The sequence below is a fragment of the Tyto alba genome, unplaced genomic scaffold, assembly GCF_018691265.1.
Source record: "Tyto alba isolate M040663 unplaced genomic scaffold, T.alba_DEE_v4.0 Super-Scaffold_44, whole genome shotgun sequence".
Lineage (NCBI taxonomy): Eukaryota > Metazoa > Chordata > Aves > Strigiformes > Tytonidae > Tyto > Tyto alba.
This window is the reverse complement of record NW_024881320.1, coordinates 10198794-10342972: the sequence shown is the minus strand read 5'-3', so window position 1 is coordinate 10342972 and position 144179 is coordinate 10198794. Positions and strand designations below refer to the sequence as shown.

General features: G+C 39.7%; 3 protein-coding genes and 1 long non-coding RNA gene across 7 annotated transcripts; 3 read left to right on the top strand and 1 right to left on the bottom strand.

Annotated features, from left to right (window-relative positions):
* The first annotated feature begins 39969 nt into the window (after window positions 1-39969).
* Window positions 39970-54771, top strand: TOP3B (DNA topoisomerase III beta). Of its 4 annotated transcripts, XM_042805093.1 has the most exons (18): window positions 39970-39999; window positions 40310-40479; window positions 41249-41380; window positions 42390-42496; window positions 43917-43991; window positions 44929-45125; window positions 45582-45738; window positions 46811-46924; window positions 47854-47944; window positions 48260-48414; window positions 48650-48755; window positions 50058-50204; window positions 50922-51095; window positions 51889-52017; window positions 52274-52423; window positions 52871-52971; window positions 53208-53409; window positions 54254-54771. In XM_042805093.1, the coding sequence occupies exons 2-18, from the start codon at window positions 40410-40412 to the stop codon at window positions 54733-54735; spliced, it is 2589 nt and encodes an 862-aa protein (XP_042661027.1). In that variant the 5' UTR covers window positions 39970-39999; window positions 40310-40409; the 3' UTR covers window positions 54736-54771. The 4 variants fall into 4 exon arrangements, with proteins under 4 accessions (XP_042661027.1, XP_009971210.2, XP_032863965.1 ...); XM_009972908.3 differs by lacking the exon at window positions 39970-39999 and having other exon boundaries at window positions 40250-40479; XM_033008074.1 differs by lacking the exons at window positions 39970-39999; window positions 40310-40479; window positions 41249-41380 and adding an exon at window positions 42614-43148 and having other exon boundaries at window positions 42425-42496.
* Window positions 54772-59588: 4817 nt separating this feature from the next.
* Window positions 59589-85953, top strand: PPM1F (protein phosphatase, Mg2+/Mn2+ dependent 1F). The gene is made up of 7 exons (XM_042805094.1): window positions 59589-59865; window positions 70291-70421; window positions 72942-73141; window positions 73757-73945; window positions 75088-75231; window positions 76049-76142; window positions 77257-85953. The coding sequence occupies exons 1-7, from the start codon at window positions 59690-59692 to the stop codon at window positions 77628-77630; spliced, it is 1308 nt and encodes a 435-aa protein (XP_042661028.1). The 5' UTR covers window positions 59589-59689; the 3' UTR covers window positions 77631-85953.
* A 15863-nt stretch (window positions 85954-101816) lies between these two features.
* Window positions 101817-105611, bottom strand: LOC116965370. Its single transcript, XR_004409317.2, has 2 exons — window positions 104839-105611; window positions 101817-101923 (listed from the first exon to the last, which is right to left on the bottom strand). It is a non-coding gene; the product is annotated as an uncharacterized LOC116965370 (long non-coding RNA).
* A 328-nt stretch (window positions 105612-105939) lies between these two features.
* On the top strand, window positions 105940-142232 carry MAPK1 (mitogen-activated protein kinase 1). Its single transcript, XM_033008037.2, has 9 exons — window positions 105940-106304; window positions 123469-123651; window positions 125406-125595; window positions 131398-131514; window positions 133342-133456; window positions 134011-134142; window positions 136244-136353; window positions 137075-137202; window positions 139604-142232. The coding sequence occupies exons 1-8, from the start codon at window positions 106162-106164 to the stop codon at window positions 137189-137191; spliced, it is 1107 nt and encodes a 368-aa protein (XP_032863928.2). The 5' UTR covers window positions 105940-106161; the 3' UTR covers window positions 137192-137202; window positions 139604-142232.
* The last annotated feature ends 1947 nt before the right edge of the window (window positions 142233-144179 follow it).

Below are 144179 nucleotides of genomic sequence, written 5' to 3'. Positions count from 1 at the left end.
AGGCAGGGAGAGGAGCGAATTGTGCTGTTAGATTTGAAGCATTTTTTTTTTAGTTTTTTGGGGAGTGCACTACAGCGACAAAACCTACACTTGAAAGTATTTCAGGATCTCACCCTTTATTTTAGTGTCAAGAAGAACATTCAGTTTGTTTGTTTTGTTTTTGGTTTTTTTTTTTTTTTTTTTTAATAAAGACAGTCCACAAAACTTAATCACAATCAAAAGCTGGGATTTAGTTCTTTCATTCTTTCCAAATTTGTTTCTTAGTTTTTTCCCAAATAGTTAAAAACCCCAGACCAACCTAAAACAAAATAAAGTGCACGACCTGAAGTTTAGACAGCATGAAAAAAGGATAGTTATTTCCTTCATTCACTGAATTCACCTTAACAAACAATTTTGGAATTTCATTTGTTTGAAATCTGCAGCATATTTATCTCCCTGATGTTTTAGTGCACTAATCTGTTTGACATTCAGGAAAGGTAACTGAAGAAAAAATCCACTTCTTTACCCCCCCAGCAGAGTTGCCAATTAATATGATTCTGTTAGCCCTGACCAAACAGGAGGAATCAGCAGGGTATTATGGGAGATTTTTCTAGGAGTCACATCTCACTTTTGAGTTAAGAATTTAATATGAAAATAAATCATTATAAAGGTTTTCTCTTTCTTATGGTATCTAAAATATGTGCTAAACTTGAAGATAGTTGTGTGTTTGTTGAGGTGTGAGCTCAGTCTCCGGGCAGCGGTAACAGAGCTATTTGTTTCTTTGCTAAATGTTGAAAACAGCCTTTCCTTTTTTAACTCTAAAATCCCACCAGTAAACAGTTGTGCAGATGCAGTAGGTATATTTAAAAGGAGCTGATCTATATAAATGGAAATATGAAATTATGGTTTGATAATTAAGCAAACAGTTTAGTTCTAAAGGCTTGCAAAGCTTCAGCTTAAATTTGGGGGTTTTAGAGAGGTGAACATGTGGCTGTGCTCTTAGTTTGAGTATCTCATAAACTGTCTTTTTAAAATGAAATAGAAAACTGCAGAAATAAGTGTTCACAGTTTTGCTTGGCATGGCTACTGAATCACATACTAGAAATGAATTGAAAACTCATTTCCATTGCTTTTAGTTGTTAACCAATATAACTTTGTTTTAAGCTTGCAGCCTTAGTGAATGCTTCCAAAGTTAAATTTAATCTTTGTATTGCTCACTAGCACCAGTGAGGCTTAATTTTAAACAACATTTATTAAAAACTTTGTTTCAAGATTAATTTCCCGTTACCTTAAAACTTGAGTGGTTTGTTCTTCTCACAAATCCAAAACAATTAATATTGGCATTTTGTTAAATTATTTTTTCTCAAGCTATATGTCAAATATTCAAGCCCATCAAGGATTAGTGGTTCAATTATATTTAAAATATTAATTCTTAGTTCACACCCAGTTTCCGGGCACCTCTAGCTAACTGAGCAGAGCATCTACCTTTAATTATAATCTAACATTCCTCATCACTTATAATGAAAGATGCTGAAGTAGTTAATCAAGACTTTGTTGGCATGAGAGGAAAATGAAAATAAATGAATTAACAAGCCCTGAAAAATAATCTTTTAAATTACAGAATTTCTTTGGTTAATATCTCACACACATTGTGCATTTAACCACAGCAAAGTGGCGGGTGCTTAAGGTGTAAAAGACCCTTTAGAAATATTTCAGTCAACACTGCTAGCTCTTGAGCATGTTTATGTATGCCTTTCATGTCAATGGGGAAAAAATAGCAATGAAATTTTGGTGTTTATACACCTAGAAGCTGGGAAGTCCTGGTTAAATATACCAATCTGTAGCTGGGAACATTTATGTGAGAATGAGAGCTTCTTCACACTAATTGAAATCTGTACCTGGAAAATAACAACCCACAAGAAGAACTAATTTTTCAATGAGAGCTCAAACCTGTTAGGAGCCTGTGACCAAACGCAGGACAAATTCAGATACTGTTCACTGTAAACACTCTCTTACAGAGTAGGAGCTTTTTCTATCAGTGAAGATGGAATTTAGGTTGTAGAAGTCATCTGTAAAGATCAAACAGATAAGAGTGACTTTTCAAAACATTTAAAAATATTCCTTATCCACAATGTTATCTTTGTGACTAAATGATTTTAGTAAATGCTGCAGGGAATATGGCATTAGCTAACAGAGTGCAAAGGGTCCCTGTTTGTCTCAATCCTCTAAGTATTCCTCGTAGTGGACTGAGTCCACATTTAAAACATTCAAATGCGTTTCCTCAAATGACATCAAAGACTGTTTAAATCAATATTTGGATGATCAGGGAGCAAATGTTTGAATTTGGAAAGGAAGGGACAAATGTAGCCTGTGCATGGTTGCTGTAGCACATCACACACATTTTGAGGTGGGCAAATGTTGTCACATGGCAAAGCTGTTGTAGGAAGGCAAGAAAAGGACCACTATTCAAATGGTCAGAGGATGTTTGAAGGATTTCATGACTGGGAAATTCCACTGGGCAGAGAAAAATTGGGAGGAATTAACAGTGCCATCAAGGAAGGGTTAGGTTTTGTGTGGACAATATTAACAGGGAAACGTGCTTGAGACTGCAGGGCAGAATCAGTTCAACAGTTCTTCCAAAAACTTGATTAATATTACCAATGAAGGAGAAGACTTGCACTTTGTGGCAGAAGAGATAGCATATTTTTTTGACCACATTTTTGTGAGCACCACCAAAATCCTTCAAAAATTAAAGAATTTAAGAGAAGAGCTCTGTTAAGACCTTGCAATGGAAACTTCAGGCATCATTCAGCTCAGACAGTTTTTCTCATTCCCATGAAAAAATTTAACAGAAGAAAGGTGTAGATCAACTATGATTTAAAAAAACCACAACCCACACAGTAAGAACACCTTGAAAATATTTAAAACAAGCTATTAAGGTTTCTTCCAAGTACGCATGTAAGCTTTGTCTAACAGGGATAGAGTCAAATACAGTATAAAGTTTGTCTACTGCTCTTACCTGGCTCTTGGCAGACCTATCTTGGTTTCAGTACAACTTTCAGAGGTCATTGGCATCCTAAAATTGCTATTTGTTAACCTGCAGGAAAAAAGTAACCAGCTTTTCTCTGCTGCTCATATAAGGGATGTGCACTTCCCACTTCACTATCTTTCATTTGAATTAAACATTTCATTAAAAGATATCATCAAAACAAATCCCTAAAAACTTTAGGCTCATTATGTGACAGGGTGTTTGTTTTTATTAAGGGCATGTTAAACTGTCCTGATCCAAATAACAATCAAGATAGCATCTCTTTAAGCTACATTAATTCAGAGTCTTAAAAGCCAACATGCATATGCCAAAGTGTGCAAAATAATATGCTAAAGGTTGTTGCGCACTTAAACCACACTTTGAAACAACAGACCATTTCAAAGAGTTTGGATGCTCTCATCTCATTTAACTGAAATTAATCAGAATTAAACAAATTCTCAAAATGTCAAAAGTGATTGTAAAAAAACAATGTGCATTGCAAACCCCACCACCTAAACAGCCATTATGTTTAAAGGAAATCTGTGATCTGCAACCAATTAGGAGCAAAATGGTTGTAAAATATTTAATTTGTGAGTAGCATTTTAAATTCAGTAACAGCTATAACAAAATGGGTAAGTAAATGACATTAATCACTCCTGATACTAAATTATCCCTATTTTGCTTCTAAGACAGGAATCAGACTGGGTGATGTTTTCTATTAGTTAAATACACCCATAACCCAATGAAAGCCTAGGAGGCCATTTAACTAATGGGGATTCCAACATCCTTGTTGTTCCTTTATTTTGTGTACATTTTAAAGGTCATATAACTGTTTTAAAGAGTCACCCCTTGATTTTTCAGCAGAGGTAGTGAGCATTATTTTCCTGATAAGAGCTATTTCAGACAGGTAGAGCAATGTTTCCTGCAGTGAAGACTAAACACCAAGCTCATTTGAAATGATTTTAACAACTTCATGGCCTAAAGGAAAATACTGCTCTTCAGCCTACAAGACCAGTTGTTTTGGTTTTTTTGTTTTTTTTTTTTTTTTTTTCTTTTGGTTTTGTTTCAAAGAAGAAGAATTTTTGGAAGGGTTATACTAAATAAAGCAATAAAATGCAAGTGGTTATTTTCCACAGTTGAGCTATTGTTTCATTCATCATCTTGTTTGTTTTTAATAAATTCATGGCAAGTGCAACAAGTGGGTGCAAGTGCTCAACTTGTCCATTCCAAAATGCTCCTGCGTGGTCTAACAGCCAGAGACATACGGTCTCACTCTCACCTGTTTTCTATTTTTTTACACCCTCTGACTGTGCATTTCCATTTTTTTCATTTCATGAAAAGTAAAATTGTATTTTGATTTTTATTTTTTAAAAGAAAATAGACCCATTTTAAAAGCCCATCTTAATTCACGAACATCTCAGATTAGATTCGGCTTCCCAAGATGAATTATTTCCTGCTTTTCCTTCTTGTAAATATCTTCCACCACCAACTACCTTCTGCAGATAAAACTTTACCAATTAGTCATTTACAGACATAAACTCACAAGGCAAAAAACAGCCTTTGCAGCTCTAGGCCTCTTTGATGATGATGATGTTTACAAATGCTTTCACTGCTGGGCTAGTAATGTGCACTTTGCCATTAGCTCTCTGAAACTGTTCGACACACAAAACGCGCCTTTCAGTAAGGCAGATGGTAAGAAAGATTGTTCCTTTCATTATATGCAGGACACTTACTAAATAAATGGTGGCTGGGGTGAACGTACTGATTTCTTCAGACTGAAAAAAGCTGTCTTGTTGTTCAAAATGATTTCAACGACTGAACAGGTCACTCGCATAAATATCTGTGCTGGTGAGATTTCCACTATTCCTGCATTGCCACCATGCCTCTCAGGAGTGGATGAGGCAAGGGCTCCTGGTGCCAGGTGCTTTTCATGCTCATTGTAAGGCAACCTTTGTATATGAGATGTGACTGAAATCCTTCCTTTCTCTACTGTGGTTTCTCCAGTGTCTATGAAAATTTGTGGTTCCATGCTTCTTCAGATGTCAAGTGCATCAGGACCCATTGGTTCCTGACAGCACTGTTGTATACAGCAGAACAAAAGTTTCACATTTGATGGGTATATAGGAGCTAAAAAGGGTTAAGTCAGGCAACAGAGACATGAATAATCTGTGCTGTCTGAACAGAAGCAGAAGTGGGTTTCTGAACCATGTGGTTTGCAGGAAGAGTAAGTGAGAGAAATGTCAGAGCCCAAATAGCTCTCACCGATTCAGGAGAAGAAAAGCTGTTTCAATAAAGGAGAGAGTGGGCAAAGTTTATACTGTACAAGTATAACCACAGGCATTAGATCCCTTTTGTTGTTGCAAGCAGCCTTGGCTAAACAGCCAAGTGTCCATTTGGAATCAGACAGAAGAGAACATGAGGTATATCAGCTCTGCTCCTCTGTGCCAGGGTGCATGCTCTGCACTCTGTTTTTCCTTTGATTATTGACTGGGACCAACCATTCCCATTCCTGGGACTGCTTTAAAGCTCAGGCAAGGAGTTTATTCCAACACAACCAGTTTTTACTTTACAGGCGATCAGGACAGCACATTAATAGCAGGCAGCGTGTTTTGTTTCTCATCTGAATACTAGACACTTAGAAAAATATGGAGGTTAGAAAGATGAATCAGCTACCCTCACCATTCACTTCTCCACAATGCTCTCCTGTGGTCCATGGGATTACCTAAGCACCAGCTGAGTTTTGGGTTTGCTCGAATATCTACCAAAATATTTTAATAGCTAACTTTGCTATTTCAAGAAAGAGAGTGTAGCTAGAATAAATTGGATTAAGTCTTTAAACTTGTGTGGCAAAAACCTCTCTATTAGACTTCTAATCACTAAATTAAAATGAAAGTTAGAGATATAGTAATCAATACCAAGAAAGAATCAAAACTAGGGTGGGTGAGGGAAGAAAATGAATGCTCAGGAAGGAGGAATGGAATAATTTCTTCCAGACCAGACTAAAAACTTTCCCACAATTACCTGGAGAATAAAGACTTCAGATGTCTCCACAGAAGGAAGGAGCAGGTTCTAAACCAGTTCTCCTAAGAAAGAGCAAGGGTTCTTAGATACTTGGGTATTGCTTGGAGAGAAGCTTGGTTTGTCCTTTTCTGTGCTGGACAGCTATCATTGGCACCTTGGACCTCGCTCAGCTGGGTAGAGAGGTTCTGCAGGGGAATGTTTCCCCATCTCTCCCCCTGGCCCTCCATCCATCTCCCCTTGGCAGAACATCATTCTTGCAAGATGACTACAACTTCATTGTGCATGATAATCCATGTTTGGATGCAAGAAGTTAATATGTTCTGAGTAATCCTGGATTCCTGTGAGTTTGTCATTAGGATGTTTGCTTGCTTCTCAGAGGATAAAATCACAGACAAGTCTTACCCTGATCCATCCTGTACTTATGGATTGCTGGGAAAAGCAAACATCTTGATCTCTGCTTGTCATATCCATGGCACATGGTTAGGTGTGTGGGGGGGCATACAGGTCTCCACTATGGAGAGAAGATGGGAGAGGGAGCTGAAGTTTTGAGCATGAATCTTATAAACTGACTCTTGGTCAGGAGGAAAATAAATGAGAGGATCCACAGAACATGGATCTGCTTAAATATATATTCTTAGCACATGGCACTGAGATTGCTAATGATCACAGTGCCTTGATGCTTTCCTAATCTGGCGTGTCCTTAGTCCAGGCGTCTTGGGTTTCAGTTATATCCTTTTGTCTCATGTTTGCAGCTAATGCAGGACAGGAGTCCCCTGGCTGAATTCCTAGAGAAACTTGTTTCTAGAATTTGACTGAGATGCTGGCTCCTCTGGGGAAAGTAACTGAGGGATTCTAGGTTCAGCTGAGGGCTGAACAAAAATGCAGTCCATCCTATTTAATGACAGGTTTCACTTGCCTTCACTTGCTTTACATTGTTTCCTAAAACCTTGTAGAAGTTAAACAATAAAAGGTTTCATTGTGATGTAGAGTCTGACACTGTCTCCACTGATGTACGTCTGTGCAGCAGGACTCTGGATCAGCACTGCTGCCGAGTCTCTGAGTGCTGATAGGAATGACAGATATTTGCTACTCCTTGGGAGGATCCATGGAAACTCCTACATGATTTTTGTGATATTCTGTCATCAGAACAACGTAGGCTTGGCCACAGTACATCAAAAGAGTAATCTACCTAGGTTTGTCCTGAAACAAGATACTGAAGATCTGAAATCTGACCAGATTTAGCAGTAACATCAATGTAAAGGAGTTTCTGTTTTACTGTCTGTGTACCAGGTCAATGCTTTTCTGTACAGTCTTGTTTTATACACTGTATTTACAAATGGTTCATTTGTAATGTTTTAGGAAGACATAGAATATCACAGTTTTCAACTCTTTGAACATGGAAGGCTGATTAATTTCTAATTTGGAAACTTAATTAAGAGCTTGGAATGGTTTCCATCTGAAAGCAGTGGGACTTTTGCTGCTGACTTTGAATGCAGGTAGAACTACACTATCAGGCTGTGTTGGTGCAGTAAAACAAGTGCACTGGAGTAGTAAAGAAATAGACTTTCCACTAAAGCCCAGAACTGAGGTCTGGAGAGCTTCCAGTTCCTATCCAGCCAACAGCATCCTCTGTTGAAATCATTGATGTGAATCAGTGTGAGGATTGAAACTCTGCTTCTGGACACAAGCATACAGCTTTCATTGGCTCAGCTGGAGGCTGCGTGTATGTCTCAAGGGAGAGTATCTGTTCAAAGACACAGGACACTGTCCTCAGTGCTTGCTACAAGAGTATTCTTTTTTTGTGCCAAGACAGAGACCAAGATACTAGCACTCTATTCCATCTGGCCGGGGAGGGGTTCCCCTGGAAGGAAAAAAAGAAAGGATAAAGAGGTTTAGATCGTGCCCTGCCAACAGGAAGATGGCACTCGCCAACTGCAGACTCCTGCCACATTTCAGGGCAGTGTCTTGCTGTTCCCTGTGCTCTCAAGCAGAGAAGAAACAGCTTCCTCCCATCCTCCTGCAGAGGAAGAGGTGCACTCTTATTCCCTGCCACTGTTACCCCTTCAGACCAGAACAGGATTATCTCAGTTGAGGACAGTGGGACAGCTGCCTGTGCATCCATCAAATGCATAACTCACAGAATTAATGGCAGGATGGGGTCAGCAGTGGGGTAGATGGAGCTACATTGCTGCCCCAAATAAGGCTGTGCTCTGGGAAGGGAGGAACTGAAGTTGCCCCTTGGCTCTGCCTATGCAGAGAGCTTCATTGACAGGCAGGCAGGAGCTTCCTGGGACAGACACCATCCACATAAGCCAGCCCAGGAGCAAGTGTATAAAGATCAAACAAATTGATTGGTCAGTGATTCCTTGTATTCCCTTTTCTCTTTCCAGTAAACAGTGTTGTGCTTTATCTTGCCTATGCTTTAGTATCAGCTGGTGTTAGTGAGCTATTCATTACAACAGGCAAACCCCCTTAGCACTTCTTCAGCTGCACTGAGCCTCCTCTTCTAGGAGTTCCCTCTCCAGAAAGCCCTGCTGTACTGGGGGTTAGGTTTTAAGTTTGGTAGGTCTAGGGCACTTCACTATTATTCTGAGTGTTCCTTGATGCAGGTTCCTCTCTTTTTCCTGGTAAGTACCTTTAGTCTGTGTTATTTCTGTGTATTTCCTTTTTTTTTTTTTTTCTTTTTTGAAGGCAATATTTATCTCTTCGTAAGCTGTTGTTATCCAAGGCTCTCAAAATGCGTGGCACTCTGTAATAATACCTAACACAGACATGATATTGCTAAGAGTAGCAGCTTGCAATTGTAAATCTCAAGGCATTTTATGAAGGTGGTTGTTGTATCTGCTTTGCAAGTGTCATTGCTAACGCAGAGAGAAGTTAAGTTGCCTGCCCTAGGACACACATCTCGTCTGTGACAGAACAAAGATTAGAGTGCACTGATCTCAATTGCACTTGCTCTGTTTGCTCCCTTGCCCTTATTGTGTTGTGCTTGTGCTATGTAGCGCACAAACAGGGTCCTTGAAGTGAGGTAAGATGGCAAAACCCCTGACACCTACAGATGGGAGCTCTAGTTCATTCTTACTCAGAGTGGTGATGGGCACAAAGTTCAGGTATCCTTGCGAGGAAAGCCCTGTGCTTTAGTCCTGAGCATTCATGTTTCATGCCAAGTAGCTTTGTTGTTTTCTCTGCTTTCCTCAAGTGTTCATTCCCTCAACTTTTAACATCACCCTAGACTTTACTGATGTAAATGCTCTGCTTCTTCCATGTGTTGATCCAAATTCAGCTTTCAGATGAGAAATGGTTGTCCATGTGCAGGGTCTTGTTTTAAAATATCAGATGGAGTAATGGTACCCAGCTGAAAGCTAACAGGACTTTATTGTGATTATTTGAGTGTTTTCCTTTGAATGAAAGATTTTTCCAAGACCATCAGCACTCGTGAGTGGCAAGAGAAAATGATCAAATGACAATGTATGCTCAGTAAAACAGCTGCTCTTTCTATAGCCATGAGTCAAAGTCTGGTTAACTGCAAAACTTCATTGGAGTCAACTGGAATTTTGCCTGAGTAAGGTGCTCGAGATTTTACTTTGAGTAACTTCACAGTTACTCAACATGGAGAAGTGGGAATCACGTGACATTCCTAACACAATATTATGTTTCCATTCTTACCGCATGAACATACTTATCTGAAGATTAAGTAGAACTTGCACTTAGAAAAGTGCATGCTCATGCTGAAGGCAGACAAAGACCTTGGAGCAGTTGTGTTATTGGAACTCCAGTTATTTATTCAACTGTCCACTATGGCAGGAGTTTTTCTGTTAAATATATAATTCCCCACTTTTTTTCTTAAACAAGAGAACTAGAGGGTGAAAGGGTTGAAGATTAAAATGTAAACAGCAAAATTTATTATAATTACAAGAGTGTTTCAAATTATTTCCTTAAACTGCAACATAATTTACCTCTAGTCAAGGTCTCTATTGGTGGTGAAAGAGGAAACTGCTTGACCTTGGGGTGACCTCTGGCCCCCGGGGGTCAGCGCCCGAGGAATGCGCAGATGTCACGGTTCATAAGCAAGGACAGAAACTCTCAGGTTTCCCAGGCAGAGAGGCGCCAGTTCGGGGATGGGGCCAACATGTGCACCTCCCTTTGAACCAGCCACTCATACCTGAAATCACATTGAAAGCAAGCCTGCACTGGGCTGGAGACAGGAAAAGTCCAGAGCAGCCCAGGATGGAGGCTTGTTCCAGGAATAAGCAGAAGCAGCACAATATAATGGAGTGGAATGTAAAATTTCACTAAAGAGGGTCAGTATCTGCGCTACCTTGCTGGTCGTGCTCAAGGAATGCTGTGAACAAATGTGATCTGAACTACAGATCCACGTACAGTGTTTGGCAAGAAGCATTTAGAAGAGCTTTGGCAGCAACCAACTGATGCAGCTTGTCACTGTTGCAAATGTCCTGTACTCTTAACAATGCAATGAAAGGAGAGAGAAATGGAAGTATTTATTGCCCATACTATATTAACAAAAACTGCATGGGCTGAAATAATGCAGTGCAAATTGCTGCTAGGACTTTCGTAATACCAGCCAGAGATCCTTACAGTAACCCAGGTCTAGAGTCAGTCGGGCTGCTGCTTGGATGCCTTTTCTCTGCCCTGCAAGAAAGCAATTTCATTGCCAATCCATGTTCTTTGAACAAAAAACCAAGCCAAACCAAAAAAACCCCAACAAACTTTCATGACTGAAACCAAAATAAAAACAATACTTTAGAAAATTCTTCTTAACAAAAGCAAATGAATAAAGAAAGTTAGGTTTAAGCTAAAACAAATTATGTGGTAAATATTAATCTTCGGGAGATAAAATTATACCAGCAATAATTTTCAAAGAAGAAATGGGATGAGAGGGAAAACAAACAGAAGGTTAATTTTAATATTAAAATCATACCTTTATGTATCAAAATAAAATTTATATACAAGGAAATTGTGAACCCAAGGGTTCCTTTCAACTATTTGCAGCCTACAAACCACAAGTTGCGCTAAGCATGATCAAAGTACTTCACAATTAGTTTGGTTTTAAATCACTATAATTGTCAGCCTAGGTTGTAATCAGAGAAACATTGTTTTGAAGCAGCAGCAAACTTGCCCTAGTTGTAATCTGGGGAAAATTCGAGAAAAACACTGGGGTCTGGTCAGTTAATGTCAGCACAGTGGTTGGGGACAGGGTTGTGTTAAACATGTTAAACATCAGAGAGGCTGTCCTGGGTTCATGAGACAGCCAGCCTGCCCTTGTCCGCTGGTGCAAAGATCTCTCTGACTGCTGCGCCTCTGGTCAGCTCCCAGCCTCAGTTTCTCCCTTGGGAAAAGTGGGCATGACACTGGACAGGTTTTACTAAGTGCAATTCATGAAGGGCTATAAAATACATGTGCTTCAGGTGATCCTGGAAGGTGCTTGCAGACATTATTTGTGGAGATGGTAGGAAGAGGCAGCTAGTAGAATGAGCGGCGCAAAATACTTGGATGGAGGAGACTGCAGTAGTGCCAAGAATGACTGCAATGCGAGTATGAGCCTGCTCGAGCATTGCTCTTTTAATAAAGCTGGCAGAGTGTTATCTGGAAGCTGTGATGGGTTTCCTAATAGATTCCTTGGAAGTCTCAGGTTGGAGAGCTCTTCCAGGGGCTTTGCCAACAGCACAACAGAATAGAGGATGAGCTCAAATGCTTTTGTAATTAGGAACAGAGGATTTCTTGCAATTAAAAAAGATCTTCCAGGAATACAGGAAATAAAGTCAGTCTTTGAAGGAATCGTGCTTTCTAGACATTAAAAGGGTAAAGGTAGCTTTAATCTGGACTCTGCTATGGAGAAACTGAAGGAAATTTCCCTACTGGAAGCCTTGGAAAGAGAGTTTGGTCAGCAGTACAAATGAATAAAACAACAAGGCTTTGTGCTTAAGGATCTCAAAGCGTTTTCTGCTCTGCACCAGGAAATGTAATACCTCCTGGGAGCTGTGCTAAATTGGAAACAGGGACCTTCTAACAGCTAGCTCAACTCTGCTCTGGCTGAGCACAGCCATGCTTCTACCAGCGTTGGTGGAAAAGACAAGTGATGTTTTGACAACTTGAGTCTTCAGTCGTGACTTGTCTACAGGGATGCAGGAGATTAGAAGGCAGCATAGATTTAGTGAAGAAGCAGCTAAGAGAAGAGAATTAAATTTGCCACCTTGCATCCAGCTGAGCCAGAGGCTTTCCTTGGCCTCAGAATGGCAGAAAAATCATCACTTCAGGTGTTTCTTAGCAGTGAATCTCCTTGCTTCCAAAGGAATGGGGGTAACACCATGGGGTGGTAGTAATGGAATGCACAGGTTGAGGAGGCTCTGCTTTGGAATAGCAGTTTCCCCAGCTCTATTTCAGAAGAAATGCAGAACTGAAGGAGGTTCAAACCCCATTTTAGTTTGTATGAATCATCTCCTCTGCTTCTGTTTTCTACTAGTCACCAAGGAGGCATTAGGGAAGAGATGACTGAACAGTAGCAAAAAGCAGACAACGTGACTGTGAAAGTGGAGGGAAATAATTAGTGGAAGAGGTGGGTACTGTAAGGAGCAACTGCTATCTCAGCTTTTCATGTGGGGAAGGTAAACCATTTCCCAAGACCCATTCAAATTCAAGTGGCACTGAATGGAGAGAGCCCCAGAGGTGGTTGCCAGAAAGGAGGTGGCTGTAACAAAACACAGGGCCTCATGGAGGAAGGCGTACATATAATGTGTTCTCCTAGTTGAATGTAAACATATTGTAGTTGTCTTTTTGGTCTACTTTTACAAAATAACTTATTGTAACTATTTATTTAAAGAAATCCTAATTAGAGCAAGTAAAGGAAGGTAGCTCAGGTGGCACTATGCACTGCCAGACCTCCTGGCAGCCCAGGTTTTGTCCAAACCAAGGATGGCCATGTGGTGATGGTCCTGCCGGATTACCCAGAGCACCTGGCAGATTTTTTGCTGGTTTTACTGTGTGACACCTGGCACAGCACAAAGAAAATGGCACAGATAGGTGATACCTGATCTGCCCTATCAAACTGTTAAGAATTAAGAATGTGTGGATTGAGTTTATATCAGAGCAATGATCTTTATCTGGTTGTGGCTTTTCTGAACCAATGCTGAAAACCTCTGAACTAGTTTCCACTATATTACTGACTTATCTAATGCCTGAGTGAGAATTTTTGGCTCTGCTGTCGATTTATGCATTTGGAGGTACATCACATTGTCTCAGTTCTCTGTCACAGAGATGGTACAACGGTGTACCGGCCAAGGTGTGATACTGTGACTCATTACCATCATGGTTTTATTTGTTTATTTTAGTGTGCAGAAAAAGCCTGTTATGTTCTTGCACAATTTTGAGTATCCACACTAAACAATGTAATTGTGAACATGCTAGCAATGCATGTGTTTGTCTCCAGCCTCTGATCATACACTGTCTGTGACACACGCAGGCAAATACATCCCTGTAAATTTGTCCTCGCATGACTCAGCCTACACCAGTCAATAAAAGATAGTCCATAAATCTGATGAGTGGGAATAACAGAGTAATAAAGAAAGGGAGAAGAGGTGAACCAAGACTGATTCTGGGATTATTTTTTTTGTTGTTTCCATTTTTTATGAGTGGGTGAGCATCAGAGGGAAAGAGGTACAGTTTTTGGGACATGATGATGGAAAGATTCTCTCATTGACTGTCTTGACTCAACAAACAAAATTCTTCCCCACATGGAGCCACGGAAAGCAGAGGGCACAGAGGGAGAGCAGTGATAGTAAAGCTGCACCCAGTCCTCTAGCAACAGTGAAAGCCAGATATAGAAATTGTTCCATGAGCAGACAGGACTCAGAGTCATTTCTTTAGCTTTCCTTTGGCTCTTTTAAGTTTTTCTTGCTGTCAGGAAGAGCTAGGTGAAAAGAGTGGGGAGAGGGGGGGATTTGTGCAGTTCTTCTACTTGAGTGTAGAGAACAGAGAGCAGAAGGTGCTGTGAGAAGCCTTTTAAAGTGGTCGTAGATGTGTGAGGTCTGATTCTGTTTTCAAAAACGTATCTGTTAGATGTAAGTGCATGGGAGGTCATTAGGGCTCTGCTGCCTTTTGGGGGGTGAGGCAGGAGGGAGCTGGGCTGCAGAGCGGGCAGGCAGCAGCACCGCGCTGCCGGCAGCGAGAGCCACCGTGTGCTCAGCGGGCTCTGGCAACACGGACAAGAGGGGGGAGAGGCTGGTTTTTACTCTCCTCAGCTAATGTCCTTGCTAGTCACCACCAGACACTTATGTTTAAAACCACACCAGTTGTTTGTGATTACGCTAAGGGTTACTCTGGAGATGGGTACAGCTAGCTGGCAGGGGTTTAAACATTGCAGTCCCTGTCTTTGGTGATCACCTAATATCCTGTTATTTACTGGATCTAAAAATAAAGCATGTTTTCCCAGAGTAGAGAATCTAGTATGTATGAAAAGGCAGGTATTTCCATATTGCTTTCCTTGTGGTAGGTATCCTTGGTTCATCCAGAGACACTTGCTTGTTCCCCAGCTCTCGCCAAATCACACCTTACCTTGGGTGAATGGGGACCAGGGTTTTTTGTTCAATAGGAAAAAAAAAAAATAGTAGCTGTGTGTAGATTTATTTTTGAGGGAGAGACAGATGTAACAGCATATGTGATCATTTCCTGAGGTTATAGGAATAGAAATATTCTCAGACAAAGAGAAATGGTCTGATATTCACAATGTCTTGCCAATAATCACACTAATCACTAATATTAAGATTCTTGTTGCATCTGAACTAATCCATGATATGTCTGTGATGGGCCACAAGTAAAGACAAAAGGGACAGATATGAAAGGAGAGATGTGGTAGGGTCTCAATTTAAGGCTGGCCATGGACTGTATATGACATTCTTGTAAGTAAACTGACAGTGTCCAGGTTTATAATAGCTAAACTCCTCAGTTTCCTTTACATAAACATTTCACTTTAATGGAACATTATACCCAGAACTGTGCTTCAGCAGACATGCATGTATATGAACTGCATAAAGATAGACCAATAGATAAATAGATATCTGGATTTAATAAACACTCACATTCTAACACTAATAGGCTGGTGAAATCTTACAGAGAGGGAGAGAGAGACTGAAGGAAAATAAAAATACTGTCGAGAGTTTACAGACTGGCACAACTGGAAGCACTCAGCATCAAAAGAATGAGGGGAGGGAAAGGCCGAGATGGAACAGGCAAACTCTACATTAATAATGTTCTCCCATCTTGCATTGAGGGATGGTGAACAAGCCAGTGAGGTGGGTGCCTGCTATTTCTTCAGAGGTGAAATCATCATCATCCAGACCAGAGTTTCACTTATGAGCTATGGAAGTAGAAGGATTCAGATATGTTTTTTCCAAAGTCAGAGGATCTCTAGGAGTTTATTTTCCTTGAAAGTCAGGTAGGTGCTTTTGAAAATTTTATCTTTGACTTCTCTTGGAGACAAGAATGTTTCTCCAGTAGGGAGGGATTTTCTTCAGGTTAATCATTTTCTTGTATACACTTCTTGACATTTTTCCCACTATCATTCACACCCCCCCCCAAAAAAAAAAGGCGCCAAACAAAATCTTCCATTCCCTATTCTGTCCCAAACAAATATCTCTTCCAATTCTTGCTCTGGGAACCAAAATCCTATAACAATGGCAGCTCTCTACTGAACTTGTTGAAATTGTGCCACTTGACAGAATACGGTCCTGACAGCCAGCATGGAAAGAAGGAGAATTCTATATCTGAGAGCCTATGTGGGAGGGCTCAAATGATCCCATTCAGTTATTTCCCATGACTTCAGAATTCAAGGTAACTAGGTGAGAAGAAGGAAGAACTTCCTGACAGTAAATGGGTGATGAATCAAATAAAAAAATTTACTTAAACTGGGAAAATTACCTTCTGAGTTCCAGCTTGCCCACTCAGGTCTGTCTTTTAAACTAGCATTGTCTATTACCCAAGTAAGGTCAACGTAACTATTGCCTCAGCCCAGACACTTTTTCAGTCTGTTTTTACAGTGCCTGGGTTTATTTTTCTTCCCTTTATTTGGCTCCATGCCATTTCATTGGCTAACATTCACCTTGGCTGAATATACTGAAGATGGGATGTTCATTACTCCATCTCTGGTGTGCCCAGAGAATCCCACTCTTCACAAATGGCTCGTGCCATTGATTCTGTCTGCCACCATGTCAACCCACTGTGTTTTGGGGAGCCAATGACTCCAGGAGCAAGCCTTCTTTTTAGCTGTCTTTATCATTCTACAGTAGACTAAATAAGAGATTTCCCTCTTTTGCAAAGAAAAAGCAATAAAATAAAGGGGGATGCACAGTGCAAAGCAGCCAGAAGAGCATAAGTGGAACCCCCACACATGTGCGGGCACCGCGTACTCTCCCACCAGGGATCTGGCAATCTTGCATGCATGAATTGCCTTGCAACGGCCACTCGGCTGTCATTCTGTCAGGCCCATTTACAAATCACATAACAGGTTTAATTTTGAAATCTCTCTTTCCTCCCCCCCCCCTTTATTTTTGCTGAAATGGATTTACAATGAAAGTATTTGAAAAGGAATAATTATCTATATGAGCAACAGCAACACAATGCCTGCAGCATGGGGGTGGGGCGCAATGAGAAATGAGTCTTAGGTCTGAAATCTGCTTTTATACATGTCTACATATTTATAAAGCATTAGATATTTGTAAATACCTATAAAAGATCTAATGGATAAGTATATGATGTGATTTTAAATTGTGTGCGTATGTGTCAGACATGTGAAGCCTGATTTCAGCTTTTGTTTTCCTAGTGCTAAACTCCACATTTTAAAATAAGTCTCCAACCATATGATTGTGTGCATTTTATATCTGAAGTGATATTCACCAAGAATTTGGTTACCAAAACCTTAGAAACGCTTTCCAGAACATTTCAGTCCAATTTATATTTTAAAAAGGGTGACTAGCTCGCTATCTGAAAGTGCGGGAGAGCCCGTTTTATGCAGTAGTGGACATGAAGCTGAAGCTTTTTCTATAGTCTCTGTCCATTTCTCTCAGTGAATTGAATCCAGTCAAAGGTCAAACTGGCCAGAGGCACTTTTATTGTCATGGTAACCATGACTTAATCAAACAATCCTGAGATTCCAGGTTTGTGGGAACAGGCAAAGATCTGAAGAGACTGGAATTAATCAATCAAAGGGGGCAGGGAAGAAAATCCTAAGATATATGACTTATCCTTCCAAATCTATTACTCTGTCCTTAAATACACAAGAATTATGCCTTGGACAAAGCCTCTTTTCAGACCAAATACCTCTGATTTTTGTTTTCTTGTCCTTTGCATCAAATTTCCTAACATACCTCTGTCCTACAGCAATCAAACCTCAGCCCAGATTTAACCAACAAGAGAAAAAGAGGGGAAACAACAATTTAGTAAAGACGAAGATTATTTTGTAAAAAGCTACCTAAGGAAAACAAAAAAAGAGGAAAAGGAAAACCACAGAAAAATGCAATCAGCCACCTTTGATTTGAAATCCTATTTAATCCTATTTGTTGGTAGTGATCTAGTGCAGGTCTACAGGCAATAAATGCATTTTTAAGGTTGCTCTGCATCCTGGACAACTGTCGCATCTTCTTGGGATCCCAAGGCTGTGGGGCTTGCTCTTGTCTCAAGCACTGGAGTCATTCAGCAGTGCTGAGTTCATACAGCCTCAGCTCTTCTCTGAGAGCCTGGCTGCTTAAAGACTGCTTTGAGACATCTGGTGAATGCTGAGTGTTGGTTAACCTGGAACTCAGCTGGGGCCAAGGTTACTCTGTTATAAGGCTATTTTATGCATCTTTGTTTTCATTTCAGAAGCAATTTGCATATATGTCTTACCTCCTGTATTTTGCTTGTGAATCTAATGGCTGTATTTCTTGGTTGGAGGAAGAGGTAGACCTGTAGGCTCTGCTCCACCACCATACTAATGGGAGGGGGAAATGTCTCGTGTTTTTTGGGGATCTGACTGCAAGCTATGGCCATGTGCCATTAAACCTCCAAAATAATTCTTGCTTCAGCTTCTAGTAAAGTTAGTCTCTTGCTTTGGCTTCTTCTGCCCAGAGAAGCGGTAAATAACATAGTAAAACATTGGGGTATGACAGGAGTAGGAGGGCTTTGCTGAAGTGTTGGTGGCAGTGTGTTTGGCTTCTTATACCTGGTTAAGTAGAGGTATTGCATGTTGCTTTCCAATTTTAGAGAAGAATTAGCTAGAAGCCTGACATATATTTGCTCTTGGAGATTTTGCTGAAATCGGGTGTCTGACAGGTGGAATTGGTTGCATAATATGCATGCTCAGTTATACACTTTGTGATACACGATTATGGAAACATTGAAAAGCTGTTGGCTGCTATGCTATACTGGGAGCCTGGTTTTGTAATGGCATATAGAGATCTTCACCTTTCTGCCCTGCTCTCAAATGCAAGGAAGGCTGAGAAGCAGCCGCCTATTGTCCAGTGACTACTCTGTCCTAGGGAGATTGCTGCTGAAATTTTGCTATATTCATGTTATATAAGGAATTCAGGTAATTACTTGCAAACCCCAAACCTAACTATTTTAATGGCAATTAGAGCATGAAAAGAACTGATTGCTGCTTGTTCTTAATGTAGAGGTATCCTCTCAATGTTATTGTGGGTGGTCTTAGCAAACAGACTCTAACGGGTGAATTGTCCCAGGAAGCAAGCTCCTTTCTCACTGCCAGGTGAGTGGGGTGTGTGTGTGTGTGTGTGTCACCTGCAGAGAAATTTGTTGGTAATTAAAATATGCAGAAAAAGATTGTATAATAGAACACAGCAGACAGACAGAACTCCATGGAGTGCCAGGATACTGGCAGGACAAAAGAGAAATTACTGAAGTCTGAGCATCAGACAGGGAAAGGGGAAATCAGTAGTTGAGGAGGTCTGGAAAGAAAGAACACTGACGTGTGTCCAAGGAGGATGTGATCTTCAAGTGTAAGCAGAGAAAGTTCCCCTTTCGGCTTGGCTGTAAGGAGGTCACTGGTGCCTGGGAGAGTGCTTGTGGAAAGGATACATTTGAAACCACATGGGAGGAATGGAAAAGGGACTTAACATGGAAGAATAGCAAAGTTTAGAAAACAGCAGGACGGAGGTGGCAGAAGGCTGATCATGTCAAGAGAGAGCCTTTTCCAAGATCTGTACGTATAGGAGCAAACAAAGGAAACAAGATGACAGTAAAGGTGAAATGAGAGAAAAGGACAGGGAGATCAAAAATGGGAATTAGGGGATTGGATGAGCAACTACATGAGCAGAGAAAAAAAAGTTTAAGACAAAGAAGGGATGTACAGGTCCTCCTTTGAGGATGAACAAGAGTGGTAGTTAAGGATATTGGTATCAGCAAAATTAAGAGTTTTGATTTACTTTTTATAGGGAAAGGCCTTTCTTAATTTCTTATCCAGTGTCTCAAATAATCTTTAAAGACCAAGGCAAAGAGCAGCACTGATAGAGATTAATTGCCACCTCCCACAGAAGTGCTGAGCACCCTTTCTATCAAAACTACTAGAAGCAGCAGGCACTCAGCACTGCTGTGAAAGAAGCCTTAAATCCTCTTTGCTCCTAATCTGTTGCTCTCCTCAGGACAAGACTGAGGAGATTAGTGAGATGAGGGACCATGGGCAGGTTATATGCAGAGCCATCACTGCACATGACCTATGCTGAAATGAAATTCAAGTCTAGAAGGTAAAAGCCCCTGTAAAACTCCTTCCCCTTTGCAAAAATACACCCCAAGTTAGCTTTAACTCTTAAGTACCATGGTTCCTGAATGCTACCTTTAAAGGTTAAAGCATTTAAACTATAGGAATAGCCAGGGGCAAAAAGAGGCCCATTTCAATTTGATATGTTGAGGTCCTGCAAAAAGCCAGGCTGGGGGGTCTCTGAGCTCTTTGTGCTTTGCTTCCCTCCTGAACCTGAGATGGCTCTGAGGCCCAGGCTGGGCTATGTTTCACTATCCTCCTTTCTTTCTCTCCCTATGTTGTAGTAAATTAGCAATTTCCAAACGGTTCAGGCAGGGGGAAAATTTTCCATCCCAGACTTGCAAGATGCATAGGACTGTTTTGCATGAAGGAACTGAAAGTAGATCAGGAAAGACTGGTTCATGAAGAGGAGAGCTGCACTTATCCCAAGGGTTCAAAGCTTTGTGGAGAAAAGCAACATCTCTCCATCACCGTGATGTCTGCCAGGGACAGGTGGTACTGGCCCCAAGCAGCATCACTGTCTTCTCAGGGGGACCTCATTTGCCTTCCATGGTAGATCACAGGACACCTGCCTTCCCCAGAGGGATCAGGATCTGTCCCAGCACACTGGACAGCAGTTTTTTCCCATTTCCGAGCCTTTAAATTATCCCTGTTCTTTGAGGCAGGCATAGGCCTGACGCTTACTGTTTTACACAGCATCTAGCCCCAGTCTGTTAGGTGTTACTGCAATACAAATAGCAGGACTGTCCTGGTGTACAATGAATGTTTAGCTTGCAGAGATATCAGAACACCCCACAGACTTTACCCCACACTGTAATTGAAAGAGTACTCCTCAGTTTACTCTAGCTTAAGACTTTCTGCAAGCTGCTGCCTTTTACTGTATTATCTGGTATGATAGCAATGATATTAATAGCAAGAACCTTCCTTGCAAAGAAACAATTGCAGCTATAGCACGGCTCCCATTGCACTCCTTGACTTCGCTGATATCTCTCTGTACAAGAAAACACTTCCAGGTTTACTCTGGTGCTTACAATTAATGGAGATATCCATCCATTTATCCTACATCAGCACAAACAGTCCTATCTGTAGGTGGTGCCTGCTGTCAGCTCCCATCTTTTAAAAGGATGCTGGAGCTTCCTTGTACTAAGAGATGTGAGTGAAGGTCTCCAATACTTTCTAAGCAAGAGCAAGGCTGAAAGTGACTACTGGGGAACAGAAGTGTAAAATCTTTCTGGGACCCCCGCCACAGAGATGTCTCTTACCATTGTGCTTCCCTCTTCTAAAGAAATATTTTTTAAAACCTTTACAAATATATGGAGGGGAAAGCCCAACTACTTGATAAAGTTCTTTTACCTTTAGTAGAAGAATTTTAATACTGGGAAGCTGCCACGTGCTCTCACGAGGTTGTCCTTACAAATAGATGTCTTAGAATAGCTGCTTTTCAGGAATGAAGAATAGATGTGTCTGACCAGTGAAGCTTTCTGAGGGTCTCCTCCAAGGATTGTTTTTTTTCATGGGAGAAGATAAAGCTCTGAGAGCCGCTTCTCTGTTACCATGATAGCTCTCCTACTGTTACAGCTGTGCACATGGGCAGACTTCAGTACTTTATAGTGTAGATATCTCTGGTGGTGAGACGTATGAATAATGCTGACTATTGAATGTTTAATAACATATCTTCTGGAATAAGTTTTGGTTTTTTTTGGGGAAATGTTACCTGCACCAAGCAAAGCCTATAAACTGCATGTATACCTCAAGAAACTTATTGTCCAAGTACTTGGAAGAGAGCACTCAGAGTCCTACCAGATGGGTTTTTTCATGTTCTCTATGAGATATTCAGTATCTCCATTCTGCCTTCTGTACAGCCTGGGACTGTGGCTTTGCTGGGGAACTCTGAATTCCGCAAGTTTCTGCTTTCACATTATTAAGCTCCAATGTGACATTTCTCTATAGCATCATTAGGAACAAGATCACACTGAGATATATTAGTTTCTTTGTCAGTCTTCATCTGATTCATAAAATAGTTCTAAATCATCACAAATTCTGATATATAGCATTGAACTAAATCCTATGAATGTCTATTATAGACTTTTCATCAAACGTATTAAGGCATAGAAGCAAGTGTGAAGATGATTGGAAAACTTTGGCATGGAGGCATCTTATTCCAAATGATGGATGTATAGAATCTTTTGTTATGAATCTTGAACTCCCTGAGGAAGGACTAAGCAGATATGGCCAAGATGTCTTGCTAGCTGATGTAAGGAGAAAGCTCTAAAAGTTAGTTCCAAAAGTTTTGTGTGTGAAGGTTGGAGTGGAAAGCACCTGACTCAGTTCAATCACAGAATAAGGTCTGATGCCTAAATATAAATCAATTCCTCTTAATGGATGTTACTTTTTTAAAAAAATTTCTTTTAGAGAATAAAACCAGTTCTGCCTCCCTGCATTTTTATTAAAAACAAACAAACAAAAAACAAAACCAAACACAAACAAACAAAAAAAAACAGGGAAAAAAAAAAAACCAACCAAACCCCTTCCAAGCTCATGAAAAGAGAAGTATACTGCTAAACAAAACCTGGAGTCTTATTCTGATCTCACTTTGCAATAGCATGTGAATATGAAGTTCAGTAGAAGTTGATGAATTTACACCCCTTAGTGTCCGCTTGTAGAGTATGCAAGTATTGAATCAGAGCCCCAGCGGTGCCAGACATGCAGGCAGGAAGCTGCATCAAGCTGCTTTTGAGGAAATCACACTTTTCAGATAAATATCAGTCAGCTGCAAACATTTTTCTCTCCATGATGTGTGTGCTTTTCTAATGTTTAGAATAAAAATGTGGTGCTAGGAATTGGGAATATAGTTTTCACATATTTGATTACTTCAGCATTAAAGCAGCATGATAATATTAGTGGTAGCCTTTAACATGAACTTTGTTCTGTAACTTCCAGGCTTCAAAAACTAATGAGGAGTAAAATTGGGGGGGAAAAAAAATTATTCCGACAAGCCGGTCTTTGGCACCTTTTTAATGGATAACAGATTTGCCATCATCACGTATCACTTGGAATACATTATGACAAGACACACAGGCTAATACAACGCATTGTCTACAAAAAGCTACAATATATTAGTGAATTTCTCTTTAACTTGATAGAGTATGAATCAGTTCCAGTTACAGAAGCTTTTGAATGATTTTCTCTGAAGAACTTGAACTCAGAGTCTCCCAGTGCTGATACTCCGTGTAATCAGAAATCATCAGATGCTTTTGTTACAGAAGTTGCAAAATGGTCTCTGTGCTTATGTGAAATTTGGAAACCAAAGCATGAAAAGAGTTTCTTAACTTTCAGCATTTAAGTTCAGGAAAGCACAGGACCCAGGCAGGTAACAAGAAATGTCAGGCTTTCACTGTACTGAGTTCTATTCCCAGAGATACACTGAGCTTGATGCACCCCAAGTCTGGCTCATTTTCATTTTCAGTATTCAGATGTGAATCCTGGATGGGCGTTTCTCATATCTTTCAACTGACTGACTGTTGGATTCTTGCTGCTTTCATAGGTTTGGCTAGCAGGGGAGTGCTTTAGAGAGTGTAAAAGCATGAAATGTTCTTTCCCATACAGGGAAAACAGGGTGATGAAAGAGATGTAAAGCTAAAATTTAAACCCAAATACCTTGTGTTATTAATAGACCAGTACATGCAAAACATTTTTAATTAAAAAAAAAAAAAAAAAGAAAAAAAAGAAAACGTTTGAACAATAGAGCAGTATTAGCTGATGTGAATGCATGTTTCCCTGCAGCAGGCACAACTATTTTTCTAATCAGCTACTGTCAAGACACCCTCTTCTGCTCTGTTTCTTCCCTAGCTGCAAATGGTAGATCTAGAAATATATCCCACTTTCTTGTCCTGGTTTTGCCTTTTCATTTAAGAAAGCGTAGTGCACACTTAAAACATTTTTAAAAGTGCTCTTCAAACTTCTCCAGGCAGGTCGATAGATAGTTGAAACTGGAATGACCCAGGAGCACTGAGTCATCTGCTGACTTTTTTTCCCCCCTCTCTCCACTTCTACAAGCAATGATTTGTTTTCCTCCTTCTTGATTAGCTCTATAATACACTCAGATTGTAAAGTGAACTCAATTTTGTGTCTCTTATATTATCTGTAGTGTCTCATTAGCCTTGGTACCATTATAACCCCTCTCTGAATCATCATTCGTATAGGGATGTTTGACATACCAGCTGATTGTCTGTTTTTCCTTTCCCATCTCTTCTGAAAAGCAGTGAAGCTATTTCTGTTGATATTTATATATCACAATTTCTCTCACTATTACTAATAGCATAATGGCATTATGAAGAACCTTCCTGCAGTGCATTTTTGTATGATGTAATGCACACAATGTGGAACTCAATTAAAACGTCATTAAAAGTTACCCTCTTAAAATTCATCCAAATAAGAATGAGCAAGGAGTTTGGACCAAGCAAATGTTGCTTTTCAGGCACTAAGCACTGAACAAAATACTCCCAGAACAGCTTCAGTCAGAGCAGATTCGACATAAAAGAAGGTACCATAATGTTTATATGCATATGACTATAGAATAGCCTCTAGTGCACAAAAAAAATGGCTGTCTGTGCCACTGCAGGCCACTGTCATAAAACTAGTCCTGTTTTCACCATTCTCATAGGGTGTGGTGAGAATAATTGCCCTAGGTTTTATAAACATTTTTCCAGATATATGTTAAAGTGGGTTTCAGTGTCTTCTGCTTCTATAGATTGGACAGTCGAAGTAATGTTAAGATGCCTTGGGCTTTCTCTGCTTTGTGTGATGTAGCATGAGATTTTGGTGCGCATATGGCTTTATTTTTGTTTTCCTGACACCCATAATCGCAACCTGGTTTTCTTCTTCTTTTGGAGACCTTTGCACAGGGAGCTGCCACTTTTTAAAAATAAAATAATTAGAAACATTGTTACTTCTTTTTTTCTTTAACACAGGATAACAAATCCTGGCAGGTTTTAGTACGTGGTATCCCACAGGAACTAGCATTGCTTTGCAAACATCCTCAGATTTTCAAGATCTTGCTCCATCAAATATGACCTGCATTTTTCTAATATTTTTCTTTGCTCAGCTTCCCTGTTGTGTCATTCCATGTGGTCTCACTTGAGTTTTGCTTTAACTATGATAAGTTCTTTTGTTTTCCTATTCCTCTTATCTTCACAGCCACATTTATTTTTCCTATTTAAAGCCAGGCAAAAATTTCTTAGTGTTACAGTGCTGATGTAGTGGTACCCAGAAAGCCAGAAAATGCTTCTCAAGAAGCACGGTTTATATATACAAGTGAGGTTGCATGCACACACAACCTGCACTTTGTGGGGTTGGGGCTTTTCCTTGATGAAGTTTTGCAAGGTGTTTGTGCAATTATTTTGCTGCAGCAATGGGATGCTGAGCTGTCAGGCTTTCCTCATTCTGTGGTCTCCTGAAAAGGCATGATAAGGAGCTATCTTAGAAAACTACAGATCTTTGTTCTACGAGACTAGGAAACACTGAGTTCAATTGGTATCCTTGATGGATTTCTGTATTGCAGAATTTGCTGCTAAAAAAATTGATTCCTAATATTTAGGGCTCAGTTAGGGTCTTACTTGAGAGAACTAGTGCTTGGTGATGTCAGGCTGCCTGGGGGTATTGCTGAAAGACCTGACTCTGCTGCAAAGGCACTTTGGTGGCCCTTGACTAGGCTGTGCCCAGTACTGGTTGGCAGTGCCAGGGCAGGAGAGTGGTGGCTGATGTCTTGATGCTCAAAGAGGCAATGGGCACTTCTGCAGAAAAATTTAGTGTCCAGCATGTGCCAGACTTCATTTTCTTCTCTGTATGTCCTGGGGAAAGGAAAAGAGCTGACAAAGAGTACAGTGAAAGGTGGCAACAAGCTCATCTTCCTTTGCATTGGTGTGAAAGCAAGGCAGGCTTGAATCTGTACTTTTCCAAATGTGATGGTTTTGTTGATGCATCCCCCAGCAAGTGGCTCACTGGGGAGATTGCTGTTCTTACTTGGTTAATTAAGCATTAGTGTGTTACCTTGCACAGGTAGGTCAGGACTTGAACAGAAATTAGAAGGCTCCCTTTCCATCTCTTGCTTTATTTTAGCTTTTGGAATGGGTGAGGATTTGTTTTCCTCTCCTGAGTAGTCATGCTGTCATGATGGAGAAGCTGAAGGGCCCAATTACCCACTCCGTGATGTTGTTTGTGAAGCAATTAGAACTGACAGAGTGTGATTAAAACCAAGAAGCTATTACTTTTTTCTTGAGGAAGGAGGGGTGACTGTTTACAGATGAATATGCACCAAATCTACAATGGGAATAATTTCTTTACCCACTATGTAATCTCCTCCACTTCATTACTGGCTGAATGTATATAGCTATACAGTTTTTTGCGCATGAATTAACACTTGTGGTTAATAGCAGTAAACTCACAAATGGACTATTACTTTTTATAGCCTTTTAGCAGAGTCAGCCTAATGGAGCAAAACTGTTAACAAATTAAGATACATTTGACAGGGCTTCAAGCAGAAATCATAACCCAGGAGTCACCATTTGGGACATAAATGCAAAGTTCTCTGCAGAACTAGCCTGTATCTCAGCTGTTGTGTGGTGGCAAGTGCCTAATCATAAAAAAGAGTTAAGACAATAGTTTTCTGTTCTTGGTGAGATTTTCAGAGCAAGGAACTGTGACTTCCTTTCATGTTTGTAAAGAGTCATATCTGTAGTGCTACAAGATATAAAATAATAGTAATTGCAAAAATAAGTAATATTTTTCTACTTATGGCACTGTACATATTTTAGACATTGTGAGATTATCAGGCTACGGGAGCATCTGATCTTCTGTGGAGAGTGTCTTTAAGCCATGGACAGAATATATCTGACAATGCAGATGCAGGGCTTGTGGTGTTGGTTACCTGAGCATGAAACAAACTGGAGTAAGAACGGCTATACTAGCTATCAAATATGTTCAAAACAAGATGCCTTTTCTAGCAGACACCCTGATATAGCCTAACAGCCTGCGGGGTTTCTGGGGGGAAGTATGTGGCTTCAGCTCCATGTTTGGTGGGATTTTTTGTTTGTTTGTTGTTGGTTTTGGGTTTTTTTTAAGTGAAGAAGTAGAGGTGGCTGGGCAGAGGCTGCATTTGCAGAACAGCTGGATGTGCACTGGCTCCTCTGGTGCGTAGGAGTTAACACAGACTAGATGCTCACCTCAGAGCTTTCTGCCTCTCCTAATGTGTGGCTTCCAACCATGTCATTCTGGTTTTTATTAGAATTTTATAAGAGTTACTAACCTCTTTTACCTCATCAAACCCTATCTCAAAGGCAATCTTTTGGTCAGCTTTAACTTTTCCTTTGTTTTGGAGCTGTCTGATGGGGTGCTTGTATCTGACAATCGTTCATTCTCTGTCCCACCTTCCCACAATTCAACACTGCATTTGATGAGACAGATGTGACATAAGTCTTGAAGCCTGAGCATAAGCTGTACCCTACCAGGGGGCTTTTCTCCAGTGCATTCTTATTATTGGAGCTTTTTGACTATATGCAGCATCACATCATGCACCTGTATATGCTCTTATAGAGGAGTTCAGTCTATCCCACCAGCTCCCCAGTTGCTACTAATTAGTAACTCAAAGCCCAAACTTAGAGATATTCAGTTTGGTTTTACTCCTCTTTCTCAATCTTGAACCTTCACTCCCCCTAGGCTTGCTAAAACTTAATTCAACATAACGTGAAGGCTTGTTCGTCTCTTAATACCTTGTGATATTCTGCTAAGAACATCCAGTGTTACAGCTCCAGCATAATTATATTTCCCCATAGGTGTAAAATGTGTCTGCATCAATAGCTTATTAAAAGAGTGTAATAAAAAATATGACCCCACAATTCTGATATTAATGTAACAATTCAGAGCCAAGAAAACTCCCTGATCCTTCTTACACATCTGCCTTAACATGGTACGGAGTAGAACACCTTAAACCAGTTTAATCCCTTCTTTTCACCCCCTAGCAATATACATTGGCCCAAGAGAGTAACAGGAATTGAAAGTTTAATTTATTAATATGCAATAGTGATAATGTCAAAAGAACAATATATAAAACCCACACAGAACAGGATTACACAGTACATAAGGGAAAGCCTAGACCTAATATTTAATATAGCAAAACACAGCCAAAAATAACTTCTCATCCAAGGGGCAAAAGAGAGAGAACTCTGCAGGTGCTGGAGCAGAGGAGCTGTGGAAGCTGCTTCTGCCTTCAAGTGCACAGTTGGACCCAACCAGCCGTCCTCCAGCTGAGCCTCCTCTCTGCTGGAAATCCACAGAGATTGCAGTGTGTGCCGCAGTGTTCCATGAGTGCTGGCTGTTGAGGCAGTGACTGAAGTTCCCAGCCATCATTTTGTCTAGCTTCAAGTCACTCACTGCTCCAATTTAACAGTGCACACAAGAATCAGAGCAGCAGACACAGGTGGCACACATGGAGAGCAAGTCACATCCAGGGCACAGCAAACTGCAGCAAATGGGGAGCCTTGCAGCTCGGAGCATTTCAGTAAGTGAAGCATGAAACCAACTGTTCACTTCAGCTAAACTGTTCACTTAAGCTTGGACGATTAAATTTTCACCAGTAGCCAAAGTATCTGCAGCCTTAGCAGTGGTATGGACACATTAACGTTTCACTAGCTTTGTCATAAATGAGCAATTTGCCCTATAGTCTTAAACACTCATGGAAAATGGTTCAGCTGTCAAGTGACTGCCAGGTTTCGACCACTTCCTAAAGTTTGCTTTTCTGCCCCTTTCCTAAAACAAACAGGGGAGGAAAGAAAAAATGTGAAGAAATAAAACTCAGTACTTCCCTAGCATTACTGAGCATTCAATGTGCGGCCTTTACCATTGGAGCAGAACTTGCTCTTAGAGGGCAAGTTGAGAGAGGGATGAGATGGGGGGTAGATGCCAGCCAGGGCCTGGATGCCCTGCAGTTTTCCTGCTCTGCCATGCATTCCTTGAGTGATGGGCTGAGGTCCAAGCTGACCATCTAGCCTGTCTGCTGCTCAGCACTGGCTCATCCCTGTATGCTTGCACTAAAGAAACTGCAACAGCAAATAAGTATGTGGTCAAATTATGGGACCTACTTGTCTCTGTTGATTGAAGAGTCTGAGTCTGTCAGCCAGGGCTCTGTTAGCTGTTGTGTTTGTAGATTCATCCCTGTTCTGATCTACTAGCTGTCCTTCCTTTTTCTGGAGTTCATTGTTCCCTTCATGGCATAGTCTGAATTACAGAGCCAGGTCAGCTCAGCCAAGCTCTGATACTTTAAACTAACTCATTTCCTCTTGAAAGCCACACAAGATGCTCAGTTCTCAAATAGCAATGACCTCTAAAAGGTGGGATGTGGCTGTGGAGTTGAGAAATGAGAGCAAACCAGGAGAGCTACCTCTCAGCTGAAACACCAGCAGCTGGAAGATGTTGTGCGCCCACAGCCTGGCTCTGCTGCGTGTTGTGGATCAGAGTCCACAAGCACAGGGGAAGAAGAAAAGGAGAAGAAAAGCAGTTGGGATTGCCTTTCCAGTCCCTTGCTCCTGGAGGAGTGTAGATAGGAGAGGATGATCATAGCAGCAGTCCTGTACAAGTTAACAATCATCTCTAAAACTTTTCTCTCTGGCATTTCTCAAGTGCCAGAGCCTGGGCAGGTTAACATAGGTCACAGCTGGCCTGCGCCAAGGTTTTAGGTCACACTACCTGCTCTTATACATGGGGCTTCCATGATTTAATTGATACTTCTTTCAAAAGCTTTACTTCTAGCTAGTTGGCTAAATCAATGTATTTGTTGTCATCCAGAATGGGTGACTAACTGCAGGCTGGGCCCCTGGCTGAGTGGCAGCAGCGAGTTTTCTTCCCTCTGCAAGGAGAGAGGGATTAGGAAGAGCCATGTCTCTGTCTGGCTGCTACAGCCTTTCAAGGCCTTTGTAGTACTCTCCTGATTTCCTCTTGTGGTTGCTGTTGCTCTGCAATTTCCTGAATTGTGGTAATTTTTTTGAGTTTTATTTTGATACTTGTTAGATCAGTGGTTATATTTTGCTCTATTCAGAGCTTTGTGTGGTGTGTGTCAGGGTTTTATTAGCAATAGCCTCTGCGTTGGACTGCCACTTACCCAGGGGAAAATTGGGGCTGCAAGGAGGAGGTTTGCACAGGGCTTTGCATATAGGGTGCAAGTCACAGTTCGGCTGCGGGGCAGAACAGGACCAAGTCACCTTGAAAGGGCAACTGTGAGTGTTGTGTTCATGGTAATGGAGTTCAGAGCAGCATGAAGGGTCAAGCAGCAGAGAGATGCCCAACATCAGAACTGTATGGAGTGAGAGTCAACAGGTCCCTTGGCATCTGAGTCCAGGGCACAGCCAGGTGACATGGCCAGTCACCCTCCACAGCCTTGTATGCTGGGTGATCAGTTGCTGGACTGCAGGTAGAGCGGTTGCACCCACTCCATGGCCTTGCTGACCAGAGGAACATGAGGCTAGAGACAGGTGAGTCAGTCTCACTGGTAAAGTGAGTTTTATATCAGTGGCTCCTCAATTGGCTTCAGCTTTGCCATTAAGAGAAAAAAAAAAAATAAAAAGGGGGGGGGAGGTTTGCACAGTTTCTCTGATTTTAAGTATCTCATTGTATTACATCAATCACATGTGGGGATATAATAGATGGGGTGAAAAAGAAAATTGCAAGACAGAAAATGAAGAAAAGTGCCATCCTGTTCAATACAAATGATTCTGCCTTAGGCTGAAGAGGGCAGAAGGAGAGAATGACAGACAAGTGCTCAACCAGCAGTTGAAAAGGCAAACCTGAAAAAGAGCTGAGAGGAAATAGGAGGGAATGATTCAGTAGTAAAGGAAAAAAGATTAAGATCTGACCTAGATACAAAGATCACTCCCATCCTGCCCCCCATGTACCAGGTCAGGAGAGGTAATGAGGAGAGCAAGACGTCCCAAGGATTGCTACAAAATTCCTCCTAGGTTTTGAGCCCACATAAAGAGGCTCAGCAGGAAATATGAGGTAGCTGTGCTGCACCACACGTGAGCTGGTGTCTGCCTGGGTGCTGGTGAGGTCAAGTGCAGGGGAAATAATCTTGTTCAATGTGTTCCCCCATTCCTCATCTCACAACATCAGGTAAAAGACAAGAGGTGGAGGATGGTACATGCGGAGCAATGGGCATGCACTATGTTAGCCTCCAAGTGAGGTGCTTTTACTCAATGTTCAACTTAACAGCAGCATCTCAGCTCCCACAGTGTGCAGAATCTGACCTCCTCAGTTCCTTTTATATGCTTTTCCCCTGCCCTGTGAAGGGTCAGGCTCTTGCTGTTGTCCATCTCGAAATAAGGGTGTGTAGCTCATCTGAACAATGTAATTTAATGACAACAGGTGATGAGTTTAAAAATATCAAGATATATCATGGGAAACAGCAGAAGAATAGAACTAGGAGTTATAAAATGAGGTTGATAACGGAAGAGTCACCTGAAAAGTCTCCTGGGAGGTCTGCTATGCTGAAGCATGGCCTCCTGGGATAAATGTAAGCCTTCTTATGAAACCATTCATAAATTATGTGAACTGTTTGCTTTTAAAAGCCTTGTAGCAGACAGCCATCCATATCAAGTCACCTGTTAACTCTTGATATTTCCAGCCTCTTCTTTTTGCCTGTTGCCAGTACCCTGATTACAAAGCTTTCTTACACCAATGAGTTATTCAGTCTTATCTGTGCCAGCAAGGATTGCTCTCTATGCAGCTTATTCACAAGAAATTCAACGAAAATATTTCTTGCTCAAAATTCCAGCTATTTTACTTGGACATTGATATACTGTGTTTGTATCCTAGACTTGAACTAAATTTTAAAAAGGGCTCAAAGTGACTGTTAAATTCTAGTTTAATTTCTAAAAGTGACTTGGGTGCCTCATTCATGGAGAATTCAACCCATTTGAATTTGGGTCCATTTAAATTCTGGACAAGGTTTTGATCACATATCCCTCTGGCCAGGCTTGGAACTCTGATTTTAACTGAATCCAGACCTTTGTGCTTACACTCTCTACTGTGGACTGTGAAGGAAGAACATGCATGTGGACTCTGTTGGTAAAATCTTTGGGTACTTGTGTGAGACATATTTAAGTAATGTTAGGGTTTTTTTGTGGAAGAAGATATTTGACTTTTTTTTTTTTTCTCTGGTCTTTGGAGACTGACAGTGAACACAAAATCCCCCATGTGTAACATTAAAATAAATCTTTTATCTTCTGGCTTTCCTAAACATGGCACGCAATGTTTTTTTCCACTCCAGAATTTGAGAAAACGTTGATTTGATTCATTTAAGTGATGAATGCCCACAAAATAAAATCTTTTTTCTGAAATTATGACCTTCGGCAGATTAGAGCAGCTAGGTAAGAAATCCAGCAAGTATTTATCAAAGGCTTCTAAGACAGTGAAAACTCTAGTGAGTTCAAAAGCAAGAGACTTTTAGTCTTCATACAACTGACAGGGTCATAACGTTTCAAGAATGCCAGGAATCCATGTGGCTGTTCCATTAAACACCCCTGATTAGTGAATGTGCTGATAAACTTTGAGAGTCAGAGGTCAACACTGTGGAGCTGAAGGTACCCCAGGTATCTGAAAACGTCTCCAGAATTCATGCTCCTCTCATCCAGTTAACCCCTTCCATCACTCCACCCATGGAGGCTCAAAAACGGAAAGAGAGTAAGTGTCTTGGATACAATATTTTCCAGACAATTCTGCAGAGATGTTGAGTTATTCTGAAAACTATGGAAAAATGACCTCAGGCACCTCCCGTGGAAATGTTCTCGACAGCTGGTTGTTCTTTGATTTCAGCTTGAGCTCATAGTTAATGTATGTGTAAAATACCACATTGCCACTGGCTCATCCAGCCTCTCTCCCCTAAACTTCAGGTGATACACTGATGGCAGCAGACTGTGCATTAAAATACCTCCAGAGCTATCAAATTGCAAACATGACTGCAGTTTCAAAATACTCAGGACCAGTCACACCACACTGTCAACATGCAAAGCTCTCTGCTCTGTAAAGGTTTTGTTGCAAGAGCTATAGCTGTACTCCCGCCAAGTGCATGTAGTAAGCAATTGGGAAATCCATGGAAAACATGGGTTGTGGGCCTGCCTGCCATTTTGCAGGGCATTGGTTTAACTGCAGCACAATCAGAAGGGTCCCAGGAAGGCTGAACTATCCCAGCTGCTCCCCGGGGTGGTAGTCCATTTTGCAGGCACTTGTCCTAACTGGCATGTCCACCTCAATGCAGTATGGACACTGTTTCTGCCTCAGTCTCCCAGGCAGCAGTGCAGGGCTCGGAGTTTAACTGGTCCTGCAATCTATGGCTTTTCATTCCACACTCTGATTACGAGCTGCTAGAGGTACTGAGGATTCGTGTCTGCTGAGGGCCACTGCGTAACCCCATCAGTTTCTTTGAAAATCAATAGGAAAAATGTTGGAGAATGCAAAGGAAACAGGAACAGTCAAAGTAAAGACAAGTGATGTCCTGTAATGGCTGTAATGATTCTGAAACACGAAGGTCACAGATAATTAGGAACCTAATTCTCCTTTGAAAGAATCTGTCAAGTTGCTTCCCTACCTCAAAAACAATTGTTGATTGATGTTATTTATGGGCTAACAAACTCATTGAAGGTAGTCTGAATGGAGGTTGTACAGCATTTACTATCCAGGTGGAGTTAGGTAGCCACAGCTGTAGAAGAAAACCTGGGTAAAGAGGTTTTCATTGTTGTAGTAAAATAGTCTTGATAGGATGTGTTTCACAAAGACGCCAACACTGTTGCAACTGAGAGCCACAATGCAGTAATTCTGTTAATCAAACACTCAACAGTTTATGCTAGAGAGATCTCCCATTTGGATGCTTCACTGTGCTGCAGTTGTTCAGAAGTGTGGTGAAGTGGGGAGAAAAGACACAGGAGTGATGGAGCTGCCTTAGGACCAGGCAGAAGTGTGCAGAGGAGCAGGTGGGGAGGCTGAGTAGATGCTACCATGAGCTTTACAGAAGGAACCAAAATTCAGGGACACATTCTCAGTGTACATCACAGTTAACACTTCAGGAAGAGGATACAGAGCTCTCTAGGCTGCACCCTGTACAATTTGAAAGCCAGTTTGTATCAGTGTAGACTATAATGTGCTGCTTAGAGCTGCAAAGCAGAAGAGTCAGTAGCCAACACTAAATGTCAGACTTCTTCCTCTCTACCACATTTCTACCTGATTGGTTTTGCTTTTACTTCTAATTGTAAAGAGCAAGGGAAATGCTGGTCTCCTGTAGGAGAGAGGTTAAAGGCTTTATAATAAGTAATTGGGTTGGTTGAGAAGGGGGGCTCCTTTCCCTGGATGCTGCATGTCCCTGTTGCTGGTGGCGAGGGAGCTGTGGCATAGATCCAGACCCAAAGCAACTTCCAAACAGTAGAGATGCAAGGCAAATTTGGACTTCAGCACAAGCGTGGGTGTTAGCTCAAAATGTATAATGCAGAATTGACTCACAGCTCAAAGGCCAAGGCCACAACCAGTGAAATAGCAACCCCACAACTCGCAAAGTTTTTGGGGTTAGGCTAGGTGGTAGAGACAGCCAGCAGAAGGAAGAGGCTATATGAGCCTCTCATGTAGGTATAATTTTAAAAAAACTGTACTTGTGAATTGTGTTCTGAGAGGTTTCTGGTAATGTGGGGTCTTAGTTTTTTTTCAAAACTGGGTCTTCATTTTTTGCACAGCTGCTTCAGCCTCAGCAAGGTCCTAGATTTGAGGGGAGATAGGTGATCTTTTCTGAAGTGCAGTGTAGCTACAATTGTTTGGATCGTTTTAACTTCAGAGATGTGGGACAGAGAAAGGCCATAAGAAAATGTGATTGCAACAAGAAGTATAGAACATATAAAAATATAATTAACTTTTCAAGGTCCTGAATTCTGCCCCTTCATGGGTGGAGTGAGATGTGAAATTCAGGTAAAGATGAGCTTTTAGGTGGCTGCATATGGGTTCAGCTGGCAGAGTGCTCTCAGCACTGAGGATTCAACCCCGTTCAAAGCAGAAATTCCAAGTTCCAAAACCAATAAAAACTATAGTTCAAAAATGAGCTGAGATTTCTGCAAAGTGGCATCCAAGAACTTACCCCTAATTTATACAACTCTGACATTTAGAAAGCAGAGACATGAATAATTAGGCATACAGTAAAATTTACAAGGCTGTCTAAACTTCCCTGTATGGTTATGAATTACAAATTATGCATTTCCTCACATCCAGGTATTGTTTTTTTGCAATTGGGTTGTTTATGGCATGCTATTTTGTTATCTAGACTTGTATTATTTGAACTATTTGAACAAGAACTTCAAAACTGCAAATATAGTCAATACCCAATACAGACATGACATGGCCAGAGCACATGTGAGTCTGTTCTGCCAGATCAATGCTGCATTTCTGACAGGTCAACTTGAGTGCCTCTGTGTTGTAGTATTATAGTTGAGACTATAGTGTATGTATAGACGGGGGGACATGGAGCAGATGTGAGCAACTCCACATGATCTAGCTCCGCTGGGCAGTTATTGGCCTGGGCTCAGTGTCAGCCCTGCCTGAGACAGTGTAAGGGAGGATGGGCAGCAGCAGCTCGTCTTCAGGGTAGGAAATGAGACACTCCACAGTGCAGGGCAGAACAAAGCCAGTTTTCCTGAGTGAAGCTCAACCACAGCTGGAAAACCCTGCCCAAGAGTTGGGGAGCTGGCTCAGCTCTTGGGAAATTTGCACATCAGTGTCCCTGTGCCAGAGGCTTCCCTGAGGTGTGACATGAAGGCATTACCTCCCTGAGACTGTGAAGATTGCTGAATCTGCTGATGCTAGATGATCTCAGGGCATGCCTACACCAAAGTGGTGAGACTGCAATTTATGCAGATCTTTCTACTCAGGCTCCCACACAGGCTGCACTGCCCAGGTCTCAGCTACTTGCTTGGATGTTGGGACCTTGTCTGGACATGGCTAAATATTGTAAATTTGAAAAAGCAGCTGAGGTCTGTGCCTCGTCCAGCCATACTCATAGGTCTGCAGTACAGTTACATACACACAGGGACATGAGTTTTAAATGGCCTTTGGATTTCTTTCTACATTTCTCACTTTTTTTTTTTTTTTTTTTTTTTCGTTACGGTAGACTGCATTTGGAGAGGGTCTGTGTTCTTTTACCTGGATTATGGATTACCATGAATACCAAAACTGGGCTGGATTATACAGTGAGTGCAAAATTAAATCTGAACAAAAGCATGTGTTCGGTTTCTCTCATTCCATCCCTGTGGATCCACTCCTATTCACATAGATCCCTTCCACATCTCTTCTACAATTTAAGGTGGATTTTAAGTGAGAAGAAATGTCACATATGATAAATGGGTGCTTTAACTCCACAGTCTCTTTATTCTTTTATTCTGATATTTCTCCCTCCTCTCCCCATTTTAGTAGGTGAGCCTTTGTTTCTAAGCAGTGCTGTACCAATTGGCAGATGTACATTGGATATGTCTGGGACTGAATAGATTTGCTTATCTGTGAACTTCTGCATTTTCCTTCAAACAAAAGGATACTACTTAAGGGGAAAATAGAATCAAGATCCAAGGATATGTCATGTGTGCATATGTGTCCCAGCAACTAATAATAATCCTGTTTCATCAGAATCCACCCTCTTCTCTCCCTTCTATTGTTAAAATGTTATTTTAAAAAATTTCCTATAAGGGGTGCAAGTATAACTTTCACTCCAGCACAAAGCATTTCGAGTGCTGATGTTGCTCTGTATGTGGTAGGCTCTGTCTCTTTCCCAGCACTGAAGTATCTGGAGCCCAGATTTGTAGTCAAGATTTCAGGCACATTTCTGTGGCCTCATAGTTCTTATTTAGTTTTTAAAAAGAAAAAATATTTTAAGAATTTGACCTGCATTTTCATAATTTCTAATGTCTGTGGCGTTCTTCCAGATGTGTTTCTGTCTGTCTGACCCTCCTGTCAATACTTATTAATTTCATAGCAATCTTTTCAAGTGTGTTTGGAAACAAACAGGAAAAAGTTACTCTGAGGTCAAGAATGAGCCCAGGGAAGAGAAAAAGGAATGATCATGCTCCCTACAATAGTTTATATTTCTGAAGATTTTTCTATCCTGCTCTTAAAATGGGCTTTATACATATAGATCTGTAAAACACCCCTAAAGAGGGAAGTTGCTACACAAGTCCTGGAGATGATGGAGGCACCAAGGTGTTAGTTATCGAAGTGATTCAGAGAGTCAGTGGTAGAATGAAGAGGTCCAAGTCTCTAACCTTCGGCTGGAGAAGCAAGATATGGACATCTCTGTCAGGGTGAGAGCTTTGGCTACTTAAATAACCATACACTGGAATAACCTGAGGGATAAATGGTGTTGAAAAATTTGGCACTCTGGGTGGCAGGACCGGTGAGGTCAAAGTGTCCTCAGTGTGCAAAGTGCTTACCTAGAGTTGTAGCTTTCTTGATTTGATATGCTTACCGAGTCAGTGTAAAACAAAATCTAGCTAATGATTTAAACCTAGAAACAAAACTTGGTTTTCTCTGAGAAAACCATAGGAGAGGCTACTTACTTTGGTTTTTCATTATTCCACCCCATTCATAAAGCCCGAGTGCTGTGTTTATGGTCCACAGCTCTTCAGAAGAAAAGTGAAGAAACATCAGCCAGAGCTGAAACAAGTAAAGGACTGGGATGTCAGTAGACCTGGATGAAGCCTGCCCTAGTGCTGTGGGCAACTGGTGGCTTGGCAAACATGGCCTCTTCTTCCCTGAGTTTTTCCCAGTGGGAACAAAGAGCCTCCCAGACCCGGGTGCTTGCCAGAGGGGCAGGTGGGTCAGGCAAGATGATTTCTGGAGCCTCCTCAGTATGGAGAAAAGTGTCTCTAAAGAAAGGGTGGACAGACCTGCAAAAGCAGTAACACACAGAGGAGAAAAGCCCTGGGAGAGGAGGTTGTGGCGGGAACCAGGCTCTCTGGGGCTCTCCTGGGCTGTTGCAGTGGGCAGAAGCCAATTCCCAGGGAAAACACGATGCAACTTGGAGGGAAATGAATTTACAGTGCCCTGAGAGATCAGTGTCCCTGCAAAGAGCTATTGTGAGCTCCCACCTCCTGCCCCGGAGACCCCCATGGCAGTGGCTTGGGCTGCAGTGGTGCTCAGTAGCATCCGGCCCATGCTGCAGGCACCCAGCCCAGCCCCAGAGCCAGCCCAAACCTGGGCAGTGAAGCCCCTGGCCCCAGCCTGGCTGGGTGATGTGGTCCCTTCCACAGTGGTTGGACTGATGCAGCTCCACGCCAGAGGATCAGGGATGGGGTGAGGTTTTCCCAGCTGCAAAGGGCTTTCCAAAACTGCCCTCTCCTGGTTGTGAGCGCTTTGAAGCGACTATCACAACCCAATTTCCCAATATGCTCATAGGTTAGGCCAAGGAGGGCTGGTGTACGTGGACTGTCCGGTAAGCAGAGGTTCCTTCAGCCTGGGAAAATCTTTGTGGGGCCTGTGAGCCAGCCACACATGTGTCTGTGCCGACGCAGCGGTGCACAGGGACTCAACACACCCCGAGTCCCTTGGCTCCATATTGGAGAGACGCAGCTGCGCTTTCACAGGTAAGTACAAGCTTGAATTTGCATGTTGCACACTCAAAAATAAAAGAAAGGTTGGATTTTGTGGAGGGCTCTTACTAGAGGAAATTGAAAAATATGTATCTGACATATCTGAAGGCTTGGTTTTAACTTGCATCCTGATTGTTCCAGATGTTCCCCAGATGTCAAATGGAACCAGGCACTGAAACAGCAGAACACATTTGTTTTAACAAGTTTTAACTTCAGTATTGCCAAAGAATTAAAAGCCCTGGGTTTGTTTTGATTTTTCTTTCACTGGTAACTCTAGTATCTATTAATTGTCTACTGATCTAATTGAAGGTGAACTAGTTCCTTTTTATTTCAGACAGCGTGAGGCTGATACACACCCTGTTCCCGGCTGCTTCCCAATCTCTTCTCTTTGGGTATGTATGGTACTGAGCAGCTCCTGGAGAAGAAGTGCTATAAACACTGGCAATGATCGATGCACACCACAGGGGTAAAAACAGAGAGCTGAGCTCCTCCAAAAAGAGCTTATAAAGCTCATCGACTCAGGGCTTCCCTCTTGAGCGCTTTCCTTGACAGAAACATTTCAGGGCCCGTGGAGAAGCAGAAGGCTGCAGGAGAGGTCAGAAACTGCCCCAACCCAGTGATGAAACCTCCTCAGCAGGGCCCAGCGGCCCGGGGGTGGCAGTGGGGGTACGGGTCACTGCTGCCCTCCGCGCCTGGGGACAGGAGCTGTGGCCCCAGGGCAGGACCTGGCTGGGGCAGCCGTGCCCCCTCCTGGGGGAAGCGTGGGATGAGGGAAGGGTGTGCTTCTGCCTGGGCCTTCCTTCCCCCTTCTCCCTTCCCTTCTTTGTCTTTCCAGGTGGGAATTTAACAACTAAAATTTAACACGCAAAAAATCTTCAAGAATTTATGATACAAATTCAAGATCATTCAAAACACCAGTGTTATTACCTTGCACCCAAAGAAGGTAATGGAAATCAGCTGCTCCTAACACTCCTAGGATAAATTTCTTTGCATTGAAGGAGTTGCTGTTAGTGGTAGAAACTAGTGTTTTAAATCTGGAAACTGGGAACTAAATTACAGACTGCACAGGTGCACTGGTTTAACTTAAGTTACAGATAGAATTTGTATCAATTTGTAACATTTTTAACATAAGCAGATAAAATTTGTGTGCATGGATTTTCTGAGAACTTTGATTATATCTGTTTTCTGTGCACCTTTGATAATAATTAAAGTTGAAGCAAGAGGGGTCTGTGCAGAGCAGGCCTGGTGCAAGGCAGCGAGTGCGAAATGGGCCCAGGGGTTCCAGCAGCAGAACTTCGTGCATGGGTGTGGTGCGTTTTTCTGATGCTTTCTGTGTTCGGCTGCGTCTCTCGTATCAATTCCTAAAAAAGCTTTGGCTCTGGTAAAGTCCTTGGAATAAAAAAAAAAAAAAAAAAAGAAAAAAAAAAAGGTAGGAGGCGCGGCCTGCCCGCGCCGTTCCTCCGCGCCGCCAGGGGGCGCTCTCTCGGTCGGCCGCCGGCGCGGGGGGGTGGGCGCCGCTCCGTGACCCGGCAGTGCAAGCGGGGCCATGGCCGCCTGCTGAGGTGCGGAGCGGGGCCGGGAGCGGGGCGGCTCCTCTGGGCCCCGCTCCGGGCCCCCCTCCGCCGCCGCTCCCCGGTGGTTATTTGTACCTCAGGCTGACGCGGTTCCCCCACCGTGCGGCCACGGGTCGCCTCTCTGCCCCGTGGGCCGTGGGGTGGGAGCTGCGGGGCGCTGAGGGGAGGCCGCGCCTGCCCGGCCGCGAGCAGCTGCGAGATCTGTCACTGGCTCTCCAGTTTTCCTATATATATATATTTTTTTTTTTTTTCCGGAGGTGGGTTTGCAGTAAATCTGTAGCGTGCTCTCTCTCTTCAGGCTGAGGACTGGCTTTCTCTCCTGAGCTGCCGCCGTGGTCTCCAGCAAACCCAGACCGTCCCATTAAGCCCAGTGGCACCTTGGGTCTCATCAGCTGAAGATGAAGACTGTTCTGATGGTCGCCGAGAAGCCTTCTCTGGCTCAGTCCATCGCCAAGATCCTCTCCAGGGGTAGGAAAGAAAGCATGTCAGCTCAGTCCTTGTGCTTGTTGCTCTACCAGTGGCAGAATCAAAGTGCTCTGGAGTGCGCAACCCAGCCGAGGAGCAGATATGGGCTAGCTGCACAGAGACAAACTGCCCGGTGTGAAGGTTACCGGGTCTTGCTGTAGATGAAGTGAGGTTGAGAAATGCTCTGGTCACTGACTTGGTTTTCCTGGGGCAGCAGCCACCTGGGGGTGGTGGCTTGGGGCAGGTTGCAGTTCATAAAAGAACTTGGTAGCCCTTCACATTCTTTTTATGTACTGATGCTTCTTCAATGGTAGAATAAAGGAATCTGATTTTGATATTTTATGTAGCTGGAGTGTGTGTTAGTGTATATGGTTTCTGGAAAGTGCCAGTCAAGTAGCAAATTGCCGTTCTGAGAATTCTGAGGCTATAGTAATTATTTTATAAATCGTGTGGAAAACAGGATGAGTTGATTGTAACTGTACTGGTCTAGAAAACTAGCTGTATTTTCATAAGGATTTATGTGTGGGAGGGAAAGGATGGAGGAGGTAATGGATAGTTTCAATTGAAAATGAAATATGCTTTAAAAAAGGTCTAAAGAGATAATTAACTGAAATAAAAATTTGATCAATGAGTAGAATTTTGTGATCAGGAAGACCCTAGCTATAAGGTCTAAGAAAGGGAGGATGTAATTTCAGATAAAATCATCTATTTATATAGTTGGGTTTTAATTTTTTTTTTTATCCTATTGATATTTATGATCTTTTTTTCACAGGAAACATGTCCTCTCGTAAGGGACTAAATGGTGTATGCTCTGTGCATGAGTATACTGGATCATTTATAGGACAGAGTGCCCATTTCAAGATGACATCTGTCTGTGGTCATGTCATGACTTTGGATTTCATAGGTATTTGTTCATAAATTGTTGTAACTGATAGGGGTTGTAAAATTGTGAAGGACTTCTAATAGGAAAATACTCATTGTGGAAATAATTCAGGAAGAATGTTAGAACTAGAGAGGAAAGAAGGATCAAAAGATTTCTTGTGGTCAGTAGTTCTTGGTTTTTGTTTCTAGTTCTCTGGCTGGCTTCTTGTACAACCTTGAACATATGCCACTTACGTTTTCTGTGCCTGAATTATGTCCCTGGAAAATAAGTGGAGATGAGGATCAGTTGTTAGCCTGTAAAAGTGTTTTGGTATTTTGGGTGAAAGGTGATAAAGGAATGCAGAGTCCAAAGGGATATTCTCTAAAACATCGTAGCGTATTACTGCAAAATAGAGATGTGGTAAGGATAATGCGCAAGGAATCCCGTCACTAACTTGCTTTGAAGTGTGGGACTAGTCATGTGACTACTCTGTTTCCTTTAATTATAATGACCTCACAAATTTTATGAGGACTAAATTTTGAGTTGTTTACACAGTGCTTGGAAGAGGTACAGTTTAATGTAATTGCTAAGCAATATTACTAATAGTTACTTCAGAAAAATGAACAAATGCTTTGATAGGAGAAGGTGACACAGGATGTTTTGTAGCATAACAAGACTGAGATATAATTGCCCATAAATAACAGTAAAAGAGTGCAGTGTGCACTGTGAAAACAAGGAAAAATAGGTCCCTCCTTCACTGATTGATTAATTGTACAAACAGAAGGTGTTTTAATAGCTCATGTTAAAATTTCTGAAAGGTGTGTAGTATTTTTTCTTTTTCCTTCATATGTTTCATAATGATGGCTGCAATTCACGTAATACTAAGAGGTCCCTTGATACACAGTGAAGCAAGATGTGTTAGGGTAGAAAGGTTTTTGAGACAAATCTTGAAAGCCAAGTGTTTTCCAAAGTAATATTGTTTGCTGTTGGTTGGTTGTCTTTTTTTTTAATGTATATTTAGAGCTATACTTACTATACTTCTGATTTTCAGGAAAATATAACAGCTGGGACAAAGTGGATCCAGCAGAACTTTTTAGCAAAGCTCCCACAGAAAAGAAAGAAGCTAATCCCAAACTGACAATGGTGAAGTTTTTACAGGTATTCTCATGAGATTTATTTGAGATATATCTTTTTTTCCTTAGTGTTATTTTTCTTTATTTCATCTGGAGTATATTCTATCTTTAAGGATTCATTGTTCCTATTCTTCTGTTGCAGGAGGCAATGAGACCTGTTTTTATCCCATCAAGAAAAATAAGTGACATTATTCTGTGGTTTTGGAAAGCAACAGAAGTTATTAATGAATTTGAAAGAGCAGTGTAGCACTTTTCTATGAATTAGGCTTGCTTTAAAAAAAAAAATTCTTACAAGTTAACTTGCTTTATTTAAGAACCAGAAGTATAACCCCCTCCCAGCTCTTAGAGTGGGTCAGTTATCATCACTCTAGTGTAAGAAATTGTCTTCACCACAGATAGTTTTCTGTTGGAGGGTGATGCCAGTGCATTCTGTGTCCTTCAGAATGTTTGTTATGTATCTTCCCTCTATGAAGGCAGACAGGCCATCTGAATGCACTGTTTCTCACGTGGCAGGTGGTCGAATGCTTGATTTAGTAGGTGTATTCACCTGCTTCCCAAAAGTGGGCAGTGTTTGATAGTATGCTGTACAATATGCTAGAGTTCCTCTAGGGTCAGAGAGATGAGTATGATCCTAAATAAGGATTTTTCTTCCCTACAGGAAGCAGCTTTTTGTCAAGGTTAGATCTATTTTATTAATTTTATTGGTTCTTACATTGTCTGAAATGTTTGCCTTGTTGAATTCACTTTTGCTGTTGCCTTGTGAGTTTTTTGACTGTCAATATCCTGCTTCTCAACATTGGAGCATTGGATGCATGTTTTGTTTCTAACAGCAAGTGCAAGGCATAACTTGTAAATGCCTTCTTTAAAGTAAGTCTATGGTAGTTATTGTTCACTCTCCACATGCACCCCTCTGAGAGGATGGTAGTTTGGTTGCTTTTACAAAATAATACTTTCTGAAAGGCAAGTATATATGGTGTAAAACTGATAGCTGTCAGATAAATTTTGACTTTGTGGTAACACTAGGAAAGTGTTTCTTCAGTTTGTTTGTTGTGGTTTTTTTTTTGTTTGTTTTTTTTGTTTGTTTTTTTTTAATTATGTGGAAATTAAGGCACAGAAAGAGGAAGGGAGTGTGCCCAAGCTTGCACACACAGACTGCAGCAGACGCAGGAGACTTCCACTGCTATAAAGCTGTGCTGATTTTTTTCAGGTCCTGTAGAAAAGCATCTTGTAGGCGGACTTCTGGTCCCATGAAGCACAGCTTGATTCTCTTTTCAACCACTTTAAGTACCTGCAGACTTCTCGTCACTCCTGCTATATTGTTCCAGTCATTTTTGCACCAAATAAATTCTCACTAGTACTTTAAAACAGAAACAAGAAGTGTACAGTTAGTGAGGAGCTAGGTCTTTTTTTGAGTCGCTGAAGAACTGTGCTAATTTTTCTCACAGGTGGAGGGAAGAGGCTGTGATTGTATTGTCTTGTGGTTGGATTGTGATAAGGAAGGAGAAAACATCTGTTTTGAAGTAAGATTCCATTTTTAAGACTTCTAATACCATAATATTCATCTGTGACATACAGTACTATCAGAGTATTGTTTTATGGCTATACACTAAAATTCAAACTAAGTTAAATGAAGCTTTAAAAACATGGAGGGCCTTGGTGGAAAAACTCATGTGCTTTTGAACTCTTTACATGTCAGTTAAAGACCATAAGTCAGTTTCATAGCTGTTGCTTATCTGAGATGAACAATAAGGTCTCTTAAATGTTTGGACATTCCAGTGCTTAGAAAATTGGTCTATACTTCACAGCTGGAGTAGTTATTTTGCTGTCCTTATAAAACTTGATCTCTATTGTCTTTTGTTCATTAAGCAATTAGACTCTTTTGAGCATAGAGGCCACTTTTAAGTGTAGGCCTACCACAGGAATGTGGACCCTGCACATAAAAGGTAGAGAACTAAAACTTTGGTGTGCAAAGGTATTTTTTTAACATCCTATTCCCAGAAGTCTACATGCAGAATATTTTTTTGGTTTTGTTTAAAGAAGCATATTTTATCAAGTAATGGCTTTAAGTTCTTTAAATACCACTGTATCTTAACTGGGCTCTGGCAATACGTAGAATAAACCCAGATAGAAACTGATACATGTTCACCAAAAGGTGCTGCAGCTGCACTGGTGAATGTCTTTGCACTTAGCTAAGAATAGTGCTTCACTTCCAGCAGTTGCTGCTTAATAAATAAATCCTTCAGTTTTGATAATTTTTAATATGCTTTTGAATGGATAGACAAATACCGCTTTTTCTTATGAGTTAGTGTATTGGCATGACATCTTACTGAATCAAAAAAGTAGTTACATACCAGCAAATACTTTGTGGAGACTGTTTTTTTTTTTCTTTTGAGAGAAAAACTGACTTAAGCCCCTACCTTTCAAATACTCTTAAAATATGCTTCTGATCTTCATTAGGTTCTTGATGCTGTTCTTCCTGTTATGAACAAACCTCGTAGCACCGAAAGGACGATTTATAGAGCTAAATTCAGTTCTATTACTGACACAGACATCTGCAATGCCATGAATCACTTGGGAGAACCCAATCGCAATGAAGCTCTTTCGGTGGATGCCCGTCAGGAGCTGGATCTTAGAATTGGCTGTGCGTTTACAAGGTGACAGCAGAGATTACAGACAGTTTTATGAAAGGTTCAGGAATACTGCTCTGTCCACAGAATATGTCTCTGAACTCTAGTGGCTGATTCTGCTCAGCACCAAACTGAACAATTTTATGCACAAATAACAGTAAATAAAAAATTGTGTTATGTCTTTAACTGAGCTAGGTAAAATACTATCAGCAACAATGGTATGATCTTATTTTAAGATGTTCTCCCACATTCCTTTGGAAATAATCAGGATTCAGTGAGGCAAAGTAATTATAACTTAATTAGCTGTAAGAGATGATATTTCTTAAAAAGCTTTTTTCCTAATGCCATAATGATTTAATACATTACTTATATCTGTGCGTATAATTTAACGAAAACTTTTGCTTTTCATGGAAATGAGGATATTAATGTACTTGTTCCTGTTCTTGTTTGTTTGTTTGTTTGTTTGTTTTTTCCCTCTCTTAGATTTCAGACTAAATATTTTCAGGGTAAATATGGGAATTTAGACAGCTCCCTCATCTCCTTTGGGCCGTGTCAGACTCCAACACTTGGATTCTGTGTTGAAAGGCATGACAAAATCCAGTCATTTAAGCCTGAGACTTACTGGGTGTTGCAAGCTAAAGTAAGTTTTACAATACTTGCTTGGAAATGAGGAACATACATTTTTACCAAAGAAATGCATTTATATTTTCATTTTGTTAATTCATAAATTTGTAGCTGCTGACAAGAATTTACAATGCCTACAGTTTACTCATGTGTTCTCATTCAGTTCACATGTGTGTCACCACTCTTGACAACAGATTCCAGGATGTCAGTTTTGTATTAAAGTGGTTATTGTCTGCTGCTTATAAGAATTCTTCAGTGCTAACCATCTAAGCTTACACTCAGCCAAAAAGACTACTTAAAATGGTTTTCTTTTGTTCCCTGGGGTCCTTGGGCTGACTGTGTTGTTAATTTGAATCCAGGAATTAATTAGGCTGCCAACAAACATTGGCATTGCTGAGTATTGGAATTTTAAAGCAAATAAAATGCTCATTGTGTTAATTGGCAATTGAGTCCTCAGAGTACTTTGGCAGCTTATAGCAGTTTTATAGCCTCACTGCCATCCAAGCTCAGAGAGAAAAACAACATAGTTTTACTGCTTGTGATCACAAGGATTTTTTAAACAAATAAGGGATAGATGGTAAAAAGTTGCCATTTTTAGATTTTAAAATTAAAAAAGGATGAAATGTGGTGTCTACTGTCATCTCTTTTCTGATGTGTCTCGTGTGTGTCATGTTAGGAAATATTTGGTGCTTGTTTTCAGAGAGTTTTATACTCTTTCGTATTGGTTGCTTCATATTTTTGTAACTTAAAACATGACCTAGGCACAGTTTAATACAAATGATTGATTCTGCTAAATCAATGTTAAACTTCAAATTTCTGCCCATTTCAGCCTTTACTGTTCTCAGCACTAGAATCAAGAATAGTATTTCAGTTAACTGCAGGAATAATCCCAGTCATTGCCCTGACCCCAGAACTCAAAATGTTCCATCTTTTTCAAAAGTTGCTGTGAAAAAGAGTACAACTGCATGTTCAGAGCACTTGTGTACAGGTATTGTTAGGATTTGCTTGCTGGATTATTGTTGGAAATAGGCATTCTCATGCTTCTAGCAGTAGAGTTGATGGGAATTTTTTTTTTTTTTGTCCAATAGGTGAACCCTGAAAAAGAAAGTTCTCTCACTTTGGATTGGGATAGGGTGAGGGTGTTTGATCGTGAGATTGCTCAAATGTTCCTGAATATAACAAAGATGACAAAAGAAGCAAAGGTAAGAATATTTACTAAGTGTCAGTAGAGCCATATTTCATATAAAGGAAATACCATTTAATATTTCATTTGCTGCATATTGTTTTTTTTGTGTTTTTGCTTGTTTGTTTTTGTTAAGAGTGTAGAATATCTGTATCTTGGTTTTTACTCCATTCATCTTTGTGTAAGTGAGAATAAAAGGCAAGAGAGTTTGTTTTTTTTTAGTTCATACGGTGCTAGCGTGGTCATCTCCGCGGAAGCCTCTTCTTAATACTGACTTTGGAAATGATCATCACTCATGATAGGAAGTCTTCATTACTAAACCTGATAAGAAATACTGTTCAGATCTCTTTAAGCAGACCTCTTATTTCCCATGAGACATTGTATAAATCAGAATTTAATTACTTATGTGGCAATATTCCTGCAGTTAAATTTTTAATCATGTGTATGGTACAGTCTTTATAGCCAATTAACTTCTAATTTTGCTTTGTTCAATACCTGTTTGACAGTATGTTTGGATTTAAGTGCTTATAGCCACCAAGGTTCAAAGATTGCATGAAGCTTTTAAAAATCTGAATCTTTAGGGTTAGGACCGTTACTTGGAATAAGCACTAAATCCTTGTAGCACTGAAAGTATGTGCAGCTGAGGTAAATGGAAGGTAAAGATAGCAATAAGCTACCTTGCTGCATTCCCAGTTACAGGCCTGATCTAGTCCATAGCACAAAGGGACCTTAGGACTGTAACTTTAGAATTTGGTAAAATTATCTCCAATCAGAGATACTTTTCTAAAGTAAAAATATGTTAGTGTGGTTACTGTTTTAAGAAAGCAAACCAGATATGACAAGAATAGGTAATGGTAGATATGCCACATGCTTGTAGGCATGATTGAAATCATACATTTACCAGTTACCAAACTTCAAAACTTTTACTGGGAAAATGCTATTTTCTAGGTAGAATCTGTGAGTAAAAAAGAGAAGGTGAAGCAGAGACCACTGGCTCTGAACACGGTAGAAATGCTACGAGTGGCCAGTGCTGCTTTAGGTATGTGTAAAAGTTCAGATTTTCACACTGTTTTAAAGCAAAATATTTTGGCTTCAGACAAAATAATCAAGAACATATCAAATACAGTTCGATACCCTCCTCTCCCTGTAATATGTCATTTTTGGGGAAGGATCCAAGTTTAGAAAGCTTGTCAAAAGTGAAATGTTGGGTAAGATCAAGGTGTCAAAAGTTTTATGGAAGGGACAAACCATGATTTATTTAAATGCTTTGATAAGGTATACTTTCAGATGCAGCAAACAAATCATAATCAGAGTGGTATGTAGATGATTTTTGTTTTCTCCTGTCCCATCTTAGGAATGGGTCCACAGCATGCCATGCAAATAGCAGAGCGCCTTTATACTCAGGGTTATATTAGCTACCCTCGAACAGAAACTACCCATTATCCAGAAAACTTTGACTTGAAAGGATGTTTGAGACAGCAAGCCAATAATCCTTACTGGGCAGAAACTGTGAGTACATGAACCAAAACCTGTACTGACAGGTCATTCTCTGGTCTGTGTTTTAGAGTATATCTTACTTGGTAAATTATGACCTATAGGTATTCAGAAACAATAAATATTTGTAATTGCTTTTATTTATGGATGTTGTATTGTTACCAATTTGATTTGGAAAGTTTCTTAACCTGCTAAGAGAGACCTGTTAGCCACTTCAGCCAGCCTGTTTTCTCTCTCTTCCTTCACCCAGGTAAAAGCATTGCTATCAGAAGGCATTAATCGTCCAAGGAAGGGCCATGATGCAGGAGACCATCCTCCCATCACCCCAATGAGAGCTGCAACAGAAGCAGAACTAGGTATAGGGCAAATTCAGTAGTGTTGGAACACACTGAGGAAATTAGTTCATTGAGGTATAGGAGCCAGTTTGAAAATCCCTGAGTTTCAAGAGAAAATATAATTATTTGAATGGCAGGAAGTGGAGAGAGAACAAACTATCCTAACTTCTGGTGACAGTGAAGTTCAGAGCTGGTTTGCTCTTCAGTAACCAATCCTAGGGACCATAGTACTGCTAAGAAAAGGGAATAGCCAACGTAACAACTTAATGCCTACTTTTCACTGGGAGAAATTTGCTCCAGAATAGAAGCTTCCAAATACTGAGATTTTATTGTATGTTTGTGCTTCTCAGTTAAACTTAACTGCATTTTAATATAGTCTCTATGGTTTCTGGGTTTTGTGTTTAAATGTAACATTTAACTTTCTGTACACTGTGATACTTCAAAAAGGGATTTTAAGCTTGTAAGAAAGTGTAGTGAACATATTGTTTATTAGGAATACCTAACATTGCTGTAGAAAACTGATAACTTCTGATTTTCATGAATTGATGAAATAATCTCTGATAGAAAAATGAGTGCTTTAAAGTTTTGAGTAATTGTATAGGATACTGCATAGCCATGTAAGATTTTTTTTCCTTAGATGCAAAGCATGATGAAATATGCAAAGCACAGGACTAAGATTTAGAAGCTGTTCATAGTAGTGTGACCTTTTGACTATTCCATTTCCTATCTGTAGATTGTGAGTAAGGAAACTTTGCTTCAAAATTTAACGTATATTAGTGTTAAGTAATATTTTAGAGTGATCTCTTGCAGGACTTCAGGCTGCCCAACTGTCTTAGTTTGGGCACCATTCCCAGGTGGGGAGGGGGAAGGGAGGGTGATTAGCTGCTGCATTGTGGTTGGCTACCAACCAGGCCTAAACCATGACACCAGTGTGTCAGTTGCCACTAGAATCCCATTTTAGGATTTAGATTAGGGTATGGTCTCCAGTGTCACTAAGTGGTAATAATTCTATTTTTATTCATATGTCTGTTTTTTTTTATAAACGAAAAAGTCTTTTCTACTTTACCCTCTCATTCCCACACATTGGAAAACTGGGAGATGGGCTGGCTAAATTGGCAGTCCTTCTGCAAGAGCATCTTCATGCAGCTCATGTCTGTATGACATGACGATTCTATAGGCAGGAAATTTTGAAGGTGAAACTGGATGGACTTTTAGGTACCAGTTTTTCCTGTGATACCCGTGGAAATCTGGTACCTTTTAGTACAGATTTCACATATTGCAGCAAGACTTGAGTTTTGTGGGTAAGATGTTGTTTATCCTCAGGTGGAGATGGATGGCGGCTATATGAGTATATAACTAGGCATTTCATTGCCACTGTCAGCGCTGATTGCAAGTATCTACAAACCACCATTTCTTTCAGTATTGGCCCGGAACGTTTTACCTGTATTGGAAAACTGGTAACTTCACCAGGTAAGACAAATCAGGGAGCAAGTAGTTAACCACAGATTTCCCCCCACCCCCCATTACTACATTGATGGATATAAAAGTGAAGCTCTGGGGACAAGTAAAATATTGAAGACATTTTTTGAGCAATCAAGACCAGAGACCAATTTCCATACTTCAGTTACAATAGAAAAAGTCTTATTGTTCATGTAGTAGTCTCACAGATTTAATGCCACATTTGCCACTGTGAAGATGAGATTTTTTTTTTTTACAGACAGCAAATGCCTTTTGAGGGATAAATTACTCAAAGGCTGATTTTTTTCTTGGGACTCTGTAAAAAGAATGTAGCACCACCACTGAGCTTTTTCTAGTAAGCTAGCCCAATAGTTCTTATTACATTAATATGACTTACTATTTTTATTTCCTTTTTAAGAAACTCTTCCCATCCATTCTGGCACTGTGCTTTCATTCAAGGAAAGTGTTTACTTTTTTTTTATACATAAACCCAATTCAAGTGACACACAAAATGATCCATTTTGATGCAGTGTAGTGAGAGATACAGTCTTGTGATGCTGTATTTCCTCACTGTTCTAGCCTCAGATATTTTCTGCATGATATGGCAGACAGACTCTTACCTTTGATCAGTATAATGTATCCCATGTTAAAATTAGAAACATATACCTTGGTCTTTTGAAAGTTGTGAAGATAAGCTCTCATTATTTTTGTTTGTTTCTTTACTTCCAGGGTTCACAGAAATTATGCCGTGGCACAGCATCCCATTAGAAGAGAGCCTTCCCCACTGTGAGAAAGGAGATCTTTTTCCAATTGGTGAAATAAAATTGCTGGAAAAGCAAACCAGTCCCCCTGATTACCTGACAGAAGCAGAACTTATCACTCTGATGGAAAAGCATGGCATTGGTAGGAACTTGCTTAACTTACATTGTCCTGTAGTACATCCACCAAGAGTTCAGAGTCTGAATCGCTCCTCTGAACTATCTGTCAGTAATGGCCTTTCAGTATTCATTTGGATAGGTACAGTAATAATCTTTTTTTCCTTTCAAACCACAATGCCTGTAGCTCCTCTTAGCAGATGGTAGATTGTCTCTTCCCCCCGCGTTCCTTTCCCCTTCTTATCCTTATGCCTAGTTTCTGGCCAAAGCAGTATCCTTTTGTAACACATCCTTGTCACTTCTTTGTCAGAAAGAGCTGATGATGTGTGTAAGAATGCATCTCCCTATTCTTAGGAATGATTTCTTGTCTTTACAGCTTGCTCCAGCTTTGCTGGCTCCAATAATCCTTATATATCTTATTATACAATTTACCGCAATACTACTTTTCATTCTGACTTATTTCCTTTGATGCATTTTCATAAATTCGTACAGTCAGAACAAATACAGTCTCCTCCTCCACTGTGTTTTCCCAGAATAAGTGATTATGAGAATAGGTGTCTTCCCAATAGTAATTCCTTGGAAGAGATTAAAGGATTAAGGCTAAAACGTGTTTCAGACTTCTCAGAACTGCAAAGGAACGTAAGAGTTACTAGAGAGAGGAGTTAGCCACTGGAAGATGGGTAACAGTAAAAAGATATCTCAATTTTCAGTCGTCTCAGGAACCCTGTAATCTGACATAAACCCAGAGAAGTGAGAAGTGAATAATGCAATGAAAACTTGGTTTTGTTCAGGGTGGATATATTTTTTCTATTGTGTGGCAGGAACTGATGCAAGCATTCCAGTCCACATTAACAACATCTGCCAGCGAAACTATGTCACAGTGGAGAGTGGTCGGAGGCTAAAGCCTACAAACCTTGGCATTGTTCTGGTTCATGGTTATTACAAAATAGGTCAGTTAAATGCTCTTTCTTTTCCATCTTCTTACCTTCTTTTCCCTTCAGTATGCCAAGGGTTGTTGTCACTGTATAAGTAGAATTGTTGTCTCAAATGATGCATCTAGGAAAGTACTACTCATTCCAAAGACTATAATAATTAAAACTTGTTTCTTTATTTTGATGTTAGTTTATGTATGGTCAGTTTCCTACTCCCATTTTTTGATCTTACATTGCTGCTTCTCTGTTGCTGCTGTCTCTGGCTTTCTGTTAGATGCAGAATTGGTTCTTCCTACGATCCGCAGTGCTGTAGAGAAGCAACTCAACTTAATAGCTCTGGGTAAGGCGAATTATCATCAGGTCCTGGAGCATACCCTTGACATTTTCAAAAGGAAATTTCACTATTTTGTGGATTCTATTGCAGGTAAAAACTTTTTACATGTGAAATTCCCTACAAGTACTTAAATTGTTCTAAAGACGCTAGTAGAAAATATTTATATATTGAGTTCCTTTCAGAGGTTTGGGCTTACTGAAAAGTTATGCCAGGACTGGAAGCTTCCAGTCAAATTAAGTTGCTCTCCAAAAGGAAGAGGACTGAATCATGGCTCTAAAAGTCTACTTCAGATTTATTTTGTGACTGTGTAGTGGTGGGTTTTCAAAAACTTTAGACTAGCTGAAGTACTTAACCTTGTGTGTTTGTGTGTGCTCAGTGCAAAATGCTGTGTATTCAAAAAGTCTTCATAAACAAGGAGGAGCATTGTGAATAAAATATTTTAATTCTCACTTCTTCACAGGTCTTGTAGATGATTTTGTGCAAGATTTCTTCTTAAGAACTAGAATTCTAACATAAATGTGACTATCTCTTTCACAGGTATGGATGAATTGATGGAAGTGTCTTTTTCACCCTTAGCTGCCACGGGTAAACCTCTTTCCCGCTGTGGTAAATGCCATCGTTTCATGAAGTATATTCAGGTAAATTTACCTCATGCTTGGAATTTAAATTTCACTTACTGGGGGGGCATAGAGTAGAAACCCCTTTTCCATTATTCAATTCGGATTCAAGAGTGCATTGCAAAAAAAAAAAAAAAAAAGCCTGATGGAATTTTTCCATGGGGACAAAACTAGAGAGCAGCCCCAGTTGGCTTTACTGCAAGTTTTGAACTCTGTTGACACTGCAGTTATTGAGGAGATTTGTATTCTATTCACAGGCCAAACCAAGTCGTCTACACTGCTCTCACTGTGATGAAACCTACAGTCTCCCACAGAATGGTACCATTAAACTCTACAAAGAGTTGCGTTGCCCCCTAGATGACTTTGAGCTGGTGCTGTGGTCATCTGGATCCAGAGGAAAGAGCTACCCACTCTGCCCATACTGTTACAACCATCCTCCCTTCAGGGACATGAAAAAAGGTAGGAATTCTGTAAACGTGCAGTGATCAACCTCACTTGAAATAAATTAGGTGCAGTCTATACAGTGTGCTTTTTGCTAGTTTTTAATCAGTGTTGCTTAGTATAAAATGCTACGTAAAACCCATGTCAAACTTGCTGACCAAAAGTTAACTAATTTCTGAATACTTTTTCTTTATAAAAGAAGAAATTAATTTATGTGCATGCACAGTGGCTGTCCTTTGTAACACTAAGTATGCAGTGAAAGACACTGAGATTCTGACACCTTGCAAATTGCAGTATGCTTGGTATGGATAGGACTGTAGATTAAAACTAGGTCTTGAGAGTGTTTTGATACTGAGATAGATGGTGTGTCAAAAGCTGTTGAAGGATATAAGGAGGGGTGACAGTTGCAGTTAGTTTGGTAACTGAGACCAAAATTTACTTGTAGTGCTTTTAAGTTCTGAGTATCAGTAGCTTTTTGGCATTGTTTTGTTACTCTCTTATTTTAAAATGTCTTGTACTAACAGTGTATACTGCAAATATAAAATATCAGTTAGTTAGGAGCCATACATATAATTGAAGTTATAATTAGTTTTCATCTCTGTCCAAATTGTCTACTATACAGTGGCAGTATCTGTCAATTCTGAAAGCCATTACAGAGAAATTTTTGAACAACGGATTATTCTGAATCTGTGAAAAGACAAGTTGCCATATGGGGAGTGGTTCCATTCTTTAGTTATTTAGAAAACCTATAACATACTAAGCTGTCTTTGACTTCTGTGTCTTGCTTCCTCCCAACTGGGCAGTGTGGATACTAATATAAAGGGTTCCTTGTGGTATCGTTTTATTTCTCTTCTTCCACCAGGAATGGGCTGTAATGAATGCACCCACCCCACGTGCCAGCATTCTCTTAACATGCTTGGAATTGGGCAGTGTGTTGAATGTGAGAATGGGGTTCTGGTGCTAGACTCAACATCCGGTCCCAAGTGGAAGATGGCCTGCAACAAATGCAATGTGATTGTGCATTTCTTTGAGAATGCCCACAAAGTCCGAGTGTCACCGGAGACCTGCGACTTGTGTGATGCAGCCCTTGTGGACGTAGATTTTAATAAAGCCAAATCTCCTTTACCTGGTGATGAGACCCAGCATTCAGGCTGCATATTCTGTGATCCTGTGTTTCAAGATCTGGTGGAGCTGAAACATGCAGCCATGAGGCACCCCATGCACCGTGGGGGACAAGGAAAAAGGCAAGGTCGAGGAAGAGGTAAAGGCCGGAGGCCTGGAGGAAGGCTCAATCCAAAAAAGCCCAAGGACAAAATGGCAGCTCTGGCTGCTTACTTTGTATAATGGCCACACAACGGAAAAATAAACTTCTTATAAAAATTTTGTTTTCCTTTAAGTTCATTTTAAAGTATTTTTGATCTTCACTGCTTTCCTGTTCTTAGAGAAGTTAAACACCTTCGATTGTTGTACACCTTGATTCAATCACAAAACAGATTCTTCTGATTGATCAGTTATTAACTGAGTAAGCCTTTAAGCTTTTAACTGGAATTCATTGGTTCATGTATAGCTTACGAACAATAGGGAGACTCAGGAAGTCTACCCAGACTGTTACCTGTGGCTGATAGAAGGGAAATGAAATTTCCCTTTTCTGCCATTTCTGAGGCCTTTGTCAGCAATATAAGTGCCAGGAATATAAGAGCTTATTAAGATCAGTGTTATGTTGCTGTAGTCTTCAGGTGTGGAATCAGACTCGTTTCATCTGACTTTGAATCTTCAAAAATAATAAATGATTAGTAGCTGTCAGATTTTCAGATTACATCTGCAATAGCAAGAGCACTACTTCAAATCTGTCACTCTGCTGCATAAGAGAATAATGCCAAGAGACATACAAAATAGAAATTATAAATGTGAAGTGGAATATCTGCCTTGAGCAGTGATTTCCAACTTATGGTCTATGAAGCCAAGTTAGTATCTTTTGGTCAATGGGCCCCAGTTAAATAAGACCTCCTCCTGCTGCTGGAGGTCAGATAGAGTACCCATGCTTTTCTTTCCCTATGCATTTGCATAGCTGATCATACCTTACCAAATACTGGTTTGTACCCCAAATTGTCGTTTCAGCGATGGTTAGTTTTGTCATGAAAAGGAAGGGTGTCTTTGTGTTTTTATATGGAGCTGTATATAACCACTGAGTGCCACATTACAAAATCTAATTGTACAAATATATAATACTGTCTCTTTTCTTCCTATGTGCTCATAGCTGATCATGTCTGGTCATCTGATCAAGTACAGTTTGTATTGTGTATACCCCCAAAACAGTTTCAGCACTAGTTGTGTTTGGATGGAAAAATGCCATCGCAGTTGTACATGGTGCAAAGGCTGCTGCATTTGAACACACAATATGCAAAGAGCAACTTGACACATGGTTCACTGGCAACAGAAAGGAAAGACAAGTCCCTACAAAAGGTAATTTATAACTCTGCTTTTTTAATTGGCACAGTGTGTGCATTTACTGAACAAGAGTACATAGACAAAGCATCACAGCCCCAAGCCTGTTCCTCTGATCAAATGTTTATACAGTTACAGCTCAAACATGAACTGTGTTTTAATAGTATTGATTAAAAGACCTAGCCATAGGTAGAAGTTTCTTTCTGTAGTTCTTGTTTGTTTGTTTGTTTTTTCCTACATATTAAATGTTCTCTCTGGTAAAAACAAACTGTATCTCCCTTAGCCTGGAGTGATTGTTTTCATCTTTTAAAGTTCATCTTTCTGTCGTGTCTCAGAGTCATAGATCTTAGCCTAAACTATTAATAGTTTTCAGGGTTTTTGTATTGATTCAGTTGTTCAAGTCCTCTCTTACCTCTGTAGCCTGCTTTGGTACACTAGGATACTGTTGTGAAAATACCTGTGTACTCAGCTAGCTTCTGCTGAAATGCACAACACGGGCTGTTGGCTGGGATTTCTGTGATACTTAGAGAGGATGGCCCTGGAAGTGTGGGAAACCTGTCATCAGCCACTCCTCATGACTTTTGAGATGTGTGAGAACACTTTCCTCTTTGTCCAAGCATGGCTTTTATTTTGTCCATTTGCAGACCAACTTTTGCTTGTAAAATCTCATTGCTCTATTAGCCCCAGTGGAAATAAAGTGCTGGGAACTTTCTCTCAAGTGCTTAGAATGAGCTGTTTATGAGTTCTGGCAGATTTCAGTGGCTCCCTTGTAACTACCACAAATGGCAAAGTTCTTTTTGACACAGATACAGTAGTAACTGCCAGTAGTCATTCAGAACTGTTGGTGCTTATGCCTGTGGAACATAGGTGTTTTTTGTGCTGCACCAGTGGCCATGGAAGCTTGTTCTCCCTCTGCAGCAGGACAGTGCAGGGTGGCCGCAGCATGGGAGAAGGCTGCATAGTGCAGGAGGTGCCACAGTGAGCTCTCGGTGCTGTGGCCTGGCACACAGGCTGGTGGTGGCATTTGTCTCCAGAGCAGAGTGGAAGGAATGCAGAGGTGATGGGTGCTTTCAGTTTCTACTTAAAACTTAGAGGTGTAGTCCTGAGATTGCTTTGAAAGGTACGAGAGAACAAGAAACTTCTTAAAATTATGAAGTCCCTGGAAACATTTGTCTAACATTAAGGTGAGTGCTGCATGTCTCATCTACAGTTCTTACTGGAAAAAAGAAAGGAAATATGGCTTATGAAATAACTCTCTTTTACTTCCAGTTTACGTTCTGTGAGAAAAGCTCGGTGCAAAGCTTCTATTATTTAGGAAGTTACTTTTGAAATAATGTTATTTGGTCAAGAGAGGAGATTGATTTGGCTCCTATAGCTGAAGAAAGAATAAAAATTAATAGATTACGTGATACGGCTGCACGCTTGTCCCTGCTGAGATGGCACCAGTGTGCCCCAAGAAGCTTGCTTTTGTCAGCCTGGGGAGGGGGAAGTAGCAGTCTTTCTAGTAAGTTGGTGCCAAAAGACAGCCAGTACAGTGTTCAAGATTAAGAAGAAAATCAAAATACAGATTTTAGATCTGATGATTATTTTTGTGTGGAGGGAAGAAAAGAATTATATCTGATAGGAGCAGGAAAATAATACAGTACAGACAAAAGACATCTGTCTGAAAGTGGTCAGTGACCATTTTAGGACCAGTAATACCGAAGGAGTGACTTTATTCCATGCCTAGGGTTGGTCTCTCTTAAATCATTCAATTATTTCAAAATGAGTTATGTTCCTGTAACTGACGGTAGGGAGTGATCATAGCAGGGATGTTGCAGGTTACAGGCTGCTGTGGTTTAACATGGCAATACAAAAGGAAGAGGTGGGCTAAGAGTATTTAATGGCGTAGAAATCTCTAAAAACTCCAGCAGTTTCTGTTGCTGAACACAGTTAACTTTATGTGTGATGCTTCAATCTGTCATGAATCCTAAACTTGTACGAGGTTTATCAGGAGTTGCGAGCACTCAGATCCTTCACAAAACTGAGCATCCAGCTGTGCTTCCCCTTTCTTTTCAGAGATCTCTTGCAATTTAAAGTGTGAAGTATATTGTGTTTGGTAGCTTTTTCAGTAGAATGCAAATGGAGCATGAGCTCACACTCTGAAATAGAGATGTCTGAGAAGGCAGAAATGAGAAATAGAGGTAATGCAAATGTTTGAAGGAATATTATTTCATTGAACATGTACTAGTGCTTTTGGGCAATGTGTTCTCTGTCCTGGCTTTGCAGCATCTGATATTCTATTCCTTCCTCCTCTAAAAATGTTCTATTATATCCAGTTACCCCTGGAAGATGTTGCAATGTAAGGATGGAATCTTTATCACTCTCGTAATACCTGAAGTAGAAGGTTATTTCTAGCTGTGCATGTCACCTGTTCATGTCTGGATGTTTGAATATTGAGGATACGAGGAATACAAATAGCATTAAATATGTTGTCATTGGAGGGTGAAAGAGTTTTGAGGTTTGGTTTTGTTGTGTTGTTTTGTTGTTTTTTGTTTTTGTTTTTTTTTTTTTTTTTTCCCCAAACTTGAATATTCAGGTTAACATCTTGATAATACTATTTGTTTAGTACTTCCCAAATGAAAGGTCCATGTTTTACAGTATTAAAAATTGGCAAGCCAGTAGACACAGTAATAAACTATAGTCCTGTTTTTTGGAAAGACTTTGCTGTTTCTTGGTTGGATGAGTTAAATGAATGGTATTGTGCTTTTGTACCACGCTTCAGCAGTTACACTGCTACATAGCTCTGTGTGAGGCAAGAAGGAATTTTAGCTGATATGCCGAGAATACCCCCAAAATCTAGGAGCAAGGTCAGTGCAAGTATTCTAGATGCCAATGTTCTGCTAACCTCACTAGGGGCTTTGATACTGTATTATTTTTGTAAATCTAGGATTCAGGATTTTCATTCACTCTTTTCCTGGGAGATTCCAGCTTGGAACAAAGGTTGTTCCATCTAGTTTAGTGACAGTCTCCCTTTTCTAAGCCAGAAGTGCTCTTAAATGAGCAGGAGAAGGTTATAGTTGATAGGTGGACATAACTGCAAGTAGTTTGAGAAACAGGTCAACTTGGTGTATCATTCTCTTCGAAAGGTGTTGGCATCTTGTATTTTTGCCTGTGATAAGGTCTTGAAAGCTAGCACAGATGTTTTGCAATGAATTGCGCACAGCAAAAAACCTGTCATGGCTATGCAGTCTGGTCTGCTGAAGCCTTTTGTCATAGGCATTTCAGAGGGAATGGAAACAAAAAGGGATTGTGAGTAACAAGATGGGGGGGGGGGGGGATTTGTCTCGGCAAGTTTCGGTGAATTTATAGGCTGTGCTCGCTTCCCAGGTGCGCGTGCCGCTGTGTGACCTGGCGGCGTGTGTAATTCTTCGTGTAATATGACGTAGAACAAGTTGGTGTCTTGGGGTGGAGGACTGTTCCGCTGGGTAAGTGCCGAGAGCCAGGAGAGCGCGGGGAGAAGATGTCCCCTAGAAACGCGGTTCTGTTCCCATGGGCCGATTTCCGCCGATTTCGGCCCGTTTCGGAGGGCGGCGGGCGGCAACGCCTCGTGCCGGGAGCTGGCCCCGCCCCCCCGGCCACGTGGCCGCCCCGCCCCCGCATTCCAGACATAGTTTCTGACTCCCCCCCCTCCCGGAGGCCCCGCCCCCGCCGCCTGGCCCCGCCCCTGCGCTTCGCTTAAAGGAGCCGTCACCGCGCCCTCTTCCCCTCGCCTTCCCATCCTCGGCCAACCCCCCCCTTGGCCGCCCGGCCCGCTCCCGGCGAGGCGAGGCGGCCGCGGCGGCCGGGCAGCGCCTTTCAGTGCGGCGCCGCCATGGCGCTGGCAGTGGAGGCGTCCGGGTCTCCCCTGAGCTCTTTCCTGAGGGACTTCCCGTCTCCGCTGGGCCCCGGGGAGCCGCTGCCGTGGAACTCCGCGGGGAGCGGCGCCCTGAGCAAGGCCGAGGTGCCGGGCGCGCTGGCCGAGCAGGCGAGGAGCCTCCTGGGCGGCAGGTGAGAGCGCGGCGGGGGCGGGCGGGGCGGCTCTGGCCGGCCTCCCCTCAGGGCCGGCGGCGCGCTGACAGCCGGCGGGCGCGGGGCGCTGGGGGCGCGGGGCCGGCGGCGGGAGGCGGCGCCGCCCGAGGGGACTTCCGAGAGGCCGTGCCGCGCCGTGCCGGGGGAGACCCGCTCAACGTCCTAGGGAATTTTAGCGCTTTTTTTTTTTTTTTTTTTTTTTTTAATTACTATTATTTTCTCCTTCTTAATTGTTTTAGGAATATTCTCCGGAAAGCTGCGTTTTTAATAGCGTGCGTCTGTCACAGGCCCGCTGCGGAGATCTGTGCCTTTGTAGTAATGTTTTGTGTGCTCTCAGAAATACTCCTCTCCCACTCTTGGTGCATGAGAGATTAAATTACAATGCTGCAATTACCGTGGTAGGGCGATTCTTGTGGTAAATAGTTTGAATTCAAGTGCCTAGGGGCACCTGTGTGGATCTACTTGAAAGTCTAGGGAGGGAGGGAGTTAGTGAGCTGCAACCTGCCTTGCAGGGCTGTCAGGGGTAGGAAGCAAGACAGCTAGAAAAGTATTCGGTTCCTTTGCCACTCTTCCCAGCCCTCTTGACTTGTCCTGGTGAGTAGGACATGCTTGCATGGGTTTCTCAAGTTGATGTTTTCAAAAAACTTAAAGAACATAGTCATGGCACCACTGGAAGACACAGATCTTCTTTTAGTGATGCTTCTGTTATCCCCTGATTTCAGGAGAGACATTTTATAGCCTTCATCCTTATTAGTTTAGACTTCCTCTTTAACACTGCTAAGAATTTGGGTGTGACTTACTTCTTTTGGCAAATTAGTGCTTCACCAAGAACAAGTTGTCTTGTTCTAGCCTCTTGTCTCCTGACACTTCTGTCTATGTCAGCTTCCTGAAGCACTCCTGGGGTAGGGCCTGTGTGTTCTAGGTTTTACAAAGTTTTTACCACGGTCTGCTTTATTAGCATGTTTGTTATGAGTCAAGAACAGCGATTGTGGATGGTCTAAAAGAATCTAAGTGGAAAGCTGACTTTGTGCTGTGGTACTGGGGATAATTACAGAAGACAGGGAGTTGAGGGAGACTGGTTCTGTTTAAGCATATGCTAAGTGTTACCTGGTTACTAAAGGCATTTGATAAAGAGATAAAAAACGGGGTTTGAGTTATGTGTCTCTCTAGCTACCATCTGCAAATGTAAGAACACTGAATAAATTTTTTTGTTCTTGTCATCAAAACTGTATAGGTGACTTTTAGGTGCTTAAATTGCCTTAAAAAAATCAAGTTACTTTTGTGCTTTATATTATAGAGATGTTCCTGGACATAACATTATTCAGCTAAACCTAAAGATGAGAAATGCATATAAAAAAAATAAGGTTTTTAGATTGCAGTTGAAAAAGTCCCAGATGATCATTGCATTACTTAGTTGTGCTTTGACTAAATTGCTCTTGAACAAAACACAGCTGTTGCATTCCTAAACAAGATTGCAAATTCATCATGTGCACTGAATCTTTGAACTCTGTGGAGCAAGAGTGGTTCTGGATGAGCACTTTAAAGAACAGAGTAATGCCAGTCTTGAACAAATACTTACCATATGGCAGCCCATCTGCCACGTGTGTCAGGCTAATGTTTTCTGAAATTGTTTTAGAGAGGAAGGTACAAAGCTGCAGAGATGTGGAATAGGTTCTTCAAACCTCAGTGAGTTTTAAAACAGTACTTCTGAGTTATGTATCTGCTGACAGTCTGTCGTTCTCTAGTAGGCATATCAACAAGTGGAAGCAGAAAAAGTGCTGCTTTTGCAATGCTTTCATCTCACCTGTCACTTCTGGTGTTTACACAGAAAGGAGCCTGCCCTGTCAGAAGCTGCATTTTTCACATACCTGCCCTGCAGCCAGTGCTGATTAGACAGCCTGCTTTATGGAGCTTTTTAAATCCCCAACTGGCAAAACCAAACAAAACAACAACAAAAAAAAAAGGAGGGGGGGAAGATCGCTAAAGAAAGCAGAGCAGAATAAAAGTGTAGCAATATTTATGCTTCTTTTCACAAAATGTACTTGAAAAACAAATACTTAAGGAAAATATTTTTACAAATTCTTGTGGCTGCCTGCAGGCAAAACAGTGAAGCAGCCCTTTGGGAAGCTACGTGCTTGGGTATAGTGTAGCATACCTGAAAGGTCAATGTAGGGATCCCAGCAGACCTACAGCTCAGTTTTGGACTCCTATGATGAAGAGAAAGCTCATTTTGCAATCGCAAGGAGGCTGTAGTTTCCTTTTAGGTAGGCTAAGTTTTTGCATGTGGAGGAAAGGACTGATAAACCCCAAGGCCAAGACAGGACTCTAGTATTTTGAAAATGCTATCCCTCTTCTCATAATCCATGTAGTTAAGGACCAAAACTAAAGTCCGTGATCATGTGAGAAGCTGCCAGACATTGTGCTTTCTTTCCCATGTTCACTACTGTGGATCAACTCAAAATGCAGTTTTGAAGGTTAAATAAACTTTTCAATTGATCTGAATCCTCCAAATCCTTGGTAAAATAGATCAAGGAATGTAAGGAAATAGGAGAAAGAAAGATGCAGAAGTGATGCCAGATTAGGAAGTGAGTTCACAAGAGGTCATTGTATGTTAGATTCAGTGATCTGCTGTTGCAGGCTATCACGGGAGCATCCCTAACACAGAGATGTCAGTTCAGTGGAAAATATACACATGCAAATATTATTGCAGTGTCAGTATAACCAGGTTTAACACTATGAAGATGTTACTGGATGCACCTTGCTGACTTCTGGCATTGATGATTGCCCTGTATTTCCTCAGCTTGAGACTTCTCTAACATGCCAGCATCACAGAATGTATTCTACATGATGATTAGTAGTTATGAAGATCTATAGATCAAAGTGTTACTGGGAATCGAGTTTGGCACGCAGTTCTGCAGTTCTGCTTCCTATTTCTGCGTTGTCAGATACTTCATTCACACCCACACATATGTGTGGGCCATGCCTTGAGGGGCCCAAGCCAATAAAGGTCCAGCAATTTCCTTGGCTCATGAGACAACATATGGTGGTGTTTAGCTTGTCCTTCCAGTTGCTTGGAGGCATAAACCTTCATGTCTTTGCAAGGAGAAACAGTCTTCCTCCACCACCAATCAGGATTGCTGTTGAGAAGAGAATGGGGTAAGAAATAACATTTGTTAGGTCCAACAAGGAGTTTCTGAATGCTGTTCCTTCTCTAAGGCTACACAGATGGAAGCAGTTGGGTATCTCAAGCTACCCTCTTGAATGTCTTGACTAATCTAAAATTAATTATTTTAGCAAGTCTTCTTTATCTTCTGCAAATGCAACTAGCATAGCCAAACGCTAGCTAAAACAGCCAACCACACTTGCTTCTTGGCAGGGCTTGCACTTAAATTGCTAATCCGGTGATTTGCAGATGTTTCTGCTTTGAATAATTCATTTAAATCAATGGAGCTGCGTGCCTTGTATGGATTTAAACACACGCAGAAAATTCTGAAGAACTGGGGCAGGCTTAAGTAATCTTGTTTTGCAGAAAGTTAATTAACATACACTTTTGGGTAAGAGCCATGTGTTCTGACAATCTGTCGAAATGGGTCAAAGTGAATGAAGAGCCCGTTAGTTACTTCCACGGCTTTAGAAAGTAACCTAAAATTTTACTAACTTGTACTGAAACAGAACATGAGATGAAATCAGACCCCCAAATACAGAAGTTTTCCTTCGCCTTGATAGAAGCTGAAACTTGTATGACCATCCTGTGACACAGCCAAAGAACAATGTGAAATTCCAGCAACCTTCCTGTTTGAGGAGACTTTACTACAATAACAGTTGTGAGACTTCAGCTTCCTGTTCTGCCTCCTCCCAAATGGTTTTCTGTGTTTCATCTCTCAGTTGCCTCAGCATCCTGTTTTGTGTCTTATGTGTTGTACACTCTAATGCTTACACTCAAGATGTGGCCCTGGCATCTTATTTTCAGCATTTCACTGCTTTTAGAATAGTTATTTCAGCAATTATGATATTTTGATGTTTTTATGTGGTGTAAGCATAAAGAAGAGGATAAAAAAATCTTACTCTGCCTTTGGTTTACCCAATCTCTTAAGACTCCCTTTAGTTCCTTCCTCTGCTAAAGCTACTAATAACCCATTTACTGTGACCTCTGCTTTTAATAAATTCCCTAAAACTTACTTATTTTTAGTTCGTACCATTTAGTATATGTTATTGTAATGCACTAATACTTCTCATTGCTAGAAACACATTTACAGTGTCAGTGATCCATTCACTTTGGACAAGAAAGTGAATTTCATGTGTGATTGCTTGCAAACAAACTGTTTTTCATGGGACCACTTTTGCTTGGTAGCAAAAGCAAGCATGGGATTAGCAGAAACAGCCTACTCTTTCAGGAACACCAGTGCTCTCACAGGGTTATGATTAATAATGTTAGAATTGGAGGCCTTAGTAAAGTTAATACACAAGAGGGATGTGGCACTTCTGTTTACTAGTTAATTTAGCAAGTGATTAACAAACTGGCTCTGGTAATTTCAGATGGTGGTCAAAACTATCTTGTTTTCTGTTGTGTGTGGTTTGTCCACTGCTGCTTCTGAAGCTGATGGCAGGATGATACACAGTTTGAGAGAAATTATGTGCTGCTCACACTGTACACATGTCTGGATAATAAAGTTTTTAGCAGCTCTGACCTGCCTCCAACAGTATATAGAGGCTAACAAATTGTTAATTTTATGATCAGTTAATTGCTTTCCAGAATACATTTCTTAATGTAAAACTCCCAGGGAGCTTTCCTTGTTACAGGATACTCTCAATATTAATTTTGGGCAAGAATCACTTTGCCTTTAAAAAGAAAGTTTATGTATGGGGATACCTGCAATATGAGAGAAAAAACTTGATGAAATGCTGAAAAAAGATCATATCTGTAATGATGAGGAAACTTTTAGGACTGATTTGCTGGTATTTAAATCGGTTTCTTTGGTTCTGCTTGGAAAACAAATTGTCTTTCCATAGAACTTGCATATTTTGCACCCATAAAGGGTGTGAGACACCCTTTCTGTTGCTGTTTGAATTAGCCATCAAGATAAGAAATACTCAATTTTGAAACAACAGGTTTAGGGCTTAATTCAAAAGTGTCTTTTGTGAAATTAAGCTTCTGTTCTACTGTGTTTTTTTTCTTCCTGCTGAGAATGAAATGGAAGTGGCAGGTGACTCTATTGCACATTTTCTGTAAAAACTCTTCAGTGATGGATTCTGGATTCTAAAGCTGCTGGTTCTGATAGTTTCAGAAGAAAATCTGTGAAAAACTGCTTTATGTAAAGATAGAAGCATAAAAGGTTAAAACTATGTGTGTGGCATTGTTTATATATTTGTTTTGAATCCATCTTGTTCATCTACTGTCAAGAGCTGCTGTCACTAGCACAAGAAGCAACTTCCTATGCATTGTAGGATGTCAGGTGTTCTCTCCTCAACAAATATATATTTGTACTTTTCTGGTCACCATCACCCTGGGAACTCTGGGTGCTGCTCTAGTAAATACTAATGCTTGGAGCCACTTGAGTGAAAACATTCTCTAGTTGATTATAAGAATAAAAAGGGCAGAGGAAAATAAAAGTACCAGATTGGGGAGAAAATACTGAATACAAGCAGCTTTTGTTTCTGAGAAAACTTGTGACCTGCTATTATTTTAGCAGTACGAGAGGATCTTTCACTTGCTAGAGAACTGCTAGCATTTGCAGATCTGCACTAAAACCACTTTGCTGATATAGCTGTAACGTGCTAGAAACACACACTGAGTCCACAGTGGCAAACTGCTTTACTGACAGCTGTGCTGCTGTATGTGATCTTCTGCTGTTACAGAGCCTGGGTAGCAAATAAGTGCACAAATGTATCTTCCCTTTGCTATAAGTCAGCTGCAGCTGAGTTATGCCAGAAGCTTTTGCTAGCAGATACAGCACCTCTTAATTCCCCAGCATATGCATATATATATATTTGTATGTGCACACTCTGAAAGGAAAAGAGGATCATACAGTGGTGCTCTGGTTTGCAATACCACTGCTGTCTTGTTGCCATGACTTTGGTAATAATATCTAGAAAGAACATTTAAAAAAAAAAAAAAGTAAAATTGAAAGGTGACAAGTGACCAACAACTTGGCCAATACAGTTAGTAATGTCTTGTGCTTCTCTTCGTACAAACAGAGATTTCTTGACAGTACTGTGGGAGAATGTGTGTGTTTGGAGCAGTGGGATGTGAATTATTTTCCTTCCAAAAAAAGTAAATGAAAATTCAGAAGGCTTTGTGTAAACACTGGGTGTTCAGTATGTCCTAGCGAGACTTGTACCACTCTCCACCAGGTTACTCAGAGCTTGCTTCTCTCTGCTGACAGTGCTGAAGAGCAGCTGTTCGGAGTCTGCCATCTGCTGCACTACTCTGCTTTCTCAAAGCTGCTGTAAGCTGTGGGCATGGGGCACAACAGAAAGTCTGTCATCTGTTTTCAAGCCTTTGAAAAACATGTAGTCAGAGTTGAGGCTCTGGATGAGATGTGGTGGCCTGACCTTTGATACTCTGGCTGCTTCCCCTTTGCCCACAAAGCTGATTACTAGAGACTTCTGAATATACCTCTTAAGTTTCAGGGGAAGAACAGGTGGGGGCATCTTTGAACTGGTGATTTGTTTGCAACACTTACTGCAAGTGTACTGGGGATTTAATGACCCAAATAAACCCAAATAAGAAGTTATTTTCTAAACCCAAATAAGAAGTGATTTTCTGCTTCCTGAATGAACTTGTGTGTATTCTGTCTTTTCTTTCTGAAGCCTGATATTTAAGGGGTCAGCAACAGTTTTATGATTGATACGACATACATGAATACACTGTGGCTGTGATGGCATGACAGCTGGTCTTTTAAAGTGAAATAGAGAACTAAACTGTATTGCAGAAGAGAAGTAAGTTCTGTTCTGTAACTCATGCCCAATCTAAAGTATGCAAAATATCATAATTGCTTTCTACTTCTGCTTCTGTGTGTAACTTTATTTTGGCCCACAGGTATGTGTATAAACAGAAGCTTTGTATAGCTCCTTTTAACAATACTGTATGTGTCCAGTAGTCCAGAATATTTCAAGGAGGAGGTTGGCATATAAACTTAAGTGTGTTCTTTATTAGCATAAGTATTGCTTTACTCTAACTTACTACTTTCATTTATCCCCAGGTTTTTAAAATGAGGCTTGTATTTTACCATGAGGCGGCTGGAGGGATATGAACTCCATGCTCCAGCCACTGGTGATCCAAATTTAGCTGCTGGTGTTAGCTGGTTCAACTGTTACAACATGCATTAATTCTTTTAAAATATTTTTTATTGTGGTCAAAACACACCCTTTTTGTTAGCAGGGAAACAGCCTGTAGGAAATAAATTCTGTTTACTACTAGCTTGTGTACACTGAGGCTAGGTAATTAGTGTTGCATGTGTCATAGAAATGGGGCTGACACATGTTTCTTGTAAGACTTTTAAGGGAAGGTAACATCCTTTCCACATAACACACCCCACCAGTTTCCTTCTTCCCAACAATTTTCCCACTTAGGAAATGTCTACAGTATTTCTTCTGATTCATGAAGATTATATTAGTCTTGGTTCAGCCTGTCAGCAGGGTGTCTTGGGCTTCTTTGAAAAGAAGATTTTTAACAATAAGTGACATTCTTCTTTGCTTACAGCAAAGGTTTAAAGTCTGTTATGGTAGCTGCAGTGGGCTTCTACTTTTACACTGGTTGCCATAGGTACTGTGCCTGCTTCCAGATAGTCTCTAGCCAAGTGAGACCTTGTAGCTCTCAACTAAAGAAGCAGTTCTTACTCTTCTTTAATTGTGTATTTTGTTAACTCTTGAAATCTCTGATTTAGAAGGTGAGGTTAGAACCAGTAAACATCTAAACTGATTGGAAGATGCCATTGCCTTGGAGCTCTATTTGCCTGAGCTTGAGTAAAAACCAGGCTTACCAATACAGTAGTACCAGTATTAAGATTTTATAAAGTAATTGACAAATAGGTTTTGTTTGGAACCGAGGTTAAACTAAACAGGTAGGGTCATTTTTTAGGCTTTTATTTTATCTTTTGTCAACATGTCAGAATCAACTGCTCAGTATTGTTGCTGGCTACCTAACAAAATCCCAATAAGCAACCATTTTCTTTGAATAGATTTGCAGAGCTGTGGAGGGGGAGGAAATGCATAGGAAGCAAAGCTGAATGAAGCATATCAGTACTGAGGAATCTCTGAATTTCCTTTTTAGGAACTGGATGGCAATTGGAAAAAGTTGGAGGATATGACATAATAACTCATAAACCTTTTCTTTGTTAGAGGCATCCTGTAAGCAGACGTTTATACAGGACTTGTGAATTACAGGACTTGGTGTATTGCCTTTTGTTTAAGATTCTTTTTATGGACCTAGTTCAGCAAGTCAGGGCTCTGGAAAGCAGGAATCTACAAGGTTTAAACTCAAAGCATTAAGCCGTCTTCTGATTCTGAGCTGGAAACCCAGGTTCAATTTTAATTTTTCCTCCAGCATAGCAGAGAAATTCAGAAGATGACTGAAGATGTGGCTCTCACTGTGCACTTAAATGTATAGCAGTTTCACTTAATATTTTTTGTTTCTGTTCTCAGAGCTGAAACCTAGTTTGACTAAAGCTTCTGTCTTTCAGCAGCATCAGTTACACATCTGACATTGTTTGTGTGTCTTGTATTTTCATACTCCTTTGTTTTCCACCTATACAAACAAAAACTGGAAGCAGGATTTTTTGGGGGGAGTGCCATATCCATTTCAGATGTGTTTCTTGCCTGACCTTTTAAAAGGTTGTCTGTTAGTGTCAGGGTGATTATAAACAGGCATTGTTACTTTTAACTTGAGGAGGAAAGGTACTGACTCCCCTAAACATATTAGCCTTAAAAAAAAAAAAGCCAATTTCTGTCATGCCTTGATGTGATATGACTGCAGCTAGCACTGAAAGGACTGCAAACATGTTGCCATCTATTTGAAGTACCAAAATGACTCATTAAAGTAGGCCATCACTGCTACAGAATGCGTAGCATAAAACACGCTTCTGTTAGCAGCCTGCTGACTAACACAATGCTTTCTGTTTGCTGCCACAGGAGGTACTCGTATATGGCTGTGAGGATATGACAAGGCCTCTCTTTCAGAAACACAATGGCAAAATGCATTTTGGCTTGTTTTCACTGGGATCTAAAACCTCATGGTCTTCTCCCTGCTCTTCTGTATGCACAAAACCAGTTGTCTCTGTTTCATGCTTACAGAGACCAGTTGCTTCCGCCATTTCATATTCTGTAGCCAACCATTTTTATGCAAGACTTTCTAAATGTTTCCTGGCAAAACAAACTCTTGTCCTTGACTTGCTGCAGGTGCCTTAATGTGTTATTTGCTTTGCTTGTATAATTTGATACTTTGTGGATATCAAATGCTCCATGAACAATGGATAAAATGCTTTTTATGGACGTCCACGCTTATTCTTCATTGTGCTCGTAGAAAATGTCTGGAATGCGTGTTATGTACTGTAATTGGTAGTGCCTGCCATGGAAATAGAGTGAATATAAGAGCTATTTTCTAGTAGCCCCATTTTAAAGTTGGATGGGGTTTATTTGTTTACAGATTCAAAAGCACTGTAGCAAGTTTGTGCTTCCCATAAAGCACGTAGCTTGCATAAAGCATTGAGTAAAAAGGAGAGGGTGAGTAGATCATGTAGCATTATTGTCTTCTAGATGCTCACCTAATAGCTTCAGCTGAATCACAAGTCTTGGAGTCTTTTCTTATCGTAGTCCACAGTGCCACTCTTTGTGCCTTCTTCCTGGATGTTTTCTTTGGAGAACTTCCCATTAGGAGTAATTGAGTGTTAAAGGGCTGTAGGTTAGTACTGAGCATGACTTCTTTTGTGAAGGGAACTGGAGTCTTAAGTAACCTTTCTAGAGATTTTCATGTACCACAGTGCGGAGATCCCGATACTGTCTGTGGTGAGACAGTTGACTGCAAGCAAGTAAATGTTGTGTAGTGAGTAGAAACAAAATGTTTGTGTTCAGAGGCTAGGATTGAAGGTAGCAGTTCCCATCTGAGAGCTCAAGAGGAGGTACCATCTGCGACTGGAGTGTGAGGCAACAGTTTGAAAACATGATTCATACGCTGCTTCCTCTTTGCATTCTTGAGAAAGCAGTTGTCTAACTGAAGATCTTGCTGAAGATTTGTATGAATAAATATTGAACAGATGGTTTCCTCTACTAGTTTACTAATGAAGTTAGAATTATTGATTGTATGTAATGCTTTCTAATTCTGATGTCACCAGCCATAAACAGTGAGGTTGTGGCTCAGTTTAAACTAATATGGTCTATTCTACTTTCCCATCCTTTTCTTACCAACAGAGGTGTTTCACCACTTCTTGCAGCATCACTGATCCATGCTGCAGTTGATGAAGTCCTCCAAACAGACTTGACTGAATTTAAGCAACAAAGTACAGAAACAGAAGGAGAAGGAAATGAGGAAAGGTTCACCTGTAAGTATACTTTTTTCCTTCTGTGGTTTTCCCAGAGGCTGTCTTTTAGAAGACTTCAGTGTTTTGAAACGTTTCCCAGAAAACTTGGTTAGGCTGTCTGGCAAGCAACAGTGAACAGAACTTTATTTGTTCCTGCTGGGTATCTGTGGGATGAAAGGTAGCTTTGCGAGTTTTGTGGCCAAGTTGCAAACGTGGTGTCTGGAGCCCCAAACTGATTGTGTGGGTTGACTTTCTGGAAAGGGAATTATTCCCAAAAAGTATTAATTACTGTGTCCACTGTGCTTCCTAGACTAGACTAGTTAAGAACTTTTCCCTATTGGATAATTTCACTTAAATTGAACCAGGCCAGTTCATACCTTAAGTTGATAATCTCTTGTATTTTTGAAGTGCCCTTTTCTCTTTGGTGGACTGACCTTAGCTAATTACTCCTACGTTTTGACATTGGCATCATCGCAGTTGCTATTGTGGAGCCTCGCTGACACCTCAATTCACCCATATAATCCATATTGCTTTTGTCTGTTCTTGGGAACCAGATTTTGGGTCCTGTGGTGCCTCTACAACCTGAACATCTTGAAACCCTGGATCTTCCTCTTGGCAAGTTTCTCAGTAGTCTCTGTCTTTATCAATTATTTCTTCTCTTCCCACCCTCCCCTATAAAGATGGGATGCTGAGGGATGAGAAACCTGATGCACGTGTCTTCTGCCTGATGAGTGAATTGGAGAGAGAACAGACCTTGGTGACTGCGTACTGGGATTGTGCCTTATGTAACAGATGGTCCTGTTGCATTTACATGCTGAAGTGTTTAACGTTAGACTTCACCAAACCTTCAGTCCCAGTGCCAAGAATTTAAACAGAGCAGGATGCAGGCAGAGTCGAAGATACAAATGGAGGAGAGATGTCTTAGGCAAACTAGTCTATTCTGTAAGGGCAAATACTTGCCTTTCCGTTTCCCTGGGATGATTGGAAGGTTCACCGTGTCCCAGAGGATGCGTCTCCAAGCAGGGCTCTGGCAGGGGCCAGGATACGACACTTCCCAGAAGCCTATTTCAGTATTCACCTGCAAGTCTGAAACGGCGGGGGGGGGGGGGGACACATGCACATTTAATTAAGTCTTGCAGCACCTTGAATATTTCATCTTTGCCTTAATGTTTGTAGCCTTCCTGTGTCTGCAGAGATTTAGCAAGTTTCCAGCACTTTTCATGGGAAGAGTTGGCTTCCTATCAGCTTGGCTGGGGTGTGAACGACTTGCCCTGGCAGTTCCGCGGGGGGCGGTGGGGCCGATCGTGCCCTCGGCTGGGCTGAGCTGGGGCTGGAGCTTCCCAGCATCTCCATATAGAAGCATCTGTGTTAAATTTAAGTTTTCAGTTCTCCAGGCCCAGAGATGCATCTGAAGCTGGCCATCCAGTGTTGCTGAGAAAAGGAAATGCTTGAGAACTAGGAGTTATAAAAAGGAATTCTGAGGAAGCTTTAATGCTAGCAGTGATAGCAGTAGTCAGGATAAAATAGAAATAGGAAAGATAGTTTGTGCACTGCAGTTCTTTAGGGAACACATTAGAGACCAGCAAATTATTTTTGCTCTATAGATGATCTTTTCAATGCTTTTTGAGGTTAGTTGATTTAGCATTGAGTCAGGGTTCTTACTCAAATAAAAAAACTTTAAATTATTACCTGTTCTGAGAGAGACTGCATTGCAAAGCTAGTCACAATGCTGAGCACCAAACCATTCAGTCTGATGAACAATAAGTTTGGATTAATTCATCTTTGGGACCTATCCAGGAAAGGATTTGAATGTCTGGCCAGAGCTTTTCACACTGTGCTCAATGGGTATTCACAGTTCTGCTCTGTAATGACAAAGCAGGAAAGTGACAGAAGTGTTCTTCTGTCCCTCTAGCTCTACAACCATGTGTATTTTGAAAGATAAAGACAACAGCTTAAAATTCTAATCTCAGCTCAACTATGAGTTGAGCTATTGACCTCAGCAAATCATTCTCAGACTTTCTTGTTGTTTTAGTGGAAGTGGTTCAGTAGGACATAACCTGACCCAAAGGCAGGCTAATGCTTTTTCAACCCTTGCGTCCAAGACAACAGCAATCTCTTACCTTGAAGGCTTTTCTGTCTGCTTGATTATTTTATTTTTTTTATTTAATCTTTTTTTTTTGTGGGTAGGGATTCATTCCTACCACTATATCTTGAGCATTTTACTTACAGAATAATAACATTTATGTCTTAATATGCCTGACTGATTTTTGGGTCTTTCTTATGATTTTTGTAATGTAGTTACTTGATAAGCCTCCGTTTTGAAAGAGAACTAGTAAGTAAGGAAGCTGCATTTATCCTTAATGTTATACCGTTCTCCATTGCAACTTTCTCTCCACATTATTCTCAGGACTCTATTTTAATTCTCGCAGAGTCTGTAAAGGCAGAGTGCTCTAAGGAAAGAAACTTGAAGGAAAGGCTGGAAGATGGGGTAATGTAGGAAAATGGGGCCTACAACTTACTCTTCTGTCTTTGTGTTCTCAGTGCTGGATGGAGAGTCATTGCAGCGCTGCTTCTTTAACAAGCTTCGGGATGTTTGCTTTGAGTGGCAGAAGCAGTTGCCACCACTGAGACCACTGAAGCGGTTCCTGCTTGTTTCCATCCATGCCATCCGTAACACTCGACGGAAAATGGAGGACCGCCATGTTCTGCTCCCAGAGTTCAATCAGCTGTTTGGTTTATCAGTAAGTCTGGACAAAATTGGGGAAGGCTAGTTTGTTAGCTTTTCAACATTCGTGTAAACACAATGACCTAGTGATGGGTGATCTGTGAAATGCTAAGAATTTGTTGGCACAAGTTATTTATCATGTCTCTGCTGGAGCAAGGACTTACTCACTCAGATTGCTAGAGGCCAACTACTGGCCTGATAAACAAGGATCCTGTGACCTAGGGTTTCATGTTATAAGTGATATAGGGAGATGGGAAGTTCACCTAGTGTTATGTTGCTGGAGTTATGTTCTTGTGACTGAGGTAACTGGTATATTAAGAAAAGAAGGAGGGAGAACAGTGGTTGTACAAGTGCCAATTAATGAAGCTGCAGTGGGACTACATAGCCAGCTGTCTGCTGTTTCAATTCCAGATTATTTTCAAGGATATTAAATGACTAACAGAAAACAAAGGAAAGTAATTGCCCTGCAAAGTACCAATTTTATCCATTTCTCACGTGGGTAAACTTAAATTGCTCTTACCTATGCAACATTATGTGGAAGAAAGCCCAGGATAAAAAGTTGTTGCTTACTTATACCAGTCAATGAACTATTTTGGTTTTGAACATGAATGTGTCTTCCTCCCTGCAAAAGGATGACATTGATCGCGCTTACTTTGCGGTATTTGATGGCCATGGTGGAGTGGATGCTGCCAATTATTCAGCAACCCATTTGCATGTAAATGTTGGGCTACATGAAGAAATTGTTAAGAATCCAGCTGAGGCCTTGAAATGCTCTTTCCAGAAGACAGATGAAATGTTTCTTTTCAAAGCCAAAAGAGAGGTGAGTGGGTAGAGATTAATGCCATTGTATTTAAGTAACACTGAGAACTGTTGGACAACATGGTATTATCCAGAAAATTCTGACAGTACAGTGTCTTTGAATCACTCACTTCTTTATGAAATTATGCTACATGTAAAGGTTTTCTTTGATCAAATTTATTTTTTTGAGAAAAAACAAAATGGCAGCACTTGCAAGTTCAAGATGAGTGGTTGATAAGAAATGTTAAGTGATTTAAATGGTCCTGACATACCAGTTATTTGAGAGGACACTCTGCTGCCTCATTGCCTAAATTAGGCAGCCTCTAGATGGTCTGTTGCCCTACCTCTTAGCTGGAAAAGAGGTTTCTCTCTTCCAATAATATGGTCACTATCTTCTTTTTTGTCCCACCATTAATGTCACAGTTGGTTGTAAGATGAAAAATGTATTCTATGATTTAAATCAGACTCTTCGGCTTTTTAAGCTTATTGGTCAGCTTTGAATCAAGTTGATATGATGAACGTTCTTTCTTCAAATCTACGTAATGAGAGGACGTTTAAGGAATACTCTTTTATTATAGCAGTAACTGAATATGGAAGAATTTATTGTTAATATCTTAATTTCTATCAGAGAGACCAGCATCTTCACTGAAGTCTGACTCACTAATCTTTACAGGGAATCTCGAACAGTTAGGTTCCTTCCTTTGTTGACATCCTCATTTAAATACCCAATGATAAGGGGATGTATGGGGAGCAAGATATCTGTAGTTGCTAGTGGTAAAGTAGAGAATGTGAAAGGGATTGCGGACAGTGGTGTTTGTGAAATGTTCATAGTACTGAAATTCAGATCCTCTTTCTTTTCTGTGTGTCTTTGTGTGTCTCTGTGTTGAACAATAGAGGTCTTCAGTCTGCTAGATGAGTTTTGTAATTAATAGCAGAGAAGGAGGAACATAACAGAGGCACTGTTAGCCATCCACATGTTAGACTCTTTCAATATTATATTTCAAGTCTGGCTAATATCTTGTACTTTTTTTCAGGTACTTAATTTATGATTGGCAGGTCTACTCTGCTGCATTTAAGTGTGATTAAACCTAGGTTTACAATATTGCCATGTAACCTAGTAGAGTTTGTTGAATATTCACCTAGCATACCTGTTTTCTTATGCAGAAGCTGCGGAGTGGTACGACAGGTGTATCTGCATTGATTGTAGGGAACAAGCTACACATAGCATGGCTGGGGGACTCACAGGTAATGCTTGTGCAGCAAGGAAAAGCTGTGACATTAATGGAACCTCACAAACCAGAAAGAGAAGTAAGTCTGACTTGTTTTTTTCTCTCATACATGTTGTCAGAATCTCTCGTGAAACCTTTTGGAATCAAGCCTTCTTAAGTGCTTTACATAAGCACTTTCTTCACTTTCTTCATAAAGCACCTCCTTAGGTGCTTTACATAGTTACATATATTGTATGGTAGGATTTGGACAATTGACAATTTATTTTTTTTAATCCACTTTTTGTGTTTTGAAAAGGTGATCCCTACAGCTATGCCTCCTTGAGAGAACTGATGGTACTGGTAGTCTATACAGTCATTTAAAAGCTAATGATAATCTACTAGCCTAACTGGCTTAAAGCGTATTGCATTTTCTATGTAATAATAACTGAGTAGTTAAAGGTTAAAAGTTAAAGTTAACTGAGTAATAACTGAGTAGTCAAAGGAGTATCAATGTAAAAGCTGTTGTTACATAGTTTAGTTACCTTGTATTTTATTCCAAATACTCATATATTTATGCAGTTGCTTATGGGGTGGGAAGAAGTGGCAGGAAAGGGTACTCATCCATATGGGAAAGAACATGATGATATGAAAACTTAAGAATTAAGCTTTTTTGTGGACAAGCCATAGTATGGTTGGGAACTAGGTGGGTTGTTTTCAGTAATCTTAAGTGCATGTTTCCAAGCTAGATTCTGATACGTGTGTTTGCTGTATTCATAATAAATACAGAAGCTGAAGCAGGTCTTGAGCAGGTCTTGATTTTGGGTTTTGTCTTTTTTACTTCTGTGATTGGGTAACAAAAATGTCAGTAAGGCATGGGTAGGCTTTCAGTCTAAAACTTGTATTCTGCTGTTTTTCAGGATGAGAGAGCACGTATTGAGACCCTGGGTGGTTGTGTAACGTATATGGACTGCTGGCGGGTTAATGGCACCTTGGCTGTTTCCAGAGCAATTGGTAAGATAAGCCATCAGAATTAGTGTAGTTCAGATTAAATTTGATTAAAACACACCACCTGAGACTGTATGTTTACTGTAAATGATGTTTTGCTCGGCATCAACCAAATAGTAAACCACTCTTACTGTCTTTGCCATAAGGCTATCTTGTAGCTATGTAATTGTATCGGTTTTACCTTAAGCATAGTATATTGTTTTATTTTACATACTAGTCATGACCGTCCTGATTCTTTTATACTTATAAGTCTTTTCCTTCTTGTAAATGTCTTTGATACTACAGTGTTCTACAGTAGCTTAACAAATGTATTTAATTTGTGAAAAAGGAGGAAGTAATAAATGTTCAGCTAGCCTTATGTGTCTGAATGTCTGCTTTGTGGGGTTTTCTGTCCACGTTAATATATCTTTCTCCTGACCACAGTTCTTAAGTCAGATTGCTGCATCCTCCTTCAAATCACACAAATCCAGCAATTTAGGTCATTTAAATTGTAGTATTCCAGAATTTTATTAAATGAGCTTACTTTGCTACTTGCCAATTAGGGCAAAAAGAGAAAAGACCCTGGGCAAGTACAGTAGATAACTGTAATGTATCAGTGGAAGCAAATTGGTATAAATTTGTATAATACTATCTGGATCAGTAGCAACCCATGTTCAATAAGTATGTCCATATGAAACTGATGAACTAAACACAATGAGCAGATTCTTATGGCATTGTGCTGTATATCTGGATAGCTAAGAAAAATCTTATTTTCGTAGCATTCTGAAGGCTGTACAAGAGGCACACCTGCAAAATGAAGGTATGACTATCTCCTTGTAAAAATATATTTCAGAAAGAAAAAAACTTTGAAATAATTTCCTTATTTTCCCTGCAAAATTAGAAAAGCATGAATTAGAGTAACTCCTTAGAAACCCACTGGATTTAGGTAGGTTCCAAGTGTTCTTAGAGAAACAAAGGCCTCCCATGCTTATTCCATAGCTTTTCACTACTCTTGTCCTGCATCAGGTACCTCTGGAATACAATCTGGCTGTCCTTGATGAAGGTAAAAGCAATTGGTGGGTGAAGAAGTAACTGTTTACATTTGAAGTAATGAAGCCTTTGTTTTGATTGTCTGTCTTAGGTGACATATGTCAGAAACCCTACATCTCTGGTGATGCAGATGGAGATTCATTTGAGCTGACTGGTTCTGAAGATTACTTGCTCCTAGCCTGTGATGGATTCTTTGATGCTATCAAGCCATATGAGGTTGTAGACTTGGTCCTAGATCATTTAATGGAAACAAAAGGAGTGGGGCTCAAAGCAGCTGAGAGACTAGTGGCTGCTGCAAAGGAAAATGGATCCAGTGATAACATCACTGTTTTGGTGGTGTTCTTGAGGGATCCTCAGGACATCTTGGCAGATTGTCTCAGAGACCCTAAGAGCCTTGGGGCTGGTGATGATACTCGGAGCTCACCCTTTAATTTCCTCAGCTGTGAGGCAGCAGCCACACAGTGACAAAATCTGCTTAATCCAGAACGTTCAAATAAGTTCACGTAAGGAACTGCTTTCCACTGAAGAAGCCTCTATTGCAATAGGCAAAATATATCAGGAAAAAAATGACAAGTGGACAAACATTTAACATAAAGGGAAGAATCCTTTTAATGACTTCCCATTTGTCTTTTCCTTCCTTCACGCTCCCTTCATAAAACACTGAGCAGATGTGGAGATTTGTACAGCTATTTCATCTCTGGGAGCAGACTTCTAAAGTGTGTCCCAGGGCTGCTGGTCATATTCCTCTGCCCTGGAAGTGGTATGAAACCATAATATGTATAAGCTAATGGGTGAAAATACCCATTTGTGAATTCTGAGTGAAAATTTAAATTAGTGCTTAAAAAGAATGCTGTATGTTGTATTTAATTGTGATGTTACTTTGGAGATTGGGAGGAGAGAAGTTGTCACCATCACAGAAAAGCTTATTTACTGTGTGTGGTCTGTAGGAACAGGCTTGGTGTGCGGGAGACCGAGTGACACCATTGTGCTCTGTAAGTTGCTTTTGTTTTGTACCAAAGATGATATTACAAGAATGATGCGGCCTCTTTATTCAGAGACATTTAGTTTTGTGTGTATGAAGAGGAGAAAATGCAACTGAATGCTCAAGAAAAAGAGTAAGAAAGCTGACTAGAAATATCCCAAGCAAAGTGATACAAAATCAGCTGCTTTCTGGGATGCTCTGGTTCATAAACTGGAATACAATATTTAACTGCACTGGATTATTTCTCCCTAACAAACATGCTTTATTGGCTATTTGGCAACCTGAAAAGAAAGGACCCTTATTGTTGTATTTGAAAGAGATCTTTACAGTAGGTATGCTCTAGCAGTTAAATATGCTCTGTTTCTGCCACTTTTTTGTGTACTATAGCAAATGAGAATTTTATTTTTATTCTAAGTGTTTATTGTTTATTTACTGAGCTTTACAGTTGGAGGAGTTTTTTGCAGTGTTACTTTGTTTTGTTGTGTTTTTTATTTAAATTTGAATTTTAAAGTGGCTGTGTCTTTATTATCTGGTTTTAAAAACTGACTACTCTCAAGTGCCTTAAATATTTCACCCAAGGATTGCTGGCTTCCTATCATATTCTGGTGAGCCAGTTTATGGTGTTTTTAAAATGTGACTTTTTTATTTCATAAATACTAATGCTTAATGCACTTAAATGTTTCATTTTTGTGAATGATTTTAGTGGGAACTAAGTTTCAAGGAAATATCTCTTTTGTTGTTGCCAAATCTTGTGGCTTGTAGTAAAATCTTCACAATACTTACTGTGACTTACTCCCCGCCCCATGCAAAAAGCTCTAGTTAGTTAATCATAAAGTAACAATCTCAGTCATCATGACTTTCATTTAAAAACAAATACACTTCTGCCTTCACAGGAAAATGTAATAATACAAACTAGAAACGGTTTAGTAAGAGTTTTTTTATTAATATAAGGTTAATTTGGCCATATTTCATGAACTTTTTGGGTCTAAATAACTTTCTAAGGAGATGTGAAGCTAAGGTGAGGATGGAAGAATCTTAATGAATATGTATGTTGTTGTGCGACTGTTATCCATTACATGCTAGAGCCTCTGGCTCTGTTTTGTCTTGCCTTGCTAGCCTGGCTGTCAGGACTCAACAAGATCCAAATGGTAAATGTGTTGGTAGTTTCTGTATCTAAACAAGAAGTGCTTTACAAGCAAGATTGTATGCCTGATTTTTAGAAGCACATGGCATTGCAATATGTCAGTCCTGTTGATTAAAATGTTTTGAACATTAATGTTGCTTAGGGATGAAATTTAGGTAGAAGAGTTGAGATGGCTGAAAGGAAGAACAGAGCAGCACTGTTTATGTCCGTAGTGTCTCTGAATTGTTAGCTAATGTGGGGCAATGTGGTTACCCCAAGCAACTTTAGTTTTTTGCTGGATTACTCTGGTTGATAATACAGTTTAACAGTGAAACTCCACAGTGAGCTACCGTCTCATTACATAGCAAGTGGGACAGTGACTTCCTTGCTATGCAACAACAGGAGTTTTTCCTCTGAGAAGGTTGCAAGTACTTTTCCATTCTACATTTTGCTGTCCGAAAATAAGTGAGTCAGGAAGGCTTTCAGTGATGGCAACCTGGGAGGGTAGGTGTAGAGAACCTGCTTCAGTTAAGGAAGCCTTTACACTTGCATAGTAATCCTTTTGGATTTACCATCCTATCTCTTTGATTTCTAACCCAGCTATTCAATGTCATGTTAAATTCTGATGACCACTACTGTCTCTTGGAAATAGTTCTCATTATTAATATAGTATGACTCATACAGAATTGTTTGATTTCATTGCTCTCTGAGCTTTATCAGGAGAGTGGGAAGCTTTTGTGTTCATGAAGGGAGGTGTGAAATGTTGGTATGTTCATAGTATGGTTTAGTTTCTGAAATTTGCCAAATTTCCTGAAACTTGGAGGGAACTGAACAAGCCAGGTTCTTCATAATGATCCTTTTGTTTCAACCTTTTTGGAGGAGATTTGCATTACAGAGGAAACAAAGTCTTAAGTCCTTCCATGGATACTTAGAGCTATATGAGAATATCCTTTTTTGTTTAACATTTGATAGAGTTGTGTGTGTTTTGTTTTTTTTTTTTTGTTGTTTTTTTAATGGGAGCTAAATGAAATGGGCCTTTAAAAAGCTGTCTGTGGTAATGAAAAAAAATTAATTCTCAAGCTGTGCTCTACGGAAGAAATTCTGCATTCTGAGAAGCTGTTCTTTTATATAGACGTTTTCATTCTGAATGACCTAGTGCCTCATTTCTTTGAGATGTAAGTGGATAGGACTAGTCTTTTGGAACTCATACAGATTTCAATGGGGATAAAAACTCCTCTTATTTTCAGAGATTTCTTACTAGCTTTAAAAAGTCTGGTCAGGTCTATGGGAGTTGTAACTGGGTCAAAAATGGCATTTTATATCCTATTGGTGGAATAAATAAGCTTAATGTGTCACCTGCAGTAAAATTCAAAATATTGTTTGGGGGAATAATTAGTTTTGGAGATGCCTTATCTATTGTTGACAGCCTGATCAAAACCTACAGATACTTTTTTTTTTTTTCAATAATGAAAGTATGACACGGGATGCAAGTATGGATTTTGGAAGTACACTTTAAAATTCTATTGAAAATGGTCATCAGGATGGTCTAATCCTTAGGATAGCAAGGCAACCTCCAATTTTTGTTTTACTTGTGACTTTTATATCACTTTTAGAAGCCACCCACTATAACACATAATTCTGTTACAAGAAGTGTCACTAGTATGGGTGGTGAGGAGTGAGGGGAAGGAGCTCTAGCAGGAGGTATGAAGTTGCACTAAATAGTCCAAAATGTGGAATAGTGCAATGTTTTGAATTTACAGTACTAATCTGCTACATTAGCTTTTCTTATCTTTCCTCTTACAACTTCTTGGATTTGTGGTGTTGGCTGTTCTGTTTTCCTTTCCTCCTTTGGTTAAAAATAATTTAGATTTTGTTGAGAGAATGCTCTTGCCTCTCTGGGCCTTTCCAGCATCATCTACAATATATTAACACTTGTCAAACAATGTCAAATGACTAATGACAAGTTGACTAATTTGCCTGTTTCCTTCTCGTCTTTCTGATGGGCCTGCAGCAAAACCATTTCTTGAGTCTATCCAAAATCTTTGAAGCTGTAGAAGTTAGCTGAAGGATTCAAGACAAATATTCAATGAAAAATGAAAGTATTTTCATATTTTACTAGACTCCAAATGAACGTCTGCTGCATTTAGCACCCAGCATCAGAAAAATTGCTCCTTAAAGGAGCCTGCATTTTTAAAACAGAGCACGCTTAAATTCTTGTATTGTGCTTGAATGGAAGCTAGCTTTAGTCATTCTGCTTAGTGAGTATCTAACATCTCTTTTGCTCATAGGTATTTCATACTTCTACCTTTCCGTACCCCACTCTCTCCTACAAAGAAACATACCTAAGACAGTGAAATATACTGGGTCTGATACAGACAAGGTTACAATTTTACAAATTACATTTGTTGGGGGGTTGGTTTTCGTTTTGGGTTTGTTTTGTTTTATTTTTTTTGAGAATACAGGGATAGAAATGCAGGAAAATTTTTAGAACAGAGGGATATTAAGTAAAACCCACCCTCTGAGTGATGGAGGAGTGAAAGAGAGAGACAGGAATGCATTTAAGTATTATTAATGCCTATTTTAAAAAAGGAAGTGGGCTGGAAAATAGAGCTACAAATGTCAGTTCTTTAGAGTGAAATATCAGTGCTTGAAAGAATTAGAAACACACCCGTTAAAAAGGCAAAACTCAGATGTGGTAACTCTGTCTTCAAACAACTAAGGAAGGAATCACAGTAAAAGCATCCAGGGTGACTACTGTGACCCCTTAACACTATCTTGGAAGCTAATGCTACTAAATGGATTTTTCTAAACATCTTTATGTGTAGGGTGGTGCTAAGAGGGAGCATTTAGTATTTGCAGTTACTGGTCACTGTGCAACTGCTGCCATGAGTAAATGCCATGAAGTGTGTTAATGAATCGATACGGCTGGTGAGCTCTCATAAGATGAGTAATTGGGCACGGAGTGGTTACAGCAGAGTTGGCAGTTGAATAGTGTTAATCACAGTGATGACTTTAATAGCATTTAATAGACACTTATCTGAATTCAAAGTGAGATGAGATACTGCTCTTTTTAAAAGCATTTCCAGTGCTATTAGCTTTCTGTCATGCAAAACCACTAAAATTTCCATTTTTTTGTTGGATGTTGGGAAAAGTGCTTCTCTTGCTTTCTGAATTCTGGAGATAAGTTGGCAGTCTGCACTGGAAAACCCATTTTCAGTTGATAGCTTAAAGCAGCTGTTTGGGGTTGAAACTTTCCTGCTAGGCAATCCTTTAAAAACTAACAAAAAGGTGCTTCCAAAACAAGTGGCTGAGGAACATATGTATTTCTAAATGGCGTTGCACAAAAGATAACCACCAAATACCCTCAATCTGTAAAGGGCATAGACAGTTAGCTGAGCTGCTTAAAGTCTAAATTAAGGTTGTAGCCCCACTCTTTGTGGAAGTGAGACTCTGTTGATTAAATTACTCATATTATTGTGGATGCAGGTACTTAATGCACCACACCAGACATGGTTTATTTCTATACTTACAGTACCGAAGTATCAAGCAAATGCTTTGGGGAGAAGGTAGGGGGGATGTTAGCCACAACAGAGCAGATTGCAGATGATTCATATATAATTTAGCTGTAGTTAAGCCTGAATTAAATTTCCCTGCTTAGTTCTATTATTGTCCCTTTTACAATTGGGCCTGTGCCGTCAGACAAAATCCTACTATGAAATAATGGCTCATGCCCCCTTTTTGAGGAGCAAACAACTCCTGATGGACAAAATGTCATTTAGGAAGGGTTGGAAAGGGAGAAAAATGAGCTTTGAAATGGGTGCAAAACTTCCCAATCTATGCTGTTATATATTCTCTAAACAGATGTTTATAGCAGGTCTGATTGCATTTGAATAGTTGTGCTAGAAAACAATCAGTTTTCTGCCAAGCTAGTCATAACCTTTAAAACTGACAGCACCAAAACCAAGAGGCTAGTCATCCCTGCTTTCCTAAATTGAGCCACTACAGTCAGCCCTGTTCAGTATTTTCGGTATTTCTTTTGCAGCGTTGGCAGCTCTAAGAGGTAAGCCAAACACTTTCTGCATGTGTTTTGGTTTATTTTTAATATATTTATTGGATTTTACTTTAGATAAAGTTATTTGTTGATATCAGTCATGTCAGCTGAAAAGTAATCAAACTGGAGACATGAAGGAGTAACTGGACCTGAACACCACCTATCTGTCATAGACACTTCTGAAAATACTACCTTACAATGAACTGGTAGGCTCTTGTGATAACCTTATCAGGAAACAAAAATCTTAGAGAATCACTTAAACCTTTATTTAGGTGTGACCCATCAGAACCTGAACACTCACAAGCCTTCCCCACAAGCTGTTCACTGTCACTACTCTAATGTGTTTTCCAAGCTGTGTGTGCTGCTGATGGTGCACACAAAAATAAACAAAAGACAGCTGTGTTGGCAGCATAGAAAATTTAGCAAGATGCAGCTTTTGTCAAACAGAAGAGGACAAAATCAATAGGAGAAGAAATGTTTTCAAGCTTCTTGGAATGCAAACAATGGAATTAAAAAAAGCAACCTAGAAGAGTTGTCAGTGCACTGTCAGCTTAAAACCACTGTTTTAAGCAAATAAATTTGGCTGCTTTGTAAAGTCTGCTTTATTTTGTTAACAAACTCCTCTCAGTCAGGGTTTCATGTCTTGTTGTTGATATGTGCTTTTTAGTCCGAAGATAAGATATATTTAACTTTCTGAGGAGCTGAATGTATCTGGGCTTTGTGACTAGTTGGATTACGATTATTGAATTTTTTCTCAACTGTTAAGCCTGATTACTAATTTTCAGGAGATATTAATATAGCAAGTATTGAACTTACTAATGATTAAATGGTTCTGGATTTCCATGCACAAGAACTTCATGAGTCTTTAATAATCTAGCAGATCACTTCTTGAAGTTTATTATCATTTGTGTGGCGATACCTTAGGCATGTGGAAGGCTTGTTGCTTTGGCAAATGGAGCTGGAAGGTGTGACCATCACTCTCTGCAGGAAGTATTTATCCTTTTATCTAAGGAGTGATGGTTTCTTTTGGATGTCTAAGGATCAGGAGATAATAACTATGAAACTAGAGAGATCCTGTGGGGACCTTCTCAGGGCAATTAAATACTATGACTTCCTCTTTTTCATGTTGCCCTTTCTAACTGTGTTAAAAGGCATTCTGCTTAATGCTGGATAATTAATGCTTTTTTTTTTTTTTCTTCTTCTTTTTCCTTTCAACGTGTTTAATAATAGCAAGTTGTTTGTTTTGTTGGGGGTTAAAACTTTATACTGGCAAAACCAGGCCAATATAAAGTTTTAATTTTAAGTACTTAACTACTTTAACTACTTTTAACTTCTTCTGAAAGTCAATCCTGCTCTGTCTCCTCATTCTCTTCCTAATTTTATTTTTCTTCTGTCATTTATGTCTGTTTACATTGTCAAACCTCTCCCCAAAATGCTGCTTCTTAGACTGTAAACTCCATTGGCTGTTAAGTCAGTTTAGTTGCCACTTTATAATTTTTGATTTCGTCTGTATTCAAACTGAATGTTGTCCGATCTTTGGACGTGTGCAACACCAAGAGTGTAGAAAGTACCATGTCAACTAGGAGGATAAGAGACTGCAACAACTGTTGTGTCTTTGGCATTGACCAGTATTGGATGTGTAAGAAGAAAAGCCTGTCATTTGCATGTTATTCTATAGGAATACTTAAGCTTATTTCAGCTAACAGTAGCTCTCATCCTGAATACAGGACTTCAGGAATATTCTCGTCTCTGTATTTCCTTGTTCCTGCAGATTGTTTGTGTTTTCAAACATTTGTACTGTTTAGAGTGGAGAAAAAAGCTTTCTAACTTTCTTCACCTCTTCAGTTCTCTCACTTTCTTGCTCTATTTGACTGAACAGACAGGTCACTGACTGCAGTGTACCATGTGGCTAATCAGCCTCTCAGTGTAATTCTTCAGTGTCTGCTCTGTACGATAACCTCAGTCCTGTGCTTATTTAGTAGTAAGTGAGACCTCTGTAACTACTCCTGCTGACTTAAAAATATGTATTCTTATCAGTATTAAAATAGTACAAGAGCAGAACTGTTGCTTGAGGCACATTTCTTGCCACTGTGTTGGCTAATGAACCTTGAATGAAAGTAAGAGGGCCAGTGACTTTGAAATAGGAGCTGTTAGCCAAGTGTTGTAGAATTGTAGTCCTTATTTATTTTGTATGCTAATCTGCACTTGTGACCCTGAGCAGAAAAGCTGCAGTACAGCAGGTTTTATAACGTGTGTTTTAACCAGTTATCTAGTATCTTAAAACTCTTATTTAAGCTGACTGGTTTTGTGCACGGGTCAGAAACCTGTTGTCATTGATGATTAAATGCTATGCATATTGTACATTCATTTACCTGGATTGTTCTAATAGTGCTTGTGTGTGTTATGCTACATTACCATATTTTTTATATATATATGTATGTATGTATTGCATGAGGTTTAATTGTTGGGAGTTTTTTGTATTGTCCCTTTGTATTCACACAGTGCCTCATGTATCTATTTGCATATTGCAAGAAGTTGTTTCAAAGCAGTGATTGGAGACAGGTGGAGATAAGAACTCTCCACTGTAGGATCTGATGTTTCTGAAGTATTAATAAAATAGTGATTCAAAGTATTGTTTGTTTCTTTTCTTAAATGTATTTTTTATTCTAATACTTTAAGTAGCTGGGGTCATATTGTACATATTTGAGTGGTTACACTGTCACCAATTCTTACCTTCTTCCATAGGTCCTTTCTGGGAAAAGAGACCAGTGGAAGCCTTAGAAGGAAACAATCCTTGGGATCACAGAGCATGCTTACTTGAAAAGATGATGCCACTAAAACTATCTTAGAAATGGACTGTGTACCTCTTATTCATTGATTTGATCTAAGTTTTCTTTCATTCTTTTTACCAGCTAACAACAGTAATAATGCAAGTTAAGTTTGGCATACTACCTAATGTCTTACAGTAATGGGACAATGATCTGAAAGACCCTGTTGTAGCAGAGATTGTGACAATTTGCTCTTTACTTGTATACTTGTTAAAGAAGCGTTCTTTGACTACTGAAGTGAAAGGATGGACAGTGACTTCTTGGAGTACATTAGGGTTAATTTACTACACAACATAGAGGAAGTTTTGGGAAGGATGGTAACTTTAAAAATGTAAGTATGGCTTGGAAGCTAAACTAATCTGCCATTGTTTCTGAAGTGCTGGTGTTCGTATATTCAGGAAAGGAAGATGCAAGCAGGGTAGGACATAGATAAGAGGCTTGACAAAAAGCAAGCTTTAACAGTCTTGGGGATCTGAGAGATATACAGTCTTTTAGGCAGTTTGTCTAAACTCTATTGTATTTATCCTAGCGAAAAAGAAAAAACGAGTAAGAGCCCAGGATGCTGCATCGAAGGGAAGCAGATAAGGCATTTCTCAAAATACAAAAATAAGGATAAACATAATCTATCATCAAGCAGATTTTGTTCAAGATGCTGTGGGCATACTTGAACCTACTTCAGATCAAACCTCAGATCTCCTGAAAATAGCTTCCATTTCATGGCTCTAAATGTTTTGTTGGTTTAGGTTTGGGTTGTTTTTTTGCTTTTGTTTTCGGGCTTTTTTTAGCAGTAAGAATTCCAGGGGTGAAAATTCACTAGTAATAATCTCTAGAAAAGTAGCAAATTCTCAGAAAAGTGTGGGGTGGGGATTTGCTTGACTAGGTTTAGCAGCAGTTTCCTAGCCTGTGATTCACTTAGCTATTGCTTATGCTCCCTGGTGAGCCAATGGCTGCTGTTCTTTCTTGATTATGTAAAGTAACTGTGGGAATCCATCATCCAGGTAACTCCACAATCCAAAGGCAACTACAGCAACACTTTGCTGATAACAGAGCTGAACAAAATCACTCCAGTGTCTTGTAGGGATCTTTGGTGCTTCCTAACAGAGGGTGCCATCTTCCTTAGGTCTGAGCCCATTCCAGCTGCAGCAGAGAACAGGACTGGACATGGCTATTGTTTCTCCTCACTGGTGCCCAACACTGGCTTTACTGCCTCCTTTTGGTTAGTAGGAGGTGAGATCCAGACATTGCTGATTCTTGTTAGCTGTGCTGACTTACTCATGAATGTTTTCTTCTTCATCTAGCAGATCTCCAGTAGACCATGTGTTCAACATGGGGCTTGTAGCCAACCTTCTGCTCTGTGATATCAGTCATCTGCAGTCTCTGTTGCTGGTGGGCTTGAGCAAGAAGCAATCACTAAACCCATGGAAATGAATGTAAAACTTTGCTTTAAAGCTATATAAAGCTAAACTTATATGCCATTGATGAGGTTCACGACACAGAAGGATTATCCACCTCAGTTGTTTGAGCAAAGAATAACAGTCATTTAACCATCCCCGTTTGGTGTATGTTTCTTTGCAGACAATGTCCTGTGAAATCCGTAGCGACTCATTTCCTAGGCTGTAGAAAGTCATGAAATAACAGTGATGATGAGGCAGATATTTCTGTTTCAGCCTGAATTAGTGACTTATAACACAAATGAGGGCTATTTAATTGAAGAGCTGCTCAGTTTACCTTGACAAGTATTTGCTGGTTTCATCCAGGTTCTCTGGGAAACTTTACTGGGGGTTGCTATGCAGAAATTAATTCTTCAGTTCTACCAGATCAGTCTGGAAATGCCTGTCCTCTACACCTGGGAAATGGAGTGAGCAGAATGGCTTCTTCAGAGACAAGGAGAACTTTAAGAAATAGGGTCCCTTCTCTAGTAGTGCAGACTTGACATGTCTCTGTTCTTTGGCAAGGGCCAGACAAAACATTTTCTGCATCTAAATCAAGTTTGCTATTCAAGTAGCACTAATGTAGATTATAGGCTTTCATGTTGCTGTCTCTAATTTTTAATTTTTTTTTTTTAACAAATCAAGTATAACCTTGAATACGGCATGCAGAAAGTTGCTTGTAAAATACGTGTAGAGACTGTGATGAGTATTTACCTGTTTCACCAGACCAATAATGCAATTTTGCACATGTAACTGTGCAGATGCCTTACAGTCAATATCCCTTATATTAAAAAAACACCCTTGTTTTTTTCAAAGTGTTAAGCTGTTCTTGAACTTTTCTGGTTTGAATATCTAACAAAATCTGTTACCTGTTGCACTACAACTAATTATTAATACGTTGTTAGATGCTTTTTGATACTTGCATTTTGGTTTTGTTTTTTTTTTGTTTTTACTGGAGTTAAATTGTTTTGAAGTTTGGGTTTGTCACATTCTCATGTTGTTATGTTGAGCTGTTTGGAAAGAATCTTAAGTTCTCATTAGAAAGAGAAAATATTTAAATGTTTAAATGGTGCAGCTGTTATCTAGCCTTCACACTGAAGTAGCTCTTGGAAAGAAATATTTTGAACATGCCTCAACAAACATAAACCTGCTCATTTTATACAAGAGCTCATTGTATGCTTGGGGCATATAATAAGGCAAAACCAAGTCTTTTGCATAGCCTAAAAGAAAAAAATTCTAGCTATGTTGTGGTGGGCCAGACTAGCTACAGTACTTTAGTCTACAGTTCGGTGATGTTCTATGTTCCCTGAAAAAGATTGCACAAACAATAGAAGAGACTTACTTCCCACATCATATTCTAGGCTGTAGAGTAAGCACTTCCAGGAAGGAGCCTGTAACCTCCTCCTACCCAGCCTGATTTTTCTGTGTTGAACTGTCGACTTCTGAGTCCTTGCACATGACAGGGAACTTCTCCTATCTGAAGGTAAGGCAGGAGGGTCTTGGTATGGAAAAGGCAAATTGTTTGCAGGTGCCTTGAATACTCCTTCAGGGCTTTGTGTTTCTACCCCTAGAGGGCTCCCTCTTTCCTTTGGCCAAAGCAAAGCAAAAAGCAATAGGAAAAGATTTGTGATGCTGCCCATTGCCACAACTGGTTCAAAAGAGCTCTCTGCATATTGTGTCATTCCTATAATATTTTCATCTTGCAAGTAGGCACTGGAAAGCTGAGTGGGAAAAATTTATTTGCATGATAATGCAAATTCCTTCCCTGTATCTTTTAAGAAGTTGCAGTGCTTCTGGCACTAATTCTGTGTTTTGCTTTTTACTGGTTAAAATTCAAGTAGTTGGTTCAGACTGGGGTATAGCAGTCCAATACGAGAACTCTGATAACGGCCAGCAGCAGTAATTAGGGAAGAGTGCAAAAAGCTATTACGTTGGAGGCAGGAAAGAAATAATTACTGTAAAGAGTGGGACTAAACAGGTATAGGTTACAATAATACTCCTTTTTGCATATCTTAGTTGAGATTTTAAAAATCTGGAACCTTGTTTCTCTTTTATATAAGACATAAAAGGTATTTCTCTGTGTGTTTTTCAGGCTGTAAGAGATACCTCTCTTTTAGTCTCCAGCCCAGGTCCTTTACAAAACCATGTTCTGGTGTCAGTGTGGGGAAAAGAGAAAAAAATTTAACAATGGACCAGAAGACACTGCAGGCTTTCTGTATAATTAATTATAGTTATTTAAAATCTTGTGCAAAGTCTATGCTTGAAGAAGTTCTAAGTTATAATTAAGCCAGGCTGCTAACGACGGATCTAAATGTTGGGTTACAGACAGGCACGGGTAACGTTGGGCCATAGATGTCAGATATTTCACCCAATTGCTTTCTGTTGATGCAGCTAATTCCACACAACTCTTCCAGCAGCTGGAATGACTGGAATGGGGTGAAGCGTGGACGCGTGTCAAGAGTTTTCCCTGACAGACTTAACTGGCCAAATGTCGTTGGTCTTTAAAGGTACCATGTCCTTAGTGTTGACTCCCAAAAGGCTCTCTCTGGAGCACAGCTGCTTTAGCACTGCTCCTGTTGAACCCCTTGCTATTGAGGGGCTCCGGATGGGAGAATGAATTAGATGATGAAATGGTTTTGCCAATTGCCCCTTTCTGTCATATCAATCACCTGAAGTCTTGTATCTTTCTGAAGAAATTAAATGTTGCAGTTGAGGCAAAGGTCAAATTCAGCAGTGCAGGCAAACTTTGCTGTTGCGTTGGTGAGTCTGCTTTTAAAAAGTAATCCTCTTCCTCTCTCTGTCCCACCCTTCAATGGATTTTCATGTCTTCAAAATGTTAGAAATACCAAATCATACATAGACAGACCTTCCTCTTACTACTGATCTAAAGCTGATTGCCTGTACTGGTGATTGATGAGGATACTAAAGTAAACATCAAACTCTAGACATTCAGTATTAAGGTTATATTTAAAGTCTAAACACTGCACGTTTGGAAGTTAGGGCTGAACAGTTGAAACAATATTCCTGCTACACAGTGCAGTGTATACTAACCAGAAGATTATGAGGAAAACATTTCAAGTGCTTGGTTTTGGACTGACATTAGAATCTTTGAAAAACTGTTTAATCTATTTTTTTTTCCCTCCATTATGTTCTTGCTCCTGGAAATATTTACAGGGCTGTTTTTGGCCTTAAGTTTAGCACAAGTTTGTGTCTTGGTTTTGTCTGCCTTCTAATGTAAAGAAATTATGGATATGTATTCTCAACCTTAAGGCCTTTTTACTTTTTCATTTATTTGGTAATGCTAGCAAGAGATTGGAAAGTGGCTGTTTTCTGCAGGATAAAAGAGGCAAAGAGGGGATCCAAGCATTTTAGTCTTTTTTACTTTGAAGTAGTTTAAGGAAAGTTTAATGAATAAATCCTAATATAAATACTAATGAAAACTGTTCATTTCTTCCCCCTACTAATAGTCACCATTTGTAATGGGAAGATATATTGCAAAGGTTTGCCCCTACCATTAGAAAATTGTCTTCTAATACTTTCTTGTTAATGAAATTTTAAGTCAATGAGCTATTCCCAAATAGCAATCGGCCAAGCCAGGATGTGCATTAGCAGGCTAATGGCAGGCATCCGGCATTGCTGAAGGCCGTGTGGCTCGTGGCAATCCTCTAGGAGTTGGCTGCATCACTTGGAGCACTTAATACTGGCTCTGCTAAAGCACTTCTTGTGCTCCTGTTGCCTCCTTTGGGAGACTACTCCATTGACTAATAGATCTTACTGTCAGGAAGTCTCCTGTTCTTCAGTCTTACTGATCTCAGTTCCAATATACATAACTGTAACTTCTTTGACTACTCATTAATGGAAAATTTAAAAAGGCAGAAAGCCACCACACTTGTAGAAAAAAATGAAACTAACCTGTTTTTCAGTCTTCGCTGTAAAACTTGTAGAACTTGGGTTTTAAGTTAAAAGCTGCATGCATACATTTCCGGCTGATGGCAGCAGATCTGGAAGTTGGCTAGCATAAATCCCCACATAAATAAAACTACTGCGACTTTGAATCTGTCAGTGACCGATGTGTGTGCCTGTGACATGTACAAAAGCTGGCAGCAAATGAAAGCTGAGCTGAGCTGCTCAGGGCTCAAGGGAAGCTTGTGAAGTTACACAATGCGCTAGTTGAGATGTCACGGGGAAGCCAAGGGCTGGGGGTGTGGAGGGAAGACCACCAGGGCTGCGTTTTGCAAGAAAAATGGTGTCAGTACAATGGCAGCCTGCAAAGCTCCCTGGCTTGGGCAGTGGGAGCTGCTTGCAGCCATCGCCAGCCGAGGAGAGAGGCTGGTGTGCAGGAAGTAGCTGGGGAGAGGTTTTCACAAGGACCTGTTGTTTGGTTGCTCAGATTATATCAGTGTTCTGGCTATTGAAAGGGATTTGGCCTTTGGATTTTGCTTTCAGCTTTATTTATTTTTGCCTGTTCTCAATTCTCTTTGTGAATACCAATATTCTGACTCACCCAAAGCGATTTCTGCCTTCATTAAAGATTCCTTCCAGCTCCCCTTCAACTGCCTGTAGGCTGTTGCCTGCCCCTGCCTCCCCCTATGCACTTTGCTGCACATATTTAGCTCTCAGTATTCCATCACTCATCAACTCCTGCAGCTGAGGCACTTGAACACCTTCAACTGCTTTAAACGATAGTGTACCTTTGGTTCTTTGCACAACTTGTATTCTTCACCTGACCTGTTCTATACTGTCCCTGCTACTTCTGGAGCATTATTTCAAGCATGTGAGATATGGGATGAGGCAATAGTTTATCGTAGTCCTACAGCAGCTCTACTTAGTGCTGATCAACTGAAATGGTTAAACCAGGAAATTGGGCATCCAGACCCCAGAGTCTATTTCTGTTGCACTGTGTCCTTCTGTGTCACCCTGGATAAATCCATTTACCTATATGTGTCTTTGTTTCTTGGATATACATTGGTGTTTAAATTGTCTATGGTATCTACACCAAACAAATAAGACTATGCTTCTATAAATCCAAAATTAAAAGAAGCGATATAAAAAAGCAGTAATTGTATGGTTCTTTAATGGGTGTTCCCACATGAATTGCTGAGCTCTGTGGCACTTTAAAGCTTGTGTATAAGAAATTCTACAAATCAATAAAGAAAATAACCTGGAAAAGGAGGATGGGTCTCTTATTACAGCACCAAGTGTAGATACTGTAGACATCTTAATGCTAGTTAATGACTGTCCCTAATGGTATTCAAACAATGTACATTTACTTTAGCTTTTTTCAAAGTCCAGATGAGCTGCTCAGAGCTCTCTTAATGATGCGAATTATTTAACGCTCATTTGTATGCAGTATGCTCCTGCTTTGAAAGTACTTCACAGAATTCAAGCCAAAATCAGCCTTGCAGCTCCACTGAAGTCAGTGCTTGTCTGTGCATCTGTTGGTTGCTTTTCTTTTTGTTTTTGCTTGAAGAGTTAACTTCTTGTTATGTTGATTTTATTTTTTAAAGGTCATATCTGCAAAGGGGTTTTAGTCACCCTTCTTTCCTCCCCAAAAAGTAGCCTTAAGTACAAACACAGTTCTTTTGATTCTTACATCTCCCTCTTAACCCCTGCGAAAGGAGGACAGACTAAGAATATAATTTTTTTGTGTTCTTTTCTTTCCTCTACTTTGCACCTCCTAAGCACAGTTTCGGTGATATCTGGCACTTCTCCTGAAAATTATCCTGCAAAGAATCTCTGCCATCTGATGTATGCAAGATACCAAGTTCCTCTCTGTGGCCCATTTCTGGTTTAACACAACCTGAAATGATGGGGGCCCAAATCATGCAATTCTGCATGTTAGTTATGCTCGGTATAACGATATCAGGATGCACTTTCTTACGGCTGAGAGCAATATGGCATGGGAGCCTGACCTGATATTGTGAATTAAAGTAGCTGCTGAAAGGTAGAACAGACATTCTTAGTTCAGGCATATATTCATTTTTTAGTGTTGGACTTCATAACCACAATGGTTTTGTAATGTAATTTTTAATTCATTCCAACTATGTTTTTAACACATTTGAAAGAAAATAAAAAATTATCTGCAATCATGTCATTTACTCCCCCTGGCTAATGGGTAGGGATGTGATTTTCAGCTTACAGCACAGACCCACAACCATCTACTGCCTGCACAGAGTAAGTGGGAGTAATGGAAAAGCATCCTCTCTAGATGTGCATGTCACTAGAATGGGCAGAGACATCTCTTGTCAGCTGTTAGATATTTGCTGGCAGCATAGGGATGAGTGGTGAGACGTGGGAATAATGGGTTCGTTTCCAAGCTTCACAGTGGATGAATCTAGATGCCCTGTTGCCCTATTTTATATCATATTCTTACAGTATAAGACTGCTTCCCCTCTACCTTTCCTGCAGTACTGTCCTCCAGCTCCTGCCTATGTTAATCTTGATGTTCTCTACAGCTAGTTCCTTCCCCCACTCCCCTCAGCTCCTCCCTCCCCACTGCTTGCCCATCCCTTTTGGCCTGCATCTCTTCCCTCTCTCCTGCTGGGGACGGATGTAATCCCCAGAGGAATGTGGCCCACAGGCCTCTGCAGGACTTGGGCGTGTGACTCGAGAGCCTCTGATGGTGAATGCAAAGCAGGAGAAAGTAATCTCGCGGCACCTGGCAGCACAGGGAGGGGAGAGCGGGATGTTTGCAGGCTGTCCAGCCAGCTTATCAGACAAAAAATAGAGGCTAGACTTTTCGGCTGCATGTGCTATTTCCCTCTTCATTGTGTCTGGGTGATGTATTCTCTGCCTGTGGTTTTAATAAATATCTTTCAATGCTACTTTCTGCTTCTGTCCCCCTTGGGATAGCTCTTTCCAGCTCAGCTGCATCAGTGTGCTGAAGATGTTAAGTCCGAGTGTGTGGAACAAAGGAAAGAGGAAAGGGAACTTCATGTAGAGCATCTAAGAAAGCTTTAACTTTAATCATATCTCTGTGAAGCTGCTGTATATTACACAAGCCTCACCTGCAGTGTAAGTTGCACAAAGTTCTCTCAGTCATATTAACTCTTCTTACCTTTCCTCTTTGTATTTATATGTCCACAGAGCATTCAAGTGTTTACAAGGAAGATCCCAAGCTACTGCTAGGACCCAAATTTGTGCTGGTTTTTGATAAGGCTTTGCATGTAGGATGTTGCTGTGTTTTAGACAGTATCCTGGAAACTTCAACAGGGATGTAGGGGGGAAAAAGATATAAAGATCACAATTCTGTGTTTGGAAACGTGAGTTTTGTCCTATGTAATAAGCACCCATCTTAACCCTGCTAGAGCAGAACAAACCCCCTTTTCTAGCAGAAACCAGAGTTGTTGTTAATTAACGTCTTGTTGAAAACGAAGTCTTTGCCATCTGTTCTGCCACCTCACTACGAATGCCGCTCTCATTATGTTGATTATGTAATTAAAAATGAAAATATATTTTGGTAGAGTGCTGCATAGGCATCTGTGCTGATTCTTCTCCTGTTCCTATTTACCGTTCCCTGCCCCCATCCAGTACGAATAGGAAAAGGCGACAATTGTTTGACTCCTCGGTAGCTTTATCCTGGAGCTGTGGTGCTGGCTGCCAAGCTGGTGTGTGTCGTGGGAGCAGCCACTTCAACCCTGCTGTGTTTGAGCCGTGAGTCCTTTGGAAACCCTGGTTATTAGCTTCACGAGAAATCTGTGGCAGGAAGCTGCCCCTTAAACTGAAGCTGCTTTAAGTTCTTGTGAGGGGTTAACTTGAATCCAGAAGAAGAAAAGTGAAAAGAAAGAGGCTGGGTTACTTCATAAGTAATAGCATGACCTCTGAGATCAGCCAGGCTGCTCCTGTTACAAATATGGCCTCTGTCTATCTAAGGGTGGAGGAAGAGAGAAAGAGGAGGGGTAGCTTTCCTGTAAGTGGGTTAGAGCAATTACTGAGGTCTCTTACAGCAAATGAAGTTGTCAGTGTGAGTCACATTCCCTTTTTTCTCTCACTGCCAAGTTTTAGGCAGTAACCAGACAGAGGGAGAAAAAAAAAAAAAAAAAGGGAAAAGCAACAATGGAGAAAAGTTGAACTGAAACAACCCTTCATTCGGGGTATTGTTTGACATTTTAGTTCTGATCGTACATAGAGATAAAGGGTCTATAAATATCCTGTCTGCTGAAATTCCTTATCACAACATCGCCTGTCAGCTGAACAAATAGGTTAAATTCTCCAAATAATTTTGTATTTACATATGTAATTATGTATTACAGATTATATCCCTGCACCACATGGAATGAAGGCCTGATCACTGGAAAGGTTATTAACCTTTTCTGTTTTACTAAGAGATGCCCCAGTCTCAGGAAAGCAAACGGCACATACAGCTATTACTGCTGAATCAGTGTGAGCTCCAAGACCGGGCTGAAATAAGTAGATATTTTTCTGACTGGCTAGACTAGATGAAAGCATCTTCTGACACTTTTTGAAAGTATCTTAGCATTTACTTCTGTTTAACAAATGGCTGGAAGCTTTTCTATTCTGCTTTAGAGCTTTTAATGAGGCATTGTGATTCCCATTGTGGTCAATTGTTTGACACTTTTTTTATTACTGGTATGCATAGTGTTTTTAAATGTTTGACAGCTGGAGAAAGAAGTATTTTGTGCATTCAAACTTTTAGCACAAAGCTGCTGTTTTCCATTCTGCCTTTGTCTTTTATTCTTGCTGATGCAAATCAATGAAAGACAGAACTGATTAAATTACGTTTGTTTACTTTTTCCTTGATGATAATAAGACACAGCCTGCCTTTTATAAAAGACAGAAATAGAGGATGTGAATCTTTCTACAGTATTTCTAGAAAGGTTCTTTTTTTCTTACAATATAAAGGCATTTATTTGTTTCTTATGTCTTGATTTATCAGATAATGCACACTTCCTAATGTATGTGGAGTAAGAATAGAGCAGTGAACAGCAGTTAGCAATGGATTCCATTTGGAAAGCTTCTATCTTGTTATTTTTATTAATTGAGCAGTATAAAGGATCAGACTACAAAACAAACACAGCAAGATATTTCTGTCCTTCACAGTAGGACTGCCTCTGATCATTACTATAGCTGTGCAAAAACGTCCCCTCATTACAGGCTTTAGGTTTATGTGTATGCAGTTGTTATTGGGTCCTGGCTTCAGTATGTTGGTATGATACTGGAAAGAAACAAACACTGAGAGGCAGGGCTGCAGAAATAGGATACCCATGGTTGTTTTGGTGAGTAATGCGCATGTCTTGTGGATTGTGTAATACCTTTTTCTTTTTTTTTTTTCTTTTTTTGTATTTGGTTTGGGTTTTTTTTTTTTTTTTTTCTGTATTCTTATCCTCAGAAAGAAGGCCTGTTTGCCTGTCTTGTTTGTGCAGTATTTTTGCAAGGAAGAAGATCCTGGATGATGAGTGCATTTCCAGAGGTCAACAGCTGCTTGTGAGATGGTAGGACAAGGTCACCAGGAGCATAGACAATTGCAGCAGAAAGGTTTTGGGAAGGGTAAATGGCAGAAACAGGAGAGGAAGAGAATGAGCAGAAAGGAGGTGGTAAAGAAGTCACTATTATACTGCCCTCATGATTTTTTTTTTCTGCATTTTTCAGGAACAGAGAAAAGCGAGGCAAAGGATAGAAAAGGCAAAAGAAGTGTCTGAAGGCTTCTCAGCAGTGTAGTCAAACCTCCCTGTTTCACAGATGAAACTAGTCTGAGGGAGTGATATCACATGGCAGCTGAGCCAAATCTAATGGACTGGTAGTATCAAGGACGCTTCTGCTCCCAGCCCTCCTGCTTTCTTTGTACAGGTCTAGTGCTTGTCTGGCCCTTTGATGAGCTCATGCAGCTCAATAAACTGTAAGAAAATTAATTCAGTAAAAAATATACCAGTCCAGTAAAGGAGGAGAGCTGGACACTCTGAGAATAGAGGCTGAAACTGCAATGAGTGGGAGAAGTACGGATGTCAGATTTTTGCTGCAGATTTGGGGTGTGCTGGGGGATGCCTCACTGCTATTCTACGGCCAACCTCCCACTTCACCTCCTAGGTGAAAGGGCACGAGATGAACATGGCCCGATCAGGGAGGCTGACTGGGTTGGTGAAGGGAGTTCACCCAGCAGTGCCAGCCCATGCGGCAGAAAAAGGAAAGAATGGGACTGCAGGAGCCCGGGAGGATGTTGTCATGGGTAAGAGTAGTGGAAGAGGAACCAAGGAGGAAAGAGGACATGCTCAGAGCGACCACAGAAGGTTGCTGCAACAAGCACCAGAAAAATGCTTGAAAACAGGGCAATGGTCCCATCTTCCATATCTAGCTCCTAAAGGGTTTATTCTTGTGCATCCATGTAGTAGTCCCTGAAGGAGAAGTCCTGTCTATGTCCCTTATTTAGGTACACATTTCTCCAAATTGGGATTTGATGAGAGGACAGCTGCTGTTTTTTTATTATCTGTGACAAGCAGCAGTAAAAGCTGTTCAGAGTTCATGATGGAAATGTATCCATATATTGGCATTTATCCAGCTGCACTTCACAAAGGTAAATGGGACATGAGAGTGGCACGCTGCCCCCTTTTAATCCATTTTCTATAGATGGGGGCACTTTGCCTCTCTGCGTGAAAGGCCAGCACAGCTACTGTGCTAATAAACACTCATTTCTCACTGCAGCATATGCGCTTCCCAGACTCATAAATCCAGGCAACTTGTAGTTGAATAACAATTAAATATCCACATGCATTTCCATACCACGGTCTGGTGCGCAAGGCATAGGCCTAAGTGGCTGGACATCTGCTGCTTGCTCTCCCACACGTACTGTTAGGCAGAGCATAATCACTTAATCTTACCCTACTGCCATTAATGGTATCTTTAAAATTGGATGCAGAGCATCATCCTGCAGGTATTTTGCTATCTCCTTCAAAAAGAATGGTGTTCTCTCTCTTGCTCATTTTTTTTTTTGTGCTTTGTTTTGTTTTTTTAAAGCAGCCTTTATTGTAATAGTAAAAAATAATTTTCCTTGCTGTTAGTCTTTCTCTCAGGATTTCCAGGCCAGGGATTCAGTTTGGCTCTGTTAACATCAGTGGGAAATGAGACAACGTATTGAAAAGTTAGTTGAGATGCAGGACGCTGATAGGTCCTGACAACAATTTTGTGTCACTTGTACAAAACCCAGAGACTCAGTAATGCAGTAAGACAAATGTAGTGCTTGATTACAATGGATGTATTGCACTTCTAAAAGGCATCTCTTATCACTAGGCTCTGCATATCTGGAGTAATAACCACCATATGTCAAGTAAGACAACAGTAATGTGAGCCAGATAATTTTCCAATTGTTAAAACTTTCAAAATCCAAAAAGCTACAAATCTCTTAATTATTAATTCAATATAGCTAGATCTAGTACTGGTGGCTGAATGGAACATCTTTCTGAGGTTCAATCTTTCCCCTGGTCTAACTGATAACAGCCTACGTGGCAGAGTTTAAAATGTTATAGCCATTTAAAGAAGTAAGAATTGTATACAGTTGTTACCCATCTTGAATTTCTGTGCAGCAGAATTACCACATGAAACTGCAGTTCAGATGTTCCCATTTGTTCCAGAAAGCTTGAACAAAGAGATAAGCCTTATAGTTTGCTCTGAACTTACCAAACGTCCTTCAGTGGTGAAGCTGTATGAGACACAAGGCCTGTCTTTGCATTGTTGTTGTATAGTTACCTATCAAAATGCTTATTCCCTATAGAATTGTCAAAAACGTTTAATTTCTTCCCTGACCCACACGCCGTGTGCCTGTCAGCTGCAGAGCAAGTCCTAGCCATGATCACAAGAACATCCTGAATCAGTCTCAATAATTCTCATTTCCTTGTCAAAGATCGGATCGGCAGGGGGTGAAAATTGTACCATTAACATTGCTGGTGTTAGAACAGCTTTGTCCTTCTGCTCCCCAGCTCTACCTTTTCAAACTAGGTTAATTTATCCAGAAGAATTAATTGAGATAACAAAGCTGTCAAGTGAGAAAGGCCACACAGCGAGACAGCACTGCTCTGAACATCTGCACAATCTGTATATTTGATTAGGTACCGCAGCACTTGCAGATTATTGTTGTTAAAGTAAATCTTTCTTTTGCTGTTTTCATGTAAGGCTCTCTGCTGTAAATCCTGTAGATGTTTGCTCTCTATATACCCACACTGTTTGAAAAAAATAGAGATGCTGATAGTAAAAAATATATTTGCTGATTCAAATGTCTTGCTAATTTACATATAAGAAAAATATGCCAGGGGTCCAATTACCTAATGAGAGATGCAACATGGACATCAGTGGAAGGTGGATGGGGCCTTCAAAATTTGCTTCTCTCACACAAATAGTCCCTTGATACATATAATGAAAATCTCCTTTTGTTTATAATGACAGATGCCACAGGGGTTTGTATATTTGTGTATTACTTTTTCTCTAGGAGTGTTTATTAACAAATGCTTGAAAGTTTTATGATGTGGTGAAAACTGTGTATCTTATGATAAACAGGAAGAGCTCTGAGGTATTGCATTACCCCTGTAACGCAACACAGATTCCAATAGCTTGGCTCTTTTTTTTCAAACTACTGTGACACCACTTCCTTCAGGAAATCTCTTGTCTGCACAGCTCTTATCTGCTAGAGATATGCAAAATTGCAAAAGAAATGGTTGATTTAAAAATTAATGATGATTCATCAATTTCAGACTGTAGAAATTAATGTCTGTAATTTATATAGTATCTATTAAAAATATGGAGTACAGACCCTTTGGGCTCTCAGGTCAGTGGACTGAACAAAGTGCAAGGCGAAGAAACATGCCTTCCATCTCTCCTGCAGCACACGTGCAGCTTAGAGAGCAAAGATGCAGATTTCCCTGCAGGTGCTTGAAGTGTGTCTCAGCCGTAAATCTGGAGGTGCCTCTTCAGCAGTTCAGTGTCAGCAAGGCCAGTAAAGGAGAAGAGGCAGTCCTTCTTCCTTGTCGTCTGCCAAGACTAGCAACAGGAAAGCTAAGTATGACAGTTCATATGTGGAACCTTATATTCAGAAGAGCTGTGCTATGGCCTCCAACTTGCTCATAAAGGCTGTCACCCACTTGTCTCGTGATGTATCAATGTTGGCTGAATTTTGAACCCTGGTGACTTTTATGTGAAAATCTCAGAATCCCGTTAGTATACTGTTCCCTATCAGTTGCTTCTGTTTAGCTACTGCCCATCGTTTAAACTAAATATAGTAATAGCAGACAACTTGGAAGTATACCTGTGCCATCAGAAAATCATTGGCTACATGTGTGTTTGTGATGAACATCACCCCAGCTGACAATAACATCAGTGAAACCAAGTCCTGGTAAGCTCTTTTTAGAAGGTCTGGTATCATTCCCCAAACTGGTTCCCCATGAAGGGCCTTGTGTGTCTGCCAAGTGTTTTACCTGCACAAAGCCAGATGCAGTGGGGTCTGGATAGCAGCACTCCAACTATAACCCTATTCCCATAGCTCATTCCCACTACCTGTTCATTGTACTTTTATTTTGCATTCTTCTCCTCCTTCCCCACCCATATTCTCTTTTATTCTTTCCTTCATCAGCCTTCTCCTCTGCCCTCACATGAGCCAGCCTCATTATAAATGCTCCCTAAATTTTTAGCTATGAGCAAGAATTATTCATAGTAGTTGCTGCAATATTTGGACAAAATAGACCCCTAGTAATCCTGTTTCTACATTGTTTGACTTCTGCCTCTGTTGGAGTCATCACTTGTCCTGTCTGTAGCTGAACTGAGAACAAGTCAGGGAAACAGACTGCATATTTTAGTATTTGTAAATTATTAGATTTCTGAGGTTTTGTAATAATCTTACCTCCTTTTTTGTATTTTCTTGTATTTTCCTAGCAATCAATGATATAAGAAATACAGAGATCAAGGGACTGATGTTATTTACTAGCTAAATCTTTTTGTAAAAACTTAATATCCTTCCAGTGCATAAAGCTTCGGCACAAGAAAACAAGTCATATAGCAGGACTTCAGTGGCATCCTCAGAAGTCACTGTAACATTCTGTATAAGTATTGACTATATGTACGTTTTGTTTTGTCAGTCCTGTGAAGTAACTTTTTATCTGGTCATTAAATTATCTTATCATCAACAGCATGTTTACTGAATTTTAAGTCTTGGGTAAGATGAAGCAAGATCATGAGGAGTAGTTGGTTTTCAAAAGATACAAGCTCCAGATAACTGAGGACAAGTAAAGCACACAGCAATATTGAAATCACTCAGAGTTTTATTGCAGCTGACTGAGTGTGCTTCAAGGCTGGGAAATTTCCATTACTGAAGTACAGGACAGTGCCTGGATACTGCTGCTACTTGCAGCTGAAAAATAAAAGCAACTTAATATTATATAGACAGCAACAAAATGTCAGTATATTAATTAAAATTGTTAGAATTATATAATAAGCTTTTAAGGCTGCTGTGAAATTGATCCCTTTTAAAACATTCAGAATGCAACTCTAAACTAATTGTACAAAACTAAGGAACATAAAAATTACCTGAGATTTCAACTGTGTTTTCAAACTATATTTGTGAACAGCAAATCTAACAAGAACATGATAGATAATACAAGACATCTACAAGTGTCAGATTGACAGTGATGGAATGATACCATGTACAAGATCAAGGTTGTTACTGGCAGTATAGTTCTGCAATTAATAATCTTTTGTGCTCCCCTTGGCATGCACAAAACAAACATAGCAATCTGTTTACTAGTTTTAACTCCATGTTGTATAAGCCACCTCCAAAGTCAGTCACAATGCTGAATACTGGGGAGGGGGGGAAGGTAAATTTGTTTTGGCATAGGTTGTCCAGCAGTTTGGGTGAAAGACTGTTTTTAACTTCCCAACGGCGTAAGATTACAGTGAGATCCTCATTTTCATTGAGGTCACTTTACACTGTCAAAGCAGTGGTTGACATTTAAATGAAAATCAGTCTCAAGGGATTTCAGCTGTATGTCACCAGTTAAATCAAGCCCAGGTAGGTGCTGACTGGAAGTTATTAGCATCTGATGCTCTTTATGATTCTTAGGATAGTTCCCTGTGGATCAGAGCTCATATCTAAGCAATTTAAGTTTGTGTCACATTCATCACCATGGTTCCTGAGTGCCTTATAAGTTAAAATATATCTTTATAAAACATCTTACATGTCTTATTTCTCTCTCTCATCACCCCCACACAGAGGCTTAAGTTCTTTTTAAATAATGTGGGGAAAATTGTTTTATATACTTAATGCCTGCGTTTTGTTGGGATGATGGGGAGGTTCAGGGTCATGCCGAGGTGCTCTGAAAGCAAATGCCATACTCCTACAGCTGCTACCAGGAAAGCTGTCTTCAATGTCCCTGCACAAATAATACAACTAATAAAATGATGATGATTTTGGGAGATGTAGCCTTAGTTTTAAATTAGCACAAAAATTTGAAATTGCTCCCACCCCCAATGAAGAGTGGCACCGTAGGGCAGCTACATAGTGTTTGTCCTTTGCCTAAGCCTGACAATGCTGTTTCCAGGACTCGTAGTGCCTTTTGTAGTAATACATTTACTTTTCAAAAGACCTATTTACAGAACATGAAGTTAACAGTTAAAGTAGATATATATAACAGTACAGAGAATTTCTAGACCCTGACTGTAGGATGAACTCATCCATGTGACTCCTGAACTTGATATGAAGGGAGATAGTCCAAACCATGGCATATCTAAGCTGACCCATTGTACAGCTTAGCTGTTTCCTAAAATAGCTTTCAAACTGAAGATACTGTGTTTCTGTGTGGACAAACTCTTCTTAGGAATGCTTTTATTTCTGCTTGGAATAAAAGGGGTTTTTTATCTTCCTGCTTTTCATTATCTGCTATCATTTTTTTGTAAATATCACCTCTTCTCCCCAACATAACCCTTTATTTTGATCACAGAAGTAATAACTTACTTAAAACACATTTACGTTCTTTCCAGAATTGAGGCTTTAATGTCACCCTGATAAGGCAAAAGACCCAACATTAGGTGCAGGTAATGGCAGTGTATTTAAATAGGTTGAAAAGCAATGGTGACACTTGTCTGGTCTGCCTATCTCAGTAATGGTAGTGCTTCAGTGAAATACATACACTAAGTTCTGTCACAGGAGAAATTGTTGGGAAAGCATGCCATAGCCTTTTGACCGTTTATTTGGGTTTAATTGGATTAGACATATATTTGAACACAGCACTCAAAGGAGCTGACAGTCTTTCCACAATTTCCTGGTCTGCCTGGTTGGTTTCCTTTTTGATCAGACATCCCGGTGAAGGTAGAAAATAATCTAGATATACGCCAGTTTTTAATTAAATTTGCTATGACAGGTTGTGTTTAAGCTAGATTCTCTATAATCATTTGTTTTGCATTTGCTGATGACAGATTTATTTATGTATGCAATCAGAACTGTAAGCATAATTTTTTTAGAGATAAGAGAACCTTTTAAATAATATTTTACTTGGTTTCAGAAAATTTAAACATTTATTCACGTTTACTGCTGTCTAAACTGACTGAGAAAAATAATGCTGTGTTTCTAAATTGCAGAACACATGATGGAAAGGAAAGCATCATATATAAGTGAAAATCAATATATCAGAAGCATTATCCCACTCATATATATAAAAAAACCAAGCAGTATAGTTGAATGTACGTTAAATATGGAGGAGTTTATTAGATTATATTGGTCATCCATGACAGCTTTCACTCCATCACTGGCCATCTGAAGCCCAGACCCTGCTGGGTACGTCTGCCTCAAAGGGCAGTCCTCAGGCTGCAGTTTGCCTAACTGGATGCACAACCAAAGCCAGTAACTCTTTCCTCTTGACTTCTGGTCAGACAGCAAGCCTGATGCTTTGGGGGAATGTTAGCAAGCTGTAATCAGGAGATTATACACATTTGGAAGCAGCTACGGAAAACTGCAATTGTTCGGTTAATAGCAAAGGAAGCTGGCTTGCGGCAAGTAGTGACAGGAGAAGGTGGGATGCCAGAAATGACCCTCTGGCAGCTGGGAGAAGGAAGACAGAGTGCATTGGCAGGGACACCTTCAAGGCAAAGGCAGACATGAAGCAGCAGGATTGCCAGCAAAGACATCAATAGAAAGAGCAGAGCTGAGTGAGAAATGTTGAAATAAAGAAGAGGGCAAAGTACAACTGGTGAGAACCTGAGAGCAACTGGATTGCCATGTAACCTTCTGGCTGAGCACTGTTATACAGGAACGCAAAATTAGTAACTACTTACTAGAAAAGAGCTTGATAGTAAAGGGGGTAATCAGATGATTCCACACTGGGGTCCTCTGATAATACTGGGATGGGTATAAACATGGAGACACAGGCATACTAAGCTGTATATGTATTTGAATGAATTTTCGAAGAAACAGAACATACAGCACATCTCAAACAGCTGTGGAAATAGTAGTTAAAGCAAGTAGCTGTAGGATTTCAGATCTGGGGTTAATACTTTTTGCCAAGACCATTAGAGAACTGCAGAAAAAAAAAAAAATCCTAAGTGGAGTTAAGATCCTTGTGTATAACTTTCGCAAACTTCCAGATCAAGCAAAAGCTTTTTTAGGAAAGCTGCACCTTGCAGAACAGAAAAGACTGACGCTGTTGCAAGCAGCTACCATGGCATGGTACGAACCACCAACCACATTTTCAACTCCCATTCAAAGCCTTGAGCTTATTTACATGGGAAAGAACTAACAGGAAAATATAATTCTATATAAAACCAGTATGTTAAATAGAGGTTGCAAAACTATGCACTAAAGTTAGGAAACGTAAGAAATAAACTTGCCCTTATTACAGTAATTCAGCTTTTGCATATAATAACCTTGTGCTGCATGACATCAGAAGGTTGTAGCACGGCCAAGCGCCGGGCACAGCCCTTCTGGGTCTCAAACACAAGAGCAGCCCTTTCTTCTCCTGCCGCTGACTCACGCCGCGCATCCTGCGCCGCGCTGCAGCGGCCCGAGGGCCGGCGGGCCGCCAGCGCCGCCCTCAACGCTTCCCGCGACCAGGAGCTCGACCCCCGCTCCGCGGCGGGGGGAGCGGGAGCCCCGGGCCCCGCCGCCCCCCCCAACACCCACCCCGGGCTCCATTTCCCGCCCCCCGCGCGCCGTCCCCTGACGCCTCTAATGGCGCCGGAGCGGCCGCGCGGCCGCAGAGCCGGCGCACCCACCACGTGACCCGTCCGCCGCGCCCCCTCCCCAGCGGCTGCGGTTACCGCAGTCCCCGGCCCCGCCCCCCAGCCCCGCCCCCGCCCCGCCGCGCCCTCCGCGCGAGCCCCCACCCCCCCGCCTTCTCCCCTCCCCCCCCCCCGGCCCGGGTCGATGCGCGCGCGCGCGGCCGGCGGCGTCTCCTCACAGCGGCCGCGGCGGTGACGGCGCTGACGGGGCCTGGGGCCGGCGGCAGCGGCGGGCGCTCCACAGCGGGCGACGTCTCTTCTCCTCCCTCCTGCATCCTTCTCCTCGTCTCCTCGTCCTCCTTCCTACTCTCTCCGCCCCACTCCCCTTCCCCCCCGCCCCCCCCCCCGCACGCAGTCACCGCGGTTCCCGGCACGGACAACATGGCGGCGGTGTCGGGGGCCGGGGCTGCGGGCGGCTCTGCCAACGCCGGGGGCCCAGAGATGGTGCGGGGCCAAGTGTTCGACGTGGGGCCCCGCTATACCAACCTCTCCTACATCGGCGAGGGGGCCTACGGCATGGTGTGGTGAGTGCCGGCTGCCGAGCCCAGCTGGGGCAGCGCCCTTGCCCTCAACAACTCCCTCCTTCCCTCCCCGCCGCCCTGCCTGGCCGCAGCCTCCCCGGGGCCCGGCCCCGGGCTCCGGCCAGCCCTTCCAGGGGGGAGAGGCCCGTGACTTGCCTCGGAGGAGGGGAAGCCGGGGCTCAAGCATCTCAGCCTCGCTCTGCATTTCCCTTCGTGTTCTGAGGTTGTCCCTCCGGCATCACCCTTCCCCTTCCCCGCTGCCGCCCACCCCCGGGTGTTCCCTGCCCCCTCCCCCGCGCCCCCCCCCCCCCCCCCCCAAAAAAAAAAATTCCTCCATCGATGAGTGCAGCTTTCCTTTCGGTCGTGCGGGTTTTTTCTTGAATATTTTTTGTCCCTGCCTCTAGAGTTGGTTGCTCTCCTTGTTTTCTTCGTCTCTCTAGTGGGATTGTGGGCGTTCAAAAAGGGGAAAAGGTCGTAAAATCCTGCTGCCAGCTCCGCGTTCCTCTTTGTGCCTGTGCGAAGGCTCACCTGGCTGCGTGTCCCTGAGGTCACGGTTGATAAAAAAAGTGAATCTGTGTATACGAGTTGCTGCCCCTACCTGGCTTTTCTTAGGACGTGCTGTCTGTGCTGCATAGCCTGCCAGATTAGTCTGTAAATTAACATGTATAGAGGTGAAAGTTCCTTCAGCTGGTCTAGCTCTTGCTTATTTTGTATCATGAAGACTTAGATGAACTCTCACTAAAAAGCGATCGTGTGTGTTTGCTTTGGTTAATGTCAGTCTTAAAGAGCTAAGTGAATGAACTATGAAATAGTAAAAATGTGAACTAACTGGATTAAGAGTGCAAGACGGGATATTTTAGCGATCTAAATGAGTTGGGAGGATGCTGTGTGATGGTGTATCTAGTGACTGGGTTATAAATATGACATGTTCAGTGACCTTATTTAGGATTTCGTATTCTGTCTTTTAGTAAAACAGGTTAACACCCCCCCCCCCCTTACTTCTGAAATAATTTAAGAGATACAGATGAAGAACTTCTTTTTATAATTTTTTGTTGCAATTTTGTCAACTTTCTTCCAACACTGCTTCTGTTTCATCAGCGTGTTTTTTGACCAGAGGTACTAAATGAGGTTTACAGGCTGTGACTTCATAAAAGCTTTATCAGTGTTAATTTCTTTCTCTAATGCTTAATCTTTTGTAAACTTGTGCACTTCTCAGTGAAGGCTCTTCACAGCCTTCAGCTGTATGTTACAGATTTCTATAACTAGGTTTTTGCATATAGTCATTGAGTTGTGCTGGCCTGTTAAAATGAAAGTCATCTGGTATTGCAGTGTGGAAGCTTTCGTCTAGGCCTGAATTTAGCTAGGAAATGAGCCTCTCACAAAGTTTTGAGTTGTGGCCTTCACTTTTTTGCAGTGGGAAGAACCTTCAAAATGTGAATCAGAACTGTTTACAGTGTAAAAATATCTTTGTTATCATTTTAGTGTTAGAAATCACAGTAATATGTCCAGTCCAAAAGTTGTTAATATAGTTTATGGTACAGGCTGTATTTTATTATGGTGTTCTTTATCATCTGAGCTAGGGCAAGTAAATTGGTGCAGATAATCTCAGTACTAACTGCACTGGTTCACCCTTGCAGCCTGATTTAGAAAGGTACTTGGGAATAGAACTTTCAAGATGTATGTTGTGTAAAGTGAGGCTCATATCAACAGTGTTAAAAGTGTGTTTAACAGGCAACGTGTTAAAGCTAAAATATTTCGCCACAGATCAGAGATTACAAGAAGCAGTACGATGGCAGTTGATGCCCTTTTTTGGCATCACTATGCTAGTGAGCAGACAGAGGGGAAACAGGGCCACTTTCTGCCCCTCCAAATAGTATGTTACTAAGTTCTATATGGAAACTGTTTCCCCTCCAAAACTATATAAAGCTATCTTTTATTTACAAATTTATTCTAATACGTTGTGTCTGCTATGAATGCAGTACAAAATTGCTAACAACAAATCCAAATCTCTGGTTCAGATGAAATAGGTGTGTTTTCTACTCTGAAATTATTAATGTGTAATACTAAATTCTGTTGTTGTGCTCTTAATTATTGCTCTTCTGCCTTGGGTGTGAAATGACAGGGAACAAAGTCTCAGTTTATATTGTGTACTTGATAAGAAAAGTGTTAGATGCACTTGTAATTAAATGCCATAGCAACTGTAATGTATTGTAGTGCCTAACATACAAGCTACTATGATTAAATAAGATTACTTATCAATCACTAGACATATAGGTTATGCAGTTTAATACTGTATGCTGCTTCTCTTGCTTTGATTGCTAATGAAGTGAGGATCTGCAGAAGCTTCTCCCTTGGGGGGCGGGGTAGAGGGCAAGCTATGAGTGTGCAGATGGAGATGTTTCCTGCAACTGCAAAATCCATTTAAATTTGTACACTTTAATGAAAGAAAGCAAAGCAGGCTCTGATGGTTTTCTTTCTGACCCACAGCTAATGTGTATGGCTTGGGAGATGCTAGTTATTTACAAGTGCATTGTGCTACAAGGCTTGTTATATGGAAAGCAAGTGACTTAACTCTCAAAGTCCTTCATTCTTTTCCCTGTTTTTCCTAATTCTTATGCTTCTGGATTATTAGACTAGGGAGTTGAAAACAATAAAATTATTTTAATTATATTAATGAAAAGGCAAATTAAGTATTCTTAGGATAGTGCTGTTATGGTCAAGTCTTCCATTTTGGTTTTGCAGCAGAGAGAATAATGTTTGAGAAATATTGATCACAACATAAAATAACAGCATAGGAAATAGAGGAAGATGCTGATGGAATAGGCTGTACGGGAATGTTCTCTCATCTGGATTTGAAAACCCTTAAAGGCATTTAACTATTTCCCCTAGTGCAGTCATTTTTGACACAATCAGGTTTTGAGGAAAAATAAACTTAACAGAGCAATATATTTACTGTTATGTTGTGGTTGCACATTTTCAACTTCGTAAGCAGAAAAGGCATGTTATCAGGCAATCCCCCATTTTAATGTCCTCCAGATAAACTCTGCCAAAAATGTTCATCCTTTCCTACAGGCTTCCATCTTACCCAGAAATTTGGTTGCTAGGGGTGAAGCGGTTAATAAGTGGATATCCATGTCAGCATCCCTTTCTACCCTATTTTTTGTTTTCAGTATTTCTGCGTGTGAAACTAGGGGATGACCACAGTGCAGACAAGTTTTAGCCAAATTCCTCAGCACTGCCTAGGACTGCAGGATGTTCTTTGACCAATTTAGTCATGCAGCCATGTTTGTTACTCTGAATTAATTTATCCAAATATATGCAAATGTTGTATGGTTTGTTTGGGTGGTGGTTCCCCCCCCCCCCCTTCCCCTTCTCTTTTGCTTAAGGGTTGTTTTGAGGGGTTTTGGAGCGAAGTTCTGACTTTCCCTTTCTTTCAGTGATAGGCTATTATCACCCTCAGTCAGCTGGGATTGACTTTCAGACCAAGTCTGAAAGTTTCAGAACTACCTTTCAGACACAATAAAACATGAAAGGTTTTTGAGATTGTCTCTTCCCAAAATGTTTTTTTTTTTTTTTTTTTTTTTCTTTTTGAAAACAAACAAACAAAAAAAGTGCAACCTGTTAACAGGCAATACTTTTAAAAACACACCAAAACAGCAATAAAAACATGATCGTGTTGAGCGTTAAAATTCCCACACGGGTTGTTCTTCATGCAGTTGGTCAGTGGTAATTTGGCAAGGATGATTATTTGTTTTACACTGACAAATTAACTTTTTGGAAAAAAAATAGTGAATGGGAATGTGATAGGGATGTTCTCTTTTATATTCTGTTTTTTTGAAGCCCTTTTTGTCATCAGGCTTACGTGAATGTGAAGCATTACAACTGCTGCAAATAACTGCATATAAATAATAAAGATGACTGCTGTTGGAAGAAAACAATCTTGAAGTTCAAATCTTGCATTTCTTGGCCTGAATTTGACTGTGGTGTTACAAAGACATCTTTGTGTTACTGACGTGCTATAGAAGAGTGATATTAGAAGTTAAGGTAGTCAACGTTAAAGTAATACTGAAAAGAATATTTAAAACATTTGGCAGTAGTTTTTTTCAAAGTTCTGCTCCTTTCTGCTGTCTCACAGAAGAGCCCTACTTTTAGAGGATGGATAATTTAAAATGAAATCTGAGAAGTATATCCATAAAGAGACTTGAAACTGAAAAAAATTTGGGTATAGTGTAATCTGCAAGGCATAGATATTTATATTAAAAGATGAAAATAAAAAACTTGATGAGATTGATAGTTGTGTAATATTTTCTTTCGAGACTGTCCAAGTTACACAAAAAGGTAGTGTTTGCATCCCACTGTGAGGGTCAGATTGGTGATCTCGGGTGGACTGCTTAGTAGCAAGGATCAGAAGCAGCCTGTAATTTTTTTTTCTGTTAACTATTGCATTGATCTGGAGAGAGTATTCTTTAATGGTAGGGCAAGTGTAGAGATTCATGTCTCTGTTTATATGTGCTTTTAGGGAGCACAGGTTGTGCATGGGTGTCAATACCTGGTAATTAACATGTTCTGGTCTGTGTGATAAGGAGAACAGGGAGCTGATACATGTTAGCCAACCCTAATACCTCTTCCTCAGTGTAAGGATCAGAGTAGAGAATTAGGGAACGTGATGGGTGGCTAGTTATCAGCTTCTTCCCTCTGGGGAGAAGGCCAAGGTAAGCATTTCCCTTCAGTCACTCAGACTTCCAGCACTTGCTTAACCTGATGTGGAAGCACGAAAGGAGCAATTAGAGCTGCTTCGCCTGCTCCTCTCCCCTGTGATGAGACATGTGGCCGGCAAGCTGTGCGGCAGGTGTCGGGGCTGGGACAGCAGCTACTCACTCTCCGGTCGTATCAGAGCTGTCTTTAAGATTTATGAAAGGTGAGAGAGCAACTTTTCCTGTCTGCACCAAGTAATGGGATACTGGCTTAACAGTTGAAGAGTACAGCTCAGGAACACTTATTTTATAAATAAATACGTGTTTTCTTAACATAGCATGATCCAACCTGTGGAAACAGACAGACATAACTCATTTTTTTAAGCATGATTTATTAAGGAAATAAGGCTTATATGTTCACAGTATCTGTATGTGGTTGCATCAGTCCATCTCCTCTACCCCTATGTGTGATTCTCAAACCTGTTGCCCACCTTCCATCAAATTTGACAGATGGTAGAAGTCTTAAAGATGGAAAGTTTCTGAAGTTTCTTAAAAATAGGTATTTTTCTAGAGTGAATAGATCGTATATGCAGCTTCACTGAGGAAGAGACTGCATCAGAAGGTCATATATGAGAACTCAGACTCCTCTGGAGAGATGTGACAAATGCCTCAGTTTCACGGATGGATTTATTGGTACTCTCGAGACCAGAAATGTGTATTTGTAGGACACCAGGCTCTGTTAGTTCAGTGAGCTTGTTGTTTAGGAGTGGGGATCTACAGACCACGGAAGAGTTAATATCAACTGAGTAGATGTACAGCTCAACTTGAGTTGAAAACTAATACTTTGCCAACATAGTAATTTTTTTAATGCTTTTTATGTTGGTGCTTTGTCATAGCTTTCAGCTGTGATGTAGAAATGAAATTAACTGATCAGTTTGATATTTAATAAAAATATTTTATCACATCTTGCTGTGGAATATTTCATAGCATAATGTAGGTTGGATGGGACTTCCTGAGGTCATGTAGTCCAACCTCCTACTCAAAGCAGGGCCGATGTCAAAATTAGATCTAGTTGTTCAACTTGTCCACTCAATATTTCCAGAATCTCCAGAGATGGAGACTCCACATCATCTCTGGGCAGCTTCTGGTTCTAGTGTTAAACCAATTGCCCCGTGAAACTTTTGCCCTTAAAAACATCAGAGGTTCTCTTGCCGCAACCTGTGACCATTGCCTCTTATCCTTTCAACTTTTTACCTATGAGAAGAGTCTGGATCAGTTTTCTCTAATCTCCCTTTATGTAACTTAAAAAAGCAATTAGATGCTTTCCACAACCCTTCCTCCCCCCCTTCCTAGCCTATACAAACCCAGTTTCCTCAGCTTTTTTCTTGTATGTCATGTCCTTCTGCCCTCTGTGCATCCTAATGGTTTTCTGATGGACTTGCTCCAGAGAGAAGAAAACTGGATGCAGTATTCCAGATGTGGCATCACAACAGTAATCACTTTCCTGAGCTGCTGGCTATGCATTTACTAACGCAGCCCAGTCCGTGGTTAGTCGTCATCACTGTGGGCAGGCACTGCTAATGGATGAAGTCGGATGTTGTTCTGGTAATCTAGAAAATACTTTTATTTGCACTTAAAGCGGGGTATTTTAGGAACTTTTCAAATAATGTCTGAAAAAACCCCAAACCCCACATCATCTTATTAAGTGATTTCGATTGTATTTGATTTTGATTTCCAGATCACTCAAATGAAGCATATGGAGCCATAAACATATTTTAGACTGTAACTTTCCTTTTACTGTGTTGTAAGGTAAATTAAATTAGTAGTGTATATGAAATGTAGCAAAGTGTAGTTTGTTTCAGGTGATATATCTGTGTAAAACCTAGATTCTCTTAATTGCTAGGCCACTTATTAAAGACAATTGTTTGTGAATGAATCTCCTTTTCAGAAGGGAACTTTCCCTTGCTTTTGGGCATATAAAGGAGCTATTCTCAAACTCATCTTTTTGCAAAGTACATTAAAAGCCAAATATATGTCGATATCAGCTTTGACCAGGTAGATTAATAAGATCTAAGTAGTAATAATTGCCATTCATTCAGATGGGCTTATTTGATGAGATGTTGGTAGATAGTTTGGCAAGACGAGGTTTGTTGTGCTCCATCAGTGTGCAGCAGGTTGGTTTCTGTTTCAGACCATTCCTGTCTCCACCCTTTTCCGCCAGCGAGAGCTGGCACAGGGGCAGCCCCCGTCCCCTGCAAAAGGGACTGCACCCCGGCTTCCACCCGGGAGGCTTTGGGTGCCCTGGCTGCAGCAGGCAGTGGTGGATGAACTACTGATTTGTGTGTGTGCACATACATATGTCTGTGGCTTGTAGAAAGACTTTAATAGAAATACCATTCTACTAGATTGGGGCAGGATCGTCATGACAGTCCAGTTTTTAGTGGAGTTGTGCATGGGTTTTTACTATCCATCTTGTTTAGCAGTACCTAAAATCACAACAGCTGAAGTTATATTAAAGGAAAATGTCGTCTTTAAGAGAATTTTCATAAAATACTGAAATACTCTGGTGATTAGAATGCAAATAAGAGTTTTTGTTACATGGTAGAAAGTAATTTGTCTGTGTTGTGGGTAGGTTTTTAAGTACCAGCAGCTTTCAATTAGGTTTACAGTTTATAATATGTAATTACTTAATTTTGCCGTTTTTCTTAAAATTAGCAGGTGTCACTGTAGTACCTTACTTCTTGCTTGTTTGGACGGAAGGCAGTTTGTTCCACCAAATATTGCCAATGTGTCCTGAGTAAAACTTGAAGTCATTTGAGCACCACAAATCAATATGCCCCAAACTGCTTCAGTCTGTAATTTGTCTGAATTTACTGAGATTTGGTTGGTGCAAAGTACCCCAAATGACATTCAGGTTAACTTTTATATTGGATTTTTCCGAGTGCTTCATAAGTGTGAGATACCTTCCTTTTAGCTACAGTAGCCAGTATGTCTTAATGCTGATACCCTGTCTGGACAAAACACAAAACTGTTAATATGTTGAGGGAGGTGCTAGGATTTACTGTTGGCACGTCTCGTTAAAAAGGTGGAAGTAACATGACAAAAATGCCTTGTAAGTTGATACTGAAGGGAAGTAACTTCTGGTAGTGGTGGATGCACGCTCGGTGCTAGTGTGTTTTTTTGTTTTGCAACTGGAATACTGAACTAACCATGGCAGAGTGGACAGTTGCAATGAGCTTGCTTTGTTACAGTTTTCAGTTTGTACTGGTGTTTCTACAGGTTTAGGAAAACCTCTGCTTCAAAGTATGCATGAATTATTTTGTTCAGTGATTTATTTCTTTATTTTCTGTTGGAGTGAAATACTGTGAACTATTTCGTCTGAAGATTTATATCATGTGGAATCAATTATATAAGCTAATTACTGAAAAATATAGTAATTGTCTGGATCTTGTGTTTTTTCCTTTTTTTAAAGCTGGTTTTAGGAGGATTATTTGGGATATAAGTCAAATTAGAACCTTAGTAGACAAAAGAGTAAACCACAACGGGGGATTTGTTGATACTGTTACCACTCACAGCTCTGTGGTAGTGCTGTCCCTTGTCTCTAGGAAAGGGGAAATATTTCCTACACACATTTACAGTGCCTGCTTTGCTGCTACAGTGGTGCTGGTGGTGGTTTTCCAGGCTCTGGAGTAACACTGGGTATGTAACTGACCTGCCAGCACTGTCTTGGTGGCTTTTTGTTGCCTCTTGAGAAGCCATAAGCACATGAGGAGGAAGTCAGCACTTCATCTGCTCGTGTGTGGAGGTTTGGCTTTCATGACAGTCGGGCCTAGACACTTAAGCTGTGGTTTCCTTGACTGACTTGTGCTGATCTCAGGCTGTGCTGCATCTAAAGGGGCAGCCTTTCCTTTCATGCCTCAGGTCATGTCATTCCTTCCTCCACTCTTGTGCTGGTGCTTACACAGCTGTAGCGTTAGCTGTGTTGGAAAACTGTTTTAGCTGAAAAGTTACTTCATAGAAAATAAAATTTAAAGGTGGTAAATTGATGTGACTTGACGCAAAACCTTGTGAGTGGTAGTGCTGACACAGGAAGGTAATAGGAATACAGGTAAAGACTTCTTTACTGTTCATGTTCATAAGCTGCTTTGACTTTGGGCTGCTTCAGTTCTCTTAACTGGCACAAGTCAAGCCACCGCTTCAACCAAAAAAGTGAGAAGGGGTTAGGGTTGTCAGGCACAAAAAAGAAAGTGAACCCTATCCACTCCTTTTAATTCACTGAGCCCTTAGGTTGTCTCTGATGTTGTTGAGCTCTTACAATTTTATTCTGAGGAGTTTACCCACAGGAATTGTCTTTAAATTTATATATAGAGAAGAAAGATCATGATATTTAGTAGCATACTATCTTATCAAAAGCAATGGGTGCTTTTGGAATGAGGGGTTTATTTCGCAGATAGCCAAAGGGCCTTTAAACATAAGGGTGAAGTTTGCCTAAATGTTAAATTTGGCATAGATGCTATCAAAGGAAATACTGGCAACAGAGAACCTGTAAACATCTAAACTGGGGAGGATAAATGGGACGGGAAGAAGTAGATGAAATAGTAATTATAGAGAGTTGTCTATTTTCTGAAGACCAACTCAAACTGGAGTGGCATAAAGTATAATAGGCATATATGATGATTTGAAGTCAGTGCTTCACAGCTAAAAGTATAGAAAGAAAAATACCTATTAGAAGAGATGGAGAGATGTGATTTTTTTTTTTTTTTTTTTTTTTTTTGAACAACTAAGACGGATCAAAACACCATGATGTTAAATGACATCTTTAGTCAAACAATACAGAACTTTGGGTGAAATAGCTAATATTTTTCTAATAGTAATGTTGTGTAGTTCTAGAATTGCTGCTGCTCTTCATAGTTCTGCTTAGTAGGTGCTAACAAAACAGAAATCATCTGGTCTGCCACACCCGGGATTATGAATTGACTGAGCTTCTGGCAAAAGCAATTTATTTAACAGATTCCATTTTACACAACTAGCTATTTGTTTTCAAAATACTAGGGGTGATCTAAGGAATTAAACTATTAAGTCATTATTATGTGCATAGTAAATAGTTTAAAATTGCAAGGCTTTGGAAGGTTCAATCAGATTCTACTTTTCAGATTCTGAAAAACAAAATTATACCTGTGTAGCCTCTTAGAATTATTTGAGTAGATATATGAAAACAAATCTCCTATAGGAGGTTATGAAAGTGCCTTTAGAATTTGTGGCGTGAAGGGCAATAACCTGTAGTAGATCAGAAACTGCCAAAGAGTAAAATCACTTATGAGTAATTATTCACTTTTGTCATGAGAGAAAAGAGTTGGCATAATTGTATCAGAAACCTTTAATATTAGGACTGATTTTGAATGTTATGAGAAAGATGACTGGAAAAGTAGGTGGTTAAGATGAAGGTAATGTAGTTACATTTTGACCCAGTCGGCTTCAGAGGTTAATGAAAAGCATGATAGAGCAGTCTGCAGTGATTACTTGGGCACCTTGCTATGGACTTGTGATAAAATAAAAGGGCACTGATTTAGAAATTGTATTTTCCCCCTTGCTAGAAAAGAAAAAAAAAAACTTTGTAAGAAATACAAATAAAAATAGTTTGCTTAGGTATCTTCTATAATAAAAATAAAACAAAGCCAAAAAAGTGATCATTTGGTGATGAGCAACAGACAAAAAGGGTTAGGAATATGGATAAACTCATGAGGTAAAGTATGACCGCTGCTTTGCAAAGCAGTCATGATAAAAGGTTTAGAAACAGATTCGTATTTTCTTAGCCCCAAAGCAATAATCTATCCACTGATACTGGAATCCTGACAAATTAAAAACTGCTTGAAAAAAACCCAAATGACACCAAAACAAAATCCAGATTTTCAAATAGCATATAATTAGGAATTTTCAGGTAGAGGCAGATTAATATTACTGAAAATTGGATCACATCTACTATATAGTTATTTTAATGTTCTCTTATTACTCAGTTTTCCTCTGCTGCCATTTTTGTAGTATGAGATGCAAGAAAATGGGGAGAAATTGTCAGTGAGTTTCAGTGTCTGTGGACATCTGTATGTCACAGCAGTGTATATTCTCTTTCTTTCATTGACAAAAACAAGACTTAAGATAAACCTGAGGTCATCCTGTAATTTATAACTTGGGGTAGGTAGTTTTCTGACACACTCAACAAATGGTGGAGAATTCAGCAACAGATAAAGCTGAGAAAAGGTCCATTTCTTAAACACTCAAACTTTTGGCAAGTCAGTACATAATTCTTATATCTTAGCTTACTCTCAAGTATCTCAATTTTGAATTCAGGATTTTTGGCTGCCTCTTTCATTATAAGCTGTTAGTGCTTATGCATGTTTTCCAGACTGAGAAGATACGTAGAACTGTCTTCTGATAATCAATGGAAAGTGCTGTAGCATACCTATAGATAATTCAAGAGTGCTGGATTACAACCTATTTGACTTTTGTCCCTCAGAGTAGGGTGAAAAAGTATGTGGTGCTTGCATTATTAAATTTGTTATAATCTTTTTGTAGCTTGAAAAGCAACTAGAGCCTGAAGGCTGAGTTGTTTGCTTGTTTGTTTGTTTGTTTGTTTTTTAAGAATCTAATATTTAGGTAGCTCTCCATTTTCATGGATCTACTAGCTTTTCTACATAGTAGGAATTTAGTAAAACTAAATATTTAATGGTTCTCCATGGAAAAGTAGAAGCATATTAAGATGTTTCTGTAGTTTATTTCCTGAATTTACAGCTGGGAAGCCTGGTAGATGTTCTGTTAAGAAATCTGAGCAGGACATGGGTTATTTTTTCATAAGCTGAGGTCTGTTAAAACAAGGCAAATATATCTTAACATGAATAGGCACCTATTCCTTTTAAAACCAGGTGCTGATTCTGTAAGTTAGTGCTAATAAAAAGTGTCTAATGAATACTACACTTCAAAAATATTATGAATAAATGGAACAAAGTAACAAATATTTCTAGTAAATGTAGGTGTTTACAGTTGGGGACAAAAAGTATATCCAGCAGTATAAAAATGACACATTACTGGATATCCTCAAATCTGAAACTGTCTTTGACTATTTTATCCTTTTTCCAGTTTTTTCTCTTTGGCAAAAAGAATAATACACTGTAGCTGTTCCCTGTATTTTAATCATCTAGAATCAGAAACAGAAGAATCTGAAAGGGTTAATATCTGACGATGATAAAAAAAAAAAGAACCAAAAAACAACAACAAAACCAAAACCAACAACAACAGAAAAACAAAACAAAAACCAAAGTCCCCTCCACAAATCTGCACCTATAACACCACCTTCCCCCACTCCCCAAAGTTGCAGCGAGCAGTCTGTTATGGTACTGCTGGTTATTGCTATATCATAATATGTTACTTTAACAGCAGTCTTAAAAATAAGTTTAAGCTATTTGCATTGTAACTTGATAAATGTCAACATGTTGTAGAAATGTCTGTGATTGAGCTAAATGTAGACTGAATGAAAAGATTAAAGATCTTCATAGATCAGCTTGTTTGCTGGAAATTATTTTTGCCTTTCCTCTCCTGGTTGCAAGCAGAATTATTCAATATTTCAGAAAGATTCTTATCCCTGGATATGCCCTTGGAATCTTGTTTCCACAGCAACACAAAGCTACTGATAAAACATCCCTTTTAAACTTTAAATCAGTCTTTTATTTAGAGTTGTAATTAGGATGCTTGCTGGTAGCATTGTGTATTTTTATGTGTATGTATGCATACATGGAGAGCAGCCTGTAAAACAGTCATAAGGCGAATAATCCTAGAAGTGTTGGAAGACTATCCCATGATGGGGTAAGCCTTCAGGCAGCGTGGCAGAGGAGTGTATTGAGGATGGGGGTGCCGACAGAGTAGGCAGTTGTTTTTCAATGGTTATATGAAGAAACAGCCCTCTGTGGGATGTAACTATTGCCAGGAGCTGGCTCCTTTCCTCCCGGCAGCTGCAGCATGCTCTCACTTGTTCCAGCTCTGCTCCAAAATGAAACACGTGAAGAATAGAAATGGATGGAAGAACACGCAGCAGCCATTGTGGGTAGAAGGAGCTAAGCTTTGGCACTTGTCCCAATCTGTCTGGTGAAAAGCTTTCCTTCCTTGAGAAGGAGTTAATGGGAGAGAGGCTACATGTTAGAGGTTCATCTGAGCAATTAGTATGGCGTTCTGTATAGGCTGCTCAGACACTGCAATACACTTTCTGGTCATAGCGTTTGGAAGTAGCCCCACCCCAGACTTCTTTGTAAAAAGGAAGTTGGTACCAGAGCAGTAGAAGGCTAAAATACTGCCTTTAAAAGTTGTGTGGTGGAACTTCTTGGGCTATAAATGCTTGTTTGTTTATTTCATACAGCTGTGCAAGATGTTTTACTTAGTCAAAGATTTGTTATATATTTACAAGATACTTAGTATTAGAAATTATAAACTGTACTGCTAGGGCTCATATTGATTTTCATGTGGTGTCTTAAAAGTACTAAATAATGGTGCTATTGCAGGTTGTCACAAGATAGTAACCACAGCTCGAAATAGGAATAATGTTGTGTATACTAAGAGTTGGGCAGTTGCAAAATCTATATTTAAATTTAGCACTTTACAGATAAATAGCACTCACAGCTGAATGGTTGCATCAGCTTGTGAAGCTGCACATCACTGGGGTGGAAATAAATCCTTCTGAATATTGGAAGTGTCAGTAGCTAGATTTAATAATAATGTGAATAACATACAGACTGTTAAAGGGAAAGTTCTGTGTGCAGTGATTGGTACATGGGGTTAATTAATAGAAACTAAAAGCTATAAATTATCACTCTAGAAGTTGTTAGTGTATGAACTGTTACTCCCACTTTACAGATTTTTCTATTCTCTGGAAAAAAGTCTAGATAATAGGAGGTTCTTGCCTTTAGAAGGTGTCCCAGTTAACTGCTTCAGTGAAAATATAAACAGTTGTTGTGAGATTTAGTAGAAGCTGACAGTCTAGACAACTAGGTTAGACTGTGCACACTGGGATGGCATTTCCAGAATGCAAATAATCTAAATTTAGGATGTGCTGCGTGGTGGATGGGACCTCTATGTGGAGCTATTATTTTTTGGACTGTAGGGGGAGCGCAAGTGATTATTAGTTGTAAAATTAGATCTCTAATTCTAGCTAAGGCTAAGCAAGATGAATCCTGTGTTAAGTGATAAGCTGTTACATTAACTGCACTGAGTTAATGCACTGAGGGTTTAGATTTGCACTTTTTATAGTTTTTGTTTGCAAACACTACAAACGGACACTGTGTGTGAGCAGCATATTCAGTGGAGTTCTGGAGAGCAGTGGGTAAATCTGGTGTTGGTGGTAGGTGGCAGTTGAATGGAGATTGTAAGGAACAGGGAACGCTTTGGGAAATGCTTCAGTCTGACCTATGAAGGACCCAATTTTGTTAGTTTATGGTGTTTTCTAGGAAGTGAAATAGATAATGCTATATGGTTTCATAGGCCAAGTAGGTGTCTGAATGTAGCATATGTGCATGAGAGAACACATGACTTCAGTTCTACTGAAGTTTGGTCTAATATCTAGCTTTTACAGTTTTCTGTAACGTGTCAAATTGAAAAAAGCACTGTTTTTTGAAGGGTCAGAGTTTACTCCAAGCCATATTTGCTTTGAGGGCTGTGACTCTGTGAAATAGTGTTAACTTAATACATATTCTCTGTGTACCTGTATTATGCATGATATTTCAAATATTATGCATAAACAAGTGTACCTAACTGCTTGTATGATTAGCTTCTTGCTCATATGAATCAATATAATCTTGCATATGTTTTATCAAGTTTCTGAAATATGAGTTTTTCTGTAAGTTATGAGTTTTTAATATGAGTTTTTCTGGACAACATAAATCCAGTGTCCCTCTTAATGTTTCAACTAGATAGTGTTTTGGTTTTGCTCTCCTTAGCTGAGGCTTTGCAGTGGTAACAGCAATGCATGCTTAGCTACATTAGTGTGGTGAGATCTTCTGATACAAACAGAAAAATGACTGTGTGCAGAATGTACACTGGAGAGGAAATTGATTGCATCTTTCCTGCAAATAGTCAGCTTTTTTCCACACTGCATCATATGCTTTGTAGTTGAACCATCTGAAAGCAAAATTACCCATCCTTTTCTATAAAACAGCATAAACCTTTTGCTAAGAAAATGCTTCAAGAACTATTAAGTGAAACAGCTACAAGAGAGGAAATCTTGGTGTATTTAATTGATGGATTGAAGTTCATTGCATCTGTACAGGGAAAAATGCATATTTTTCATCAGTAACCAACTTTTGCTTGAGAAGCAATAACTTAGAGGTTTATCAAATATTGTAAGAGATTAGGAGCTTTTATTTAAGCAGCATCAATTGGTAAATATTGGCATTTTGCCTGTTTCTGTTCTTCATAGCTGCTGCTGTCCAGTACTTTGAAAGGAAGTAAGATTCTGCATTGTGGGAGAAAAATATGCTTAAGTCAATACATAGAAGAAGGTAGGAGGTTTGTTTATAGAGATAAAATGGTCCATAGGATTCTTTAATTTCTTTCCCAAATACAGGTTGTTCATGCTTCAGAATTACTAGTTTTGTTTTCTGCTTGTGACTTACCTTACTGGTATATTGTAAATACCACAGGTGATTAACTAAGAAAATTACTCCAGATGAAGTGCTCTTGAAGGCTATGCCAAGTTCTACTTATGGGACTTTGTTATTATCTATTTTGGGACTTATGAACTGCTAACGTGTTATCTATACATATGTAATAGCAACAGTTGTAATGAATACTTGCTTAGCGTGTGGAATTTCAAAGCACCCTGTGGAGCATTTGAGTTCAGTGTTTCCAGAGGCAAATAAGTTGTGCAGTCTGTCTGTGGTTATAGACTGGAGTTACAGATGCAGACAAGTCAAAGTGATTCTGTGGAAAAATCATGCAAAAAGGATGTCACTACATAGGCATGAACTGTATGAAGATCTTACTGGTGGCACAAATTCTATGCAGTTCTTAATAATGAAAGTGAGAAATATTAAACACCTTTGCATACAGTGGTAACAGTACTGTCTCAAAACCACCTTGTTGCACCATAAATCTGCTTAGTGGTAGAACCACCTTGACGTGGCCAGGCATTTGAATTCCTTCTAGGTCTCCTTTCTAATTGGATTTTCATATTCCATTCTGCTTTACCTGATCACCAATACCTGGACATCTCAGCAGAGTAAGGCCAATTAAGAGAGTTTGAAAGAATGTACTGGGACTCAATTATAGAAATTGTTGCAACGTAAAGCCTGTTTGGCTAGTATTTTTATATGAAATAGTTGAGGCTAACAGAAATGTTTAGATGTAGGCTTGATTATTTTTTAATTTCCAAACAATGCAATAGTGAGCAAAAAGAAATTTGAAAGGAACAAGAATTATATACACAAATTTAAATTCTGAGTAATTAAATTACCATATACTTTTAATACTAAGTGAAATTATTATAATGAGATGCTTTGTCATTCACATAAGCAAGACTATAGAAAACATCCTAACATTTGTAAGGATTCATAACACTTTTACTAAATAATGAGTCCAAATTTTTGAAATTTATGTATGTCTCGCTGAGTCTTTTTATTAGATTCAGGCTGTGATAGTCTTCATAAATATGTAGGCATTTTGAACAGAAATACTGAGACCACTTTATCGGTATAGCTGGGAATGCTGTTCCGAGCTTCTGAAATGACAGTACTGTAAATGTAGCAGCTAGTGTGTGTGTTAATATGGGTCACAATCACTGTGTTACCTCCTTGTGCTGCTGCTTGCTTTCGCATCATGTGTGTAGTTGGAAACATCCTTCTCAAACTCTGTTATTTTTAGAACTGAACTTGGAAATGTGTTTTCACAAGTTCTCCATCCCTTTTGTTCTTCCATGTCTGTACTTCTTGGAGGTGCTGACAGTGTAGCTCAATGGAGGAGTAAAAGGTTGTGACAGTTGGAATTACTTGCAGGAGTTGGACATAGGATGTGGAATTCTGCTGCTTGAAGGATGCTTTTTGAAGGCTTTTGTGCACCACAAAGTGAATGGGTTAACTCAAGATGAGCTTTTTCTCTCAAACTTCTTGATTGCAGCATATAGACTCAAACTTGTTTGTTCCACAGGCTGATAAAGATGATGAATATTTCCTTCTTTGTTCAGGTACCCAAGAGTCAGCAGACTCCAAGTCAGTCGGGAAAGCTAATGACTTGTAGATACCCAAATATGTTGGAGATAGAACAACAGTATTTTGTCTCTTTGTCAAACTAAAAGATATATGCCGCTGACGCCTCTCTTCTTTTGATAAAAATAAATGTAAAACAAATGCACAGCCCCTATATTCAACTGAATTCACGTTATTGCCTTCTAAATCGAATGAATTTAATATTCCTTATAACTAATGTTATTGATTCTCTTCTAGTTCTGCTTATGATAACGTCAACAAAGTTCGAGTTGCTATAAAGAAAATCAGTCCTTTTGAGCATCAGACGTACTGCCAGAGAACTCTGAGAGAGATTAAGATCCTACTGCGCTTCAGGCATGAGAACATTATTGGAATAAATGATATTATCAGAGCTCCAACTATTGAACAAATGAAAGATGTGTATCCTTTCAAAGTTTTAAGTTATTTTGCATAGTGAGTGATGGTTGCCATCTTCTCTGTTTTGATTGTTTCTTCTTTTTCATCCTCTTCCTTACTGAATTTTATTAAAAGTTGGCTTCTATTATAGTAAATTGAAAGGGAAATTCACAGTGTTTGAACAGTTTATAGATACATACATAGATTTAATATTTGGTTGAATGCTAGTTTTGTTTGTTCTTTTTTAGGAAAAGAAAAAAAATTTTAATTTCTGTCTTCCAAGGCAAAGAACTCTACATTGTAGAGATGACTTAGTTAAGTCACTTAATCCTAAAACTGTACGTGCTCTTAATAGAGCTGTTATTAGAACTGATTGCTCTGAGGAGGAAATAAAATGTCCAGACCCTGCTATAATTGTCTGAAATTTTCTTAAAGAATAGAATGAACACATCTTGGAGGGGGATGGGGTGGGGGGAGATAAAACACAGCCCCCAGTTTTGCATATTTGAAAATGCATATGTGAAAAGTCAGAAACATGGGCAGGTAAACATGCTTGATTAATGTATGCAAATCTGGCCTTTTTGTTTTACTAATTGTTCTTTCATGGGAAACTTGGCTTTATATAGATACAACTTCCTGTGGATATCTGATGCATGAAGTAGTCTAGTCTTAGCTGGAAGACTCTACTTGAGATACAAGGCCTAGTTTAGAGCCAACCAGCTTAATTTCTCCAAGTCTGTGTACATCGGTTCTTATTGGTCTTATTGGTTTTGTGGGTCTTTGCAGATGTCTGTCCAATAAAAAGCCTAAATGCATGCAGGCAGAAATTGAACTGAATCTAGGTCAAATGTTTTCAGTTCATAAATTAACAATATATTATTTGAGTTCAGCTGGTCTTATGTGGGGGTTCTGAGGTTGCATTTCTGTGGCTATTTTGACTAGTGTCAGTGCATGCTGCCCTTAAAAAGATGTCCTAGTTGTGTGATCCAGTCTCAATACCCAGAGGAGAGGATGGAAACGCCCAAGTGGAATGGCAATAGTAGCATGTTTTTAATGAAATCCTGTTTTGGTGAAAAGTGATCATGGAACTACACCTCAAGGATTTTGCAGACAAACTGAATTAAGGGAGAAGAAAATTTTACTTAACTCATTCCTACCAAAGCAGAAGAAAATCCCTTTTCTTTATGTTCATTCCAATCTTAGGAAAAAAAAAAAAAAAACAAAACAACAATCTGACTGAAAATATTAGGATTCAATTTTGGTAAGCAAAGGACTGTTACATTCAATGTATCATAATAAATATATAGTAAAGGAGAAAAACTGCTGAATTTTTGAAGCGGAGAGGTGGCGGAGAAGACGGATCAGAAATGATCAGGTCTTCTGCCTTCATGCTTTTAGGCAACTGGAAGCAAGTATCTCAGAAGCTTATTATTCATTAAACTAAAAAACAGCCTTTATTTCTTGGCAAGCAGGATAGGAATCTGATCTTATTAAGAGTCCAATAAAGATCAGGCTTTAATATAAACAAATAGAGGTTTATGATGATTAATTTGAGAGGATAAAAATGCTGGTGCCTCTTAATTCTGTAAAGGGCTGCATCATGTAACAGGATTGATTTGATTCAAAACTTGTAAAGCAAGAAGCAACTACATAGTTTCACAATTGTCATGAAACAGACAAATAAGAGAGATTGTTACGGAAGTTTCATTGGGTACTGTATGTTGATATCTAACATCATGCCACGTTTGTGTTGCTGCCTTACATCTGATGCATTACAGATACATTGTGCAAGATCTTATGGAGACAGATCTTTACAAGCTCTTAAAGACTCAACACCTCAGCAACGACCACATTTGTTATTTCCTTTACCAGATTCTGAGAGGGTTAAAATATATCCATTCGGCCAATGTGCTTCATCGTGACCTCAAACCTTCGAATTTGCTGCTTAACACCACTTGTGATCTCAAGGTTAGCTAAAATTTGTCAGAAATTTTGCTCCCATGATCTTCATAAACCACCTGCTATAACCACAGATGTGTTTTTGTTACTAGGGAATGCAATTTTTATCCTGGAAAGACTGCCAAAACACTGGTTTTGATAAAATAATTATTAAGATTTGAGTGACTAAGAATTTACTGTTACGCTGTTTTAACGAGTGCATCACTGTTTCCATCTGGAGGCTGACTTTGAAACAGCCTCTTTGAAAGCTAGGTGAAAATACTTATCTGAAGCAAAATTGTGTTTACTTACAAAGTAAACTCAAAACTCTGTATTTCAGGTCCTGGTTTCTCTGTTTAAATTGTTAATTGTTTGTTGCTGGAAAAGGACTTCATGTTAGTGGGCAACTAAAATGGCACATGAAATTGAGTGCTGATTAAACGCACAGCAATTACTCGGGGAGAGAACATTCCTAATTTACATTTCTAGTGATGGGCTCTCTACTAGTAAATACTACAGAAGGATGATATTAGAGCTGTTACGATTCTTGGAAAATGTCAGCTCAATGCTTAGTGGCATTCAGTAAAGCAAACCAGGTGTGAAGAATTAGAACAGAAATAGAGAATAAAACAGAAAACATGCCATTCTGTAACTTTCTGTTGTTCTTGAGTCTTCAGTTCTGTGATCGTGCACTTTTCCCTATGCTATCCTGTTAAAAATGAGGAGACCAGGATTTCAAAGTACTTTTCTCCCTCTCAGGAAGAACTATATAGCGTAGTTCTCTGCTGAAAGATACTGCTTGAGGAAAAGAAAGAATACAATAGAATTTGATAAAATTTAGTGGCATAGGGAGGTTGAATAGAGAACAGTTCTTCACTGTCTTTACCTGTTAAAAAGGTGGTGGTGGTGGGAATGAAAGGAGCAGGTTGCATGTTCAGAGTGAAAGGATGTAGTAGTTAACTTGCAGCATTGTTAAACTGTGGAATTTGGTGCCACAGAGCACTGGATATTACAGATAATGTAACTTAAAAAAACACCGAACAAGTTATTAGAAGAAAAAGCTATTGAATGCTCCCTCTGGTTTAGAGTGGCAGATCCACGGAAGATGAGACACTAGTAGAGAAGCACTGGAGTATGTTCCCTTTTATACTTCACATGATGTATTTGCAGTTGGCCACTGATGGAGTGCAATTACAGAGCTTACATCACTTTGATCTGACTTGGTACAGCTGTGTTTGTTGCATATTGTGTTGCACCTAATTACACTTCATTTTTTATAGTAGCTCTAGCTTTCTAATTTAAAAAAGCCCAAGCAAACCAAAAATAACCTCTTCAAAATGTAAACCAGTTGCTGTCCATACCAGTTTGTCACAATTCTGAGAAAAGTCCTTGCTGTTCATATGCTGGTCCATGCTAAATACTGGCTACATGATCAGTTTGCTTTACATTCCCGCTGCTACTTGTCAGCTTTTCCTGATGCACAGTGCTGCTGGACTTGTCACCTTAGACGCTTGCTGTGAGATTTCAGCAGTTTATTACATCAGATCCCTTCAAGGCATTAACCCCTTAATGAAAAAAATAGAGTAAAATCTACAATGACTGCGTAATAGAAGCAGGAAAGAACAAGTTTGAGTGTAGTTCTGTGCAATTAAAGGCAATAAAATAATAAAAGGCAATGTTTTAACACAAGTAAGATCATCATGAAAAAGAAGGTAAGCTCATTGTGTGGCAAAATAATATGTGATCTTAGTGATTTCTGTTATTATTTCTTTATAAGATATTAAAAACAGCATGCAACTGCAGTATATGCTTCCTAGTACAGAATATGATAGTCTGTATGTCAGAGCATATGCTTTTTCATAACCTAAAGGGAACTCTGGTGTTGTATTAATACCACATCTAAAGTTTAAGCAACAGATTTGGAGAGAAAACTGGTACGTGTTAGGCCTTGTCTGATGAATGGTGAACTTGTACTAACTTGTTTCTTTCAGGGCTGTTCTGCAAGTGTGTGTGTCAGCTATGTGCATGTGCATGATTACACAGTTGATTATTGTACGTAAACTCAAAACACAGCGTACTGTGAAAATGAACAACTTAAAATCACACTTTTGAAAGAAAGAAAATAGAAAGTTTGTTCATCTTCAGTGGTAATGCTGTTAGCTTCTTTAATGGCATTATGAGAGCAAACTGTTGATCTCTTCTGGAGCTGAGTCCTACAGGTTGTAACAAGAGCTCCATCTTTCTTCTCCCTTAAACATGATCTTGACCTCTGGATCATAGATTCCATTTCCAGGAAAGAAATGTATGTGTCTATTGACAAAATTTGTCTGTGAACCCTATAGGATCCTAAGCAGCTGAAAGGCTCAGGACAAACAGCTTTAGGATCTGCACTTCTGTTTCCTTAGGCCATGCTACAGACTTAAATGAGACCTTAAATATGAATTATCACATAACGAATGAAAGTTTGTGAAAGTATATCATTTATCTTAACTACTGTCTCTTGTTACATATTTTCAGTGAAATACTAGATTTGAAAGTCCATGAAAACTACTACCTTGGGATCTCTTTCCAGTGATAGTCCTGGGTAATAAAGATACTGATCTCCTCCCTTGCAGCCTGGCATCTTTCTCATGAATGAGATTCATGTACATTGACATGCTGCAGGCTGGAATATACTTTAAAATAATATCTAACATTTTTAGAAATATTTTCATATGCTTTCATGATTATTCGCATCCAACAATTTGGCCTGTTTTGCAGTTCTGTAAATGAAATAAGCTTCATAAAAACTCCCATGACCATAGAATTTTCCTAGGCCAGTGGCATTAATATTTCAGAAAATGAGTCAAAGTTATTTTAAACAGATTCTCAACTAGTATATTTTGCGGTGTCTTCAGTGTACCAGTTTACTCCAGCTGAGTATCTGCTCCTTTGACTTGGTTAAAACACACTATAGTGATATTATTTATAAGTTGCACTTTTCTGTCTACATAGTGAATACTCCCAAGTATTAAACATCCAAGAATTGTTAGGTACTTTGATAGTCTTGAAAGGAAGATGATGAGAGGGGGAAGATTTTTTTTTTGTGTGTGTGTGTGGAAAACTGCGTTATTGTTTGCTTCAGGATTTTACCAATTACTTAGAGACACAACTGTTTCAACTACCATCTTATTGTTAAGAACTAAACTTAATGGAAGCCTCTCCGTTTCCTTTTATACAGATAGATACATACATGCACACAGACTCCTCCATGATACAACTTCAGATATTTCAGTACATTAGTAGCACTGTTGGGTGTCATTTCATTTGCTTAGTAAATGGTCATATGTACATGAGCTTCATAAATCTTCCCATCTGCTTGATAGCTTCATCCAATTCCAAGTCACCTCTATTTTAAATAAAAACATACCTGATATAAGAACACTGTCTTCAAGAAGTGGAAGCTAAATATATAACTAGGATGCTGGCATTTTATTTATTTATTTAGTGGGGAAGTTATTCCTTCACTCTCACCAGCATCTGTTTGTCTCTCCAGGGCATGAAGCACTGCCTGACATACCTGGGTCTTCCGTAATGCAGTTTTTTTCTTCTCTGCTTAGTCAAAATGCCAAAAAAATTTTGCTTGTCATTATGTTGCTTTCACAGATTCTTTCTTCTTTTGTTTTAGTTTGGATTGAGAAGTCTACTTTCTTCTGGTGCTTTGGCTTTCACCAATTAATTGAACAGGGATAGTGGACTCATAGTTCTCCCCCCACGCCCCAAATAGGGTAGCTGCTTTGTTAAATGCATTCTGTTGCCACAGGGCAAGAACTGTCTGCCCCCACCAGAGTACAGCCAGTCCCTGTGCTTCCTCCCTTGCACACAGGCCTTGAGGCAGAATGCTGGCCTCTGCAGCCTCTCTTTTATTCTGCCCTGCTAATGCTCCTGGTCAGCTCCGCAGCTGGTGAAAACACTGCTAACAGCCAAGCGCCTCTTTCTTGCAGCTTCAACCTTGATGCCTTTCTCACTAATGGTGTTTCTTCTTTCTGCTTAACCTGTTTCTGCTCTAGTCAGCAGGGTTTTTTTGTCATTTTAACAAGCTCTCTTTGTCATTAGTCTTCTTTTCCATCCCATGTGCATTTTTCTACTTGAGAGATTCACAGACACCTTCTGTAGTTCAGTTCTTTCTCCTCACTGTGGGCCAGAGTGGCCTTTTTATTTTGTCTTAATAGTAACAAATCATAGCACTTTGCTTATGTGTAATACTATAATCCTTGCCTGTAGTCTTATCTATCTTTTTTCTGAGGTTAGGAGGAAGAGATTACAACAGTTTTGTCTGCCTGCATAATTATTTTCTGAAATCCATAAAGCTGTCCTCTACAGTTTCTTCTCTCCTGTCTTTACAGGAGACTCTTATGATTATTTATACCGATATGTAAGCTGCTAGTTGCACACAAGGCAGCTGCTCTTTTTCCGTAGCCAGGGAAAACCTTGACATGCTTAAACAGTTCTTTCTGGTCTTGTTTTCTAAGAATTCAGGGGTTTGGATTTTTTTAATATGTAGCTAAAGTCAGAGAAGTCATCCTGTTCAGTTTGACTTATGAATTTGATCACTGCCTTTTCTTCAGTCTCTCTGTTTAACAGGCAGTTGCTGAATCTTGTCATTTATATGTAGCTTTTAGTCAGCTGAATCAGTTCTTTCGTAACTGATCTATCAGTGGTTTCACAGGCTGTCCCTCCAGGAAAATAAAGGAGTAGGTTGCCAGGGTCCAGTGAGGTTTTTGCATTTTTGGTAGGATTATCCATTACAGTCTTTATTGACTACAACATGTTATTCACATTTTTAATATAGTGTACACAACTATCAAAGAGTATGCTATTATAAAACATATGCATCAGAGGACCCTCTTAACTGTTTGCCAGTCCTATATTAGATGCCTTGTTTTTCTAAGAGTACATATTCTTTCATGCAAATACGTTTCATGTGGAAATTGATCCTTATCATAAACTGGCATTTTTTTGGTGGTAGCAGAAGCATATGAATATGTCTAATGTGCTGCTCAACAAGATTGCTATTTACCTTTTGGAAGGTAAGAAAGGATCAGCTGCTGTACTCTAGAACACAGTCTTTCTTCCCATTTTCAATGTTCTTAACTTCATTAGTTCTGAAAGCTGTGGAACCTGCTTACTGGAGTATAGCTAAAAACACTTTTTCCTCTTTTGCTGAACTGACTAGTCTAGATCAGAGTTTGTTTTTCTCTTCATGGTTAGCTAAAACTATTTTCCTGATACAGAGCTGAGATTATATTTGTGAGGTTTTTTTAAACTCATGCTTCCTTCAGCAACCTATAATCTCTCCAGTCTACCATTATCTCATGATTGGATAGGATGTTTCTTGTGCAAAGTTGCAGTTATGATGGTAGCTTTTGTTAAAAGGGGTATTGAACTTGGCTACAAATGTGTTGGTCTGTAATTCTGTTTTCTGGAAATCTTATTCTCTTTCTCTTTTCATTTTCTGGTAAATTTCCAATAATGGTTGGAGCAGTATGTCTTGCCACCTGTCTGGCAGAGGAGGTGTTAAGTAAGCCCATAGTAGAACAGAAATTTTGCACCAGGAACACCTTTTTTTCCCAAACTGTTTATTCTTCTCGGCCACTGCACGGCCTCATTGGATACTCTTTGCACTTACTCCAAAACATTTTGTTTAATCTTTGTGCAATAATTCGTTTCCAAAAATATAAGTTACCATCACACATCACGGGTTGGGGACAGGTAAGTTAGTAATGTTGTAGTATTGAAAACTGTATGTCTAATATGCTTTTTTTTCTTTATTATTAATTTCTTTGAAACCAGATTTGTGACTTTGGACTGGCTCGTGTTGCAGATCCAGATCATGATCACACAGGTTTCTTGACAGAATATGTGGCCACACGTTGGTACAGGGCTCCTGAAATCATGCTGAATTCTAAGGTAAGAACCACAGTGCGCTGCTGTGGTGCCTCTGTTACTGGTTATTCACTTGCGAGTACCAGTTTTGCTTCCCCCCAACTTCTGTGTTGTTAGGATCAGAATGCTCACATAGTCTTGAGGAAATGTGGAATGGATTTGCAGTACAGCTACTGGCTTGCAATAAATTTGTGATTCCAGATACAATTATTGGATACTACAACTGAGTAATCGTGTGCATGAGTTCCCATGTGTCCACTTCCTCGCCAGTTGTGAGACTTCTTTCCATCAAATGCTCTTCCACAGAGCAGGACAGAAGTGTTAGTAATGGGAGCGTTTTACTGCTGCCTTCATCCAGGCTTGCAAATGTTGCTTTAATGTTATCTTGACGTCTTAATTTAGGTTTAGAATGTATAATGAGGGTGAATCTGATTCTGAAGGCATATGATCTTTGTTGTGTGACAGTCTTAATTGCATTCCAGTAGTCTTAATGAAATCATCCCTTTGGGTTTTTTATGCTTGAAATTATTCTAACGTTCTTCTGTGGCTGTTCTAAGGTGTATCCAGTCCCTGTACGGTGTGAGTAATAGGTATCCTTCATTACCTTTGCATTAGTTCTTACAGCCATACACTTGTTAGCAAAATACCTCTGTGACATGTATTTTATATTCCTTTCCTGTATTTTATATTCCTTGAAGCCTTTGTTGTTTCTGTAGGATTACTGCTTCATTGGCTGTTGGGTTTGATTTGTTGTGGCAATAGTGTGTCTAATGTGTTTTTAGAAAACAGTCACCCGACCAGTTGGATTTTTCTCCCAGCTGCTTGTATTTTAAACTCACTTTGAGGCCATACACATAGGGCAGCTTAACCTTATTTCTGGATATCCACATACATTTATCAGTAACTTTTACAAGGCAGTATTTTGCGTTTCTTAATAGGTGGTCAGTTCCCAATTTTCCTGGCTCATAGATCGATTCCTCTTAGAATTACAGTGCCTCAAAAACAAATGGTCGTGTGATCATGTCCTGAGAGGCAATGCCAAGGTGTCTGCGGATTCAGCAAAGTGACTGGCTGCTGTTGGGAGCTCCCTGCTGATGTGAGGGGGAGCAGAGGGCAGCAGGCTCTGGGGGTGCAAGGCAAGGGAGCTGATGGGCCAGGGGTTCTTGAGGTAAACTCGCCCCTGTGTTACCCAGGCCCTCGTGCAGCGAGTGTGCTTCTGAAGAAAAGCCTTTTCCTACGGGTGACACAGGTTATCCATCCACACGAAAATACGGCCATTTTTTCCATTCTTCTTGTATCCCATTTACAGTTGTTGGCCTTCTCACATCATCTTTACTACTTACTTACGTGTTGCGTTTTACAAATCAGCTAACCAACAATCTGTTTTGCCCTTTCACCCCTTTGCTGAAGGGTTCTTCCTTGTGTGGTATTTGGATCCTGTTAGGAAGAAGGATGGTCTTCTTTTGCATGTGTTTAGCATACTGTTAGGAGCTGTGGAATTAAGAAGAATGGCTTCTTTCCAAAATTTGTTAGTTTAAATTTGTTATAAAATTAGGGAGTCTCAGAAATCTGCGGTTGGTAATATGTTTAGCTAAACCCGGAGAATCCTTTTGGAGGAGCATATCTTGTACACTGCAGTTCTTGCTATCCTTTCAAAGTAGTGTTTTTGATAAACAATTCTTAATGATTTCATTCTGTACAGAAAAACTAAACAGCATGAACAAACATGACTCATGTGAAAAAAAATCCAAAGACTTATTTGCGTGCACTTTGACAATTTACTGAAGTAACATGTTGCTCCAATTATGCAAAAATTTCTTTGACAAAAATGTGTTTTCACTTTACTTGCAGGGTTACACCAAGTCTATTGACATCTGGTCAGTAGGCTGTATTCTGGCAGAGATGCTCTCCAACAGACCTATCTTTCCAGGAAAACACTACCTTGACCAACTTAACCATATCCTTGGTAAGCTTTACATAAAAGCAACATTTCTACATCCATCTGTCTCCATCTTTTCTACCAGCTAGACTGGTCTTTGGTCACTCATTTTTTTCTTTTGTTGGTCAGTGTGTAACGTATGGATCTGTAGGTGTATCATCTGTTCCCTGTAGTCATTTCTGCAGTGATTTCTACAACAAATCACTGATTTGGGGGGCAACTAGAGGATACTTACTGATTTATTTACTACATCAGCAGAGATGTTTTTAAAATAACAAAAAAAGCTCAAATGTACTATCAGATCCAGGCCAAATTTTTCTTTAAATTTCTGTAGATACACCCCTTAATTGGATCTTTTAAATAAATTGCTGGTCATTAGAAAACTCAAATGCATTTGTTCATTTACAAGAAAAAAGAACTTAAACTTTTTAGTAAAGGTTTCTAACAAAATTCTAAGGTATTCTGTACTGTAAAACATTTAGTCGTCTTCCCAGCAGTTTTAATAGTGAGTTTTAGCAAATGCAATACCTTTTTAATGTGCTTTTCATAGAATGCAGTACTGTTTTCTTTTATTTTTTTAGGTATACTTGGATCCCCTTCCCAGGAAGATTTGAACTGTATAATAAATTTAAAGGCCAGAAACTACTTGCTTTCCCTACCACACAAAAATAAGGTACCATGGAACAGGCTGTTTCCAAACGCTGACCCCAAAGGTATTTTACGCTCTGTTATATTGTATCAGAAAGTAATGGCAAGATGGGATTTTTAAAACTACCCTAAGAATTTATCTATATTGGAAATAGAATATGCAGGTCCCTTAAAATGGCAGTATAAATCTAATGGAAAATCATAAACCAGCATGAAACCCTCATACAAGCTTATATTTTTAAAACATTTTTTAATAACTCCCTAAGATTACGTGTTGCAGTGTTTGATCTTTAACTTACATGTAAAATGTAAATCCTGATTCTTGTTACTGTCTTTGAAAGCATGATACATTACTCAAGTACCAAACATAGGCATTGGGCTTTGACATAGGTATCAAACAAATCTTGAACTTTGTTTCTAAAATCAGATATGAGGTAACTACTTATTGCTAAACTTGGTATAGTTTGTGCAGACTACATGTCAGTTCTAGATCAAGCACAATAATATCGAAGTGTGGGTCCTTAGCAGTATGAAAGGGTCAAATTTAATGGGGTAGAAAATTCAGTTATGATTAGGGGAGCAGAAGTTATAACAGCAAGGAATATGATGATTGTTGCCTTTCTTAACAAGGCTTTAGTAAAAACAACTTTTCTTTTGCTAGATAGCTATTAACTTGCCTTTTAAATTTTACTTCATGCAGTTTAAGGGAGCTTGTATTCACAGTACAGTGCTCTTTTTTTATCTGCTCTGACACAATTCATAATTCACTTATTTTTTTAACTGATACGATAATTTACTCTTAGTGGCTGTGATCAGGTACTGAAGAACCATGTGAAAGCTGATTTCTGCAGATGGAACTGTGTAGAACTGATTATCCTTATCACTGAGTGAAACAGCAGTGATTTATTCTGCTTTTATAATAGCGCTCATCAGTGTGAGAATTTTTACCGTGGGCTTCTGACAGCTCAAATTGTAGCAATGCTGATATGCTTAGCTGCTGGGGGAACGTGCCTTCTGCAGTGCTTCCAGCTAGATCTTCAGAGTAGCTTTGGCAGAGCAATTTTTCAAAAAGCTGTTTGTCAGTCATTTCAGTAAAAAAGCATTGTGCACAACATGCTTTAGCATAGAGGAAGCATGTGAGCTTCCACTACTGAGAAAACCACCTCAAGCTAGTTAATGTGGATTACTGTGCAAGTTTGCTGCTTTTTCAGGCTGCCATTGAATGCAGTGGCAAGGTTGATCTCTTCTTCAGTGCTGGGTATACATGGTGCAAAGCTACAACTACTTTGCTGCAGTAAGAAGCCTCTATTTAAGTTCTGTGTCATAAATGATGCAGTCAGGGGAAGAAATGGAATGGAATTTAGGATGCTGCAGATATCTTTAGGCTTCTTGCCAGAATAATAATTTTGTTTCCTTTTCTTGGAAAAGGAAAATGTGTTACAATCAAAGTAGCTGAACAATTGCAGTAACTCCAGCTTGTAGCGTTTGGCAAGAATTTCATCAGACAGCACTCTCTGTCTTACTGGATCTTCAAGTTCTCTGTGGACTCTTTGCAAGTTGTACTCAACAGATTTTGCCTGGATCTTGTGAATATAAATGTATTTGCATCTTAGCTGGAGAGTACCTTCTGGGGTGCTAGTTGTGCTACAATAGTTCACTGTGATGATCTAGAACTCCTAATGACTTCTGGATTACACTTTCATCATTGAACAGCCAGGTTTTCTTTTCAGAATAAGAACATATTCTTTCGTTTTGGAAAAGCTCTATCTTGGTTTGGATTTTTGGCACAAAAATAAATTTTTCAAATATTCGATTTCTGCTGTAGTTAAAGCCAGATTGTACCATAGGGTTCTACGCATTTCTTCCCTCAACATTCGTTCTGACACTAAGAGCCTCTGAAGGGTATCGTCTCCACGAGGCCAGATTGTACCAAAGGGAACCGTAACCACGGAATGCCGATAGGATGGGCAGGAGAGGATACTCTGCCCAAGGTACAGGAAGCAATCTGCTGCTGCTGTTACTGCTACTACAGCTGGGGAATTCCAGATGTAAATTGAAATTAGTACAAAACTTAGGGTAGCATGTGTTTGTTGTGTAATATCAGCGTTTATAACACTTTTGTACTTTGGAGCGTATATTAAACTCTTGCTCACTTTTTTTCCTCAGCACTTGATTTGTTGGATAAAATGTTGACCTTTAATCCTCATAAGCGGATTGAAGTGGAGCAAGCTTTAGCCCATCCATATCTGGAGCAGTATTATGATCCAAGCGATGAGGTAAAGACACTGTTAAAATGTAAATGTTGATTAAATGATGCAACAGGTTATTTTCTTCATTAGTTTAAGGACATTGTTTCTACCGCTCTCATGGAGTTGAAGAATGAATTGCATCAATTTACTAAAATTTTCTATTTGTTGTTCTAATACAACGTTTTGGAGGCACAACACAAAAAATAGATGCCTAGAAAATGAAACTTCTCAGCTAGCTAAGGTCTTGTTTCATAACGTCGGAGATAAAGGAGGAGAACAACGAAGTTTGCCATCAGATTATGCATTTACAACCCCTCAATCTGAACTCGGTGTGGTTTAGTATACAATTAGACAGATTTCAGGTTACTTTTGCTGAAGAAGTAGGAGAGGAGGAAATAAGCTAGTTTTTCTTAAGGGACAAACATGTTTGTTCTGAGAAATACGTATGTTTCAGATATATACCTGAAGAAAAGTTACTAAGTTATGAGCCTTTAACAAATATTTCGACCTGTAGTTTAGATTTAAGTAGCTACTCAATATGGTTTGATTTAAAATGTGGTAAACTGCTATATAAAGCACAGGAAGGACTAATAGAATGAGTTCTTCCTTGAAGGCTGCACAGTATTAGATATTTTTGTGAAGCACATCTTCAGATTTTTTTTTTTTTTTTCCCCATACAGGGGCTACCTGAAATTCAAGAGAACCAGTAATGTTTTAAAAAGTAATAATGTTTCTTTATATTATTAAGCCTGTAGCTGAAGCACCCTTCAAGTTTGATATGGAGTTGGATGACTTGCCGAAGGAAAAGCTGAAAGAACTGATTTTTGAGGAAACTGCTAGATTCCAGCCAGGATATCGATCTTAAATTGTGCATAGGTAAAGTCACAGCAATATGAAACTACTTGGGCAGGGGGAAGAATTTTGGGACTTTGTTACTGCTAATGAAATGTAGAACTTACGTTTTTTTTACAGATACGGTAACTAGCTGTTAAAAGACAGCTTTGTGCTTATTAGTTTCACCTCAGCCTTAATCTGTTGTTGAAGGAACAATTTAGTTTTGCCTACAACATTGAAGTGTCTACAGAGAATCCACACAATTGCCTGAGATGTTTGTGTAGTATTTAGGATACATTTAAGGAATAAGAATTACATTTAAATAGTGCTTCTCAGAATAAAAGCTATGGTAATACTTTGAAATGCAAATTTTATTCAAAAAACATTTTAAGGGGACAGTGTTCTTCATATATTACAGACTACTCTGTCATATGGCTTCAAATGCTTTTTAAAAAAGTTTTCCTTAAATGTAATGTACAGAGGAAAAAAATCTCTTAAATTATTTTAAAGGGAAAAAAACAAAACAAAACAAAAACAAACAAAAAACAAACAACAACAACAACAACAAAAACACAAACAAAACCCAGGACGCTTCAGTATGATTTAACTTCAGGTTTAAGTACCTCTGAAATAGTGTGAGTAAATACAAATAGGTATCTAAAGATTCATAAATTAGTTATGATTAATCTTTTGAAGATACAAAATTTTAATTTATAAATGTTATGTACTGATACTCACTGTCTCTGACTTTTTCTTTAATAAATCCATGAACTTAAACTGGTCTTCATATACCAGAAGGCTTGCAAGTCTCAGTTGTTTGATATAAAATTGGTCAAATACTGACTTGAATAATTTTTCTAATACTCATGGAACTTCTGTGATACCAATAGTTTAAAGTATCAAAGCTTTGTGACTGGAGAAGAAAACTAAACCAAATGCAACAGCCTAAGCTGGAGTGCCAGTTTTATGGTCTTTAAAGTAATTCCTGTGCTGTTCTCCATCAACAGCAGCATTCTACAGTCACCATTTCTTGTTGGCAGATCCAGCAGAAAGGTTCGGTTTTGAGCCAGTGAGCTTCCTCACTACAGGAAATCCACAGCTCTGATAGCAGTGTGTGGAAGTTTTGTTGCTTCGCTATAAGGAAAAACTCTCCTGCACTAAAAATGGGATTTCAGTTTCTGCATTGCATATACCCCCAGTTTTTTAACAGTGAATTCATAGGAAAGAAAGAAAAAAAAAAAAAGTGGAGGAACCTTTTGAAAAATACAGTTTTTACTTAAATAGGGTGACTTCTGTTGCCAGTGGCTTGAGTATTCAAATACATAGAAGCTCACAGATGAAGTAGTTTTGATCTTTAGAAATACTGTATTTTTTTTTTTAAGCTTACTAGCTAACACTTGAAACTACTTTAATAATTAAAAGTTAGGTAAATCTGAGGTTCGCACATCTGACTTACTAGTTGGGCATTGCCAACAGAATTAGACCTGGGACACAGTAGCATGCGTGGTGCTTCTTTTCCACCTGTGTTTTCTAAAGCTAATTCTGTACAGGAGGCACTAGCAGTATGTGTACACACTTGGGAAGAAAATTACATAAATTTTTAGGAGTAAGGTGAAACCTATTACTAATAGGCCATAGTATCAAGGAAGGGGAGAGCAAGTAGTTAACTTTGTGGTAAATTGTAGTTTATGATCTCTCCTGCTTGCCTCTTTGCCCAGACCACACTTACCCAGGTTGTATTGGAGATTAAAGGATAAAGGGATTAGGAATAAAGATACCAGTGATCCAGTACTAACAGAAATTTCTGATTTGCTAAAATTGCTACCTTTAAATGCTACTATGAAGTTCATTTGGCTAACGTGATACTGAAATTTAAATATGGTACTTAAATTACCATCATATCATTATCAAACTGTTCTAGTCATCTGTGGTTAGAATTATTAGCTGTTCCTCCTCACAACAGTGTAAACGTAAGTAGTTGACATCCTAGTGAGGGCCAGTCTTCAGGAGTTGGCTTAAAAAAGACATTAACAGTCTCTTCCTGCACATTTCTGCTCCCTCTGCACCTCAGCCCACCCCCATACTTTATCAGCTAGCTTTTCTCAGTGTGTTAGTTCTTGAGATTGAAAACTTCCCCCTTGACCCTAGTTTTTGGGATCGGGAAGCAATGTGAACATAACAGATTTTTCAGACAACCAAATAATTTACTTCATTAGTTATGATTCATCTTTCTAATCTTTTGAAGATTTAAAAAATTAATTTGAAATGTAATGTACTAATATCCACTGTCTCTGCCTTTTTTTTTTTGTAACATTGGTACTGCTGTGTCTGACTCATGGTAAACATAGTGTACATAAAGCATAGAAATAGGAAAGTATGCTTGTTTTAAAAGGCAACGTTAAGAACTTTCCTCACTGAAATATGTCTCTGCTCTTTTTTGTAGGACAAGGACTTAAAGGACTGGGCATGCTCAAACGTTGCTGTTCCTCTTCCCAGTTCTTTATTGTCGGTCATGTCTTGTGGCCTCTCTCAGCTTATCCACTAACTCCTTTGAGCCATTCAGGAGGGCAGCTCCTGGTAGTTTTGGCTTTTCATGCTTTCAATGAATCTTTTAAGCCTGAAGAATTGTAATTGACACTCCTATGCGTAATGCCCATTGTTGACCTGTTGCAGTACTGTACTGTAAGTGCACCTACTGCTGGCCGTATTTTAACTGCTTGCTTTCTGGTTTGAAAGATGCAGTGGTTCCTTTCACTCCTGGATTAATATCCAAGAAGATAATTCATTAACTTGTAAGACGTTTACACCATGAACTATGTTTTTCTGACTTTACTGAAGTCGCTGGCATTTTTTTTAGAAAAGCTACTATTCAGGGCACTTTAAGTCAGTGACATCCCAGATTTTTTTTGCACTTCCTTTTAAAATAGAAATGGTTAGCATCCAATGGAATTTATACCATTATGCTATGGATTATAGCATAAATCGTGTTCATGTTAATCTTGCTTATGCACTTGTTTGGGTGTCCTGTGCTGTACATACAGGTATTCTATACAGCGTAAGAGCCACATAGGAACCCAACTTAATTGATTTCATCTAAGAAACATTTTTTCCATGTATTGACAGAATTTGTACCTTTTTCTCCCTGCCTTTTCTAAAAGAGATCATTTAAAGTTTAACCATGGTGGAGGCATAGTACTTCCAAAGTTCATACCATGTAGTAGTGTTTATAAGAGTTGTGCAAAGAGAATGAGTGGCAGCTGGCCAACTTATATTTACTCACCGTGTGGTGGAAGATTAACAAAGAACATAATGGCATGATGACCTAATGGTGAATGCTTTTTTCTGTGGAAGGCATCCATATGTGGTGGCAAGCGAGAAACCAAAATGTGATGTTAATAAACTCGGTCTACATCCTGCATACCAATGAAATGCTCCAAATGAGGATTGATAGTTTTTACATTCGAATCTAATCACTGACATTCAGAATTCTTGCAGAGAGGAACACTGCATCTTTAAATGAGAAAGTTTGATTTTACTTTTGCTCCTACAGCATGTCAGCATCTCAAGTTCATTTCTTGCAACCTACACTATGGTGATTTGTAATCAAGCCTCCATGAGCTCGTGACATGAAGTACTGTTCTGTTGTCAAGTACTATCAAACTTTTCTGATAATGCTGAGTTAGGACAACCAAACAAAGCTAGCACTAAATAATGTTTAAAATTGTATACCTTTTAATGATCTTTTCAAGTATTTGTTACTGAAATTGTATAATGTGGAGTTTACTAGGTGTTATGTTCCAGTGCAGTGCCTCCTTTTCTTTCCCCACTGCTCTCTGTGGTGAGAAATTTGCCTTGTTTAAAATAATTACTGTGCCCTCGCATGACTGTTAAAGCTTTCTGTGCAAAGATGATTGTCTAAGTGCCACATGCCTATGATTGAGAAAAAAAATAATCTATTGTTACCTCTGAGTTGTGTTCAACTGAAATGCTATTCAACAAATAACTTAGGAAAAATAGTTCTATTTTTAGCTTTTCATATCTCTGCTGTCTTTTTCTCATTTTATTTTGGCAGCAGTGAAGAATGGATTGTATAAAGACTGCTTGCTAATATGAACAAAATGCACTTGTAATTCCTGGAAATAAATTTAAATCTTCTATCTTCACATTAACATTAAGAATTAGTTTTTGGTTTCCTCTTGGGTAATGTGTTTGAATGGAAATCAGGTTCAATTGCTACTGTAGTATATAAGGATGCTTGCTGGTTAATAACTCCAGGCTTCCTCCTACCATTTAGTCTGCTCTTCAAAGAAATATAGAAAGCCATTAACTTAGACTTCAATAGATAAGGGTGCTTACAAGATTCCATTTCAAAATTTTATTTTTCCTATCGTTTAAGTGTTAGTCTGCCAAAACTAATTTTTAATAAGCAAGGGTTCATCATTAAAGGGCATTTTCTATTAGGAAGTTCCTGTGGTACATAGATCTCTGTTGCGGGGAAAATATTAGGAGCATTGTCAGGACACTGCACAAGTGATCATTGAATTGTGGTATGGAACCTATGCTAAAAACATTTCTATAGAAATACGCACTTGACTGTTGATACTAGTGTAGAAATTTCTTTTGACATTTCTACACATCTTTACCAAAATGCTTTTCTCGCTCAGTTTTGAGAAGTTGAAATATTTCTAGAATCTCTGCTACTTGTACGATCATCATTACTACAGGAATCATTTTTTGGCATGGTTGGAAAGATGACTGTTACTGAAATTGTAACACCTCAGTTTTAATTTATTAAGGAAGAACTTTGGCAGCTTACCTCACCCTTTTCTTTCCCAATTATTTTTTTAATACTTTGCTTAATTTTGGATTTTTGGGGAGGTGTAGACTTACCCTTGCATTCTGTCTCTCCGCGTGAGAAGCCGAGGGTTTGCTTTACCTAACATCTGGTGCTTTTGGGCTTTCTTCCTTAGCTATTCTTAATTAATCCAATTGGCATCCATCAGTATCAGTAACTACATTTATCAATCTATTACTGAATTCAATAAACATTGTTGGGTTGAATTTGTTGATGCGTTAAATGCAGAATCGTGATTTTTTTTTTTTTTTGGTCAGATTTTGAAAATAGTTTAAAAGAAGGTGCCTATAACAACACTGTGTTAGGTCAGTTATTTCATCATTTTACATTGTGGGTTTTTTTCTTTGTGTAGTTTTTATATTTTAGAGCGGAGAACAGCAACTCTTAATCAAAGTAACATGCATATTTCATGGTAAAGATGTTTTGAGAATAAGGAATGTAAACAGTTCACTGTCAAAAACATTCCAATCTTCAGCTGAAGAAAAATATGCAAACATAAAATTCTCATGGATGCTTTGGCAAATAAGCATCTTACTCTGCTGTCCTGACTGTCGCCAGACTCTTCCTCATCAATATTACACGTTTTATCAAATCTGAAGTGTACAACACACTACATGGGCTGAGCGGTGTGGTGCACTATGAGCTTTCAGGAGTAGCAGTGATGACGTAACTCAGCAGTGGCCAAATGAAACCCAAGGAGTTGAGCATGATTTTCCTTACAGAATGAGAAAATAAAAACCTGTTGTTGCTGCCCACTGTAATATGCTACGATATATTTATACCATGTCGAAGTTGTTTGCTGAGCAACTGTACTATAGATTTAAACTTTATTAATATATATTTGCTTATGTTAGTGTAGTTTATATAGTCCTTGGTTATTGATAAATTTATTGTGTTGTTACAGCACAGTGATATGGTATAAATATAGGTCTATACATACACACCATATACTCATGAATCGGTCCCTTGCATAGTACTTTTATATTTGTACAGCAATGTCTTCAAGCAATCCCAGATTTTAGGGGAGATATTTTTGTAAATGCAGTGGTTTAAATGAAAAAGTCCAAACAATCCTTTTACTAAGTTTTAAATACATTTGTGGTTCAGAATGGTTTAGTTAACAATTGAAATCAAGACACTAAATTAGTGAAAAGTGCACATTAGTAAAGTGAAGCTTACAGTGGTTTTTGTAGCATGTGCTGTGATCAAACTAAGTGAAACGTTGGAGGAAATGTCGAAGTTGGACTACCTTTGTAAATCTAGAACAAATTTCTAAAGGTTGCAGCTGGTTTACTTACTATTGTTGCCTTTTCTCGTGTTGTATCAGTGTAGAGCACTCTTAAAATACTCAAACTGCTTTGTCTTTGCTTTGTACTGTTGGTGCCTTCTTAGTCATGTACCCCACAAATCCTGCATAGCTAATTTAGGTAATGGTAAGTTTAAAACAAAAAAGCAAAGGAAGATTTTATAAAAAAAAAAAAAAAGTTAAATCATTTTCTGTATGTTCTTATTCATTGTAACAATTAAACGTTTATATTGTGACAGATTTGTGATTTGGTTAATCTGTATAGATCAATTGTAAGTAGCAAAGGTTTATATTTCGTCTTATTCTTTTGATGTTGTAAACGTATGTGATTTTCTTTTTTAAATCAGGTAACTTAATGTTCTGTTTTGTTTTTGGCATCTGAATCTTGTAAAAACAAATGCAAAGAAAATCATTAAATTGTGTCCCTGTATTACAAAATCAGCATAGTACTGTGCATATATAGAATGAATGGAATTCTGCTTTAAAATGAACTGCTGTTTTATAAACCATAAATATAAATACTGATGTACATTACATTAGCTTATCTAAAAAATGACTGTCACTTGAACACTGCAGTGAGTAGCCTACATATAATATTTGTAAATACTCGAGTGTGTTTTTTCCACTGTATGACTATACCAGCTTGAAATTAAATTAGGGAAGCCATCCAAAAAAATACAGGTGAAGTTTCTGTAAAGACAGGCAGAAATGTTTTATCTTTGGTGCAAGAAAGTTATGAAATCATCAGTAATTTGAACTGTTGAGCACAGAGTAATACAAATGGATTCCAGTGTATCTGATGATTCACAGGCTTTTTTGACACTCTCTATATTGACATTCATATAACTGTTGCACTGT

What these genes read in the sequence shown, in the direction of transcription:
- TOP3B (XM_042805093.1), top strand. Translation starts at nt 40,410, where the DNA reads ATGAAGACTGTTCTGATGGTCGCCGAGAAGCCTTCTCTGGCTCAGTCC. An exon ending in CATGACTTTGGATTTCATAG is followed by an intron (nt 41,381 to 42,389) that starts GTATTTGTTCAT and finishes TCTGATTTTCAG; the next exon opens with GAAAATATAACAGCTGGGAC. An exon ending in CTTCAGGGACATGAAAAAAG is followed by an intron (nt 53,410 to 54,253) that starts GTAGGAATTCTG and finishes TTCTTCCACCAG; the next exon opens with GAATGGGCTGTAATGAATGC.
- PPM1F (XM_042805094.1), top strand. Translation starts at nt 59,690, where the DNA reads ATGGCGCTGGCAGTGGAGGCGTCCGGGTCTCCCCTGAGCTCTTTCCTG. An exon ending in TTTTCAAAGCCAAAAGAGAG is followed by an intron (nt 73,946 to 75,087) that starts GTGAGTGGGTAG and finishes TTTCTTATGCAG; the next exon opens with AAGCTGCGGAGTGGTACGAC. An exon ending in CTCACAAACCAGAAAGAGAA is followed by an intron (nt 75,232 to 76,048) that starts GTAAGTCTGACT and finishes GCTGTTTTTCAG; the next exon opens with GATGAGAGAGCACGTATTGA.
- MAPK1 (XM_033008037.2), top strand. Translation starts at nt 106,162, where the DNA reads ATGGCGGCGGTGTCGGGGGCCGGGGCTGCGGGCGGCTCTGCCAACGCC. An exon ending in AAATCATGCTGAATTCTAAG is followed by an intron (nt 131,515 to 133,341) that starts GTAAGAACCACA and finishes CTTTACTTGCAG; the next exon opens with GGTTACACCAAGTCTATTGA. An exon ending in ATTATGATCCAAGCGATGAG is followed by an intron (nt 136,354 to 137,074) that starts GTAAAGACACTG and finishes TATATTATTAAG; the next exon opens with CCTGTAGCTGAAGCACCCTT.